Source organism: Chamaea fasciata, unplaced genomic scaffold (assembly GCF_029207755.1).
Source record: "Chamaea fasciata isolate MVZ Bird 193981 ecotype frontalis unplaced genomic scaffold, bChaFas1.0.hap1 SCAF_5, whole genome shotgun sequence".
In the NCBI taxonomy this organism is placed as follows: domain Eukaryota; kingdom Metazoa; phylum Chordata; class Aves; order Passeriformes; family Sylviidae; genus Chamaea; species Chamaea fasciata.
In genome coordinates this window covers 21,073,991-21,218,169 of record NW_027094090.1, presented here as the reverse complement: position 1 = coordinate 21,218,169, position 144,179 = coordinate 21,073,991, and the positions used below count along the sequence as shown (strand labels likewise).

General features: G+C 37.7%; 2 protein-coding genes across 7 annotated transcripts; both read right to left on the bottom strand.

Moving 5' to 3' along the window:
• Window positions 1-21,930: 21,930 nt before the first annotated feature.
• GPR37 (G protein-coupled receptor 37) lies at window positions 21,931-34,790 on the bottom strand. Its single transcript, XM_066182985.1, has 2 exons — window positions 33,794-34,790; window positions 21,931-23,232 (listed from the first exon to the last, which is right to left on the bottom strand). The coding sequence occupies exons 1-2, from the start codon at window positions 34,502-34,504 to the stop codon at window positions 22,414-22,416; spliced, it is 1,530 nt and encodes a 509-aa protein (XP_066039082.1). The 5' UTR covers window positions 34,505-34,790; the 3' UTR covers window positions 21,931-22,413.
• A 34,210-nt stretch (window positions 34,791-69,000) lies between these two features.
• POT1 (protection of telomeres 1) lies at window positions 69,001-127,508 on the bottom strand. Of its 6 annotated transcripts, none has more exons than XM_066182979.1 (20): window positions 127,351-127,508; window positions 125,936-126,069; window positions 121,755-121,827; window positions 120,295-120,386; window positions 116,419-116,529; window positions 114,552-114,599; window positions 113,276-113,390; window positions 106,279-106,409; window positions 97,239-97,529; window positions 93,157-93,312; window positions 86,846-87,006; window positions 83,688-83,776; window positions 82,487-82,531; window positions 81,880-82,036; window positions 80,389-80,594; window positions 78,976-79,111; window positions 76,252-76,346; window positions 74,612-74,703; window positions 72,375-72,480; window positions 69,001-71,343 (listed from the first exon to the last, which is right to left on the bottom strand). In XM_066182979.1, the coding sequence occupies exons 2-20, from the start codon at window positions 126,056-126,058 to the stop codon at window positions 71,231-71,233; spliced, it is 2,340 nt and encodes a 779-aa protein (XP_066039076.1). In that variant the 5' UTR covers window positions 126,059-126,069; window positions 127,351-127,508; the 3' UTR covers window positions 69,001-71,230. The 6 variants fall into 6 exon arrangements, 5 of the variants coding, with proteins under 5 accessions (XP_066039076.1, XP_066039077.1, XP_066039078.1 ...); XM_066182980.1 differs by having other exon boundaries at window positions 127,380-127,508; XM_066182981.1 differs by lacking the exon at window positions 82,487-82,531.
• Between the last annotated feature and the right edge of the window lie 16,671 nt (window positions 127,509-144,179).

Genomic DNA, 144,179 nt, shown 5'->3' with positions numbered 1-144,179 from the left:
AAAGTTTTTCTTTGAAGATACACAGTCACTTTTGTTTGAACAGATAAGTAAAACAATAGGGAATTTACCTCCTGCTATCTCATAAGGAAACAAATTTTTTAAATCTTTCTAAAACTATTTAGACTTTTTCTACCCATAATTCAAGTTATCTGTCTCCTACTACATTAACCAATGACAGATTTTGTAGTCATAATTAAAAACAATTCTGGCCTGGAATGCATAAGCTATGTTTTCACTTAATCTAGCTGGCAATATCATTGTAATGAAGCAAGGAATGGAGGAACAAGACAGAAACCTGTCTTGATAAACATTCTTTTACTATTAGTGTCAACAAATATTAAAAAAAAAATTAAACATTTAAATGCTATATATGATTTTTGCATCATTGGTAATCAGTATAACATAAAAAGAATCTAAATATAGAGCTATTCAGCACGCTGGCCTTGAATCTTAACACTACTAGCTAATCTCTTTGTAATACATCCATATATTATATATATGAATGTATAATATGTACATCCACATATATTAACATTCATCTTCTTAACATCAAGTATCATATCTTTGAGTTAAATGGTTTTGTGGTTTGTGACTTCTAGCATGTCAAATTTTAGAGGTCAGTATTAAGAATTTTCCTCCAAATACTTTACTTTTGATAGTTTTTGCCTTTGTGCAAATAGGCTTCAAACCATATAATAAAAACAGGACTCATGGGCAACTGGGGCTTTCACCTTTTCCTCTTATACTCATGTTAGTGAGTCATGCAACTCTGCTATGCTTGATTGAGTACTTCACTGAAATCCAACTGGATTTCATAAAGGCATACTAGCTCTCAGCCACAGATAGTTATACAACTTCAGACTGCAAAAAATATATTATGGGCCTGAAACATACACCAGAGTGGGAAGAAAGCATATTATATGTTATCAGGACACAAATAGTCTCAAATAGCTACAGCCCTTTACACAGGCTCTTTGGGGCTTTCCTGGCTCCCTGGCCATTCCTTTGGTAATAATGATTGTAACTTGTGGAGACAACCAGACGGCATTTGTGAGGCCATGGTCCTGTGTGATTTGGAACTAGGTCTACCACACACAGCAACGCACCTTTGTTTCGGATCGTGGATGGGCAGACGTTATCTGTATATAACATTTTTGCTAGCAATGCTCTTTTATATTGATTCTATGCCACTTAAAAAAACAGAGATGCCAAGCAATAATATGTGATCTGGCAGGTAGCCTGGCAATATGGAGTCAGTTTTTTAATATTTTAAAATAAAAATGAGTCAGCAAAGCAAGTGTCTACCACATCAGTGCCTTTCATCCTACACCTACTGTTGTAATTCTCTAGGGGAATGGTTTCTCCTTTCTGACCCTCTGGAGTTCCTTACCACATAGAGTAACCCTTCTTTCTTTGACCCCATTGGCTATGGTCCAGCTATTTTTTCCCTGAGCAGGGAGATATAGAATGCCTAGCTTTTCCTTGTTTGCTCTCTTTCCCCCCTGGAATTTCGAAGAATAAACGCCTGGGACAAAGGTCCTGGGGAAAGGGCCTCTTCTGATATCTTTATCTCGTCCTTGGTACAATTCCCTCCAAATCCTCCTAATAACTGAGTTAGTTAAAGCCCTTGGAGGCGGGCGGGGGGTATCTATAACCTGCCATGGTTTTGATTCCACAACAGGATAGGTTTGTCATTATGGTGGATAGCAAGAAGTATGTGCATACAGTTCACAGATAAGTCAGAGCTGATAAGTTCTCCATAACTGTTTTTCCCAAAACTGTCAGCAATAAATGTCTTTCTAGGAAGCAGACACCTAAGGTGTCTTTCCAGAGACTTTAATGAACACAAGCTGAAATTGCTGAACCCAGTGTAATCCTGCTTGTTGTACCAAATAAAAGTTTCCATTGTTTTCTTTTTCACTATTGTAGTGCAATGAGTGAATGTTATTTTAAAACCTCTCCTCTAAAATGCAACTTTCTTCCTTCAAGGGCAAAACTTCTTACAGAAACTACTGTTTCACTCCAAATGAGACACACATAATTCTTTATTTATTGTTTTATCCTGAAAGTTTTTGATCACACTTTCAAATTCTAATAATTCTTAATACAGAATATTAGCACAAAAGACAGATAAGAAGAAACAGACATATGCATGCTTTCCAATTATTTAACCATAATGTGACTGTTAACTTTGTGGCATGTTTACTTGGCTTTCAAAGATTTAAGTCTATTCCAAGATGCAGAACTTTGCCAAAAGTGGTTGTAACTTTCACAACAGGGAGAATCCGCAACTGTGTTCAGAGTCTTTTCACACAGAAAGTTTTTAAACTCCTTACCGTTACAATAAATGTCTGTGAACCCCAACACAATCTCTACCCCACATCTTTTAGCTAACAATGCTGATGTTTTCAATTCAGTGTCTTGTAAGGCAGTTGCTAAGCACATGACATGGTGCTTAGATAATTAATGTTTAAAATCACTTGCTAGGAGACCGCAATCTAATACAGGTAAAGTATGTCCATATATCAAACAAGCAAGCAAGGGAGTGTCCAAATTAATTGCTAGTATTTTGAACCTTTGTGAATAGCTATTTATACTGTGCTTTTAAAAGGTATGTGATCATCTTACTTTTCCACATTGAGTTAATCTTACTTTTTGCACATCTACTAGATAAGCAGGGTGAAGAGGAAAAAATACAGAAGTATATTTCTTCCAGTAATTCAGATCTCTCTGACTTGATATCACAAAATGTCAATGTGTTCTAGAACTGGTCTGCTATTCTGTGTGATTGTATATAAAAATCCATTAGACTCTCTTTGGATTCTAAAATGAGTAAGAAAGGAGTTTTTCTTCAGACTTTAGTCAGGGACTTCTTTTCATATTCTTATATTCATAGAAAATTTAAAAAATGGGGCTGAAATAGATTACAAATTATCAGATGCCCAGTGATTGGGGCAAGACAGACTCTATGACACTTTGATCAGTCCTGAACACATATTTTGCATAAGCTTTGGTAAAGACCTCCAATGACGAAGACTCTTCACCCTCCCCAGGCAATCTCTTAAGGCTGATAAAATGAATCCAAGTGAATTTCAAACTAATCCAGATGTTGTGGAATTGGCTCTGAACTGAAATCTCCATGGGGCTTTAGTGTGGAAGAATAACCAGCTGTGTAAGGGTTCTGAGGAACCTTCTCTCCTCTGCTCTTGAGATTATGTATGTATGCGCAAGGCTGAGAGACATTCACATTCCCAGTGACAAAAGAATTCTCATTCTCTCCAACTTTTACAAATACAGTCTCTCTTTTTTTCTATCATAAAACAGCATAGTGCCACCCCTCTTTTATCTAATGATCTTCCCTCTAGATAGGGAGGAGAAAAAACAATTACATCCCATAATCCCATGTTAGGCTGCCAGACATTGCTTTGTACAAGCAAGGTCAAATGAGTCATAAGAAAAGGAAAAGCCATAGAAGATCTTACAGATATTTATTCATTTTCATCCGTACTTTTGTAAAAGCTTGAAAAGCTGGAGTAAAAGATGTTCCCTATTCAGCTACAGTTCCATAGATCATGACCTGTGACTGCAAAGCTAAATATTGCGAACCAAGAGCTTTAGTTCTATTGATGTAGCTGTCTCCTGAACAGCTCAACTAGCAAGCCTTCTTCACTAAACATGGACCAAATAAGACAGCAAAGATGACCACACCCTGGCAATGATGCCAGCTGACACAGAACAGCCTCTATTCAGTGCTATTAACTATCTCAATTTTCAGAGCAGAAACCTGTGCAAGGCATCTGGGCATGATCACTGAATGGTATTCCCTAGTCATCTCAAGAAGATATTTGGAAGATAATTGTGATCAGGATTGTTCTGAAAACATAGCAGCATAACATATGGTTACTAGTGCCAAGACAGCTCTTGGAGAAGGCATACAGTATTCCCATAGGTATGAAAAGGTTTACTTTGTTTCATCTGAGCCCACTTTTCTATGCTGTACCTTATGGCTGTCCTAATCAACTGGTACAGGCACAGAAAGAAGAGATGGGCTGAGGACAAGGGGGAGCAGGAGGAGAAATATCATGAGGATCATGGGAGCGCATTTTCTTTCCAAGGACAGAAGCTGGGTTGTAACAAATGCAATTTAAAAATTCTTGCTTGAGTTAGAGCTGACTCTGCAGGCTGACATACAAATGAAAGCTGGTGTTTCTTATGCACATCAGTGCTGTGGGCTGGGGAAACCTGCAGCCCCAAGTCTTGTCATCCAGGGATGAAGTTTACCAAGATTTTTGGACAGTCAAGATTTGAAGCTGTGGCTTAGGATTCCCTATTGGCCTGAGATGTTAGAGAAGTGAGACAATTCAGTTTTAACCTTGTTCTGTTGGAAGTCCTCTGCAAGTCATCAGCACAACACATGGCCCTAGCATATGAGGGGTACATGTTGGCTTTTCCACCCCCCAATGTGTGGAGCTCTTCCAGCAGGACATCCTGCACATAAGGATGCTTGTGCATGTTGCTTATCCCCACTGCTCCCACAGGAGCTCCCTATAAAGGCAATTCCATTATAAGCTGAGTTCTGACTGAGGTGAAGTAGAGAGCAGCTAATGGCCTGAGACAGGTACAACACTCCTTTCTCCTGCCTCTCCTCTTGCAGCCATTGTATTCAGCTATAGCAGGGAAAAGCGACCCTCATGAGCTGTGCATATAGGAAATGTTAAATTGCAAGTTTAAAAGTCAAGTAGGCCCCTGTGTCCATGATGCATCAGGTCTTTGTCCCTGATTTTGATATTTGATATCTTTAATTCCACAGAATTAAAAGAGATAGAAAAAGGAGCATAGGATTTAAATTATTAGCACCTTGACTGAGGTTTTCAAAGAAATATATTCTGAGGCAGGACAAACCCAGGAGCTGTATTCACTTTAAATAATTCTAGTATTCTAATTAGGAAAGCTGTGCGCGTTTTGTTTCTTAGTTGCCTGGAGACATGGAATACTTGGTGAGGCTTTAAAAAATTCCATATAATTCCACTTAAAGGCTTTTATATTTACTCCTAAGGTGAAACCTATATAATATCATTGTTTGCAGTTATCTTTGGCAGGAAGAGATACTAGAAAAGCAACCAGAATTGTTCAGTTAGCCCAGCAGGCTACCTGGGAGAGAGAGACACGGTGTGAAACCATCAGCAGTGGCTGCCTGGGAGAAAAAAAATGCTTCAGTAAGGCTCTGAGGAGCAATTCCCCTGTGGTGTGCTGCCTCATCCTCAGAGCAGGATTAATGTCATTTAGGAAAATGAAGTTTTGTAAAGATGAGGAAAGCAACAAAATGAATCACATCAGAGATTTTTTTTTTTTTCCTAACAAGCCTATAGTTGAAAGAATTTACATTTTGCATAGATTAGGAATTCTGTAGATTGGCATGTTTATCCCTGTCTACAGAAGGATTTATATATGTATGTTTTGTGGGAGAAAGACTGTAGCTTTCGAAGAGCTTCTAGAATTTTATGAGACTTCACTTCTGATTGTAGACTGTAATTATTATAAAAATGCTATATTTATTTATCAATTATCATTCTTACTACTGCTGTTTGTTTATAATATTACTGCATATCACCACACATTTATGAATATTATGGTATCATTATAGCATAGGTTTTAACAAAATAAATAGTAATAATATGGACAAAATTAACACCAACATTAATATTAATAATATGCTCCAAGGGTGACATAAAATCATATTATCAATAACATAATGTTTTATGTACAAGAGGGGTGAATCAGAGTCACAAGATTTCTAATGCTGATGAACATCAAGCCACTTTTTAAGAAATACTATTTTAAATATACAAAGCTCAAATTGAAATAATTTTATCTGGCATATTATAGTAGATAACATAAAGATGTCACCTACAAATTACCTTTGGGAAAGAAATGAGTCTGCAGGATAAATTCTTGGATGTTATGACTTTAGACTTCTTTTCAAGGTCAGAGTGTTTTTAAAGCAAGGTATGTTCTTCCTGATTGTGTAAAATTTTGTTTCCATTTATAATGAAAGTCTCCATGAAAGGAAATTATATATTTTTAATTATTTTCCTATTCAAATGTTTTCTCAGGGAAACTGCATTTTCTGTGGTCTTTGAATAATTTTTTTAAAATCATTGATTCAAAAAACTCGTGTACTGATTTTTTGTTGCTGTTGTTCTAAATGTCTGTGCATCTAGAGGAATTTTTGTCTGAAAATATCAGGCAATTTGGTTAAGTGAATTGAAGTAGTAAAGTATTCTGTATTCAGAACTTTGGGAGTAGAGGATACGTACAAACAAACTCTGCTAAGAAAACATATGCTTATTCACAATCCATTTGTATCACAGCTGATTGCTGTCATTTGTGACTTATTGGCCTGGGTGGGCAAGTCCCTGCTCTGGAAATCCAGCAGAGCACATGGATTTATGGCAGCTCTTATGGAATGGAAGAAATCTTCCATTTGCATCTTCCTGCTTTACATAACAATTGCCAAATATCAATGGGTTTAATAACTTAGACTGCTATAATTTTGTGTGTGGTGGGCAAAACAGGTAAACTCATAAGGAGTTCTTTTTACCAGTGCTCATCCTGCTAAAAATTTTGGCCTTGATCTTGGCTCATTAAGGTAAGCAGAAGTTCTGCTGCAGCTGTGGGAGAATGGGATCCATGCAATCAACAATCAGGAGAGGAACACTCAGACCACTGAGATGTTAATGTTTTGATTTTCTATCAAAGAAATATTTTTATCTGACTTAAGAAAAGCACTTAAAAAATTTAACTCGTTTTTAATGGTAATCAAATGTGCACCTAAACAATTTGGGAATGACAATCTATAACAGAAATTATACATGCAAAAATAAGATGAACATATCAAAATAACTAAATCACCTGTGTGAGGTAAAAGGGAATAGCTCTCTTACTTGCATTTATATCCTTCTAGTATTATTAACACATTGCTTATCTAAGCGTGGTTCGCTTTTTATCACATTAAAAAACCCATTTTTCAAACAATGATTTAAGAAAGAGTGTTTTTCATTAGATTTAACTACCCTGCATGATTGAATCAACATCTGAAATGCTTAGATACTACATGTTTCTCCTCTGCACAAAAGGTCTAAAATAATAAAACATTATCATAAGTAATCTTATGCTGTTGCATGCTGATGTTTCATTTATTAAAATATGAGTTCTTTGGGATATTAAAGTTTATATATGCTTTAGTAAATAATGGTAATGGGTGTAGCTGTAGAGTGGCTGCAGCTTGGAAAGCAAGCATATGCTAGAAAGTGATATCTACTATCCAAACTACAGCTTTTAATGTATCAAAATAAGTATATCAACACAGTTATTGCTATTTACTTCAGTTTTAATGAGGAAAAACCCATAATAATACATGAGAAAAAAGGGTTGACAGGTGTATTAGCAAATGGGCTTATAAAGAAACAGATGCAATTTTGTTTTCAGCAGGGACTTAGAATAACAAAAATAACTTAAGATTAAGAAATTCATAGTTAAGATCAAACATTCATAAGTAGTATTGAAATATCTTAAAACATGCCCTTCATCTGTTGCAGATCAGTATCTGAAGTAAAAAACATTTTATGGATGGTTTTACATCACTCTGAATAACTATTTATACATGCTTTTTAAAAGGGAAACATTCTCTGTAGCACAATAGCCATCTAAACACTTTCGAAAAGCAAGTGACAGCAGTTCTTCTCTGCCACACAATATGTGCAACACCCAATTTAAGATAAACCAAAGGGCCAGCATAAAGTGGGGGCCATAGAGTGGGATGAAGCCCTTCAATAGCCCAGTGACACACTCATGACCCTCATACACTTTCAATTCATTAGACACCGTAATAGATATTTTTCCATTGTATTGATTATTGTTGAACTAACCTATTGCTTTTGCAAATTCATTCACTCTAGTATTAGTCACTACCAGCATTGTTCCTTTGATTCATGCATTAGGTCACATAGCTGATATTTTTGGAGATGTCCTAATTTGTCTTCTGCATCTTCTCTTCTCTGCCAGCCTTAAATCAGAAGCCATATGGGCAGACAACAGTGATTCTGTCTAGACGTGAGGATTGTTCAGCTACCTACTCCAGTCATCTTCTTTACATCCCCTGGCTTCAGCTTACCCACAAAGAAACTTAAAATTCCTTTCTTCATCTTCACATAATCCACTTCAAGGACAAGTCTTGACCAAATCTGGTTTATTCTTCTCTAGTCTAACTAGAATCTAACTATAACATAGACTTTTATGTATATCTATGTTTAAAAACCAGGTAGTGTAAGAATCTTCCATATCTGTGCTGAGATATATTTGATTGTGGCACTTTATGTGGTGTTAACGTTCATTAGCTTAGCATATGTGAGGCTAAATTTAAAGACTAAATTAGTGTCCAAGTATGAAAATGTCATTCCAAGGTGTCCTGGGTTGAAGTATATTCTATCACCATCTTCATGAACTGTTGAAACCAGGTGAGGCAGTGCTCCCTGCCTCCTCCACTCTGGCTTATCTTCTGTTAATGGGCCCATCAGCACCTTTGCCACACGACTCACAGATAACCCCCTCCTGGACTACCTCCTGTTAAAGGGCCCATCAGGCCTTATCACATGACTCACCGTCCCATTGTGAGATGCTCCGCCCAGAGGGAGAAACCAAGCATTCCAGCCTGGATATAAGCTGAGACTCTGAACACCAGAGGGGCGCTTACCCACTGGATTCCCAGAGGACCTGAGCTACCAGACCTTTCTACAGGATCACTGCTTCAGGAAGACCACCTCATCTGGACTGCTTCCATCACTACGCTCAGGTTGTATTCTGACTCTGTCAGTGGTCTTTTGTATTATTGCATCTATTCTAGTTTACTTTCTTTCTTTTTTTTCTATTAAATTGTATCTCTGACTTGGAGCCTCTCATTTGTTTTGCCTTCAAACTACTACACAAGGTAGCACCAAAAACCCAAAAAGTTAGAAGGTGTAAGTTGAAAGCTATGGGAAACAGAAGAATGAATTCTTAGCTCTTGTTAAGCCCAGAGCCAGAATTCTTGTAAGGGAAATGAAGAAGAAGAAATTAAACATCGAACTGAAAGTTGCATTTGTTTGGGCCACTTTTGCAGTACATGCATAATAAATACCTAATAAATATAAACATGTTATATTTTTATATAAATTGAATATAAATCTATATATTAAGTGATGCACTTGGTAGTGTTAAGTTTACTGTAGGACTCAGTGATCTCAAAGGTCTTTTCCATACTAAATTATTCTATGATTTTATAAAGATTTCTTTATAAGCACTCAAAAACATTTTCAGCCACTGGAAATCAATGACTCTTCAAGGGATGACAATTAAACATGTGGGAATGTGTGCCATCTGGTGACACACAACATGACACTTTGTAAGACACATGTTGAAACTGATGCTTAAAAATGTTTGTTGATATTTGTAAGCCCTGCAGTTCTTTTATTTTCATTGTCAAGATGAAGTCATGGTAGTAACTTGCAGAACTTCACTACTGCTTATTTAAGTAGGCAGCAACATGTAATTCAGGCACAAGAAAATTATTGTCTCTCCCTACCTTTTAGCAAAGAGAAAACAATTCAACACTGTAATGCTCCACAACATAGAAATATCATTACACTGGGAAAAAATACTTAACGACACTTTCTGTATCTCTTTTGTCTGCTTTTTAGTCATTCTATTAATTCAAAATAGGGAGTTAATTGTATTGTGAATTATTACAGAAGGCATGCAACCAAGAAAAGTTTCAACTCCATAATAAAGTATGAGGGCATGGACATATTCCTACAAGTTAGGAGGATGCTGGGGAACAGAAAGATTTTCTCTTTGTAGCAAAAATTTCTCAGCACACCTATGTGAAGCAACAACCAGCTATCTTGAATCTGCTTTCCAGTTCTTCAATAAACCACACTGTTTGTGAATCTAGATTGTGCAAAGTTCTTGCTGAATATGATTGGACCTACAGTACTAGATTGATAAACTGCTTATTTGTGCATCTATGCACATGCAAGTTCTTTTGACCTTGGCCAGAGTTATATTGCTAAATTGGCTATAACCAGAGGTTAAACCCAGCTGCACCCAGTCCCTCTAACCTCTGGGGGCTAGATGGAATGCAAGGGGGTTTATTTTCTGCTAATTCCTATACCATTAATGCAACACACTCCTACTTTTATCGTGGATGATCAATATCATCTGAAAAAGACTGAACCTCAGTTCTTCTTTTTCCACGTTATTATCTTTGTCATCAGGGTCTGAAATTATCCACTTTATGCTCATTGGGTGTGCCTTCAGGGTCTTTGCAGACTGTGACAAAATGAACCTTGGTTGTTAAGCCACCTGGTGTGTACGTGCCCACATTCCTACTGCTCAAAGCTAATAGGTCCCACAGAAGGCTGACTTCAGCCACAGTCTCTGAGGATCCAGAAGAAAACTAGACTCTATTAGGAGAGAACTAATTCACTCCAGAGAAAGGACCACAAATAGCATGATATAAACACAGGAAACTGACCAGAAAACGAGGACTTATGCAGCAGAACTGATATGGAAGTGAAATGTCAGAGTTGAGCCACGTAGTTGATTTTTACATGAATGAACACCTTCAACAAGTAAGAATGTGAGGATCTCCTCAAATTTCCCTAGTTCTTTTTTTATACCAATCACTTTATGTTTAGGGGCAAGTCTTTTCCTCAAAAGGGGAAAAGCAGCAAATACAAACCCAAATCTCAAAGACCATTCATTAGATTGATGTACATTATGGGGTAGCATTTTGTTTTTCTCTGCAACACATAGCCCAGGATTTGCACACTTAGTTCCTGAGATGATCTTAAATGGTATATCCATTGCATAGAAAGGCACCTGCCTGATGAAGTATGAGCATTCTTACACAGAAAGACAGAAGCTGTAATATTCAGTGATGCAAAGGAATTTGTGTGGACTTTGCCCAAGGCAGTATCTTTGACCTAGATTTGTTGCCTCTGGTTTTTAGACAAATTATATTTTAATATTCATAATCTCTTGCATGCTGAGCTTTTAGCTTGGGACAGCATCACCTATAAATAACTTCAAATAAATAAGCACAACTAGATAGGAATAACTGGTCAAAATGGAAATGGGATATGTTTGAACTGCAGAAATAAATAAAATGTGGAACCTACCTAGTAGCTCTGCTTAAGAAATTTAATAGCTTGCAATGACTGATGCCATGACAGAACTGAGCTGACAATTTTATGTCAGGGAGATATTAGTCTGTCTTAAATTATTCCAGACTAATAAGCACATTAATATTGTGTTGCTCTTTTATCTATGTCTACAAGTTAACAGAAAAAGGAAAGGAAAATAAATTAAAAGGTGAAGGCAAAATACTCACAGGAGTAGTTCCATTTGGCCATAAGAACACTGTTTCCCGTCTCTTTTTACTTTAGAAAATAATTCCTATTATCAGTAATTTAAAAGGCAGCCTCTTCTTTATTCCACTGGCACCATACCTTCGTAGCTTTGAGGTCCAAGAAGCGAACAGCTGTGGCAAATGAATCCAAGCAACTGGTCTGGTATCTCCTCATGGGGAAGAAATGGATTGTGGCAAGGCATCTGTAGAATTTCCCTAAGGCCATCGCTATATAGTAGCTTAAAAATGACATCCAGTCTTGCAGTGTTCAAGTGATCACTTAGATTAGGTTAACAGAAATGTTGTTCTTTGTAACAAGAACAATGAATGGCAACCAAAGAATATTGGTGCTTCAGCACACACGTACTTACACTGCATTTGCTTACCCCTATGGAGAGGAGAGAAAACCTTTTAGCACTCTTAAGAGACAAACAGTACTGTCTAGAGCCAAGTGTTGCAGAGATGGTGGCAAGGTGTGAACCATCCCTTCCTCAGCAGCGCAGCCAGCGCTCCGAGCCCCATCACCGTGGGGCTGAGCAGGCTGCCAGCCCTGCTGCTCCTTTGGGAAGATGGTGGGTTTATGATGAAAATAAAGGTCGACAGAAAATCACTGCACCAATCTCCTCCTGATCACCTGCATTGCTTTTTCTCCTCTGAGACCTGGGGTCTCTTTGATGGAAAATGTATTCAGGTTTTCTGTGGCTGTTCTTTGTGAAGGTGCAAGGCACCTGCTTTTCTGTAGACACCTCCTGTCTGAATCAGTATAGCTCAAGATTACAGGAGTCAGAGCAAAAGATGATTAAGTGCATATTTCTACCAAGACCCCAGCACTGCTGAAGTGTAACAACTGCAGAATTACTCAGCTTGTTCAGTCAGGAGTGTTCTCTTTTCTTTCCCCAAAATAAATCTCCATGTGTTTGGGGGTTGAAATCGGCTCTAAGCAGAAAACCCTAATAATCATGCAAATTGAAGGGCACAATTGAGCTTTTTGCCCTTGCTGTGGTTTATCATATTCACCCCATAGAAACACAGTATTTTCTGGTTTTGACAGAAGTGCTTTGCTGTATCTGCAGGAAGCATTGCCATCAGTAGGAGCCACAACCCTGTGTTGCCTGGCAAGGCTATGCAATGCAACACCCAGTACTGGCAGTGCATGCAGCAGAGGTTTTACCAGTCTGCAAAGGGCTTTTGGTGCTGATCCCTTAGTAAATGAAGCTTCTTTTACATCAGAAGAATCTTGGAATAATAACTCTACAGCGTACTTTTCATCAGAACATTCTTGGAGAAATACCCCTACAGAGGACACTCATATAACTGAAATCAGCCTCTGGCACTAATCTCTGGTATTAGCATAAATGACAGCTGAAATGTAGTAAATTTTATCTTTAAGAAAACAGACAATAGACAGTATAATGTTCTAAAAAAACCCCCAAATGCCCCTGATGAATTCATATTAACTTGCTCATTGACAACTAGAGCTTTTTTTTGCTAATTAACAGTGTGTCTTTTCAGCAAACAATTTCCTGTAACAAACTTAAGAAAAGTTACTCTTGAACTTCATCTAAAAAGTAAACATTGGAAATAATAATAATAAAAAAAAACTATACAGAGAAAATGGGCAAGGAAAAAAAATCAGGGCCATCTTTAGTTGATAGTTTGAAAGTCATATTGAATGCTTTGCCTAAATAACAATAATGTGCTGTCCTGAGAGCACATAAAAAGCACCTGTTAAATGGAGCAATGTGCATATCTTTCATGCATTTTTAAGAGGATTGACTATGCAGGAGGAGAAGGAAACACTAAAAGAACTTCAGCTGAGAAAGGAACTACTGGTAATTATCTCGTATTGTCACCAAAACCCATATGTAAATATCCAGTAATGAGCTTACAGATCCTGAGGTTAGAAAACTGTTCAGCTTCAGAAATTGAGTGTAAAAGAGATCTAATCTTGTGTTCAGCCATTCCAGAGCCAATTCCACTTAAATAACTAGATCTGTTTGAACATGTACTATCAAAATTATGAAATATTTTTTGAAGTCATAGCATTTCTGTCTTCTTAATGAGCATAATTAGCACTAGAAGCAAATAGAATTGCATCATGACTGAACAATTAGGTCTGCTTCTGGTATCCAAAACTGAACCAGGATTTTTGCACATTTTTGAAGTAACTGGATGAAATTATGAGGGCTTGTTAAGCAATTAAGCGTAGTTTATTTCTTTTTGTCCTTATGTTTTTATATCAGTTTATTAATATTTAGCTCTAATATAAAGCAAGAGGTATTTGTTTCCCATTTAACATACAATAAATCAGTTAGCATATTATAGACATAAACTCAAATCTTGATTTAAATTCATCTTTCTTAATTTGATTACAGAAGGTTTCTCTAGAGAAAAACATAAATCTTAATTCACAATGTCCTTCCTGAGCTAGTGATTGTTAGAAATGTGTCAAGAAAGAATTACTTTTGCCCATAAGAATTCACATTTGTCCATAAGGAATCTCATCTTTTAATACTTTTAGGTTGACACTAATATTTGAGTTAGATGCCAGAATCAACAAAATAGATTTTCTCCTTCAGCAGGGCCAAAAGCTTGACAGCCTGCCAGTGGCTTGGAAGTAAAGCAGGTCAGGTATGCTCTGATGGAATAGACCTTGGTGTTTGAAATGCTACTCTGCTGAACACAGCGTATTTCATCTAAAATACATCATATTTTAATTTTCACTCTATTCAAGATTAGCTCCAAGGGACGCCCATCTCAGATTTGGCAGGTCCATCCCAAGGCAGGACTTCTGCAGCTGGCTGCTGAGTGGTACCAGAGAAGCCCACAGAAATGACCAGCCTCCAGATTCTGTCAGCTATTGGTTAACTGGCAGGTTCGTTTGTTTTTTGGCTTTTATATTGAGTTAAGGCCCAAACCACATAGGTACATGGCCACATAGTGAGCTAGAAGTGCTTAGTCTCTTTAAGTCACTTTTTACTCACTGAACTCAAGCTCTGATTAAAAAGAGGTCACTTTGAGACGTATAGAGAACAGCACAAACAATCAAAATTTTCCAGCTGAAAAGAACAACAGAGATGGAGAATAGAATAAAAGATGTCAAAGGAAAATAAACAGAAAGGAAGAATAAGATATTTTAAGAATTCTTAAGCAGTAATATCATGACTGACAGTAAAATAAATATTATTCTATAATTGGGGAGTGATGCATTGAAAGTGGAAAAAAGTAGATTTTTGGTGTGTTTTCACTTGATGGACTACCTTCTGTCAAATTCAATGTAAACCCACCATTCTGCAGGGTTTTATAATATGATTTGTAGAGTTCAAGTCTCTACAGTTTCTTCTGAGCATAGTTGCTAGGCATGGATATATTTGAAAATTCTGATTTATACTGCAGTAGGTCTCCAGGAGGAAACAAAGCAAAGTCTTCAAACAGTTAACAATTACTTTATTTTTTTCCTTTATTAACCAAAGAAAGGTTAAAAAAAAAGTCAAGCCCTACAGGCAGAAGGACCTTCAGGATCACAACATACAGTGCTGCCTTGTGCAGGATGAGGACAGCCAGAAAGAGGCACTGAGAAGGCACAAACTGCCCCTATTCATCTGAAACCAGGCTCTGCTAAACTAAATGCTAGCACTATTAACCCTTTCATCACAAAGGGGAGATATCAGCAAAAGCAGGCTGACCTACATGCTCTCTTATCCAAATGAACTTATCACTCAAACGCCTGTGCGTCTGAAGAAAAAAAGTCAGGTGTTCTCCCAGGGGTCTTCATTTTACCTGGATGACTGGCTCCATCCTCAGCAGCAGTGGGGAGGTTTATATTAAGAGTGAAGTGTTCAGTGTCCAATCTGTTTTAACCTGGGGAAGCCAAGAAGCCACTATAATTACAGAATTCTATCCCCAAAGACACAAGTCAAGCTTTTCCATATCTGAGCAGAATTCTGTCCTTTTCTTACACCTTTTTCTTCCTCTTCTATTGTCAAAAGCCAAAGGCAAGTCTTCCTCCATATGAAACAAGAATGTCTTAAGGGGAAGCTGATAGTTTAAGAGACTGACTACTCCATAAAGCCTTTGCAAAAGCAATGCTATGGAAGCCTCTCAAACTAGTCCCAGCCTTTGACAGACTTGTCACTGAATCATCATGGACCACCAGGAGGCTGGATGCACTGCCTTGCCTATGGGGATCCCTGTCCTTTCACCTTCCAGATGCAGCTTCCAGCAGTGCTGTCTGCACACAGGCAAGTCTTGTATCATAGGTCAACAACTGATGGAACCTCCAGATTAATCATACAAGCCTTAACTTAAAGGCTCATGAATGATACCTGTTAAAGGAAGCCCTAAATGAGAAATACTTTACTCAGAGGTCACACAGGCATCTAACAATCTAGATGGATTATTATAGATAAAAGGCTCCATAGAGAATCACTATATGAAATAAAGATACCTGAGCCAGTTTCTTGCAGAAACCTCCAATGTTTTGGCAAGGAGAGACCATTTTTGTCTGTTGTATCGTGATATGCAGTTAGGTAAGGCAGTTTTAAGTCAGAAATACATACTGTAGTGTGGATACTCTGGCCACAGGTCTTGTACAGATTGATGAGATATTTTTATTTCTGCTAGGTTAGAGAAAGATAGACTGCAGCTTCCTTATTTGTGAATACTTTCCACAGGGAGAAGGACTGTTCACCTTTTAAGTCTTCCAGTGGATAGATTGTGCAAAATGAATAAGACTTACTTACATGCTCAATTTAAAAGAATTGATCTTCAGAAAAACAAAAGGATTTTCCTTTGCTCAGGGGAGAGTTAGCAAATGGAATAAGACACTGAAAAGACTGATAAGAACAGTCAGTAGAAATTGCTTCAAAATAGATAGAGGAAAGAATTTAAGAAAAAATGTGAAGTATAACTGCTGGCTACAATTACAGATAGGATACCTTCTTTCTTAAGCTTTTGTGGTCCCTATACAACAATATAACACTAAATAGATTCATCTAGCACACACATGTATATTACATCAAATGGGAATCACATTTTAGGGAAGAATTAATTCTCTGGTATAATAGCTACGAGGCTAAAATCTATTTGTTAACTTAAATATTTGTATTGTCTTCAGTAGGGACTATCACATGCATATCCAGCTACTATTAGATCATTTTATTACAGATTGTATGTATTCTGGAGTCCCTAATGACAACTATGAAATTCAACCACAATGCTATAGTTGAACTGCATGTATCTCTCATGTCTCAAAAGTTCAGGCTGGTAAGACAATAATTTTTTTTTAAAAAATATGTTAGTAATGTCAGTAATCAAGTTAGTAATGACCATGTTTCTAATTGAGTATTTTGGTTTCCTTTCTCAAAGAACAATGAGCTAAATTCACTGTGGATACAAACAAAGATATAAGTCTGATGTAAGCTAATGATGGAATTTCTCTAACTAGAAAAAAGAATGAGTGCTTGTGGAATTTTTGCATTCTGTTTAGGGGAAAAACCCCCACTTTTGTGATCACAGAAAAATAAAGGATAAAATATAAAGGATGAAATACATATATATTAAAAAAGAAAAAGAAAAACTTTCCCTTTAGCTAAAAATTACCTACTACCTTGAGTAATAATGCTGCCACTAGCACTTATATTAAACATGCTAAACTGAGAATCCTGTAACTGTGTCAGGCCTGATTTCTACTTGAAGAAAAATCCCACAAACATGTTAGTGAGGATATCTTCTGCTTTTCAGTAATAAGAAGCTGTGATGCACAACACGGGTACAAGGACAGAAATCTTTGACCTCTTCCTTGAAAGAGGCTGGGACACCCAGGCATATGGATTCTGGCACTCCAGGTAACACTACATAGAGAATGTGTCACCAGTAGAAACTGAGCACTGGCTTTCTGTGTTGTCACTTTGAAAATGTCAGGGAGTCTTTGTCACAGCTTTTACTGCCTGAAACCCAAAAACTGAACCAGATGAATTATACTATAGGGAAAGCAAGTAGCCTGGATTTTAGGGGTTAAATGCAGTGCACAATTAAACACAGCTCTCCTGACTGGTGAACCTTTAGCTCTCAAGATGAGTCAGTGTTTCTGTAGCAGAGATGCCTGGGTGCCCTAGAGTATCTCAGTCTGTGTCTTTTTCATTGTTTCTTATTCATTACAAAACATATCCTTTTGAAAATTTCACATCTGCCAAGGATAGGTGTTAAATGACTCAATCAAATACAAAACAGAAGTGAAAAAACACACTTCCTAAGACTGAGACAGTACATGTAGGATATCATTAAGTTTTAATGATTTATATCATCTGCTCACATTGACCTTGGCTGAGCTTTTCATAGAAAAAGGAAGAAGGAAGTTATAACTCCTAATCACATTTCTCTGTGATACAAGGAAAGAAGGATTGCTTCAGCAGGCAGACATAAGAAGTCAGGACATAGCAGATCCACTTCAAGGTCTCTGTTTGCCTTTGCAATTTGGGCAAATCATGATGTCTAGGTTCTTAAGGAACTAAGGTGAGTCAGCTTTCTGCAGACAGTTCACTTCTTATAGTTTACTTCTTCTTTACTTCTCCCTTCTGGAATAAAACCAGTGTGTCTATTACTACAGCAGTGATGCTTTCTGATGGCATGTTGAACCACCGAATTTCAAGTCTCACCTATGAATTAAGCAGAGCAGGGTTTTGAATCTTGCTCTTCCATCCTACAAATAGCAGAACCTAAATTTCTGATTCATCAGAACATGCTTAAACACATACATGCTGATGCTACCATGCTAAGCCTGTATCCACTGACAGCCTGTAACCTTAGACGTGCTCTCCATGCACAGAAAAGACAGAGCCCAGCTAAGGAGACAGACTAATTTTGAGCAGGTTTTGCCTGCAGTCTTAGTTCCAGCACAGTAACAAGAGGATGATTTAAGCGGTTTTGGAGTTCTGTTAATGTCACCTGGCAAAAAAAGCCCAGAAGCAGCTCAGTGACGTATCTGAGCACATCAACAGCAGTTAGGCACCCACAGGGCAAGCTGCATGTATTTACACTGTCTCAGACAATGGCTCACAGACACTAGAGAGGTTTTGAATACTCTTGTTGTTTAATGAATTTGGGTAAGCTACTCAGAATTTCAATAGCAATTCACATTTCATAGAATCTAGTTTGCTTCTGAGTGCCATGAGCACAATAGAACAATCTCACCATGGAGCCTAACATGGCACAATTTCTTATGAAGAGATGCAGGACAACATGCTTGGAAACCTCTGCAGTGTCTTTAGGAGCCATTCCCAGAGCTGCTGGAGCAGCAGCTGTGGAAGCTTACATCACAGTCTCAATGACTGAACAGGAGCTGAACAAGTCACTGACATAATTTAAACACAGAATTTATTTAAGGTTGAATGTAGGAATTTATCTTGGAAGTCGTAAAATAAGAGATCTCTTCTGAGAGAAATTACTCAATAATTTACCATTTATACTTTGGCCTATGCAATTTTATTTTGATAAAGGTCATGAAACATTTTCATTGGAGATACTGAAATACATACTAGAGTTTCATGGGTTTTAATTTCTCAATGGAACCAGGGGTAGGAAAATGAGTGCTAATACATTAAAGGCTTACATACCTGAAAGGTATAAGGTTTTCCAACCTTACAATCTGATTTTCTGTTTCATTACTCTTCTGTGTTGATCACCATGCTCTGCAAGTTTCTCTAGCTTAGGTAAAAAAAATTAAATCTTTGCCATAAGCAAATCTTCAGTCATCAAATGCTCTCTTGTTAATAGTCAAATGTCTAACAGAACTGGATTCAAACCAGACATAAGCAGCTTGTTAATTATTAGAATAATAAAGAATTATTATTTAATATTGAAGAATATAAAAGAAAATAAGAAAAGCAAACACAAGAAAATTTCAAGAGTTCAGAGCATCAACCCCAAAAGTTGGAAGAAATGCAATGCAGTACAGCATCTTTAACATAAGCAATCATCTATCATGACACTTGAATGGCTGCGACAATACAAATTGCTGATGTGGTACTAGTTTAACCAATTTAGAGAACAAATTAGAATAAAAGGGTGTCTTACACATCAAATTGCTACAGTTATCCATGGCAAGGCAGAGAAATAGCTGGGAAAAATGCTCTTTCAGCACCAGAAAAGGCAAGGTTACATAGGGTACAAAGAAGACCCATTGAATACAACGCTGGAGAGTGCTCTGCCACACAAGTAGGAAGACGAATTTACAAACACAGCATTACTGATCTTCAGATCCTATCTTCTCCAGTGACTTATTACATCTCTTTGTGTGGGGGTCAGTTTTTTTTTGCTAGGGATGGGTTTGTCATTGCTGCTGGGGTTTTTGTTGGTTTGGTCTGCTTTTGCTGTTTTTTTGTTTGGTTTGGTTGATTGGTTGGTTGGTTATTTTTCCAGGATTACCATACACGTATTGTGGAAATGTTTAAATGCAGAAGCAAACTGCACCTCTCTGGGACACAGAACATGTAACCTGTGAGCGAGAGCTGACACATGCCCAGTGCTGAGTGGAAAGCTGGAAGCAGCTTATATGCAAAGCAATGGGGACATTCTGTGTCCTGGCGCAATCTTGCACCTAAAATAGCAAAATGTGATAATTTAATATTTCCAAGTTCTCTATTTTTTTTTTTTTCATTTGTTTCTTTTAAAGTGGTTCCTCTCATTCTACTGTTTTCTTTTCCAAGATCCTGGAGCCCCTGTTGTAACAGAAAAGGCAGCCGAGGGAAACTATTCTCTCAGCAAGGAGCAAAAAGGGAGCCTTATTCCCATTCTTTATAAATATTGGCACATAAAAAAGAATAGTAAAAATCAAAATGCAGAGATGGGAATATGTATTTGAGGAAACACAGGCACCAAAGTGAGGAAGATTTTGTTTTCATCGTTTCTCTTTAATCCCTTCCATACTTTATTGAAAGCAATCAAGCAAAGCCAGGTCAATGAAAGGTTTTATAAGGAAGGGACAGTTCCCATCTTCAAAAGTGACTGAGCATGTTAAAGAGGATTTTAAAAACTTAGGTAATTTTTCAAGTTTTAAGAAGAAACAAATGCCTGTGGTTAAAGCAGACAGCCTTGCTAGGGCTCAGTATCTGATTCAAAAGTCAGAAGAAGAACTCACGTGCATATATGTTTGGATTCATATTCCTATTAATTTCAACTGGGTTTTTTTCAGTTGAAATTATTATAGGTTAAAATGGTAAAGAAAAAGAAGAAATACTGCTTGCCCAAGCAGATACCAAGATTAGACACATTAGGTCTGGATTTTACAAACAAAAATAGAGTCCTTTCCAGTTCTTTAACATATACAGAGGCAGATATCATGAGGGAGGTAACACTACATCAATTACATTCACTGTTAATTTCAAAGCATGAATGCATGAGCTTTTCCTTCTGCTCAATACAGCTGCATTATTTATTTAATTAGTATTAAAATACAGGCTATCTATAAAAAATTCAGTTCCTCAGCATGTGTGTATACTTCAGCCTGCTGGCCAGTGTAAATATGAGCTGGCTTGCCTGCCAAGAACAGAACGTCTGCTTCAGCCAAGAGTGGGGAAATAAGCTCTGCTGGTAAGGATAGGCACTTTCCAGTCTCCAACCTGGCTTGCTTATAACGACTTTGGATTTTACTATATCATACTGTTGACATACCCTCATTTTAACAATTCTGCAGACAGCAAGAAGCCATCAGCAAAACACACAGTGGCTCTCAAAACCAGCTTCAGAGCTGTGAGCTGCTGTGAATAGCGGTCTCTGTGAGAGCAGCACGATTCTGAACCAGCATACAGAGCCCCTATGATTAATATTCATGCTACATATCCCAGAAAAAATAGAAGATGCCAGCCTGATTCAAAGCTCTCTGAAATTGATGGAAACCTCTCCATTGACTACCACAGGCCCTGGGTCAAGCCCCAAGTGTTCAAGTGTGTTTATACCTTTTAAAAAAGAAGGAATTCACTCTCCACATGTTTCAGTCCCTCACATTTATTGTCAGCAAACCTCTGGCAAAAAAAATGCCTTTCTCTGCAATGAGACTCTCACTGAAGCCAATAGGAGCTATATATACAGAGATGGAGGACATAAACTGAATGTAAAACCAACAGTATACTGGAAAGAATCTCGATTTTGAAACCACACGAGACAAAATTCAGTGATAAAGTGAGTGTATCTTTGTAAGAAGTATAAAACAACTCAAGATTTTGTATACCTACAGGTTAAGAAGAAAATTTTCAATGAGGCACATAGAACCTTCATAAAATAACATTAAAAAAGCTCACTCCTATAAATCTAGTACCATTATAACCATCTTCCTTAAACACTGTAATTATATCCTCCAAGTGTAAGTACTCAAATGTTAATTAAATATGGCAACCTAAATTATGATATGCAAAGAATTTTTTTTTACTTATTAAAGGAATTTAATACTACTCATAGGTGTCTTTGTTCAATGCAGATTGACGACCAAGTTAAAGAATAAAACCTCATTTATTTTTATGCTACTTTATAAATTTTCTGAAGCCCAAGTCCTCTCAAAATAGTGTACAGTAATTGGATTAAAACTACCTTCAAATACTTTGCACCACGTCTTTTACATGAAAACACCTTGCAAAGCCCACAATGTCTATATAATCATTTTACAGTGATTATTAAAAAAACCCTACATAATTAAAAAAAATTGATTGATATGGATCTTCCTCCTCAACCAATGAAATCCTAGCACCATACAAAATCTTATGATTTAAAACTGAGTGCTGGCTCTCCTTCTCTCTCTTTCCTTTCAATAACCAAAGAAATTATTTTCCAAAGCATGGCTGTTAATACAGATTGGTTTCAAGAGTAGTTTTTAACAGTGATTTTTTTTTTCCTGAATTTTTCTTCAAGAAGAAAAATATGAAGTAGAAAAAAAAGAACAGGGAAAAAAGATACAGGACCTAAAGTCCTAAGGTCAACTAACAGTGAGTCCCCACAGAAGCAAAAGTCGACATTTCGCGACGGATGGTACTGAACGGGGAGAGCTCCAGTTCTGTGGTGTACTCATTGTCATTGTCATCACTCGTCACTGTGGAAGACTTCTGGATGCATTCATCACAGCAGCAACAGCAACACTCCATAAAGGCCCGGCTGAAAGGTTTACAGAGACAGAACAGGAGAACTGGGGTCACACAGGACTTAAAGAATAAAAGGAACTGACTAATGAGATGGAGGAGGTCCATAGTCTGTCGAGAGACCCCTGTGGACATGTAGGCTGTCACAATGTTGCAAATGTTTTCAGGAATGATGCAAAATCCATATAAAATGGTCAAAGCCACCACTGTGCAGTTCATCTGACTTTCCAGCTGAATTTGCCGCTTGTTCCCCCTCGTGCAGGCTTTTTCTGCCCTCCTGATTTTCCTGGCTGTCACCAGGGAGCAGGTGATAGTGAACAGGGTAGGCAAACAGAAATAGCAGCCGAAGTACCACCAGAGGCGTGCCCCGTCGTAGGTGAGAGCCAGCACGTAGATGGTGTCGGGCAGCGCCGTGGAGATCTTCACCACGCAGCGCTCGCCCGGGGGGCTGCCGCTGTACTCGGGGTCGTCTCTGGCCAGCTGGCGCAGCACAACCTCAGGCAGGGCCAGCAGCAGGGCGCCCACCCAGATCACCGCCAGCTTGGCCGTGGTTGAGGCGCAGTTCTCGATCATCTCGTAGTACATCTGCACGTTGGTGGCCGCACGGAACCGGTCAATGCAGAGAGCGCACAGCGTGAATGTGGTCACCCCTAGAGAGGCCACCTGGGAAGGAGGAAAGGCAACGCAGGTTAATTCAGGTGCTGGCTGGGGGAGGGGAAAAAAAAATGTGGGGGAGAAAAGGGAGAAGAAAATGCAGACTAAAAGGTGGGGACGGGGGAGGAAGAGAAGCAGCCAAGCACCATGGTGCTGAACACCATCAAAAGAAGCATCACAGACGGCACTTAGCTTCCCGTGTTTGCTGAGCTACCATCCAGCATGCATTCCAAAAGGAGTACATGCTTCTATTTTTTCGCCTACAAATTCTTATTCCAGCTTGGTGTCAACCTCTCCTGGAGATCCAAGCAAGCATCTGTGCAACAGTGAGTGGAAAAAAATATATAGAGGAATTGAATCAAATTTAAAACCAAACTGCTTCCTCCCCCACTTTCTTCCAAGGGGTGTTTTTCAGAAAGATTCGTTCCACCACAAGGGTTGGAATTTCAAGTCAAAATGGGAGAGATGTAGGAGAGCCTTCGTTCCGCAGAAGTTATGACCACATAACAAATTCATCATGCATGCAGGGGATCAAAATATTAAACGTTCCATATCTACAAAACTTAGAAACCCTGGGGAGAGGCATCTACTGAACTGAGAAGGATCCAACAACTATTTTTGTGGACTTAGGCTTTTAAGTGAAATTTTGATGGGATGTAGGCACATAAAGTCATCCCCTACCATGAGTTCAAAGAAACTGTATTTGAAATCCTCAGACTTCCAGAGCCTGTGCAAAACTAATCTTCACCATAGTAGTTAGGCTCTATATAACCAACAGTCAATATTGCATTTAGAAAAAAATCAAGGAAAACCCAGGCTTAATTTCATAGGAAACATTCTGTGAGAGAGTGTACTGTAGGCCACGAGAAACAGAAGAAGTTTCATTCTTCAAATGATTTAAAGATGGATTGGAGAGAGTTGCCAATTATATACTGTGAGGAACAAGTACAGAGCAATGCTTATGTTCTCCAGCTTTAATAATCATTCTTCTACGCATGAAAAGAAATCTTGCGCTGTCATGAAACATCATTTCCTATCATTTTATCCTGTTTATAATTCAATTTCCTGAAAGAAATTTGCAACAAGACTATATGCATTTTGGCCTAATTCTATTAACAATAAATTCAACTTCAGTTCAAATTTAAAGCAGAATGCCCATTAACTTCAATTGGAGAAAGACTAAGTGCCCTGTTGAATTTTAATTCACTTTTTTCTTGGGTTTGCATGTGTTATGCTGAAAAAGTATTGACGCAAAAGGAAAAAAAAGTTAAATAATATTGCTAATAAACGTAAAGAATGCTTACTTTTATAATGAATGAACCATATATGTGCAAATAACTGGGAAATCTAAAGTAATATTAGGCAGCTCACTGTAATTTTGCTTATCAAAATTTGATGTGCAATGCTATATTCAAATTTCATATAGGCCGATTTTAGGAAACACTTTCTGATTTCCACCATAACATTGAAATAATACTGTTTATGCATCTCTGAAAAAAGTTCTGCAAAGATAAATAGCACAATTATGCACAATTATATACACGTATCATTAATTTTGGCCTTCAATATTTAATGGACATATCAAATTGCTAAAATTGACTATCACTGAAAAATATTAGGCACTTGGGATTAGAACTGTAACATGCTGGCTTGGTTGGAGAATTCTTGGAAGCAGCTTCCTAAAAGACAGAATAAGATGCAATCTCTCACTAATTCACTTGCAGAAATATTTAATAATGACAAAGCACTACTGTAAACATTTTAAATAGATAACTATTGATTTGGAAGTTAAATTGTGTGACAAGATTCAATGAAAGCTTGGTAAATACAGCAAAAAATAAAAACATATAAAGAAAAATAGTTGCAGAGAAATCTTAATGAAGTGATAAACTTTGCTAATGAAATATGATTTTCCTGAATCACAGCTCAGAGGCAGATTTTTAAATTCAAAATTAGCAAATTTGTTTCCAAAACATTTAAATGTGTGTGCAGTCTTCAAGTCTCTTAGTGACAACAAAACCTTTAGCCTTAACATGCAACATGAATAACAAAAGGGTCAGGACTCAGCTCGCTACAATTATAAGAGACAGGGAAATAACTGAGATCTGGAAATGAACAGGGATTGAAATAAAAATCAGCAAAACAGAGAAAACCTGAGTCTGTGTAAATTAAGATGTTCCCTTTCAGCTCTGGCGTGAGCCTGCCCCCAACCCAATGCTGACACTTGTATTGCTTCAGCGTTTCATTGCGAACAGACTGCTACTCAGTGGCCGAGACGTTAAAACTCTGCAGCTCTTAGGGCTGGACTAATGAAAGAAGACATGTCTGCCATGAACAAACATAACCTACGGGGTTCCTGTCACATTAATTGACCAACAACTTGGAGGCTTAAAACAGGGAAATAGAGCAAGAGGAAACTACTAAGAATACTGGAAGGTGGCTTGGAAAACCCTCCTGTGGATTTACTGATGAAATGAGCTAAACAAAGCCAGTGTTTCCCGGGAAAGAGCAACAGTTTCCTATTTTCTGTAGTTTAGTGGAGTTAGTGATGCCATGGAAAAGCTCGCAAAAACCAAACAAAAATACTCAAGCAGATGATCATGGATACACTCCAGCTGACTCGCTTAAATGCAGTAGAGCATTCAAGGGCTGGATTACTTACTCCACACAGCAGACTATGAGTAAAAGCCAGAGAAATCAATGGGTGCTGCTCAAAACCTTTGGGTGAGAACTGGGACATGCATTCTGTATATTCACACAGCTTCAGTTTAAGTGTGTCTCTTCATACCAGTCATACTAATAATTAGAGTTAAGCTGAATGTGTGAAAAAATTCAAAGAAGTTTTCTTTTCTAGTGTTATATTGCTTTGAAAAAACTACAGAATTAAGATCATTTATTTGACAGGGAGAAGATAAAGCACAAATTACAAAATCGTAAAGTGGTGCAAGGCCGGATGGAGTTTAATGGCGCTCTCCTTGTCGTAACAGCTGAGTGATATGCTGCTGCAATCTTAATTCCACCAACCTGGCAGGAAATGAGGCATGGTAAGGGCAACTCAGGCTCAGTAGGTTTTGATCATCACTTAATTGTCTGATTCATTTCCATATTGTCCACTGAAGATTCTCCTGAAGTCTCTAGACATTCAGGATGACATCATTTTACAACTTTCTCTTACTACATGAAATCAGAAAAGTCCCAAAATTTCCAATTGAATAACCATTAGTCTGTTTTAAGGAAGTGGTGAGGGAACCCCAGTTTTGAGGAGATACCCACACCATTGGGGCAGAGAACTGCTGTTGAAGGGTCTGCCAGCTACAGCATACGCACACAGAGGAAGATGTTATTGTTACAAAAGAGTCTCTTTAAACACTTGCTCTTTAAAAAGCCTTGACAGTGTTAGTGGGTACTGTGATGCCCCTTCAAGACACTGCATAAACCTTTGCTCACTAGCTCACCAGCTGTTGGCCAATTGTGTCAAAACTGATTTGGGGAACAGAGGCCACAGAATACAACAGCAAACTCATGCAATGCTCAGCATAATTGCTGTTCTTCTGTCCATCCTTCCAACATACATGTTCCCCTTTCACAAACTTTAACAATTACCAAAATGTTCCCAGGCCTTTCTTGGCCTGCCCTACTTCTCCTGGCTGTGGTCCCACAGCTCTTGGCCCTGGTCTCCAGGAGCAGAGCCTCTGGCTGACCAGCAGAGCAGTGTAGATGTATTACAGTGATTTATGGCTGTGGAAATAAGATTCAATTTTGCCCCACAAATTTCTAGTCAAAAGTAATGAAAACCACAAACAAAATCAGAAAAGGTGGCTTGGGTGAAAAGACCAAATTCTTTTTGATAAGGGAATATAAAAGAGAGGTTGGGTCATTCCACCCAGTAAGACAAAGAGCAAGAAGTGATATTGCTTCTATACGAAAAAAATCTATTAAGAGATACAGAAGGTATCTTAAGCCAAAAGACAGTGAATGCAACAGAATGGAAATCAACCAGGTATGAGCAACCCCAGGCTGGAAATGAGAGTGACCATTCTGAGAAGCAAGTGGAAAATGAGAGAGTGGAGAAGTGAGTGGAAACAATGTAGACTAAGTTTATATTGAACAAGTTAAAATAAAGGTGTTATAAGAAGTGGACCTTTCTAACAGCTGAAGCCAGATTTTCTAAGACATAACATTTTATGTTGACAGCAAAGAATTTTGTGAAACCACATGGCACTCCTCTTTCCTTTGTTACAAGACAAGATAGGTATTCAAAACATTTTCCTATTGTAATGGGAAAGCTGACCTACAGAAGAGGTTGATGACTACTAGCCAAGGCACCTCTGAGCTATCAGTGATGCCCTGTAGACTCTGTATATCCATTCCTGTTATATCATATAAAAAAATTTTTATTCCTCAAGCCATTATAGTTTATCATTTTCTTATGGCTGTTCCACATCCATATTAAACTTGATAGCTTTCGAACACGTTAATGCAACATACCAGGAGGACTACTGGAGATTTGTCAGTTTTGCCTAAGATAAATAAATAAATTCAGCACAGACTGCAATACTTTTTTTTGTGCTATTCTACACTTACAGTACAGAGTCCAGTAATAAGAACAGACTACTGAGAAATAAAAGATCAACCCATGGCAAACAATTATGCAATATTTATCTAGATTTCTGTTCTTTTAATAAAAAAGTCCCACTCCACTCACAAAAAAAAACCCCAAAAAACAAAAAAACCCAAAACAAAACCCAACCAAACAAAAAAAAAAAAACAACAAAAACAAACCCAAACCAAACAACAAAAACAAAAACAACCCCCAAAAAAACCCAAACAAAACCAAGAAAAAACAATCATTACTATAAAATATGAAAAATATATCTGTATTTCTTACAAGAAGTGCTATTAAACACAAATGGCTTTATGCATTAAAATAGGGAAGAGTCACTCAGTGAAAGCACTACCGTGGTGTGGCAAGAATAATTCAGTGGCTACGAAGATCTGGGCCCAGGATACTGCTCTGACATTAGCAATTACCTTATGCATCCTGAATAAAAATCTACATTACCCATCTAAAAGACATGATGATAATTCTGAAATCTACTATCACGGAGATGATCCTACACACAGGGAATAACAGGTGCAATACCTGTTGTTTCCTTTGAAGTACTATCAACATTCACACCAAGGAGATACAAAGCACATGTGCACTTTATGTGATATTTATTCTTCAGTATTTACTTCTGTATACCATAAGATAAACTGCCTCAAATCAGAATCCACTTTGATGCGCCACTCTTGAATTCTGCTGGGAGCGAAAGCCAACAGACCATCAGGGTGCTGGAAATACTCACTAGTACACCACAGGCTTGTCCAGGGGCTTGGAAATACCCCAGAACACAAAAGGATTTCATTTTTGTTCATCTTCCTGTTTGCAATCTACTATGCTACCAAATAGGTAAATTTATTTTTTTTTCTTTTTTTTGTGTCATCCTCTACTGAGGATCAAGTCCTCATCACACTACACAAGCGACTTCTGCACTGATTCCTAATAGTAGCAATATGGAACTACTGTTAGAAATCTACCTCTTGCTCTTTTTGCAGGAAAAATTCTGTCATATGGAGTAATGACATGCTAGTATTCAGAGCAGAGTCAATTGTGCTGGGATCACAGATGCTGCCTTTTTCTCTCCACACATATGTAACTTAAATTTTACTGACCCAATTTTAAACTTCCTCTGACACAAATTCATTTCCATGCTGAAATGCCACATGCAAAGTTTAGAAGATCCTAAGGATAGGATTTGCAGAGGAAAGAAAGGCTGACAGAACAACCAACATGGCAGCTACTATCATCGTGACATTGACACCTAAAGGGCAGAGACATGTTAACACTTCCGTTTTAAGTAATTATTTATTGTGTGATAAACACTGAAGATATTTTGCTCAGTTAAAGATACATCTAGCCATTGCCCTAGAAAACTCCCAGGATGAAGCTTTGAAACTGCAGACATCTCTGAGTGCCTTTGCCTATGACCCAGACGACTCACTGGAGGTTCAGGAGCACAGCTCTGACTAGAGTCAAAGAAGAGACATAAAGAAAATGCTGCATATCAAAAGACACAGAAAAGAAAGATAATACACAGCTTTTATAAACTCACATTAAAAATGTATTTGCTTCCCTAAAGCGAAACTTGGAATACGGATCTCTTCTGACAGCTTTGGAACAGGCAGAGAATGGCCACTTTCTCTGTGCTTCCTACATACCTCTGTCAAGCCAAAGAGAGAAATGGGAAAAAGCCTCACCTCAAATTGCCCTGGGGGATCAGCTCCAGGGAAAGAGAGCAATTTGTGTTTCAGTCCAAATCAATCCTTATGCTTTCCACTAAGAATATTAATTGTGATAGCTTTCCTGAGCTGGAACTTGCCCACCAGGAACAGGACTGATGCCACAAATTCATTGCCAAAAGCACATGCAGAGATTGGGCATCAGATTTCAAAAGCTTTTACCGTCAGCCTGCTCCAGAACCATGCCAGTCTTGTATATATGATATAGTCCAGATGAAGACACTACAAACTGTCCTGTTCTTTGTGAGGTGTATGGGAAAGGCAGAGGGCCTCATGTTTACTAGCAGGGCTGTGTACCATCCACTGACCTCATCAACTTCTTGCTCTGTGCTGGACTGCACAGGATGGTAAATCAAACCTCTGCAAACCTTCATGCTAGACCATTCCTAAATTCTAAATCCTTACTTGGCTGTAAGTAGCTTGATTCAGTCTGTTGGCATAGAATGCAACCCCTTCAAACACATAAAGCTTCTAGTGTAACCTCCAAAAGCAAAATGCACACAACTCAAGCAAAGTTCCTTCTTAAGCCTGAAAGGTTTCTAGTCCTACCTGACAGAATCCATTTGTCATCTAGTGCAAGTTGCTCTGGGCCTTAAGCAACTTATTTAATCTCTTCATTGATGGCTTTCAGCATTAAAATAAAATAAAAAAACCCTGCAACTTCACATGACAAACAGTTGTAAAATATTTTAAAGCCCTGTAACAATACAGACTTTGTCTACATTTATATTTCTTTCTATTAAGGCCTAGAATAAATCTGTAAGTACGGAAATTGGAACTATATTGTTCAAAAGACTGTATGTGCTTTGAACAAAACCAAAAGGATTCCACATCAGCAGGAATTAGCCAAAGTCACTGCCTTTCTGTTGCCATTTACCTTATGTCTCCTAATTCTGAGTAATACTGACAAAAATGTATGAAACACAAAATAAACACAGTGTGCAGGTAAACATTCAGACATGCATGCCAAAACCTAGACTTCTGAACCATGCAGAAAATTGGCAAAAACTGTGCAGAGTATTAAAACGGCAGAGGAGAAGCACATCTCCACACATCCTTACAATCAGAGCAGCTGCATCAATTGTTCTAATTCCTTTCTCAATTCCTTTCTCAATTCCTTTTCAGTACACTCAAAACTAGTAGTTACAAGTGGCCATACTGTGATACAATATATGGTGAAATAACTACTTAATGTACTTGTCACAGAAGATCTTTATTAGGTAAACTGTCCTTTAAATTAAAAATGTGGAGCCATTCCACTGCTGGAATCTCAGTCTTTACCTATACAAATGTGCAGGAAGATATCATAAAACATTTTCCCCAGACTGTGTGTGCATATGTGCTATCACTAGCAACAGATGCTTTGTTGGAATTCTGCACAATATCCATTAAACAGCACAAATAAAAACCAATTGGCCACAAGAGGCTGAACTAAGAAAACTCAAGATATTTCCCTGGGATCACTTGAAACCTTCAAACAACACAAAGCATGCTTGAATTAATGCTAAAGTGCTGTGATCACTGCATCACTCGCTGTGAATAACCAGCCATCCCTTGTTCTCTAGTTCTGAAAGTAAAAGCTGAGAAGACAAAGGCCAATAAGGTTTTTGATGCTTGAGATATTTCTGGATCTACAAACTCAGGTGAGACATGTAGCTCTCTAAATAGCATATGCAAAAAAAAAAAAAAAAAAAAAAAAATGAAAAGAGATGGAACCAAGAGACACTTAAAAGAACACTTCGCAAACTTATAGAAAACATTGACAAGAGGTTAAAATGTGTCCATCTTCAGGAAGATGATTCTATTTGTATTCCATAAAGGTCTGAAAACTTCTCCTGAAGATAGTTGCCTAAGCTTTCCTCTTGAGCTAAGAAGACTTCACCCTTTCCCACTGTGTGGAGATGGGCCTGCCCAGGTGAGTTACAAAGGAAAAGCGAGTGTTGTTCAGTTGTCAGATGAATGCACTGCTGTAAACAATCCCTGACAGTGCAAGGAGCAGCAGCTGCGCATGGGATGGATTTCATGGCATGCTACACATCTGCATCGCTCCTGGTGGTGTCAGTGTCACTGTGTAATAATGCCTGTGAGATTAGAACAACACTTGGAAAGTGGTGAACCTTTGCTATAACTGCCCTCTCTGCCTCAGCAGGGTCAAATCCTGATTTATAGGATAATGTCCTTCTTTCCAGGCACCAGGTGAGCTGGGGAGAGTCATGATCCACTAGTGTTCAGTATTTGCCACTCATTGTCACAGTTTACAGAGCAGGAAACCCAACCTTTTACTTACTCCTCTCAGGCTGATGAATGTACTTTACATACATGAGTATCATATTTAATGACCACTGAACAAAAATATACAATTCTGGGAGCAACACAGAACCCTAAAGCCTCTTTATATTTGTACCTTAGAACTAAGTTAATTATACTTCCTCAAGGACAAGGAAAATGCTTTACTTTTAGGCACCAGTAATAGTTAAGCCTAACACAGTGACTAAGCTACTGGTTCATCCTGACTGGACTGGTGCTACTTCTTGAATAAGGCCAACTCTAGACATCCACAGAAATTAAAAGTGAAAAAATAAGGTAACATTAAATTATAATGGGGTATAGGAGCAGCTGATTAATTTTCAGGATTACAGTTTCGAACTTCAGCAACTACATTTCAGCTAAACTACTCCCAGTTTGACAAACTCTTTAGTGCCCAAAGTTGAAAAGCATAAGCAACTAATTTTGAGAAACAGTGTGGCCACACAAATCATTTAAACTGCTGATATTTAATCAGATTCGACATTACAAAGAATCATTTCAACTTTGCATGTGGATGCAGCAAAAAAGGGTTAGGAAGCATGAAATGTCACATGAAAGTCCTTGAAACACAAACGATGCTGTCTATTTTAATTGAAATGGTTACTTTTAAAACACTACTACTTATTTTATTGCTTAACACAGCAGCCCCAGAATCCATTTCAGGAATTTTAAAGGATTCAAGCACTATCAGTTTTTCAATAAATACATATTTACTGCATCATGTCTTCTTAAATGCAAATCAATTAAGTGTACTCGGAGTTTTTTAAACGCAGTGGTACAGTACTGGCCTAGAATTCAACTAAGTCTAGCATAGCTCCACCCTTTGTCCAACACCACCAGTAATAAACGAAACAGACGAAAGAAGCAGTGACAATTTTATGGCTACACAGGTCACACATCTTTCTAAACACTTTAAAATACTGTAGTATCGATACACAGTTAATTTTGTGTTACTGTGTACTAATGTGCTGCTGAAACTGATACTCTCTGTATTAATAATATTAATAACAGGTTGGGTATTTGAAGGTTTTTTGGGAGGGGATAGAGGGTTGCTGTTTTGTTTGGATTTTTTTCTAATAGCTCGTTCTTAGGACAAGAGAACCACCAGTTGTTTCCTCAGTTCTCAGTTACAGAATAATGTTGGACATAAGGTTTCGGGAATACAGGAGAGCCATCCAGAACTCCAGGCTACCACCCTAGCAGCAAGTCTCTGTTCAGTTCCAGTAAATAAATAAAGCGGACAACCTGAGCACTGCCGGCAGGACTGTGGCCAGCTGTCTGAGAGCTTCTTTGACAGAGCCCCTGAACAGCTGCCAGGAAGCTGCATCTTACACGGAGCTGGTGTCTTTCAAAAAAAAAAAAAAAAAAAAAAAAAAAAAAAAAAAAAAAAAGCAGCTAAATAAACGGTAGATATGATCGCTGAAATATAAGAGCTCAGACACCCCACTGACGGTCCTTTTTACAATCATCTCCTTATCTATCTCCTTATCTCCTTACAAGCGATCCCCTCAAGCTCTTCATCCGCTTTCCTGACTCATCTTCACCTAACTAAAATAAACAAAGCAAAAAAACTTGAAATCTAATTCTGTGAGGATCACTCGTTTTTCAGGGTCACAGGGAACAAGGAAAGTTTGGCAGAAGTCGCGTGAGTGGCAGGAAGCGCCGGACGCACTCAGCGGGAGCAACAGCAATGTCGGTGCCGCTGGACGCGGGGCGGCCACTGCCGACTCCGGTCCCTGCGGGGCCGGGACGGGGCCCCGCTCCGTCGCAAGAGCACCCAGGAAACCCGAACCAAGGCACACCGGGACGTCCCCGGGCCGGCAGCAATGACGGCGAGCAGCGCCGGCCCCGCACACGGCTCAGGCTCGCGGCGGGGAGAGGAGCCCGGGGGGCTCCGCGTATCCCCACCCACGGACATTACCTCGATGTACGGGACAATTTTGCACGAGAAGTCTTCTAGAAGCCACTTCTTGGTAAGCTCCTGGAAGATAACCAGCGGCAGGCAGAAGAAGACGATGAGGAAGTCCCAGAAGGCCAGGTTGGCCAGCAGGGAGTTGGAGATGCTCCGCATGTAGTAGTTGTGGCAGACGATGCACATCACTGCCATGTTGCCCATGATGCCGATGCCGAAGATCACCACGGAGAGGCACATGACGGCGTAGGCGCCGTACGACTCCTCGGTCAGCGGGTAGAAGGGGTTGCGGAGCCGGGCGCGGCGCCCCGTGGCGTTTCCGCGGCCCCCGGCGCTGCCCTCGCCGCCGGCCGAGCCGTTCAGGGGCAGCCAGCGGGGGCCGCCCGCCCCGCCCCGCCCCGCCGCCGCTCCGGCTCCGGGCTCGCTGCTCCGCGCCCGCCGTCGCCCGGTCCCCGCCGTCCCGCGGGAGGCGCAGCTGCCGCCCGGCCCCGCCGCTCCGCCGGGTGCGGCGTCGGCCCCGCGAGGGAGGGCTCCGCGCCCGGGGAGGGTCGCGGCCGCCCGCCGGCCCAGGGCGAGGGGCGTCGCGGCCCGCGGCGAGCCGGCGCGCTGCGGGGGCGCCGGCGGGCCAGACGCTGCGACGGGGTCCGGGGCTAGGGCGCAGGCAGCCCAGGCGCCCAGCACCTGGCAGAGCAGGGCGAGGGGAGCGCGGAGGGGCCGCATGGCCGGGAGGCGGCGGGGCTCAGCCGCTCTCCTTCAGACCCGGCGGCCGCCTCGCTCGGCGGGGGTGGGAGCGGGAGACATGCCCACGCGGCTCCCGGGGACAGCTGCCCGCCCGGGGCCAGGTCAGGAGCAGCCGCGACGCCGCTGCCTCCGGAGCGCGGCTCCCGTTGCCGCCGGGGTCCGCCGCGGGCAGCGGCCGGCGCTGGGGGCGCGACGAGCGGAGCGGCGAGAAGCCTCTTGTGGCCGACGCCCGGGGCAGACCCGGAAAGTTGTGTCGCCGGCTCCGACGCGCAGAGTTAATGTAGCAAGTGCAGCGCCGGGAGAAACCCCCCCCGGCGCTCCGCCCTTTCCCGGGACCGCTGCCTCCTCGCCAGCAGCCGCACCGGTCCCGTGCTGCCCATTTGCGTCCTCTCGCCGCCGCCGGCAGCCAGTGGCTCTACGGGTCAGGAAAGGTCCCTTGAGGAAGACACCTCCCCTCGCCGGGCGGTCGCGAACACTAACTCCTCATCTCCAGCACCTCGGAGAACTCAGGTTGTTGCGCGCAGCTCAAGGTGTTTCAGAGCTTTGCAAAACTCTTGCCGGGATCGATCACTGCGCCCCCAAGCACTCGCACCCGGGCAGGGGACGGCGAGCACGGCCGGGGCGGCAAAGATGCTGCCGGCGCCGGGCGGGCAAGCCCCGGGACGGACCCCTCGGGGCTGCTCTTGACTCCCGAGTCGTGCGGGCACCAGGTGAAACGGGGCGGCAGCCACGGCCCCCCGCGCCGCAGGCAGGGTTGATGTACGGCGGGCTCTGCTGCTGCCGGCTGCCCGCGGCTCCGGCCCCGCTCAGCCCGGTGCGGCTCGCTGGGTTCGCACCGGCTCCGCCGCGGCTCTCGGGGCGCGCCGGAGAGGCGGGCGAGCGGCGCGGCGGCCGCAGTGCGCAAGCGCCGCCCGGCGGCGCCGCGGGGCCGAGGCACCGCCCGCCGGGGCGGCCGGGGCGAGGGGCGGGTGCGGGGCTGGGGCCGGGCCCTGCGCTTTTCCCCGGCCCTCGAGCTCTCCTTGCGGGGATGCGGCCCTGGGCGGGGATGTGGCGCGGGCTGGCTCATCCCGGCCGCCCGCTCTCCGCAGCCCACCGGCGCGCCCCGGTCTCGGCGTCTGGCCGCCCTCCTCGGGCCGCAGGCGCCACCGGGACCGAGAGGAGCGGCAGGCGAGCAAAGCGCCCCGCGCCGGTACCGGGAGTCTCGCCCCGGCACGGACCGCGGGCCGTGGCAGCGGGGGCTGGCTGGGAGGCGGTGGGGGAAGCTGTCGGCGCAGGGACGGCAGAGGAGCCGTGAGGGCACCTTGCTGCAGGGGCAGAGGGCACGGGCGGCGAGAAAGGGGCGCCTGTTGCCCTGCGACAGCGCAACACGAAGCAGCAGGCTGAGCGAAGGAGGGGACATTGTGTTCACACATCATCCCGCAGTAGAACAGCATCAGATGCGTCTCCACAGATTTCTTTCCTGCTATGGACATTTGTGTGTGGTTTTCTTTCTTGCATTTGTACAGTCAGATAAACTTCATAATTCTTTCTTCTTGTTTCTCTGGTTTTCATTTCATTCAGGTGACAGCTTGCCGAATAATTATAAGTACCCTTAAGGATTCTCCGTCGCCCTCGCCAGTTGCCATTTTGTAGAGCTTTTGTTTAAAGTATGCCCAACTAGTTGAAAAGTTTAATACTTTTCCCACAGAGCAGTTTGAGAAGGTATTGTGCTATTTTTGCTTTGAAAAATGTCCGTGACAGTTACCCAGAAAACACAAACAGGACAAACAGAGAGTGTTTCCTTTTCTCAAACCATTCTCTCACACACTTAGATGACGTCTAACTGTGGAAACCATAAGCTTCAGTTTCTCAGCTTGTGAGAGTGTGGAGTAAATTAGGCACTACTGTGTTGCATATCCCTAAATACAAGTCAAGCCATTTTCTTCTTTTTCCTTAGCAATGTAAATATAATCTCATAGAAAAAAATGACCAAGATAATTTTAAGAATTCCTAATAAATAGTGAGTTTATTCTGATAAAGGTATCTATGAATGTTAAAGATTAACTAGGAAGTATTAAAGCCTACCAGGAAAAGAAGAGAATGGCAAATGTATTTAACCTTTTTCCCCTTATATTTTTCTCCCGTTTGTTCCTTCTGAGCTCAGCTGGTGTATTAAAGGAGTTAATGATGATAATGAGCTTACATTTACAGTGCCCTTCTTCCTGAAGAGTCCCAAAGGGCATTATAAACAGATATGATAAATTCACTGCTTGTTCTTAAAGGGTACTGGGGATTGTTGCTGCTGGTGTTTATATGAAAGGAGCAGAGTGGAGCTAGCAGAGATACTGCACTTCTGCATACTTCTGCAAGAAATATAGATTATCAAGAAGAAGGTTAAGCAGTGTTTGGTTGACATCACTGATCCTGTAATGGTGAGATAAGAACTGAGTTGTGCATAGGTTTTCCAAGGTTGGCATTTCACCTGCTTTATAATGGAAAAAAATATTTCTGAACACAAAGAAAAGTCTTAAAAACTATTACCTTTGTCACGTTTCCTTTGGTTTATTAAGCATGTTGTTGGTTGCAAAGTACAGCACATACAGAAAATTCGGATTTTGTCAATTGTATTCAGCCAAGCAAAAAAGATCTTTTGCTGGCTTTAAAAATAGTTGATTTGCCATTATGATAGTCTCCTGTGTACTTTTGCTGCTCTCTTAAATACTGGGAGCTAGTATCTGAAAATTGCGTTTTTCAAATATCTTTGGTCAACAGTATTTATTTGAAATTTTGCTGCAGGCCATATAATTTCTGAATTTTTGTTTGTTTGGGATTTTTTAGGAAAGGAATTCATTGTGGGGTTTTGTGAGGCTGATGGTGCATTCGTCCCATGTCTTTCAAATAATTCTGTTACTTATCATAAGATATTCCTTTAGGATAAAGCTCCTACTCCATTATTTTCTGATACAGCCTACGGTTCATTCAGGCTTTCACAACTCAACTGAAGAAGTTGTACATGTTTTGACAGCCTTTCTACCAATTCATGCATCAGCCTAGAAACGTTCTCGAAAATCACAAGCAGACTTTTATATTTATAACATGCTTAAAGAAAAAAAAAAAAATCCAGAAACACCCAAAACATTTTTCTCTCTTAGATGGGGGAACTAAAATTCATAGATGTTTTTGCAGCCAAAATCTATAAAAGGAACACCAATAAGCATGTTCCTACATTAAAAAAAAAAAATTGAAAAGTTTCCAAATGCATTCATTCTGTTCTGTTGGTGTTCTATGATATTTCATCTATGATAAAAAAATCAATAGGCTTTCAATGCCTGCACTGCTGTTTTTTTTTTTTTGTTTGTTTGTTTGGTTTTTTTTTTGACATCTTCAGTATTCATTACCTGAATAAGTAGTACTGAACATGTTATTGTATTTCAGCAAGAAGGGATTATTGCTGTTCTTTATGCCTCTCCTCAGGGTTCATAGAATCACAGAACTAGAATCATAGATACACCTGGTTTGTGTGGGAAGGGGCCTTCAAGATCATCTGGTTCCAGCCCTCCTTCCATGTTCCTTCCATAGACCAGGATGCTCATAGCCCCATGCAACCTGGCCCTGAACATTTCCAAGGACAGGGCATCCAAAACTTCTCTAGGAAACTTGTTCCTCACCACCCTCACAGTAAAGGATTTCTTCCTAACGCCTAATCCAAAACTACTCTCTTTTATTTTGAAGCCACTCCCCCCTGTCCTATCACTATATGTCCTTGTATCTCTCTCCAGCTCTCTTTAGGTACTGAAAGGCTGCTTTAAGGTCTCCCCAAAGCCTTTTCTTCTCCAGCCTGTCTTGGTAGGAGAGGTCCTCCAGCCCTCTAATTATCTTTGTGGCCTTCTTCTGGTCTAGCCCCAACAGGCCCATGTTCCTGTCATGTTGGTGTCCCCTGAGCTGAACACAGCACTGCAGGTGGGGTCCCACCAGAGCAGAGCAGAGCAGAGGGGCAGAATCCCCTCCCTCAACCTGCTGGCCACACTTTGGGTGCAGCCCAGAATACTGTTAGGAATGTTCCACAGTTCATCACTGAAGAAGAAAGAATGTATTTCCCAAAACAACTTCTGTCTTTTTGGTTTTGAACTATGGTGTGCTCAGCTACACTTGTTTACACTCGTTTTTTCTTTCTCATTTAGGCAGATTTAATAAGACAACTTTTTTGTCCATAAAAAAAGGTACATTTGTTTATCCTGTCTTTTTTGCATCTGACTGGATTTTGTTGTGTATTCTGTCATAGTAATCTGGGTTTGAAGAGAGCATAATTATTGTGATGTGATTTCATTGGGCTTTTTACTTCAGGCAGATAAACATACTCTAATCAACAGGAGGAATTTTGTTGTTGAATTCAGTTTCGTATATGGTTGGGCCAGGGTCTGAAACGATAAACAGATGCTGAAAAATTTGAAATTTTAATTCAAAAAGAATTTGAAGTTTAATGATAATTAGTTTCTTGTAATTAGTATGTTGCGCATTTATTGACTTCCATTAGGAAACCTTCTGATAGCTCCGATGTATAGATTGCTCCTCCTGTCTAGTTTCTCATTTTAAATTATAATGCTTTTCCCTTTAACCTTTCTCATTTGCTGAAGTTTGAATTCTGTTTTAAAGGATAAATGTCAGTGCTCATGTCACACAGTCCAAATGGATTTGTTTGTTAAGTTATCCTTGTTTTAAAAGAGAAGTTTCAGCAACTATTCAATTACAGTTAGTAATAAAATAAACCCAAGTATATATATATTACATGGAAAACTGTGATGTGGTTGATACTTGCATTGCTGCTTTTCTCTCCTTTTTTGTCCAAAAGGCAGAATGATGTACTGAATATTTACCAACAGTGATAATTGGATTGAGAAGTCATGTATTCTTTTTTTGAGGTGAATGACTTGAGGAATAAGTTATATTTATATGATGTAGAGCTGTGGGAAAGAGTATCTATTATTAGTGGGTATCCTTAATAGAACATAGTTTACGAAAATGATGGTGAAGCCAATGTGTGATGTCCATCCACAAAAATTCATTCTATTTCAGTCTCTTCTGTTAGCATCATTCCTTTTACCGTTATGATCGTCTTCACAAGTTTCTGTATTGGAAGTGCTCAAACAGTAAAGGTCTCAATACTAAAGGTGAAATGCAAAGGCTTCTTTTTTTTTCTTTGCCTGGCTATGAAACTTAGATCAATGAAAAAGAAAAATAAAACCTTTCCTTATTAAAAGCGTATCTGAATTTTTCACTCTGTAATTGGCAAGAAGTGTCGAAAGGCAATAAGAGTCATATGGACACAGTTTAAACCTTTACAGACTTTGAAAGTGTTGGGTCATGTTCAACCTGAGAGACTTTTCTTTAAGCATCCACCATGCTGAAATTCTTTTGATCATTGCATTTCAGAGAATTCTTAGATATTTGTTTGTTTGTTTGTTTGTTTGTGTGGGGTTTTGTTTGATTTTGCTAGCTGCTTTATACAAAATATTTTTTTCTCTATTTGCCAGAGTTTGACTATTTCAACTCATTTGAATTGAAGCCATAAACTCTAAAAAGCACAAACTGGTATTCAAGGTTTCAAGTTAGACTGCCATTGTGATATACATACTCAGCTGAACGTTGCTCCTGTGAGTCACTACTTTCCCTAGTTTGTTATTTAATGCAAACCTGAAATTCAAGGGAAATGGAGATCTGAACTGTGGTAATTTTTTAATTAGCTCCATGAACTGTGGAAGATCTTTGAGGTCATAACAAAGGTTTCACAGCTGTTGTGGAGAAACTGATGGAAGAATGAGAGCTCCACCATTTCCAGTTGCAAGCATAGTGAGAAATTCCAAAGAATTTCAAAAGGTTTTGACAGCACTGCTGTCCTTGGGACGGCCAAGATTGCCCAGCACAGCAGTATGTCCTCTCATCCAGCTGCAGTCCAGCCAAGAGTGGGTGATCACCTGTATCTCAGAGTGGCAGAGGTAGTTGAGTGGCATCTCAGTAGCTGGTTTTAAGCAGCCTTGTGCAGCTATAAAGAGAAATTAAGAAAATGAGAGGAAGGGGAGCTGAGAAAGACTCTGAAAGACAAAGAGGGAGTGAAATCGAGAAGGTTGGCTGAAAAAAAGAAGTTGTGAGTGAGGAAGAAGGGATTCTCTTGAGAGAATATGAGGAAAAGAAGTAGAGCTTAAGGAATAGAATGAGGGAGGAAGACACTATAGTATAGACACTGCCTTGTCCCTTGAAATCAAGGAGCAGACATCTTGAGATTATTTGTCCCTAGCCCTTTTTGTTTTCTCCTGGTGTTATGGTCCCTGTCTCTCCCATGGGTGTGCATTTCAAGATTTTTCTGTATTTCAGTATGCTAAAATGTATTTAATAGTTAACAAACTTTATGATTTTTCACAGGCAGATAATTTTCTCTTTTCCCATGCCACATTAAACTACTAAATATGTGGCTTGGACATGCACTAACTTTTGTGTCCAATGAAGTGCACTCTAAACAGTCATATGTATCATAAATAACTTTTTTTTTTAAATTTAGACTTTAGTTTTTTATTTTCTGCCGCTTTGACATTACTGTCAGTAGTTTCATCTGCCAAGGTAATTTACATATTGTTTACCTTTTCTTTGAGCTTATTAATGAAATTATTAAAATAAGAAAGGCCTACCCACTGCCTACTTTCCCACAACTTAGTGCAATTTGCTGCCATTTCTCATCAGCCAGTGTTTGTGATCCTTTAACCTGTTTCCAATTTACATGACAGTGCTTACATCCAAAGCAATTTGGGTTCATTTTGGGAGATTTAGTAAGACACTGTATTAAATCCTTTATTAAAATCATGCTGTGTATCTCTCATCCAGGATTTTTGCAGTTCTATCAAAAAACCAATCACGTTTCCTTGGCACGACATGTTCCTTATGAACCCATGCTGCTTATTGCTCATTGTACCATTATCCTTTGAATGTTTAGAGGAGTGTTTTGGAGTCATAAGTTTTGTTTCATTTTTCTGTTTATTTTCTTTTTCCCGCAGCAAATTTTCTGTTCTTTCTCATTACAGAATATGCTTGAAATTAAACTCCTTGTTTACTAAACCACACTTCTTCCTTTTATTGATGTTTGAGTCTATATTTCCTATGCTATATGACTTTTCAGAAATAGTTTTTGAGGGCTTTCTCTTCTTGGTGTGCACTCAGGGATGCCTTTAATGTGGGCTAATTGGCTGGATGTAACTTTTTCTTACTTTTGTGCTATCCATAGCAATTTTTTCTTTCTTGTCCTGATTTTGGCTAGGATAGAGTTAATTTTCTTCCTAGCAGCTGGTGCAGTGCTGTGTTTTGGATTCAGTACAAGAATAATGTTTTAACACATTGATGTTTTAATTGTTGCGTATTACTGCTTACCCTAAGTCAAGGACTTTTCAGTTGGCTTGTGCTCTGCTGGTGAGAAGCTGCATGGGAAGCTGGGAGGGAACTTGGCCAGGACAGGTGACCTAAACTGGCAAAAAGGATGTTCCATGCCATAGAACATCATCCCTGTATATAAACTGGGAGAAGTTGCCTGGGAGCTGCTTAAGGATGGGCTGGGCACTGGTTAGTGGATGGTGAGTGGTTGTCTTGTGCAACACTTGTTTCTCTTGGGTTTTATTCCTCTCTTAGTTTTATAACATTATTATTACTGTTGTTACTATTATTATATTTTACTTTATTTTAATTAATAAAATGCTCTCATCTCAACCCACAGGCTGTACCTTTTTGTGATCTTTTTGCCCCCAGGGAAAGAGAGGTGGGGAGTGAGTCAGGGGCTGTGGGGTACTAAGTTGTCAGCTGTGGTTAAACCATGATACTTGTTTTCAGTCAAACCTTCTTTCAGTGAGACCCCCCCCCAAAAAAAAAAGGGGGGGAACATGAGTTTTGCCCACCTCTCTCCCACCATAGTAGCCCTACATTTAAACCGTGTTTGTATTTATTTTATATCTTTTAACAATTCCCTTTGGTATCATTAACTTGTTCTTGGCTTTATCCTGAGATCCACTGAACACTTTAATGGAGGTCTATTGAAATTGTAAGAATATATTTCCTTTTCATTGCTCAAGTCATCCTCCAGGAACTGGATATTCCTTGATTTTTTGGGAATATTCATACATTCAGGTTAAGCACAAGATTTTATGCTTTGCTGTTGCTCATACAAGTTCTCTTCTACAGTTCATCTTTTCCCTCAAGAGTAGCCCACTGTCTGTATTGTCTTCATAAGTAAACAAAAAACCCTAGGGAGAAGAGTTATTTAAAACTATGATAAATGTTATACACATTCTCCCTTTCATGACTTATTTGTTCTCTGTGAAGGACAAATACAGAGTCTGTTAAAGTTATAGACAATTAATTTTTATCACACCCCTACTTGTCAAATGTCATATTTTGGCTTAGGGTTCTATTTTCTATTTTGGTTTGCTTTGGGTTTTTTATTTTATTTTTTCCTTTTTTTTTTTTTTTTTTTTTTTGTTCTTTTTCCTCTCTCCCACTTCTGCATACCATGATGAATTGATAGCTTCTGAAAGATGACAGGAAATAAGGAGATCAGCTAACTGCATCTCAGCAGCTGGTGGGTTACTTTTTGTGCATTTTTATGATATGAGCTTGTGAGAAACATTTCTGCAACTTCTTGCAGATATTCTGTATTAGAAAAAAATCTATATTTGTTTGAAAGGCTGAAATCCTTGCCTTCTATAGCACTGTTCCAATTTGCCAGCATCTATTAATGAGGACATAGTATAAAGTCACTGGTAATGTCAGCAGGTCATTAAGGAGAGGCAGCCAGGGATGCCAGCTCTTTTGTCACTGGCCTTATGAATCACAGATGTCCAAGACCACAGAAGGCATCTGAGGGTGTTGGTAAAAGCTGCCTGTGGTGATGTTAAATTAGGCTGTGCTTTTTCTATATAAATAGCATCAGCACTTATCTCTGTATAGGTGTAAACCTCAGTTTGCTGCATGAGTTAGTATATTCTTCTCTTAAAACCATCAGCAAATATCCTGATTTAAGCAACGATCTTTGGTACCAGAACGTGTCTGTCAGAAATAATATCATTAGGAGGCACTTGTTATTTGTGCCCAGTAATAAATTCTCGGATACTTTTTACAAGACTGAAAATATCTTGACACTGAGAGCATGGTCATTTCCCGTAGCAGAAATGTCTTCACTTGAGTGGTAAGTAAATTACTTGTACAGTGGAACACATTTTTGGCTGTGACTATTATTTGCTCACCAGGCCAGCAAAGATACAGAGAATTAAAGTAAATTTCCTTTTAGCTACTTTGACTCTAAAGCTTCTGAAAACTGCTTTGAGGTTTGGGGATGCTCATAGAAATAGTCCTCTGGACTGTCACCTGCAGCCCTCTTTCCTCCTGAGGGGTGTCACAGAGCCATGCTAGATGATGTTTGGCAATCAGCAACTTTCTTAAATCAGGGAAAACTCACTTGCCTTGTTTTGGCTGCTTTTTAATATGTGTAGTTCATAGCACAAGAAGACCAGAAGAAAAAGGTCAAGGATCCAGTCTGATCACTGTAAAGAGCTTTAGAAATGTGTTATTGACCTCCCAAAGAACTTAATTCCATGGAAGCCTGAACAGCAGAGAAAGCCATATGTTTTCTGGAAGAAAAATATATTATTGGCTGGAAGAGATTGCAGTTGTTTAAAAAATAGTAATTCAAATTTCCAAATAAAATAATCTCAAATCCCTTTTCAAATTACTATGGTTTGAAAGAAAGCTAATGGCAATTATTTTTTCTCTCTAGTTCTAGAATGAAATTTAAGGTTTATTAAATCTAATTCTGAAATAAATATTATGTCTTTTGATAATGCTTTATTTTTTTCTTAGCATCCATTGTGAAACTGTATTTCATTTGGGTGCTGGCAAAATATTAGCTTCTTGTAGAGTGAAACACATATGCATTTCATGTGGAACATGTATCACGTATGAACCTGGTTGAATTGTATGTTGCTGTGAGGTAAGGCTTCTGCCACATCCCCTCCCACATGATAAAGGCAAGGAATAGCAGTGAAATATGTGAAGGATTTTCAAAATATATTTAATTAATATTTTAAATAGGAAAGGGCTGGGCCATTATGTTTATGAAGATCCTTCTGTTTTTAGGCTGAGCCCGTCTGAAAGCACTCATCGTTCAGCTCAAGTCACTCGCTGGAACATTGCTTAAAATGAAGGGCTGCTCTTTCTAACCTCTTGCAAGGAAGGCTTTAGCCAGCGCCAGAAAACAGAACGCAACCCAAGCTGCCAGCTTGTTAGCGTGAGAATCCCGCCTCCATAGAAGTCTTTGGATTAATGACTTCAGACAGACAGATGTGAGACTCAGAGGCCATGTGTGGGGGAGGGGGTTTCTTGTCAGAGGGCCCTGGAGGGTTCTTGGTGATGAGAGTAGCTTTATTCCCTGAAAAATATAGGGTGTTGACTGAGCAACTCTGAAGGAAGGCTGGCAGAATGGAAGGAAAAATATAAATATTGCAGGTATCTTTTGTGCTGGAAAGTAATGCACAGCAGCTGCTGAGTCCATCCAAGAAAACACCCTCTTTTCTCTGTGTTCACTGTAAAAATCTTAAACTGAGTTCTCAACATCTGAGTACAGCAATGTTACCAATGCATCGTTGCTAATGGAAGTGATCTGAGTTTCCCATGAGCCATCATTGCAGGAAAACCAGTTTCTGTGGGGTAGAAGGTTTTATAAGCACCAAATCTGTCATAGCAAATCTATCAAGATTATCCCCTGTATACTAGCCTTCCTGCTACACTATCAAAAATAAATAAAATCAAATGAAATCTAAATATCTTCATCAAGCTCTTATAAATGAGGGAATACCCTGTGGGGCACAAGTTACAGTATGTGCATTGTACAATAAAGTATTTGCATGTTCTGTGACATCTGTAGAGTGCAAGAGTCTATAGTCTTCAGCAGCATTTGGAATGCAGTTGTGCACACAGAAGAGGCAAATAGAGAAGTTACACAGTATTTCATAGTGTGCTTATAAAATTATTATGGGAATATAAAAATGCAAAACACTGATATCCTGAAATAGATTTCTTTACATATTGTGCGTTGCAATTTAATAATAATTACATTTTTATAACCTGTATATTGTAAGTGCACATATGCACGTGCACTGTTTCACACAAACACGTTCTGTCATACACTTATTAAAGTTAATGTCACACTTTCTAGTTTATGTTGTATGTTAGTGTTAAAACCAAGAATGTAGAGGCATATTTTCAGTTTAAATTCCTAACACTGGGAATGGGTAATGGGAACAGATGTGATGTGGAAGGAATTTTATTCGGGAGGGCTGTCATAACAGAATTAAGCTATCCAGCTGACTTCATTTCAGTGGGAGAAACTTTTAGCAGTGGGTGGTGTATGAGAACAGAGTCACACCAGTTTAGAGCTCAGTGAGTATCTCTTAAATATAGCTAAAGTACAGCCTGATGAAAGATTTAGGAATAATAAGCAGCAGCTGATGAAAAAAAAAATTACTGGTGGACATAATATGTCACAATAGCCCATCACACTGAGAAAATGTACAGCTGCAATGATGTCAGCTGCCCTGTTGAGAGCCCTGTGATGGGGTCTTGGAATGATGCAACTGGATAAAATAACAAAGGCTCTGTCAGTGTGTGCAATGTGGCTATAGGCTGCAGCCTTCTGAGTACCCTCTTGAGGCGTGTGACCTCCACCAAGAACACAGATCTATCTTCTCAGGTCTGGGCACTAATAACTTCTGATGCATTCAGTTACCTGTCTTTCAAAATTTCCCATGGACCAGGCCCTGCAGCTACAAGGCCAGGAAAAGATCTTGCATCATCAGCATAATGGTAATACTCTGTCCTGTGTTCAGTAATGATCTCACCTAGAGATTTTTTTATTTACAGCATAGGAAAGGAAAAGAGCCTTGAAGGGTGTCACATTTCAAATTCCTTTACTCTGACACATAATTACCCACAGAGCCAGTTACCTCCCATTTTTCAGACAGCTAGAAGAGGAAGGATGCTCTTACATGTAAGATCATGGGAAATACAAGCTCAGTAGCTGGCTCTCAGAGCTTGTTTAGTGTGCCCTTGAGTAAGTTCTTCAACTGGCCACTATTTTCTCATTTACAAGAGGATCATTATTTCTGGTCTTCTAATTTTCTTGATATTTCTAGGCCCATGGCTTGTCACCAAACACCTACAAATATCAGGCACACAATGTTCCAATGCTATTTGGACCTGCATGCACTTGCAAGCACACAGTTCTTGCACTGCATGCAGTTCATTCAAATGAACAGTGAACAAGACAGCTGGAGAACAGATTTAGAAACACCAGACATTTCCTCTGTCTACTAAAAGGAAATATTATGGATTAGATATACTACTTATTCAAGAATCCCAGGAAAACAAACAATACTGAACGTCTTGAGGGACTGAACAGGTAATGGCCATTGTAATTTATGCTTCCCTCAAATTTAATTCCAGAGTTTTCCCATTTTCTAGAAACTGGCAAAATAGAGTGGGATTATTTGCTGAATTTTTATATAATTTTCTTGAAAGGTGTCTGGGTAGAGCATTAAGGAAATTACCTATTGTTTTGATCACTATGAAATGTTGACACCGGTTTCCCTTGGAAGCTCTCAAGCAGAAGTTTGATATGTATTGCAACAGCACAAAGAAAGAGGAGGTTCTCTTTTATTGTTTCCCTGAAGTCTTATTCTGCTGGAGCTGGTTTTTCTCTCCGCAAGCAACAAGCTGTGTCCTTCTCTCTTGAAGGTATAAGGGCAGGACCTCGAGGCATTGCAGGTTCGTGACAGAGCTGTATTTGGATATTTGGAGTTCTCCCCTCACACACACACACACACACATACACACGTTGTCTTGGGTATCCTGCCCCTGACATACACTGTCAGAAAATTTCTCTCTATGATACCAATTGTTAGTCACCAGAGATGGGAGAAATCAGAGGAGGTGATGCTGGCGAGCACTGCAGCACAGGTGTGTGGGCTGTTCCACGTGCCTGCTGGAACTGCAAAGGCTCCATTAGCAGTAACTCCTCTAACCCTGTACCTGCTTCTTACAGTGAGTACACACTGAAATGGCTTGTGAGCCATCAGATATAAGGTCTTTGCCCTTCTGAGCAAAATGCCTCTTGATCTCAGCCATATTGCTGCTAAAGATCTTTTTCTTGGATCTAAATGATTGGCATTCATAAAGTGAAGGAGAGAGGAGGGGCCATGGCTGTCAGCACGAAGGAGAAGCAGCAGGACCTTGGCAGCAGTGAGAGGTGTTTAAAAGTCTGAATGCTAACATCTCCTACAGCACTTCTGTGAAACAGCATTCTGGATATAATAAGGGGAGCTTTGCTTATATTTTATGGACCAGCCTGTTAAATAAGTGGCTACACTTTCAATCTAACATGTTATTGTTTCTGATTACCACTTTTTGATGTATTTCTATCCGCTTGTTCTGGAATGCCTATTATATCAGACTGACATGGACTAATATCTTGATAGATTTATCAGAGCAAGTAGACAACAATTAAGAAAATTATCTCTGCCTATTAATACAAGAATTCTATTATGTTAATTGTGTATTCACAGAAGAGCCAGAAGGCAAATATATTGTACCTTCATGTAACAAAGTGCTTCAGCTGAAGCTATTACTGATTATATTTGAATTCATATTTTTCAGAACGTTTGTGCTTTTTTACTTATGTGCTTCACAGCGAATTCCTAAAATTATATTTGGTGATAAATCCTGGTAGAAAACTGTGCAGGGTCTGCACTAATTTGTTATCTTAGAGAGTCACTGTCAGGTCGGATAACCCAGCTCAGAGAGGCAGGACTTTTAGGAATGGTAATGTCATTTCATTAGCATGTTGCCTAGTGCTTTCTTTTTTAAGGAAGCTGCTTACCCCACACAAACACACACAAAATTATGAATGCTGCATTGCCTCTTCAGAAATATGTGTATTATATTTCCGCTCTGACATATTATGTCACTCATGGGTGATGGTATATGGTTCTGTATAACTGAGACACCCAAATTCCTAGTTTTTCTTGCTGATTTCCCCTGCCACAGATAATCATAACAAGTGAAGGAGCAGCTCTTTTTTTGTCTCCTGTTACCAGATTATTGCTATATCTGACATCTTAATATCTAGCCAGTGTAAGGGAAGACTAGACACAGCACACTTGTCTTAAACTGGTATGGTGGGATATCACTGTACTAGCTTCTTCTCTAGATGCGGGGACCGGAGAAAGAACACCAAACAAACCTCATTCTCCAGCAATTTTCTGGGTTAAGTAACAACTGTCTCCAGCAGATACTTGTGAGGCATGTTTATAATATTCTCCAGCAAAGACCTCCCAGCCTCTATGGGAAGAGCCTCAGAAAACAGGATTTTTGCTTTAGATTGAGATGTTAAGGGATCCTGTTCTAGCTTGCTTAAAGGTAATGACTGAGACAGGAGTGTGTAAACACTTAAAGACCACAGTTACCTGTGTTAAACACTGTTTAGGATGCAGCAGGACTTTGCCATGTGATAAGCACAGAATGGAGTGGCAGGATGGTGCTGGCTCTGGTCTGGTGAGGTCTGTCTAGCACAGCCTGGATAACACATCCAGAAAAAAATTCCCACAGTGGCAAACCATGTAAAGAAGCAACCGCTGATACATATATCACTGGTTAAAAACAAAGATCACCCCAATTTATGGGACAGATGGCACCAAAGACCACTGAAGCCTCCCTGAGTATGCCTCCATGTATACCTGAAACAGGGACTGTAAATTAAGCCACCATGACAGGAGCTTGAGAGAAGGTAAGGTTGCCCAGGTGTTATCTCAGACCAAACTGGCTAACAAAGCTGGGGGAGAGGAATGTATCACTGATAATGGCAGAATTTATGGGACTAGGAAACCCAACTCAGCAACTGTGCTGAAATTAGCCTGGACCGGGTAAAAGGTAATTCTGGTGGGGGGAGATTGTGACCACCAACTCACAACCCACTGACTCCAGAAACACACTGACTCACCACCCACCAAGTCAAATGAAGAGAAACACTGAACATGGGACTGAACGTGGTTAGCATTAGAAGTGAGGGAATTATTTAGCCAATATAATAAGAGAACTGTGTAACCAGTGAACATTAATTCCTTTGTTTTCTTAAATACATAAATTGCAAAAGTGTTGAATGACCTCAGGATCGCCACCACCAAGAAGCCCAGAGTGAAGAAGGATCAGTGAGATACTGTTGGATCCACAAGTCCTGACTATCTTTTGCTCGATAGCTTTCTTTCCCCCCTCTCCTTTCCCACCCCTTTCTATTTCTTTCTCTCTCCCCATCACATTTTATTGTTAAATAAATTCCAAATGATTGACTTCACCATATGGTCTCATTTGCACCTTAATTTGGGTAGAGGCATTTCTCAGTAGTCAGATCATAACAGAGAACAATTGTGAGAGAACAGAATACACCTGCAGAAAAGTCTTTCTTTCCATCCTACCTGCGTTTTTTTCTTCTTGAGTCTACAAGAAGTTGAAAAGAGATAACCTCTCTCTTAACAAGCAATCAAGGATGTTTGAGGGCTCCTGGAAGATGCTCCTAGTTGCAGTGGTTATGCTGTTGATTTTTTTGCTTGAAATCATGATTTTTTCATGGTTGAAAAGAGAACTAAGGAAAAGAAGTCTGACATAAAAATACTAGTAAAATGTGAAGGGAGGAGTAATGTGTTCTCTTTCCCTGGGATCAGACCAATTAATCCACAAGGGCTTTTTGAATACTACAGCACCTTAGTCAGAATTAGGGTGAGAGGTTTTAGCCATGTCTGCTGACATGTGCTTTAACAAGAGAAATGTTTCATGTGTTTTGTCAGTTTAAAAGAAATGTACTCACTTCATTGCAAAACTGATGGAGTTTGAGCACCATTAGCAATAACCATCTCTGAAAATCTTCTAAGGATGCTACTGTTACTGCCATTGAAAACTCAGCAATCCTGATGTAGCAGCATAAAAATTAAACTGATGAGCTGCAACTTAAGTGTTTAACAGTGAGATATCATGTGAGCTATTCAAATTTGCTGCAGCATAGCAATTCATAGCTGTAACTAACAGAAGACAACAACAGGTATTTGAGAGATGAGTGAGAAGGATACAGTGTGAATGATGAGGTGGCTATAATGGATGGCTGAAGAAATGAAGCAGCAAAGAGAAATAATTAATGAAGGGACAAGAGATTTTAGTAGCTCTGAATTTGACAGGTAGCAATGCATTAAATGACTCATCCAAACCAATAGAAGTTGATGATACTGTAGTAGTAGCAGACAATTTTGCAATTGTATTTTAATGGTTAAGATTCTTGGCCAGAAGATGACCATTTCCAGACCAGTGCAGCTTTTTTCTTCCTTTGTGTAGTCAGGAATGTGAGAATTTCAGGAACACAAAGGAAGAAAGAGCGGCTCCAGAAATGAGGGCTTAGACACTCATCTTTTGAATTACAGGCTCAAAATAATTACTAGTGGCTTCCATGAGGAAATTACAACCTACCTTGAGTTCCCTGCTTAGCGTCATTCCTGACTCCCGACTACTTGGCATCCTTAGGCTAGGACTTTTCTGAGAAGCAAGTGAACATAGCCCCTATCTTTTCTCCCCAGGGCATTCCACACATTCTCAATGTGGATGGGAAAGAGAAATTATTTGGGATGGAGCATATGAGAAACGTTGTGAGCTGTGCTCTGAAATGGCAAGCTGCAATCTTGGCAGTCTTGAAACCCTGGGAATGATGGAGGTCTGCTGAGTTCCTGGTGTTCTCCTGAGGGTCCATTCAAAGATTCAGGTATTTGTTTCTAGCTTGAACTCAGGACTCAACCTGTCACTCTAAATAGGCATTTCGCAGACTCAGAAAAACCATACAAAAAAGGAATGGATTTAACTGATCAGACACTTGATCTGACACTTGTTTGTTCCACTGTCTCCAGGCTATTTTTCCTTTTTTTTTACTGGCGCAAATAACCATGAGGGAAATCAGAGACAAGATGTTCAAGTTTAGCCAAAAGGATGGGTTTTGCAATGATATTTAGTCATTATTAATCAATCTTGTGGAACCCTGAACCTGGTGTATACAATGATTGTTTATTCTATTGCTGTTATTTCTTCAGTTGAAAGAGGAGAACAAATAAAGGTTCATATGAATATCAAGCAAAAAGGATCCATGTCTTTGAAGCCCTGAAGCTCCTTTTTCTGAGCCAAGAGAAACTCCAATGCAAAAGTGAAATGCAGAAGAATTTGTTAAAGTATATTAATCATGAAACTGAGTGAATTACAACAGTAGTTGCAGAAAAATACTGTACCAGAACCGGTACCTTTTATAGAATAAAATGTAATTTTTATAATAGAAAATATAAGAGGGGTTTTTTTTCCTCAGTAATGGCCTTAAAATGTAAGGTTACATCAAAATTATTTGTATATAGGTAATGAGTATTATTAGGTGATGAAACGTATTAGAATCCAATACAGAAGCAAGGGATGGCTATTTCTGCACCCTGTGTAGTAACGAGCATAATTTTCCTGTTTCTCTTCAACAATGTTGTTCTATACAGATACAAATTGAGCTTTAAAGAGGATTCTGTAGGCAATTTCTACCGTTTGTAGCTGTTTTTGCAGGTGGAGAATTTGCATAGAAATAAAAAGCCTTTTAACATCTGTAACTACAATTGCCCAAGAGCAAAAATGACAGAGGAGGATGCCATTCAAAATTATGACTTTTACTGTAGAACTTGTTGTTTCTGTGTGTTCCATAACAACCATCAGTCAATGTGAAAGTGAATCTACTCTTTATCACAATTTTTTCCTCCAATTTGTGTCCAGTTTGTCTCGCTGAGGTAAACTGGTGAGCTTCTGACACTCATTTTCCCTTTGGAACCTAAAGAGAGAAAAAAAAAAAAAGAAAAAAAAAAAAAGCCCCCCAAAAACCCGAACCAACCAAAACCAGACAAATAAAAAACCCCCTCAACAAGAAAAAAGTCCAACCCAAGCCAAAACCACAAAACAACACAAACCAAAACAACTGTAAAATTGCTGTAACATTACAAAGGAAAAATGAGAACAAAGGAAGTTTTATTTCAGGCCTGCCAGTTTCAACAGTGTCTCCCTAACTTGAGATTGCAGTGGTTCTATGAGCTTGAGTCACATTTGAGTTTTTTCTTGTCCTTTCGTAGAAAGTAGCAAGTCTGAGGGAAAATCAGTTCCCTGTGTATATGTTATACTAATGAACACAACCTTAGGAAGGCAAGGTAAGGTTGGGGTGATGTTATAAACACCAAGAAGTTATTTTCCTTTCCCCTGCCTCCCATCCAGAGGGTGATCAGGGGTTTTCAGAAAGTGTTTAGCTGATAAAATCTATCCTATTGTGATTTTCAATTTATGGTGCAAGTGATTGACTGATGTTGCTCGTTAATGTAGTGAATATGTTTCTGTATATGTTTTATCTGTGTGGTTTAGGCTGTGTTGAAATAGCATCAATTTACAGTGTTAACTGTTATGCAGCATAAATAGAGCCTGCATGGAAATTTGAATTGGGAACTAAATGAGCAGATGCAGAGATAATTCCAGCTGTCACTATTAATATTTCAATTTTTTTTAACGCATATTTCTCCAATTTTAAATACAAGTTTGGGGCTATGTACAGGAATCCATTTTTAATCAGATATTGCTCACCCATGCACCACATAGGCTGGTGTACCCACAGAGCACAACCAGGGGTGCCACGTTCTTGCACGGAAGGCACTGGCTGCCTGCCCTGCAGGAAACCCCTGAGGTGTGCCCAAAGAGTTGTGTGCTACTGATACTGCAGATGAAGATTTTACCAATACACAAATAGATTCTCCTTCAGCCCTTTGTGACTTTCCTACTCATAGTTTAAGGGCCCCTTAATGCAGTTTCCCTTTGGGGTCATACCAGCAGAGAAGGAACAAAGCTGGGATGGAAATCTGCCAGATGCCAACAAATAGCCAAAATTTGGTAAAAGAATTGTATCGTGTTTAAACATCATAATTTTTTTATATAGACAGAAAAAATGAGTTTGGTATTAATGTCATCAAATGTGTGCAGACATCTTTACCTATAAGCAGACCTGAAATCTCAGCTAGATATTCCTTCCTCCCTAGATGAGGTGGGGATATAGGGCGAAGCAAGTGGTTGGAACAGATTGCTAAGGTGAAGGTCTGCAGGAAAGACAATTTCCTCTGTTATTGTCATCTCATTTATCTGTTTTAATCTTGGAGACAGCACAAAATGTTTCCCAGGCAGCCCTAACCTGCCTGGGAATCCAGCACAGCTGCACTGGCCGCATATTTCTCCTTTGCACACTGATTTTACAGATCTACATCCTAAAATTTGTAGGGAATAGCTCCCTCCCCTGCAAAAGATAAGGTATTGCTGCAAGTCATAGAGGACAAATCTTGTACTGATTCCTTAAGTGTTAAAGGGAAAATCAGCCCATTTAATTGTATTGCAGTGGTAAATTGCACTTGCTGATACATTTGTACAGTATTTACTATGTTTAGTCTGTAATTTTTGAATTGTACTCAGACATCTAGGTTGTAAATTCATTTACAAATATAATGAGAGTCTTTAAGAAACACAATAGAAACAGCTCATTAAAGAAATTTTTCCCTAGAAGGAACCAAACTTCTTATAGACTTTTCTTCTCTGATTGGAGGGCTTATACAGTCTTTCAATAAAAAGAAGATAAAAGAAGCATCTGTTTCATAATTATCATTTAGACAGCATAATAGTGTCAGAATGCAAATACTAGAAGAACTGCAGATGCTAGGTCAGTCCTCAAAAAGTATTTGATATCCAAGGCTTTGAGAACAGTGTAAGATTAGCATACACATAGAGCAGTCTTTTCATTACCAAAAACACCCCAAAGCCCTCAAACCACCACTTTCTTGCAGGATAAAGCTTTAGAGTTCATTTTCATGAATTGTAATATGTCAGGTGTTTGCAAAAAAAACATGTGAAGCACCATAACTAATTATGCATCCTCTGGAAGAGGTATGGCCTAAGAAGAAAATTAGTGGGCTTACCAAAGATGAAAAGTGATTTAGATAATATTTTCTGCTTGCATTTGCTCAACTGGTATTTAGGAATATCCATACTAATTGAGACCCCTGGGTGACACTGTTTTATACTACAACGACACAGACTCCAAATTCAGAAGGCTGATAATGACTCCTTTATTTTTGGGATGTGTCTTTTTCATATACTGTTTTACACAGACCAGTTTGATTGGTGACAAGAAGGCAAACCTCCTCAATCACGTTGGTCAGACCAGAGGGACATCAGGCAGAAGTCCCTTCTAGGAAAAGGAATGAAAATATAGTACAGTTTACAAAAACACTTCTCTTGTTTACAGAAAATTCCCTGGAAAAAGAATTTTAGAAAACCAAAACATCTCAGGCACGAAACCAGGGTTATGCCTGGGTACAATAGCAATAAATATAATAAATGTATTGTGAACATAGATCAAAGTATCCTTCTTCCCTTGTCCTAGGATTAAAGGTATGAAATGATAAGAAACATTAGAATAGATTTTTAAAAAATAGAAATAATTTGTGCAATAATAAACTTCTCTGTTGTTATCCAGTTAATTTGTAAAGGCTTTTTAATGGGCACGCACAGCTGTGGTGGCATGAAAGCCTTCTCATCCCAGAAATCAAAATGGTCCCCTTCTTGTGCAGTGTGGGTAGAAGAATAAGACACTTGGATTTTAAAACTGGATGAAGAAGCTTATGTTTGACCTTGGTTAGAAATCAGTATAAATTTTTCACATCCTATGTATTTTGCAGGCCCACAGTTGTAGAACAGGCTGTTAACCTTGCTCTATAGAACCTACTGAAGAGTCCAGAATTTTTACTTCCACTAATATGTTTCTTTTGGTTCTGAAAGTATGATTATTAAGAAGCATGTCTTCAGCTTTAGCAATACTCACTCTATCAATTGGTAAAACTTACACCTGTAAGTAAAGTTGTCAGAAGGAAACTGACTATTGTAGGAACAATAACAAGATGGTGCTTCACTAACAGGTTGTGCTGGGTTTTATCCTGCCTGGTCACCAGGTGCCCACTAAGCTGATCTATCATTCCCTCCTCAGCAGGACAGAGAGAAAAAATAAGATGGAAAAAAAAAAAGTGGTTTGAGAAGACAGTAATTTACTAAAGAAAAGGTGAAGATTTTACATGTGTAAGCGAATAGAAAACCAAAAGATTTTATTCTCTACTTCCCAGCAGCAGACAACGTCTGGCCCCTTCCTGGGACGAAAGGTTTCAGCACCCGTAGTAGTTACTCCAGAAGGCAAACATTGTAAATAACAAATCCTCCTTTCTCTTAGCTTTTATGTTTATCATAAGGCATGAAATATCCTTTTGGTCAGTTTGGGTCAGCAGTCCTGATTTTGCTCCCTCTCCAGACCTTGCCCACCCCCAGCCGCCTGGTGCAGTGGTGGGATGTTGGAGTGAGAGCACGGATGCTGTGCCAGCACTGCTCAGCAGTAGCCAGAAACTGGGGTGTCATCCACACCTTTCTAGGTCCCAATACAAAGCACAGCACTGTGGGGGCTCTGAGAGGGAAATTACCATCTCAGCCAGAGCCATTCACAGGTTATATGTCTGTTCTCATTTCCAGGAGAACTGGCTACCAGGCAGGGTACAGGGTACAGAGCACTTCAGGTCTCCACGTGTCACTGCTGACATCTACCATTCTCAGTCTTTCCTTTGTTTCCTGATGAATCTTTATAAAAATGGAATAGGAATTCAGATCACAGTCATTACCAAACTGAAATCAGTAGGTGTGTTTTGCTTTCAATTTCAGGAAGACTGGGATTTCACCAAAAGCTTCCCTGTGTTGAATTCCTGATGGGTTCCAACAATATGAGAAATAAAACTGGGAGAATTAGTAACACTGGATTCTGGATGCACTGTCCTGTGTTTCCTTTCCCTTTTTTCATTAATCAAAATTTTTAAAACCTGCAGTTACATTTTGGTTGTTGTTGGCACTCTTTTTCTGGGTTTCACTTCATACTCTGTAGTCTGATTTTTCAATCACAATTAAGGGCATGACCTAACTGAGACTGACTATGATGCCCCAGATTCTTTCAAATTACACACTGGCCCATAGCTGAAGACACTGTGCAAATATATAAATATACACATAGCTTGCACTACTGGTCTTTCAAAGATATCCCATTAGCAAAGACAAAATAATGAGAATATTTATTGATATAAGAAGCCAGACCCATATTTTATTACAAAGCAAGTCTTTAAAGTAAGATTGAATAGGTGGATATCCATTTGGTTTATTAACTACGGAATTAATACAATATAGTCTGAAGAAAAAAAAAAGAGTAATATCTCATTAAGATTATTATCTTCTTTTTCATGATAAGATCCAATTTTAAACTATATTGAAATATGCTGAGACTTAGAAGGAGCAGCTGTGGTCACTTAGTTGATTCACTTTGGAGAAGAAAAGGCTGACAGTGCCTAATCACAGTCTACAGCTTTCTCAGGAGGGCAGAGCTGTTGATCTCCTCTCTTTGGGGACCAGCAACAGGACGTGAGAAAAGAGAATTAACAAGTTCAGATTGAACATTAGGAAAATGTCTCTCATCTGACAAGAGCTGAGGAAGAGTATAGGAAACAGCACTGATGAATAATGTCCTTTGATGTGGTTTAGTGGTTTAGGGGTATGCTGTGCCAGAGAGTTCATATTTCTAATTAGTCAGGAATAGCCTGGAAGTAGGAAAAGCTAAGCAATTAACTGTGGGTGTAGAACCCATCAGGAATTAAACACAGGGAAGCTTTTGGTGAAATCCCAGTCTTCCTGAAATTGAAAGCAAAACACACCTACTGATTTCAGCAGTGTCGGCAATGTAGTGACTGCATCTTTTACCAGTTCACCAGCCAGTCTGTCCTTGATCTGTTTGCTTTTCTCATCCTCAATGCATCCAGTGTGACTATACCTCCTGTTTCATGCTAGGAAGGCTGTGTAACCAGCAGCTTTTTCAATCCACAAGAGCAAAATATTGAGAGTTCCAACTGACGGCCTAAAATTACAGCTCTATTGATTTAGTGCCTCCCGTAGTGAGGTGGTGTGGTTGCAGTGGGTATCATCATCCCTGTCAGCAATGCAATTTTCACTGCTTGTGGCCTCTGGGACTGGAAAGAGTTAAAGCCAGAAGGAATGAGGTGAACTTCAAAATGATGTCACCCCTTGTGCACTGCCAAATAAATAATTCCCTGGGGCACTGCATAGACTAAGAACCCAGCGTGGGGAGGTAAAAGGAATTGTGGGCTTGTGCCATGACTGCATTCAAGTAAAAGTTGGTGTCTTCTAGTTGATTTGTTGATGGCAGCATCCAGAAAATTCTTAAATGTTTAAAGGAGAGATGAAGTATGTTATGGATTTTTCACAGTCTTTACACTGGGAAGAGTTATGTGCTACATTAAGCTTAAATTGATTGTCAGTGTTTGAGCACTGGCATGGACAATGGATCTAATTAGTATCTACAGTTATTTAAATAGCAGAATTGAATGCCTGGGTTGCAACAGTTCTCTTCTTGGTTTAGAATTATGTATTGTTAAGGAAACTCTTCTTGTGGTTCTGAGAGGTGAATTTAATTTGGAACTGTAAACATCAAACAAAACTTGCCTTTGCTATTTGAGCTGTGATAGTATTGCCTGAGTACCCAGCTTAGAAACAATGAAGACAGAAACTGAGCCCCAGTAAAACCCAGCTGCCGTAAAATACATCTCATGGGAACCATAAATCTATATTTATAAAGAGCTTAAATTTGCCACAATCCTTTGTCAATACATTTGGTCTTTTGAGGTCTTTTCCACCAGCTTTGTGCAAAGCAGGCAGAAAACTGGCCTGAGTGGTACCTGCGGATCATCAGAAAATTCAAATCCATTACAGTCTAAACGAGAACTCCTTTCTTCATCCTGTGTAAAGAAGGTATTTTGTGACAGAGCAACTGCTAAAATGGGTCCTGGGAGGGCTCTAGGTCTCTACTTTTATGTTCACCCAAGAAAACAGTCCCACAGGAGCTGGTACATGTTAAATTTACCGGTTGACTCAGAGAAGAAAGATTATCTGTCTCACACTGTGTTGAAATCCTTAGCTACTTGTTACATTTCGACAAAAAAAATTGTGTTGCTATTACATGCTCATTTCCTTTCAGAGTGAGAAAAAAAGACAGATTTATAACTAAATGTGTATGACAGACTTCTCACCTAACCCTTCTGCTTCTGAATACCCTCAGTTCCCATCGAGGTCTTGTGAAATACAGGAGTAATAGCACCTTGCCAATACATGAAGGAAAGACTGTTCAGGGGTTGCAAGTTCAACAGAATCAATGACAGAGTTTTGGTACAGGGGTCACACCAGGAATATCACTCATTTTCCTTACCTTTCCTTACCTTAGATTGCATTCTGGATGAGTCATGTTTAGGGTGTGGGGGTTTTTTTCTCTTCACAAACCATTATGGAATTTTAATAGCAGCAAAGTGTAATGTTAACCCCTGTGATCTGAATGATGTTCCTCTAATTTGCAATCTCTTAATTAAGGTCTGACATGGCTCAGCTATTATTTACACTTATAGTGTTGGCCATCTGGGCTTCACTAATAAATAAGCACTTTAATGGCTGAACTACTTAATAACCCTCCAGTGAAAGAAGATGAAAATTAAGGAAATTCTTTCATTATGAAAATATGCTGTGCCATCTAATTGTTCAAAAGCAGATGTCATTCAAATTCAATTAAGCTGTTTAATGACCTGCATGCTTATTACTAACTTGATGGAAGGTTTGACACAATTAAAGTAAATACAAATGGCTGGTATGACTTTATCTTGTCATATTTCTGCTTTTTGCTACTTTCCCAAAATATCCATGTCAATCTGTGGGTTTTTCTTATGATATATAATAAATTTGCATTGTGTGGTCTGAAATAAGAGCTTATGAAAATTGTTAACAGACATATTTTTCTTATTTTCACGTCCTAATGTGTAGTATTTGTCTCACAATAAATGTCTCAAATTATTCAGATGTGAGGCAGTCATGAATGTTGTTGGTTAGATGGCCAGCAAACCTCCCCAAACAAGATCTTTGTTTAGTGCTTTAGTCTCTTTTGTTAGTGACAGACTGGGAGAGATACTAAGGCTGCTTTTTCTCTGTAAACAATGTCTTATAATATGCCAAGCTTTACAGCATGTTAATGAAATCCATATGTAAGTTCATCCTGGTTTATTAAGAAACAGACATGCAATATTCACTGATTATTAAAGTGTTATTCAGCACTTCATATTTTATAATGTGCTTCCCTCTTCCTTGTTTCCCTCATCCTTATGATTTTTTTTAATTAGCTAATTATTGTTTAGTACTTATTACTCACAAAATTATGAATGGATTATCTTCGTTCAAAACTTAAATCCATATTGCAGACTTCCTGCCACACAGCTTTCATGGCATTATGAGGTGGCTATTTCAGTCTTTCCTGACAGCAATATGAAGTTGTGTGGATGAGGTGTAGCTCATCCTGGCTCTGCAGTTGTGGGATAGACCTAAAGAAGTAAATGGTACAGCAATGAGTACAGGCCAGTTCTGCCGTGCTGCAAAACTCCTCCCCAGGGAAGTCCCTGCCCAAGTCCTTTCCTTGGCTTTGCCATGGGCAGCAAGGTCAGCTGCATCTGCCCAAAGCAAACATTGGTAAGAAAAGTTTTGTCCTGCATGGGAGTGAGAGAAGGGCTAGAATTTCCTATTAAAAATCTGTTTTTTGGACTAGATCTGGTTCAAGTATCTATTTATTATAGGCAAATTGAGTTTTTCAGATGTGTTGGTAATTCTCAAGCAATTACTTAAACCCAAGAATAAATCCTGAAGTGAATCTTAATGCAGATGCTTCCTGCTAAGGGGTGGGAAGAGAAGCCTGTCCTCCACACATGGATGTCAGATCCAGGATCTGATTTCCAGGATCCATGATGGGAAGCAGATGACCTGGGAGGCCTGGAGGCCCAGAGCGATCCACATGGTGACACAGCCCTAGAGCAATAGAGCCTGAAAAACAAGGCTCTTCAACATCTGCTGAAGGCAGCTGGCAAGCCTACGGCTGAGCATAGTCTATGTTCCAGCAGAAGGCTTTGAACAGGATGCATTTCTGCAAAGTGCTTGCATTTACACTTGTACTTTTTCATTTTATAAAACAATTTTAAGAATGATTTTGCCACATCCCAGCCTAGATTTTGCTGTGTCAACAACCTGCAGTAGAACTTATGCCCATTTCTGTCTTCTTGAAGGAATAGGGGAATACCTGCAAAGCACAGCTCCACCTTCTAATTCTTAAATGTGCCCCTGTGTTTCAGAAAATAGCCAAAAGTACTCTTTGAGTAAGAATTTTTCCACTTGTATTTTGAGGTCACTGCAACTGCTGTTCACGTTTTGGATTGGAACTCACCCCATTTGTGCTTTTCCATGTACTGAAGTCATCGATCTGTGTTAGGAAGTAGGTATGTTTGTTTACCTATCAATGTACTAATAGCAATCCTGGAATGTAAGGACTTTATAGTTCAGACATGGCTAAAACTTGTGACATGGAAAAAGTTTTAAGTTGCTCTGGAAGAAAAGACAGATTTTTAAAATTTTAATTTGGAAATATGAAAACATATCCAAGCTAAACTTACTTGACAACCAAGTACCAGAGATTTGCTAGAAACTCTTACAAATAGTTGAAAAATGCAACAAAATAAAGAGCAACAAAACCAGTGATTTCAAAAATGTGCGTCATCCTCCTCATTTCTTTGGCTATGGTCATCATCTGAAATTACAAGGTTTTTCTGGAAGGTGAATCACAAGCATGTAAAATATGCTATTCTCTTTTCTTCCAACTCCTATGCTTCCTCTGTTCTGCATAGTTTAAACTTCTAGGATGTTTAGGCAGTGAAACTCTACTGAATTATGTTAGAACACAAGTCTTCCTCAAGAAAGCTCCTTTTCTTTCCTTGGTTAAGTTCTCGTAGTAGGTACTTGTCTGGGTGAAGTCTCACTTATGCGGACTCATCTGGGCAAAATCTTACTCTGCCTCCTTCAGAGTTAAATGTAACATGGACCTTTTCCTAAGGCAAGGCTAGCCACATCTTAAAAAAATTATGATCTCTGCACCAAGTGCAGTGATTATTCAGCAGAGGACTAAGTCTTCCACTTGGGGTATTTAATAGGAAAATGTAAACTTGTGCTGCCAGTTCTCAGAGCTGACTGAAATCCGTGTTGGCGTGGTTAGTGCAGTTCCAAGCTAGGTCTGATCCTTCATATTCCCGTGGCTCAAGGTAAGGGTGGTTTATAGCTTGTGCACCTCTGTACAATACTCTCTTTTTTACAGTATGAAAATTAGGGTTGATATTATCTAAGGATTTTATATTAAAAAGGTTGTCTGAAATTTAGAGAGACAATTCTGAAACTTGAACAGATCTCCAGATGTCCTCCAATACAACAGCTTTAAAAAAATTAAGTACAATTACGTTGTGATACACTACTCAAGGCTTGCCCTGTCCACTTGGTCTTTTTAGCTGTGGCTACATGTCACTAAACACTCATCAGCAAATCCAGTTTAAAAAGTGACACCCACCATTTCTGTCACTTATTGCCACTTTTTCTTAGCTCTGATAACCCAACTTTTCATGTGACTCTTTTCACAGGTATATTTGTGGAATAGCGCAGACTAAATGATCCCTATCTAACATTCCTTTTTAAGGAAATCTTATTTTATGCCAGGACATTTAAAATTTGTTTGGAGAGCTGCCACGCTCAAATCCAGAGGAGATGATAAACTTTTGGAGAGGGGGTGAAGGAAAACACAGCTGGGTACAAATGTAAATCTGGAAATGGATTTGCTGCCAGTGCAATAGCAGCTTGTGTGGAGAGAGAGCTGCTTCCTTCTAACTCACTATCATTTAAAAATTGAAAATTCTCAGTTAAGCTCTTTTAGCATTTTTTGATGGTGAAATTCTCAAAATTCAGAAAGGATTTCCAGAACAGGATGTTTAGGAACAGCTGCCAGGCCTTTAATGACTTCTGGAAGCAAGAAATAATCCAATAGGTTTTGGTGAGGAATGAACCCAAGCCTCATTAAAGATGAAACCTTTCTCTGTATGTCCTCAGGGCAATCCTGCCTAAATAAGAGTTGGTAAAGGGGGAAAAAGTCATGTTTTTCTATTCACATGCTCTCCATTCATCTGTTTCATTTAAGAGTTGCATCTCATCATAAGCACACACAGCTTACAACAAAGACTGTCTCCATATGCCTGTCTGGGAGAGACATAACATATATGAGTCCCAAGTCTGATTGTGGTTCCTGCCTAGACTGGCTTAAAAATTATGTATTAGTCAGATATTTTCTGTCCACCAGAATAAAAAAGGAAATAATTCAGATATACTTGTAATATGATAATGTGTTTGCTCAGGCTGAGATTGGGATTTTGCCTAAGTGGACACATGGCTAGCCAAATGAATGAGCCTATGGCAAACCTTAAGTAAAAAAAAAAAAAAAAAAGTAATCATATTCTTTGACAGCAGTGCAGGACTCAGGGAAGACTTACTGTGCTTGCATCTACGCTTGTCTCTTCTCTAGAGCAAATTTTCAGTCATCATCCTCAATTTGTGTATATTTAAGTGGATTTCCCTTTAAAAGCATCCTGATGCTGCCAGAACAATAAGGGTAAACATGAAAAGCTTAAACATCCTCCAGATATATGCCAAAGAGATTCACATTACAAAACAGAGGAGGAGTAAGAGGCTCAGGCTAGAGGATCTGTCATGAAGATCTTATTTACAAGGAAAGCACTTATTTCCCAGTATCTGCAGATAATAATAATATCCAGAATAAGAGAAATCTGTGAAGAATCTCTCAATTCCTTCTTTTACACATTAATAAATAAAACAACATTTTCTTTCAATGAGCACGTACATCTTTGGGCTACAGTACTTCCAGTACAATTAAAAGAAGAGATGCGATACTCATTTGCTTGACTTTCTGAAGCCCTTTCCATTCACTTGCATGTCTCTTAGTACTAGATGAATTAATAGATAATAGTGCCACTGACTGCAGTGCAGCTGGGTCAAAGCTGCAACTCATTGTCTAATTTCTAAGGGGTTGATTTAACCTTAAATATATGGCTGTGGTTCTGCACTGTATGGAACAGATGGGTTGTTTGTACAATTAGGCCTTAACTGTTAAGTTCTCTTGATTCAAATGCCCAGGACCTCTATTACCAACTATCAGTGAAGATGGGTGTGTCTAATACAGGGAAGGACACAAGTGTTAAATAACGTGTTGGTCAGACAACGGGGGACAGAAGGGTAGGGCATTGCAATGTTTCTGCCCTTTGTTATTTCTGCTCTCAATTTGGGAAATCAAACCATTTATGGATCATAATCAAATTTATTTGTGTTTATCAAAATCTCATAAAGGGCCTGACTCTGCTCCATCAGTGAACACGCCAGAATTTTTGGTTTAACAACTTTCCAAATTATTTATTATGTTGTCAGTTTCTCTTTAACTAAGATCAGGACATCTCAGGCAGCAATGGCCTGACATCAGTGTCTTACTGCAGGCATCTGCTCCTCAGCCTGCTCCTGCGCCTTCACTCCTGCTGAGCAAAGTTAAAGGCTGTATTGGGCACAGAAGCACACCTGTCCATATGTGTTTTGAAACTGTTCAGACACAGTTATTTAATCTACTGCTTCTGTTTTGAACTTCTCAGTGCTCTCTTTTAGATCTAGAGCAACTGTTGCAATTTTTAATATCTAACCTTTGAAAATTAATTCAAGGACCAACAGGAGAGTACTGACATATTCTTTGAAAATTGATGGTATTTTATACCGAGGAGGTACCAGCTCTTTAGGGATCCCAGTAAGAAAGGCACTGACACTCAGAGCTGGATGGATGATTTATTAAGCATGGAAATTGTACAGGAGGTGGCAGCAATCTGAGTCCCTTTTGAAGCTGAGAAGTGCAGCTGTTGCAGAGTCAGAGGAGCCCTCCTTGCAGGTGGCAGCACACCACACAGCATTCTCCTGGGGCTGGGCTTTGCCAGGTCGGGATTCACTGACATTCCCAGGTACAGACTCGTCTGTCATTGACAGCTGTCAGGTTTGGAATCTGCACTCAGCTTCGAAGAGTCTCAGGGATAGTGCACTCCAATGCTCTTAGCTCAATAAAGGTATGCTTCCCAAAGAGGGACATACATATAATTATGGCTGAATACATATTGAATACATGAAAATTGGTTACCTGTGAATTTGTTGCATGTACCTTGATCAGTTATGCTATGGTATAAAGCAGTTGTATGGTATCTATAAGAAAAAAAATCCCTTTTCAACACAGTGCCTCCTCTGGGGCCTCTGCTCTATTTTGAGCATGTAGTCTTCTTGTGCTTTTCATCAGATTAAGTTTTTATTTACTATTTGGTTTAAGTTTCAGATGAAAATTCTTTACCAAAGCTGAATTACAAAAAGCAGAATATATCACTGTCCCATTTTTCCATGTGTCAGTTTCAATTATAATTGATTTCAAAATGTGATTTGCGTTGTTGCATGTGCCCTTGACAGGAGTATTTGGTACAGCTCTGTGCTTTCCTGACACATATTAGCCAATGACCTCGATATTTAAGATGAGGCTTGAGTACCTTTGCCATAGCCCCTAAGAAAAAGAGTTCAGGATTCCCTGCTCCATCACATCACATCAGCTACCTCTTTACCCAGATTGAAAAGTAGGCCAGGCATTCACATCCTTCTAGGCCTTACAACACAGCTAAATGAGCTTTGAAAATTATTGCTATTTTTAAACTGCCTTGATAAGCTTGCTGTGAAAAGGTACACTTAGAATGTGTGTACCTTGGAATACCATCTGTGGCAGAAAAAAATGTTCTGAGTAGGTCCTGGCACTTGGTGAAAGACAAATACTCTAATTTTGCCAATTCTTTCTCCATACAGTTTTACAAGATAAAACAATTTCCAGTAACTGAACCCAGATGAATTAAACTTGTTTAGAAATACATTTGTGAATCAGTCTAGTTAATCACTTGCAGTAATATTGGAATAATATTCAAAATGTTATTTATTATTGAATCATAATAACACAGCACAGCAGTCAACAGATCTGAATTAGTATTTGCAAGGTACAATATCTGATTTATAGAACTGCCATGTTAGATATTTAAGGTTCAGTCCTCATTCCTCATTGTTCTTTCATGTGTAACTTCTGACCTTTCCCAACCCTTCAAACACAGCTTTGGAAGTTTTCTTTTCTGCTTCTATTTCCTGCAAGAAGGACCCAAGCCACAGCACGCTGCTAAACAAATGCATTGACTGACCTGTAGGAAAAAGCAATTCTTCACCTTTCTCCTTACTTTTAAGGCTGTCTGGTTTACTTTCAACAAAACAGCAAATAATGGAAGCAGCTGTTTCCCTTTAAGTCAAATGCAGTTTTCTGGGCAGTGAGACCTTACACACGTCATTGGTTTAGGAATGGCAGTTCCCAATTCAGTGCCCCCACCGAGACTCTCCAAACCATGCTCCACTGTCTCTCTCACTCCCCCATTTTCCCCTCTCCATCCCCTGTAGCAGAATGGGGAAGAGAACTGGAGACACAAAAGGCAAAGGTCACAACTTGAGATAAGAACAATTTACTGGAAACAGCAATGAAACAAGAAAATGAACAGTAACAGCAAGAACACTAATGACAGAGGGCACAAGAAAAGAAATTACGCACATGAAAAAAACTCCAATAGCAGACCAGAGGGCCCACTCTGCCATGCTTACTGCATTGCAAGGAACCTCTTCTCCTCAGAAGAGAGTCCCTTTCCCCCACCCCTGGCTGTACCACCTTCACAGTGATGTGAAGTGGTACAGATTAAACTTTGCATCCCAGCCATGCCCACTCCTGGCTACTGAAAAATTACCCCTGTCCTGCTCAGAACCAGGACAGGATGACACTAGAGGTACCAGGGCATCTCTGCATGACATGGGATTTTACTCTTTCAGCATAGTAAATATGTCAGGAAAAGTGTATCCTCCAAGATGGAGTAGCAAATGAATGCATGTCAGAGTGACAGCATTTAAGACAGCTGGGTGGTGAAAGCCTCTTACCCACCCTGTTAAAACACAATTAAGAGCCCCTTTGGTTAATATACACCCTGGAGGTACTGATCATATTCGTCACTTCAAACATTGCTTCAGAGGGGCTTGGAGTTGCTTAAGGCCTCATTTGTAGACAGAAGAAATAAATAAAATCTGTAATTAAATTTGTTCCAGCAGCAGATTTCAGTTTTGCTGCTCTTTTAACCAAAATAATTCAAGCAGCATTTATAAACTGCCATTATCCAGAGAATTCCTTTCAGTGAAGTAACATCTCCATAATTCAAAGCTATCTGATAGCTGGTCTTTGAAATTACAGCTGCATATGGACTCAATTCTAAAGGTGTAGCTTATACAAAACTGTAATTTTTTTGTCAGTGTCAGTTTAGCAGTATCAGTCCACAGGCTACGCACAGAGAGTAGAAGGTACAGAACGAAGTTATGCTTAAACTTTTGTGTAATAGAACAGCTGATATTAAAAAAAAAGAAAAAACCAAAACAACAACAACAAAAAACCAAACCAAAAAACCAAAACCAAAACCCCAAACCTTTTTCTTTGCTGGAACATATTTCCCCATTCAGCACATATCTTTGTAAAAAATTGAAATTAAAACCAGTATCTACTAAATGTAGATTCATTCCTAGACTTCAGTCTGCTCTGCTTACCTAAACAAATGGTCCTGACACAGCAGTTTTATGGAGATAGGTCTGCAGGCATGCATCAGAGTAGCAGCAGCAAATACGGAAAAAGACATTGTAGCACAGTTCTGGGGTGAAGTCCACCCATACCTTTACCATAAATTCATTAATTGCAGCATAATTCTGCTCTACATTTTTTAAGCACTTTGGATGTGGTATTCCATCAGCAGATTAATGTTTTCCCAAACCACAATTCTTATTGGGAATTTCACGTATAGGAAGTGCTGTGAACACGAGCTGCAGCAAACTGTCTCATAAAGACTCTCTATCACTTCTCGTTTTCATTACTATCCTTTGGAACTGTTCTTTCCTTCTGTCTCCATTTTATGCTTATTTTTTTTTCCAATTCTTAAAATTCACTGTGCACTTTGAATTACACTTGAAGTAAATTCTTATTTGGATTTTTCTCTCCTCCATTAAGTTTGTTTTTTTTTTTTTGCAGTGGTCCCATTGCACCTGAAGAATTTGAAAATATGTATTACCTGAAGAACTTGGACATATATTTGCCTGATTTTTTCACAACTCCATTTAAATATTTGGTTTTGCCCTCTACGGTGGTATCCCAATTCCTGCCAGTTTTACATCTTAATGCAATGGCTTGGCCAAGAAGTGACCTAATGTGCATAAATTCTCATGATCTCAAACACTGTGGTTTTGGAAAGCTAAGCACTCGCACCTGTTAAGACAATAAACTCCCTTCCTTTTGTTGCAAACCTCAGCTTGTATCCTCTGGGCTCCACAGCCCTTCGCACAATCACACTTCCTGGTGCCCAGTAGCCCAAGGATTAGCATTAGGCTAAGCATTTCAAAGCCTTGCCTGTAAATCTCTGGATCCTGTAACTGCAAAAGCTGATCAGAAAGTTCAATCACTACTGAAGACCAGGTCACCTACCAGGAATGTCTCCTTGTTTCTGCAATATGTTATTTACTTACATTCTGTCTTTCCAGCTGGAGTTTCAACAGTATGACATGTCCAAGAGCTTAAACTCAACTCAATTTGGAAAGACTTCCCTTAAAAAAAGGAAAGAATTCCCTTAAAACACAGATGTCAAGGAGCCAAATTACACAGGCACCCCTAAAAACACTATTCCAAGTCTATGTTGGTTTTTTCCCCTGAAAATACCTTTTTTCCTTTTAATTACAATTTTATCACTTTTTTTGCATTTATACATGAAACTGGAGCAAGTAATAGGTTCATGTTCCTTCACTGGACGTTCATAGTTGACTACCTTCCCTCAAAGCTCCTCCCTTCATATACAGATATTCTTCCCCCTTGATGATGTTACTTCACATTCCACAGATATTTTTCCTTTCTAGCAGGAAGGTGATGTTTTGATTCAGTTTTCCTATATGCTGGGATGTATGTGGAGGAAGAAAGATGTGAAACCAGCAACTCATGCCTCGAGTTTTCACTGGATCTTAGTGTGCCAGTATTAACCCAATCTCCTGTTGGCTCAGATTTTGAGTGTCCTTAAATATGTATTTCAGTAATTTAAAAACTATGAGAGTAGACATGTGAACTTCCATTAATGTTTTAGAAGAAATCACACATCTGGTCAAGAAACTCACCAAAACAAATAAGACTTTTATTTGTAATGAAGAAAATTGTAAGTCATGGCTAAAAGTCATTGCTGCCTGAGATGCTCATCTTTCAGAAACCAGAGCCTGATGGGGCTGCATGTTCAGGACAAAGCAACCTCAGGATTTCACCCTCCAGTCAGACACTCACAGCTCTCAGCACTGACCAGGACAGGTAACCAAGGTTCAAGTCCCACCTCAGAGATTTCCACTGCTCTATACAAAGGCTACCAATGAGAGCCATTTTTAAATGTCTTTCCAGCAATTCCTTTCTATACAGTGATCTTCAGTATGAACAAATATATAATTATTATTTCCATGCATTATATTTAGAAAAAGAATTAAACATGTATATTTTAATCCAACAAACGGTACATTCATTTGGAGCACTATGTTGGATGAAGGCTACTGATGACAAAGTTTTCAGAGTTATGAAACAGAAATTAAGTCAAATACAAGGAAAATCACATTATTTGGAGAAACCTTTTTTAAACATTTTAATACAATATTCAATAGCAAAAAAAAATCACGTGATGCATATGGATAGCTTTTAGGCAGGGATCTCAGACAAGGCATATGGTGAAATTGATTCATTTTACACTGAAGTTCAAAACACCTTTTTATTTATTACTTTACAAAGACTTATTTAGAAAAAATGTACAATGTCAATATCTTTCAGAGTTGTTAACAAAAATCTAAAAATAGAAATTCACGTTTTCATACCCTATATAAAATAAATGCAAAGAAGATTGCTTTCAATTTAGCTTCTAACTTGTGAAAACATTGGAGTATGGCCAGTGTTTAAAGTTTGATCATATTCATTTGTTGTAATTATTTTTTGTTGATGCATTTATGCAAAAATTCAAGAAAACTTTCTTAAGTCAGTAGACTCATTGATAAATGGTCTGGTTCAATTCCAAAATATTTTTATTTTGTAGAAATTATTAAAGGAAATATGCACTCACCACTTTTAATATTGGTTGTTCCTATACACTGATCAATAAAGAACAATATCCTGGCTTATGACATATAAACCCAGCATAATTTTTTTACAGTACAAGAAAATTACCAGAGGGTATTTGATGAAATTCTCATAAAAACTGCATAATCTATTAAATGGTTCTCAAAATGAAAAAAGTAAAATGTCATCTGCTATCAAAATAATAATCTACTTACAAATATTCCATCTTGCTTCTGAAATTCTTTACAAACAACTGCTATAAATACTAAGTAATTTTGTTCTGATGGAAAGCATTTGATCTGACAGGGATTTCTACATTAATTATCTTTACATGTCCTGAAGTTGTCTTATGAAGACTTCTGAATGCAAAGTAAAACCATCACATAATTTTCTAGTCCAGCAGAATTTTCAACCCATGGTAGCACCAGATCACTTGTCTATCTCTCAATTTAGGCACACAATCTGATTATGTAAGATGGAAAAGGCAGATGGAACCTTTGAAAACAAAGACCGAGCTAATAAACATACTAACAACTTTGGTACCCTACAAGGCCACCCTAGAATCATTACGATCTACCAAATGTCAATATTCATTTTACAGTTTTACACTACCTTGCTTTCACTGCTTGACTTAATTTTAGTGATAATCACTACATGGTCATGTTAACAACCCCATCAGAATCTACAGTAACTGGTCCATGTAGCAGTTACTTGAGTGTTACTAACAGGAGGAGTTTGTCTAAATGTACATACCACTACAAAATCAAAGAAGAGTCTAAAAACCAACCTCCCTGTCAAACTGAGAACAGTAATACTGGCTTGCAAAAAGTAGTCTGAGTTTACTGAAGAGCTCTTTCTCTCTGCCTCTGCTGATGCAATTTAATACAAAAATGAACGCACAGCATCATCCTGACAACATTTTTCTGAGTGAAATTCACAAATTCAGAGTAACTTCATCCCTGCCTTTTTGAAGGACAGATGGAAAGTAGATTGCTTTCCATCAACCTAAGCCAAGCAGCTTCCAATGAGAAGCTCAGAACCTCCGCTTGCCCTTAGATCACAAAGTTATATGCCAGGAAAACAGCAAACACATCAAAGCGTAATTCCCATTCCCATTCACACATAAACTAAAAATTAATAAAAACAGGTTGAATTCCTAAGAAAGGAACATAGATTATTTTTTTAATACAGTCTCTGATCCCAGCCCCCTACAGAAACTGATTCTTACTGGATTACTTTCAATTAGCAACACATGACTATACCATATCTTCAGCAACTGTAGTGTCGAAAATTTGGTAATAAACTTGATTTTTCATTGCGTCTCTGACATTATAGGACTTGATGAAGCATTCCAGCCATGGCAAGTCACCTACCAACAAAATCCAAATTACTGTTCAATATTCATTTCTAATTTTTATAGGAGGCAAGTATAACTTCAGCAAGGTCTTAACTAGAATATGTAAATGCATACAATAGTTAATAAGAAGAAAAATTCACTGTTAACTTCGAAATACCAACTGGTATCTTTTAAGTTTCCCACAAGATCTGAAATGGTGTTCAGTGACAGTCTTCCAAGACTTGTCCTCCCTGCACCACCACTCTACGAAACACTTGGACCCAGTAGTCATGCCACAGTATAAAATACGTATACATAAAGACTTTCCAGTAATAAAAAATTCATCTCCATGTGTCTCAATGAGACGATTTCACTGGTCTCAAAGGGAAAATCCTTTAGAATCTTTATTACAGGACAACCTTTTTTAAGTATGGCAAAGACTCCAGGGTGATTGCAGCGGTCACTGACAGCCATGTACTTGCTGTCATACTCTGGAGGTTGGAGGTGCATCACACACCCATCTACCTCGGACACGTGTAGTTTAGGAAGAGCTACCTTCTGCCACAACACATACATTGCATAAAAATCTCTGTACATGGATTTGGATTAAGTATTTGCTCAATTTCCATGGATATTTCCCATGGCAAGGGATGCTCTAAGTCAGCATGTGCAATCAAAAGCAGGATACCACCCAAAGCATGTGCCATATGCTGAATTTCCTTTCCGTTTTCCCTAACCTGCTGTGACATTCAGTATGAGGGTGTTGAAGTTAACTTCCATATGAATACAAATGGCATGTTAGTGCCTGCACAGGCATGACTGTATTCACACACCACTGCATGCTACATGAGAATTTACTGAATCATTTCTTCTCTTTCTCAAGGGTAGAGTTAGTAAGAATGATGTTTCAGAACAAATTAATACTAACTCTGCTTTCAGGCTCCAGCATTTTTCTGTACTGAGTTTTGCCTGTGCAGATTGACTTCTAAGACTTTGCATATGCGATAGCAGATTGAAAGACCTCTTCCCTTCCCACCCCACCTTTAAAATAACAGCAAGCTGACCTAATTTTCTTCCTGGAGGACACAGGGTATTCATGGTCATCTGCATCTTCTGCTGAAGAAAATCATTAGTTAAGATTTCAGAGGCAGGAATTTGGAAAAACTTCTCCTGAAAGAGAACAGAAGAATATGAGGTGTTCAAAGAGGTGTAACAAATCATTACCCAGAACTTTGACTGCATGTTCCTTTAGGAACTTAAAATCAGATAACAGAACAGAAGAATAGTATTATTTAAAAAAAAAAAAAAAATTTACAGAAAAAACCCAAACTGTCTGAAAAAATTAGGTCTGTTTTTCAGTACCCCTGAGTATTTAGGGACTACAGGCACCCAGAAAGCACATGTTGGTCTCTATACGTAACTGGCAGATATTCCTCATGAACTTCCATAACCAGACAGTATCAGACAATGTTACGGCCAGAGAGGATGGTCAGTCCCCTTTAACAGTACCCCTCAACTTGAGATGAACAAAATCATTTGAAAACAAGGGGCAACCTTGGGGGTTTTACATCTGTGGAACTCTCGTAGTGCAAGTTTCATTTTTTGGAAGTTTTATAAACTATGGAAGAAAGGCTTATATTGTAGGGTACACTTCTGAATGGAGATAGAAAATAATAAATGGAACATAAGAATGTTAAATAAACATTTTCTGTGTATTACTAAACCACATATAGTAAGAATGACTGAAAAAACTCCAAGTTTATTCTTTCCAAGTTTGTTACCTGTTTGTTACCCGTATCTCTAAAGGCTCATCATCTTATAACTTCTCAGAGTGAGCTAAGATTTTTTGTAGTAATTTCTCATTTTTTTAAAAGCTACAACTACAGAATAATCTGCCTCTCTATATTTTTTAAATGAAATGTTTAATGGCAATCATCAGAAGTTAGCAGATAATCCAGCAGCAAAAATGACACTGATAATTTTCTCATATCTCTCTTCAGTCCTCTTTTGACTATAGAACTTTTTCATTTTTTTCCTTCCCTTTTTCTGTAAGGAGGGGAGCAAAGAACTGTGTTCCTTTGGAAGTGCAACTGGAAGCTAATGTAAAGCTGCACTTCAAAGCAGCCCAGTTTCTTCTCAGGTGGTGCTGAAGGACTGGAGTTTAGACTTGGAAACTCTTGGCTTGTCTTTGAAGTACCACCAGCAGGAATGTGAGCAGCTGGCACTTCAGAAGAAACTGTGGGTATTTTCCTGAAGCTAAACTGTAGTACTGAGCAATATCTGATAAGAAAGTGAGCCACCCTGAAGTAAAAACTTTTGGAATTCTGCATCAAGAGATGGTTTAAATATTTTCCCCCAGCTTCCTTTTGCTATTTAGTTTCTTGATACAAAAAGGAGAAAGGACAGTAGAAGGCAAAGATGACTGGCTTAAATGGGGATTGTAGTCTTTGATCTCCTTTGCTGTTAAAACACCATGTATTTTAAGAAAAAAACTAATTTTTTCTGGTACTATTTTTACTTACAGTCTTTAAAAAAGGAGGAGTATTCTCTTTAAAGTCCCATTTGAAGTAACTTAATGTAATGGTGGAAAATGTGCAGATATATATACATTAAACAACAGTGCTGTGCAGAAAAAAAATCCCACTAAATTCCTTTTCTGTCCCATTCTGTCACACCCACATTGCTGTGACAGGAAAACCACCCAGTCTTCAGTGTCTCAGGTAGCAGGAATGGTCTTAAGTTGCTTCAGCAAAAAGTGAAGATAGGTTAATTCCAAGGTTAGTAAAGTAGCTGGATAAATTGCTTCTGAAATCCAAGATAAGTATCTGTACAGATACAGCTGCCTAGGGAAAGAGGGCCTCCTTACCTTAAGATCATGTGAAATAAAAAAAATCAAGCATTACTGAATGGAGAGCTTCTATTGAGAGTTAAAAAAAGAGGTAATGAGATTTTAAATTGATGCAGAAGTTTTCTGCATAAATCCTGAAACATTCCTATCATTCACACAGCATTCATGCTGCATAATTTAACATTGCAAATAAAAGAGAAATTCAGCCATAGGAATATATAAAAGTTTATGGAAATACGAAATAATTTATCTTCAAGCTTCAGTTTTGTCTTTATGCTTTAATATTCTATATTCTGTACAGTATTAACAACCTTATAGCATTGTAATCCTTCCCACAAAACACTGCAGGTAACATAGAATGAATATTTGTGCACATATATTTGCCATTTTAAAAACAAATAAAATCCAAACTCACATCATCTGTAGAGACTACCTTTACCTAGATTCACTTACATAATCAAAAAGGTATGCATTTAGTGCTCCTGTTTCATCAACCAGTGTAAACTTCATAATAAAAACATACTGGAGCAGTTCAATACCTAAAACTGAAGCAAAGAAAAATTGATTTTTGTCTGAGAGAATATGCAAGGCAAACTATAACCACTTGAGCTGACAATATCCCCCTTTTAATAGTAACTGACTTTGAATACTGTCATTAGAAGTATAGATTAAAAGACCAAAACATAGAGACTCTGATGTCTGACAGCAAAATGCCATTTATCTCTTAAGACCACATTGCAATTTTCCTAGAAACACTTTAATAGATGAGGCTATAAAAACACATAAAGATTTTTAAGTATTTATTCCCATGCTAGTAAACAAAAAGCTAATATTTGCTTAGATCTTAGATCCCACCTTAGTGGGATCCTCCTATTCCTGTGCTCTTTTATCCATGGAAGATTAAAGGAGAGGCGCTCTTAATTCAGCGGTAATAAGAATTCCACCTGCAAACTATCTTCTGAGGGAATAGTTTATTTGATATGATATAGCAAAAGCCACCAGGCTTGATCAGAAAAAAACTCTGCTGGCAGTTCTGAAAGAATTACAGTGTAAGTAAATGTCACTCCCTTACTGGCAGCAATAGCTGTTATGCTGCAAACATAAAATAACTGAAACAGAAAAAGTTACTACAGCTCTGCATCAATCTTTTTTGGGTACACCTACTTAAACCAGTAGTCATTTTATCTTTAACTGGTTTGATATATTTGCAGGTTTATAATTTAGCCTGAAAATACAGCTGATAAAAGAATAATATCCATAAAATAGTGTAACTGTCAGGAAGTGTTAATTAATATTGTTTTAATTTTGAGAATTCAATGTCAATCACTGCTAGTTATATATTACTTTACAATTATTTAATAGAATACAATTATGAAAATTTATTTAGAAAATCACGGTATTGTTGTAGAGTTTTCTTCTTTTAAAAAGTGTTTATCAAACCTATATACTGCTAGATATTCCAACTTAGTATGTTAGAACATGAATTGTTAAACATGCAAATATTCTTTTTCCCTAATGCATTGTAGAGTTTTAAACTCGATTTATGTAATTTTAACATGCTGACTGCATACAGTAACACAAGGAACACATGAAGCACAGAATAGACATAATTGTTGTGGCATAATTCCTTTCATTTGAATATTATTTTTTGCAGATTCTCTGGAACATGAAGTTTACAGAAGATAAAAGTCTAACTTGTATGAATCATTAAATAAGACTGCCTTTAGTTCAGGACAGAAAAACAGTATCTACAGAAGGAAAAGCATGAATAACTTCTAGGACTGCAACTACGTACACAGTTGAAAAGAAACATCTACAACCAAAAAATCATGACATCTGTACTATGGTAAGTGTTACTCCTGATACCAGTGGTAAAAGAAACTAGTTAACATATAAAATCCTTTAATCAGTATTGCAATAGTTCCAAAAGTAAATATGTTATTTCAGCTGGTAAAAAGTGAATTAATTTTACAGCCATAATTACATGCTTTCTGTACAAAACTGCAACCCAGAACAGCAAATCAAACTAATTCACATCAACATTTCAGAATCAAGGCATAAAAGTTTTTCAGGACAGTATCATGTCAGCTGACCTTGTGCTATTTCAGTTGGTTCCCATGATGGTTGCTGTTCTGCTGCAAGGAAACTTAGATTCTTCATAGGCTTTGGAGTTGAACATTGCTTGCACCTAGCATTTAAAATAAGATATTGAGACTAACTAAAAACTGATGTATTTGTACCAGAAGTGTTCTGCAAAAAAAAGCCCCCAAAACTCTGATTTTTCTTACACATCGGAAGTGCAGAAGTATTTCTACTGCTGCTTGAATAAAATTATTTTACCAGACACACCAGCTTTAGAGCAGAATAAAACCCTTAATGCTTTGGTTTTGAACTATCCATGAGGAGAAAGAAATCTGGAAAAGACCGCTTCAGTGATTAGACAGGAATCAAACTGTACATTAAGGCTGAGAGAGTTGGGGTTGCTCAGCCTGGAAAACAGAGGGCTCTGGGCAGACCCTACTGTGGCCTCTCAATATATAAAAGGGGCTTATAAGAAAGAGAGAGACTTTTAACCAGGGCCTGTAGTGAAGAACAAGGAGCAACCTTTTTAAACTGAAAGATGGTAGATATAGATTGTGCAGAAAGAAGAAACACTTCACAAAGAAGGAGCTGAGGCACTGGAACAGGTTGCCCAAAACCACTGTGTATTCCCTACACCTGGAAGCGTTCAAAATGAGACTGGATGGAGCTGAGCAACCTGGTGTAGTGCAAGGTGTCTGTGCCCAAGGCAGGGGGTTGGATTAGATGATCTTGAGAGATCCCTTTAAACCCAAACCATTCTACGATTCTAAGATCACTACACTGCTAAACCTATGCTCGCTCATATGCCAGTACTTCTCACTTTTTAAGAGTGGGAATGAATCTGAACTTGTAGCATACTCTAAACCCAGAGAAATTTGGCTTTACCTATGTTGAGAATATTAACTAAGAGCTGTTAAAACAATCTATTTTATTACTGGTGTATTACACCAATTAATGTAAATTTTACATATGACATAGTAAGCTAATGCTGCAAGTGGATGGAAATACTGACGAACCGTTTTCAAAGTTGCTCCCATTTGCCTCAAGGAATGGAATTACAGAACAAAACTATTTGTTCCAAATTAAGCTTCTCTATTAGTATATTACAATTAGAACTTGAAATAAGCATTTATCTTTTAGAATTATATGCAAAGCATGTCATAAAAATCAATAAAACTACTTCTGCTTAAGTGATAGAAAGTGAAGTAATTTTCTTCTTTTAAAAAACCCACTCAAACTCCCATAAAGTAACTTAACAAATTAAAGTGCAAATTTTGCTTTTTATATGCAGTGTCTCTGTGTTTATTTTTATGTATAAATGAATATACATGCAAATGCACACACATATAATTCATTCTACCATACAGAAGAATCCTTTCTAGACTTTTCTAAGTAAATGCCAATGATAAAAACATGCATGAAACACAGCTCTGAAATGTCAGCATAACTGTGAGGTTCCTTCCTAAATATCGTATAAGTAATCATGGAATATCTTATAAACCATTTACTTTTACAACCATTGGAAGAGAGAATAACGTCTGAAGGTGAGTTGTGTGTAGCTGGGGAAATACATGGATTATGAAAGTGCAAGCAGAAGTATTTTATATTGGCGAAGATCCTGCCCCAGTAGGAGTATCCATATACTGCCTTTATTTAAAAAAAGCTGTAGACAGCAATATCTGAAAAGGTCAAAACTATACATAACAGAGAGAAACAATTACCTGTATTCATTTTATGGATGGCTCTTATGGGAGACTTTAGGGTTCACATGAAACATGGAATATTTCTGCATAGAATTTTTTTTTACTGCCTGCAGACCTAGCACAGCGCCCCACTGCGCTGTGCTCTGCCTGAACTGCTGAGAGAGAGGACTCAGTAGCTTGCATGGAGGAGACTGGTACTTCTGAGCTCAGTAGCTGTGTGCTGCTGGGCACTGCTGGGGGAACACACTGCTGACAGCTCTCACTGAGCAGGAACATGGCACTGCACGGCAGATCACAAACACCAGACCTAGATGTGGGTACTGCATTCCACAGCTTTGGAACTGTGGAATTCTGAAACCTGGTGAGGTCACCTCTACAGTGAATGACATCCGCAGACACATAAGGCACTTTGCAGGGCTGTGGATCACAGTAGGTTACAAATGGTAAGGAAAGGCTGTCCAAAATCCTTTACTGCTTCCACACCTCAAGCTATCCCAACACTAAGAGAAAGAATGAGCTGTAGATTGACAGGCTGAGATTATTTTCTAGATCTCTATTTAAATATTATCTGTTATGTTGTGTACATACATATCTATATATAACCCCTCAGCATACAGCTTTAAAAACAACATATGTTTTAACTTTGGTCTAAGTGAGATCAGAAAATGGAAGATCTGGACCAGAAGAGGTATTTAGGTACCTTGCACTGCATGTGTGTTTTCATTTACAGACATACTGCATGTGTGTCTACAGCACACTGCCCTACTCACACACCACAGACAAGACTGAAACTGGCGTACTGTGTAATTAAGGGCTAAAGATTTACAGATCAAGTCCCAAACTGCAGTCAGTCCTTTGATACCAAGTACCAAATGATATGGTGTTCATCCCTGATGTCAGTACTGTGCATCATGCTATGCATTTTACATCGAAGAATCGTTGGGTAAGTAAAAGCACTGCAGTCTGAATTACTGAAGAAAATCCTATCTATTACTGCAACTAGTGAAATATCAACAAATGCTTTTAACCTACCCATAATATTTTACATTCCCTTGTAGAAGAAAAGGAGCTGAAAGATCTAATAATTCAAGATCATCTTCTGTGGATCTCACAGGAATAACACACTTAAATCTTTTTGAAAGCTTCCAGATTTCTTTTAGTGTTCCACCTATTAAAAACCAAAAAAACACAAGGTTTCTTAAACAGTAGTCAAAAATAAATTGAACAATTCACATTTCTCTGCTGATTTCAGGGCCTTCAATAATAATTGATATCCACTACCGAAAACTCAAAAAATAGCCCAATACCTTCTCACTTTTACTCAACAACAGACTCAAGACATAAAGACAGACATTTATGAAAGCAGATGCCCTAATATCATCCTCACAGCTAACACTGTAACCAAGAGGCTGCATTTAGTTAACATCACTTTCATATAATCACTCCTATGATCTTCCTAGCCACTTTCTTAGAAAAATATCAAAGCAACCAAACTGATCTTTTATATGTACATATCTATCTATACACAGACACACTTAGTTGCTGGCACTTGAATACTTGAAAATAGATTTACTGAGTTATATTCCTCAGTTGTTCCAGGAAAATGGAGAAGAAATAGATTATTTTTTTCTTTTTTTTCAGAAAGAAAGGGTTAGATTGAAGTCCATTGGGAACACGCCAGAAATAAAACAGCTATCAGAACCAATCCATTATAAAAGATAGCAGAAAACAGAAGGCGTTTTGTCATTGACCCTCACACAAATGACCATCTTACGTACATTTGCTTATTCACACCACTATTTGAGCACAATTGAAGACTTTGTTTTGAACTCTGAATGGTGCTATATGCAATTTATTATTTTTATTATATAAAAATCCCTCAATAGTATTCTTGCTAAATTGCTTTGTTTAAGGGTCAGTGGCTATTTCTCTTTCCTGAGGAAATCTGATTAAAAACAACACCAAACCAAAAAAACTCACACTGAGAGAAGCTCTATTAATCTGAAACAACACTGACATCCAGAGGCTGACAAATTTAATTGGAGGCTTGTATTATCAGAAGCCTTTCAAAACTTTCCACATCAATACTAAAAATAGGCTTGTTTAGAAAATTTGGTAAGTTTTTAAATCAGAACTCAAAAACCAGTTAGCACAGCTAGAAAAAAAAAACATATTCAGATGTTAATTTTACCATAACCAACAATAAACAATATTGGAATAGTTTTAAAATAGACAGCAGCATCTTACAAGATCTTCACAGACTACCATCTCCTGTTTGCACAACACTAACTTATAGTTCTAGCTCAGTTTTTCTTTTCTTTTCTTTGAAGACGCCTTTATGAATATCACTACTTACACTGAATACAACTTCAAATATCTTTACTTTGTACATACCCAGAGTGGACACGGTGCCGTAATAATTGATATATTTGCAATTTACCTTACCTTCTATCATAATCAAGGTGTCTTCAGGATGTTGAAGCATTTCATCATGCTTCACAAAATGGATGGTAATTTCCCTCTGTTGCTGGTTTTGTGTAGTCCATGTTACAGATTCATACCAGGATGTATTGTGTAATTCTGGGTTTGAGGCAGTACCAGCAGAGCCACATAGAATGAAGTCAAAGTCATCTCTATCTGGAACTTCTTGCCTAAAACCATTTCCAAACTAAGTAAGTATGTTCTAACAGCTTCTCCTTAGACAGTATATCAACAAGGATGATAGTACTACAAATAAATATTAGAATATAGTCATAAGAGTTAAAGTACATACAGGAAAAATATCCTCATTGTTTTATCAGTTTAAACATTAAGAGATTATATAGTCTATTATGACTTTCCATGCTAATAATTATGCTAAGTAATATGCTCACCTACAGAGGCAGCCTAGTGGCTATATCCCACACAAATGAAAATCCATGGAAAATCAGACCTATCAGCTTTATGTGATTTCAGTTGGGCCTTAAACTGAAATACCACTTCAAAAACTGCATACCACTTCATTAGAGTGAAAAGACTATATAAACTTATATAATTTCAAGTTTTATGTTTTAGTCTGCTTGACTTATCATAAACTGAGGAAAACAAAGGAAAAAAGGACAGAACCAGAACAGCTTCACATAAGTACAGACAAGGGAAAATCTCCAACTCTGCACCACACAGTTTCTATCCTGTCCTGCTGGACTGCACCATTCGTGCATTTCCACTTGTCATACACAGAGACACAGTAATGCAGGCCATCCAAATTACACAAATTTAAAACAATCAATTAGATTGTAAAAAGTCTCTGAGAGTGTCCCAAGCAGGGCAACAAAGACGGTGAAGGGCCTTGAGGGGAAGCTATATGAGGAGCAGCTGAGGTCACTTGGTCTGCTCAGCCTGGAAGAGGCCAAGGGAAGACCTCACTGCAGATATAAGATCCTTGTGAGAGGAAGAGGAGGGGCAGGCGCTGATCTCTGCTCTATCGTGACAGTGACAGGACCCAGGGGAATGGCCTGAAGTTGTGTGATTTCCCTGATATTTCTGGATCCAGAAAAGATGCCTTGTCCAGAAGACGCACTTTAGTCAAGGGTATTTTTATTAATTCATTTGGAGACTATTATACCTCTTTGCATATCCTATTTTAAAACTGCAATAAAGAAACACTTAAGATACCTCTATAAAACCATGGTATGGAAAAAACTGTACTGCTTCATTTACAAATAAAGAAAAAATATTGTTTTGAAAGCACTCAAAGGATTCTGTAAATGGAACTCATCTGACAATTTTAAAATTTCCTACTTATTATTAATGAATTTCAAATCTTTGCACAAAATTATATACATTTACATTCAGCTCATCTTACACAAAAAAAAGAGCTGAAAACACACTGAAAATCTAAACATCCCAAAACATACAGAGCAATTCCTAGTTACTTATACTGTGTGAAACACTTACAAAGACTTGCACTTGGAACAATGAAGTTTAACAGACTGATGGAGCTTTTGGGGTTTGTAAGTTCTCAGCTTTGCTCTAATGCGATACTGTTGAGGAGCTGTGCTGTTTGTTACGGTTTTCAGTTCTGTGTTACTCAAATCCTGATGATCTGTTAATACTGCAAAACAATACACAGAGAGATGAAAAAGCACCATGCATACTATTAACCACTGTAATATTTGTAGTACGGGAAATGGCAATCGCAGGTATGCACTTTTTCTTAATTCCCAACTTTACTTCCCTTCCCAGCTGTAGCTTTGGTTTTATCAACACAGCTTGTTATTACAGTCAGTAAGACAAATCATATCAGGCTGTAGCAGCATGGTGTACGTGAGGGTACAGAGACAGAACATGCAGAAAAACCAAATGAAAGTAGAATATACAAATATACCAATGCTCTATTCCTTTAAACAACAAATAAACCCAATAAAATACACACACATTTATACTCCTGGAATTTATACTCTTAGAATAGCTCTTCCTATAATAACCTTTAAGATAATGTTTTCAAACTACTTTTGTTCTTTAGCAAAATTAAAATTCACCTTAAGGTCAAAATGCTACCTACCTGTAACAGATAACTGCTGACATCTCTGTAAGTGCAATTCAAGATCTAAAATCAATAAGAATTTCCTAATTATTTTCCTTTTTTCTTTTTTTTTTTTTTTTTTTTTTTTTTTTTAATTATGTGGACACATACAAACAGGTAGGTAGATAGACAGGTAGATACACACACAAAACCAAAAACTAAACAAATTAAAATGAAAAGCCCAATAATGTATGAAAACAATACAACAACAAAAAAAAAAAAGCAGCAAAAGTAATCAGGAGACATACATTGCACATCAAGTGTTAATATATTAAAGGGGAAGTTAGCATATATATTAAATAGCAATGCTGATCAAAGTGAACATTTTTCAGAAGTATACTATGAATGATCTGCGGACATAAATTGTATTCATCCCCTGTAATCCTTCTGGACAAGAAAATAAATTCATTACTCTAAGACCAATATGGACTGCTGGTCCCCCGCTCTGAACAAACTCCACTACACAGAGAGTGCAGTAAGTGCGAAACTTTTTTCTAAATTTTCAGTTATGGACGGGACATGAAGCATTTATTTTTTCTTGACTTTTGCATCCTTTTAGAAATGTCCAATGTTTTTATGTTAATAATGGCTGAGTAACACAGATTTTTAAAAGATAGAAGCAAAGATACAGACTATGTCCAACTAGCTTTAAATTCCCTTTTAGTTATTCTTATCCTGGGCTAAAAATATCATTCTGAACATAATAGGGGTCTGTCCATAAGATATCACTGTTCCATGGCAATGCACCTTACACCCCTGCCACAGCCACAACTTTCCATCCAATGGTTTAAGAAGGGCTCTTCAACAGGCAGCTGTTTCATAGCATTTTCAGTGCCTGTCCCTGCAGAAACGCCCTTTAGAGGGAGGCACTTACATAACTCTGCTTTATGATCTAATATAGCATGATTAAAAACACCACCTGTGTTTAAGAATTTATTCACTAACTCCTATGAAAGTATCTTTCCATGCAATATGAAATGCTTGTGCTGGAAGACAGAAAGAGTAATGTGAATTTCCAGTCTAATAAACTGAAAGAATTCTCCAAGGCTTTGAATGCGAAAGCAGCGCTACACACATAGAGAAGCAGCAACTGTGACCTTATCTTGACCATATATATATATATATATATATATATATATATATTTGAAGAAAGAGAAAATCAGCTTTCAGTTGCTCTTACCTGTAACACTGCCAAAAGTGCTGTCCACATCCATTGAACACATGCTTTCCATATTCAGACTGCCTGCCAGATCCACAGATTCTAAGAATCTAAAGATAAATGGCTAAATATTTTATAAGCTAGAGAAATCTTTTATACATCATCATACACACACACATATATGTACAGGACTACACAGACACACAAAACCTATTTATTATCAATACGCAGGTATAATATTCAGATATAAATGTTCCAGCAGAGACATAAAACTCAACTGAGCCAGAAGTTTCAGGAAATTATATTAATGATGGAGATGAGACACTTCCCAGATCACTTCTGGAACATTAAACACGAAATAGTGCCAAAAGAAATATGTACTACTGGAGACAGAATTCCTGATAATGGAATGTAGAATTTGCTTACTTAGCCTTTGCTAAGGAAGAAAAAAAGTTTATAACCTTTGGAAGAAGGTTATATCACTCAGGAGGATATTACAAAGGCAGGAAATTGGAAGTGCCAAAATCTGACTAGAACTTAATACCACTACTGCTGCATGAGACAACAAAAATTGCATCTCCAAATACATCATCAACAAAAGAAAGGCTAAGGAGAATCTCCATCCTTTATTGGATGTGGCGGGAAATAGTGACAAAGGATGAGGAAAAGGCCAATGTACTTCATGCTTTCTTTACCTCCATCTTATAACAGTAAGAACAATTATTCTCTACGTATCCAGCCTCCTGAGATGGAAGACAGGGATGGAGAGCAGAATGAAACCTCCATAATCTAAGAGGAAATGGTCACTGAGCTGCTACACTACTTACACAAACACAGGTTTAAGGAGCTAGCTGAGATCCAACGACAGATACTGAGGGAGCTGCCGGAAGTGCTCAAAAAACCACTTTCTATCATTTATCAGCAGTCCTGGTAAGTGAGGAGGTCCCAGTAGACTGAAAATTACTGCAGATGGTTATCTACAAGAAGCGTCAGAGGGGTGATTCAGGGGTCTACAGGCCTGTCAGCCTGAGCTCAGTGCTGGAGGTCATGGAGCAGATCACGCTTTGTGCCATCACACAGCACATGAAGGACACCCAGAAGATCAGACACAGCCAGCACAGATTTATATGACACATCCTGCTTCACCAACTTCATCTCCTTTTATGACAAATTTACCTGCTTAGTGGATGAGGAAACAGATGTGGATGTAGTTTACCTGGAAGGTAGCAAAGCCTTTGACCCCGTTTCCCACAGCATTCTCCCAGAGAAACTGGCTGTCATGGCTGGGATGGGTGCATATTTGCTGGGTAAAAAACTGGCTGGATGGCTAGGCCCAGAGAGTGGTGGTGAATGGAGTTACCTCCAGCTGGTGGCCACTCACAAATAGTGTTCCTCAGGGCTCAGTACTGGGCCCAGTTCTGTTTAATATCTCTACCAATGATGAAGACAAGGTGACTGAGGGCATGACACCCTCAGTAAGTTTGCAGATGATCCCAAGTTGAGCAGCAGTGCTCATCTGTAGGAGGACAGGCTTGACTGATGGCCAAGCCAAGTGTATGAGGTTCAACAAGGTGAAGTGCACTTGGGACACAACAACCCCATGCAGCACTACAGGCTGGGGCAGAGTGGCTGGAAAGAGTCCCAGCAGAAAAGGACCTGGTGAAGCAGCTGGAGCTGAAGTCTTGTGAGGAGCAGCTGAGGGAGCTGGGATGGTTTAGCTTGGAGGAGAGGAAGCTCAGAGGAAACCTTATTACCTATGTCTACAACAATGTGACAGGAGGTTCTGTTTAGGTGGGGTCAGCCTCTTCTCCCAGGCAACAAGAGACAAAAGGAGACGAAACGGCTTCAAATTGTGCCTTGGAAGGTTTACATTAGATACTAAGACAAATTTCTTCATGGAAAGGGTTGACAAGCATTGGAAAAAGCAGCTCAGGCAAGTGGTGGAGTCATCATCCCTGAAGATGTTTTAAAGTCATGCAGACGTGGCACTTAAGAGACATGGTTTAGTGGGGCACTTGGACAAGGCTTACATTTGGACTTGATATTAAAGGTCTTTTCCAACCTAAATGGTTCTGATTCCTTATAAGACAGTTTAGTCTTGGGTTGCAATGCAAGATGTAACCAGAAGTAAGTATTCTATGCCATCTGCTGAAACCAGTTGGGGAGGTGTTTTCTATATCTCTTCAATCACCCATTCCTCATAACTCCAGGGGGAGGGGATGGGTGTCTTCTGCTGATGGGCCAGCTGTTAAAACCAGGTGGGACAGTGTTCTTTATTTCTTCCACAACCATTCTCCCTCCAGGGGAATATCTGCTGTTAATGGGCCATTGAGTCCCACTGCATGACCGATAAAATTACATAATCCATTATGAGATGCTCCACCCAGTGGGAGGAGCCAAGCATTCCTACCTGGATAAAACCTGAGATTCAGAACACCAGGATAGCCTGTTTCCACTGGATTCCCAGAGGAAGACCAGACCCATCTCACTACCATTGGACCCTCAGAGGAAAACTATACCCTTCTACAGGATCATTGCTTCAACAGAACCACATCTGTCACTCCAAGAGGACTTAACTGGACTGCTGCCAACACCCTGATCAACAGGGTGTCAGGCTGTATCTCTGACTCTGCCAGTGTTTTCTTTTTGGTTTGCTTTTTTTGTACTACTACATTTTTCTTTTTAATATTCCTAGAAAAAGAACTGTTATTCCTGTTCCCATATCTTTGCCTGAAAGCCCCTTAATTTCAAAATTACAATAATTCAGAGGGAGGGGGTTTACATTCTCCATTCCAAGGGAGACTCTGGCTCCCCCTGGCAGACATCTGTCTTTCCAAACCAAGACAGCAAAGAATGTAAAATATCTGCTTCATTTTGAACATCTTTAAATCTCACCACTTTCAAATAGCACATATATACACGTTTAAAATATGTATAATTAGAATTAGGCTAATCAAAATAAAAATCTTGATCCCTACTGTATATTCAGTTTGAAAAAAACTGCCTTTATTTTCCTATCCCCCAAATACTCTTCATCTTAGTGGTGCTAAAGACATATTCTGTTCTCGAGTTTCTGATTTTTAGATACATTCACAATTCTAAGTTGTACAGCTGTTACATTAGCCTAGAATTTTCAAGAATGATCTAGAGAAAACCAAACATCTACACATAGTACTTACGCTTTTAGCTCCTTAACATCTGGGTTACTTTCTGGCAAGACTCCTATTCCTCGACCATAGCAGGTGCCACCATGAAGATGAAATTCTATATGTGAGACATCTTCATTGTCAGCACTTGCTTGTTTTGTATGAATACTGTAAATTCTCAGAAAACTTCCAATCTGAAAGGAGAAAAAAAACCAAAAAACAACACTTTGATAACACAAAGTTAGTTATTTACATGGAAAATTCTAGTGCTCATGAAGCTTCTTCCCTGTTCTAACTGAATCACAGAACAACTGAAGCTGGCAGTGACTTCTGTTGATTACCTCATTCAGCTCTTGTGCCCAAAGAGTCAACTAGAGCAGACTTCTTACGGTTGTTTCCGGCTGGGTTTTAAGTATTTTCAAGGTATGGAAACTGCAAAACCTTTGCATGTGATCTGTTTGTTTTGCTTTATCAGAAAGCATTATTGGCAGCAAAGGGTGATTCAGAACCAGAATAAGCCTTCTTAGTAAATCTAATTCTCTAACATACTTCAGAAGACAGATCAAATGAGTCAATACATTCCTTTCCTGAGGGCACAATTTGCCTTCTACATTCCCAACACAGCCCCACAGAGACTGACAACCTCTGATTTGTCCTGGGAACGATCACATTTAGCAATTGACCTCCTGCTCATCATCCTGCATGGCTTAGTATGTTTACATGTACATACAAGTGTATCTGCTGACACAGATTTCTCCATCGTATCTTATTCTTACATTACAGATAACATTTTTTTAGCACCAGGACAAAAGACAATATGCATTAGAAACTGAATGATCTTGGCACTTTTCCTATCTCTGTTAGATCTCCTCAGGTACATGGAGAATATGCTTCCTGTTTTGCTTAGAATGATTTTGTGTTTTTTGGAACAGTTCTGTAAAGTTACACAAACAGACTTAGGCTAATTTACACAAGCACCTACTAAAAAGGAAGTTATGGAGTGGTGAACATAGAATACATCTTTATAACTTTGCTTTTATTTCAAAATACCACTCCCATTATCCCCCCAAAAAAGCCCACACATCCAACCAACCAACACCAAGCCCCCAATGTTCTAAAGGGAGATAAAATGGAGACTCAATTACGCAGTTATCCGATTTTTTAAAAAATATATATAATCTGAGATCCAGATAATAGGTGGCAAGCTACACATACTCAACAACCTGGTTTTAAATTAATTCTAAAAATCTTTTAAATAGCCTGATAGAAAGGACAAATTATTTTAAATTTACTTCTATTAAAATTACTATTGCAGCAGTCAGTTTATTGAGTGATATTTCAGCTTCAGATCCAACTTTAACCAGTGGAAACTGAGAAAGTGTTCCTATTAGATTGGATTGGTCACGTCATAGTACAACACTTTTAGACACGTATATATGCATAAAAGCAGATGGAGCAGCAACCTGTGTCTAGAATCCTCCTCTGTATCAAGGAACAAACTATGACTACACAATGCTGGTATCATACTGCTCTTTTAAACAATAATCACACATGAAAAAGAAAGCATATTTTCTAATTGAGGCAGCAGTGACATAAAAAGTGCACTTCAGTCCGCACCTATTTTGCTTCTGGCATGGAGCTCTTACCAGACTTTTAATTGATCTGCACCGTTAGTAGGCTGCTCGTTTTGTTCATTCAAAGCACCACCAGGACAGCTTGTGCATTCAGATGGCAGTTAAGAGGCTTATCCAAAGACTTTTTTTTTCCTTTCCAGATGCTGATTTCACTTAATTATGAATATCCAAAAAGCAAATGACACTCATATCACAAGACTAATCTAATGACTATGACAAATGCTTTTGGAGAAAGTTTTTTTAAAAGTTCTTACCTAAGTTCCACTAATGGAGTAACCTTATGTAAATACAACACTGTCAAACTACTTCCCTACTGCAAAAAGTAATTTGCATATAAGCAGGAAAAAGTTGAGTTTAACTGACAAATTTCTTTGTTTTAAAAAACAGTATATACAAAATTAGATTTTTCTCTATGTATAAACACAAAGAAATAAATATGGGAGAGGAAAGGTCACAAGCAAAGAATATAAAATGCTGTGTCTGCCTTATAAACTTGTGTGCTGAAATTCACACAAAAATCAACTGAATGACAAGTTTTAGTGCAACATTCACTTAGCAAGATTTATCATCACTATAAAATAATCTTCTAAACATTTATGAGATCCTTTTCTGAAAATGTTTTAATTTTTTATATATTTTAGTATCACTTTGAACTACAAAAAAGAGCTGCATAATAATCAGTATTGCCAAATAGTGAAAAGGTTTGGAAGGTTCTGATTGTCAGCCCAGAGATGCCTGGGTGGACAGAATGCTGTTTCCGTGGATTCCTTTGGGAGGCAGCCTTGCTTACTGTAACAGCAGAGAGCAAAAGTGGATGCTATGGATAAAAATGTTACTATATTTCTACTGTTTACAGAATGTCTGCAGACTGAGCTCTTTATATACCTGACTCAGAAGAAATTGTGAACTACATTGAAGTAAACACCGTGATTTACAGAGCCATCACTAAAATCTAGTACAAATCCAGCTCCTCACTTGACTTTACAGTTCTCTTTATGACGTACCTTGTTTGGAGGAAATTCATTTAAAAGTGAAATTAAAGTGAATAAAAAAAATCTTGCATTGAATAAAAAGATTTATGAATAAATTTCATTTATTCATAAAATAAAAACATTTATATTAGTAATATAAAATATACTAATACCCTATTTTCAGTCTAATTCAAATATGACTATTTAAAGAATACATATTAAGGCTAGAGAGAATTGAAATGTGGAAGTCATATACGCAGTTCCCTGTTAGTACTTAACTAGAACAACTTTTGAGCATAGGAAATTCTCATTATTATTTCAAAATACATAGGGCTGTGTTCACAGTCACACTGGAATTCAGTGAATTCACAACAGCATGTCCCACTGAGGGTAAATATTCATGTTTGTCAAAAAAGGCACACAAGAAGCTGTCTTTATCTATGGGAATCACCTAACAAATTCACCTGTACTCATTTTTTTTGCCTATATTTATTGTTGATTATATTCAGTGACATTTCTTTGTCATCCTTTTCATTGCATCAACAGTCTAATTTTACTGAGTAAATAGTGCACAACTTTCTGCAAATGAGACAAAGCATATATATGGCATTTGGGCACCATCTTGGGCAGTAAGAAATAACAACTGAAATCCATTTAAGAGTTTGAAGGACTCAAGAGTGGTGTCTTTTGGGTTTTTTCCCTTTTCAATGAGTGAAAAGACAGAAGTGGGGAGTATACAACTCACATGTCGAAGGAAAGTTACCTAGGTCTAAAAAATATGAAGCTAGATATTGCAGCCATGTAGTATCTTACTTAAGCTGTATGTTGAAAATGTGACTCTGGCACTAGGAAGCAAACTTCTTAGTACAAACTACTATCATGAAAGACATGACATGATGTGGTGGGAGAAACAGCTGAAAATGTACAAACTCTACATCTGAAGATACATAACGTGAAGCAAATACCATGAAATTGCGGACTAAGACTCGTATGTATGCTCAAGGTTAATTGTTTTAATTGCATTATCCATAAAATGCATGGCAACACAGAATTGATGGTATCAATCCAGAAGACGAATGCACTGGATCACACATTCAGTGAAAGACAGAAGTAAGGAAATCTCTAACCAGCTGTGGGCAGCTGGATCCCTGCTGTGCTGACCACTGACCTTGATGCTTACCACCTAGGTAAAATGCCCCAGATGGAGAAACTCATTTCACAGACATACTCCCAAACTGCATGGCAAAGTCAGTGCACCCTGAGAAAGTAAAGAATGTGGAGCAACTGTATTCCAGACAGTTCTAGGCTGGGGTTCCTCTCAGTTCCTGAGAAAGCCTCATCTACTCCAGGTACATTGCCAGATGAAGAGGGAAATTCAAGCAAAAGCAGTGAACACCATTTTCTTTCCTTAGTTGTAGGTCTTGCCATATCCGTATGCCCCAGGTAAAAATCTGCTTCAGAGGTGAGATTTCTGAAAATTCTATTTTTGTTCTGTTAAGGCACCAAAATGCTGAAAAGCCACAATCTTGCCCAGCAGGAAAGAGAGGCCAGCAAATATAGGGGGAAAAAGTCTACTTACAGTATCAATTGCAACACACCTTCAACATACCTTTCTTTAACTGAAGCTCTCTGAAGTGGAAATTTTAATTATTGTTAGTCTTAGAAAATGAGATAAAGTGCTCATATCTTCCGTGTTCTCTGGACAGACGATGTAAACAAGAAGTTTTTAACAAACTCTTGCAGCAATATCCCTGACACTGTGCCCCAGGATTTGCCAGAAGTTCCCTGTAATATATTACCCACTTTCTCTAGCATGTAGTACCTACTCAGAGTGACTTTGTCTGAACATGTGCCTACAGATAAAATTTTAAAATAAGAACATGTATTTCACGGGTTTTTTTAAATCTGCCCTTCTTGTTATCAAGGTTGTGTAAAACAGATTGCTCCTACATAAAACATCATTTCCAAACTGCAACTGTCATTGCAAATGGTACACAACAGCAGGAGAGTGTAACCTAACAAGTCTGTAACAATTTACATTAAAAAAGGCAACTCTAAGCTAGTTTTATTTGTAGAAGAGAAGATGGAAAAATAGTGCACTTTTTATGGTTTCCAAAATCCCAAACTGGCAAAATATCTAATCACACTTGAGAAGGTGCAGGTGGATACACTAAACATTTGCCAGTTCTATACTGCTACATAAATGATTTTTTAAAAAAAACTTTGCATAACAAGGCCCTGAACTCAACAAAATATCATACGTATTTCAATTATACTTTTTTATATGACATGATTTCCACTAGTATTTAAAAGCCTTTAACAAAAATCCTCCATTTTAGGGAGAGTTATCCCCAAATTTTATAATATATATACATATATATATATTCTCACATATATATATAAAAATTATTCAGTGAAATACAATTAATTCTACGTTGCAATTTGAAATTAATACATATTTCTGAAATTTAACTGTCAGCATATCCGCCCTTTTTCTTTGATAACTCCACTAAGACAAACAACTAAAAAGTGGTGTACAAAAATTATCTAATTTGAAACTTCTACAGCTTGCCTGACTAAAACTACTGCAACTTTGGACATAGCCAGAAGGAGAGAAACACCCACAAGAGGTCAAGGGGGGTTTCTTAACAATTTCCTTTGAAATTATTAAAGCTTCTACTACACAGTGCAGTATCCAGCAAAGGTAAAAACGCTTGAGAAATGCGAAAAAGCAAGTGGATAGGAAGTAAAAAATTGATCGAAAGGACAATGGCATCCCACATATCACACACTCAATTTGTGATTCAATTCCTGAATATAAATGGGGGAGAATAATAAAGGGAGTATTATCAGCTAATAAAGACAATAACTTTTATTAATATTAAAATACTTCTTTCTTTCATATTCAAAACATACCACTTCACTAGAACATCAGTTTTTTACACCAGTTAGCAGGAGAGAAAATCTGGAAAAGAACTTGTAACTAATGAAATATTTCTGCCAGTTTTGTTATGAATTCTTAGATAAATTCTTACACTTGTTTTGCTATCTGGAATTTACTTATGGGTGTTAATTTATCAAAATGATTTCATGTCTGCTGATAGACCAAGCATAAAAAAACGTTATCACTCATCTTTATTTTCTGGTAAATTTTTTCTCAAAAATAATCTTGAGTATAGAGGACAAGGCATGAAATTAAAGATACATTCGTTGCCAAGTTCCTGTATTCAGAAGCAAGATGGCAGTATTGCTGAAGATCTAATGTTTAATTATGTTGTTGTTTTCTCTATCTAAGCATAATCAACATTACTGACCTACTAAATGAAGATTGCACTGCAAACTGCAGAAGCTGATAGAACAGAAAATCTTCTATTGACTTTAGAATTAAGAGTCTTTAACAGGACTACAGGTTTAACACTGCATTGTATCATTTAAAAATAATTCTAAAGCATAGAATACATTTTCTGAGTGCATTATTTTCATTGTATTATCTATTATATTAAAGTGTCTGGAAAGTGCTTAATTGGAACAATATTTTTATGGCAATTTTTGGGTAATAAGCCTGTTTAACACATGTTGAGGAAGTCTGCATTCAAATAAAAAGTATGGGAAATACAGAGAAAGATAAAGAGGCACATGAAACTAATTAGAGCAGGACTGAATGGATGCATTCTCTGAAGTGATTTCTAAGCAGAAAACAGGCTACAAGCAGAGAGTGAAATACCAAACTGTGCATTACCTTAAGTGATTCTGCCAGCTGTACATGATTATCATAGACTAGAATGTCCACCGCTAGATCTCTCAGCTGATGAAGAAGAACTTTGTCTCCTTCCAGGTCTTTTGCTTCCACAGGCACCTTCCATGTGGGGTAGGGACATCTAGTGCCATCCCAAACCTGCAATGCAAATGAACTACTTCAGTGTGCTCAGAATATTTCAGATTCAGATTTAAATAACTTTTTAAAATATTCTGTTTGATTAAAAATTATTAACAATAAGAGAGCTTAGTTGTAGTCTCAGTCTAAAAGTCCTTAAAATACTTGAATTAGACTTTATGGGATTTTTAAAGTTATTACTCCTTACAGAGCACAGAATAACCCCTAGAGAGAACATAATCAAGTGCTAAGACCTGGAATTTGTTAATATTTAAATAAAAAAGAAAAAAGAACAGCTCAGCGCAAAACCTCAGCTGTATATCCAGCACAAAATGACACAATATTCTGAGCTGGAAGGGACCCACAAAGATTATCAAGTCTTACTCTTAAGTGAATGGCTCACATGGGGATTGAACCCTGAACCTTGGTGCTCTCAGCACCATGCTCTGACCAGCTGATACAACCTTAGGGTCAGCAGTTACAACTGTCAGAATTCATCATATGCAGAACTGTCTGTACTTAATATTTTAATCCTGCTATAGGGGTTTTTTAACTACTCCAGCTACAGCATGTGAAGACTGAGTACACAGCATATATTGACTTAATTACTGATGATCTCCTGTATCAGCATACACTGCTAGTTATCCAGAGCATATTAGAAAAACATCAGTACTTAAATTATATTTATTAATGAGGATTCTAAAACTAGTTGGCCTAAAGCTAAATTCTTGATACACTCCAAGTACTGAAATATCAGTAGTTATTTTTCAGCTATCGAAGTGTTGTGAAAAGGTAAGTTTCCTGACAAGCTTAACACCTTGAAACCAAAATCTTACTTCTTAACCTAAACATTATTCTGTAAACTACAGCTTCCTGAGTTGCTGAAGATATACTCTTCTCAAAGACTCAAAAATAATGGTTTGATATATTGGCATAGTAAAAAATCTAGGAGCATCTGGACTATATTTCTGAAATGGTGTTTTTCATACATATAGGTCCAACTGAAGAACCTATTTCCCAATTTTCAGATAGTTTGTGATACCAAGGTGCTTTGTCCCATGAGTTAGGCACTGCAGAGGGCAAGAAAAAGATACTAAAGCCTAATTTTTAAAGGATTTCTACCCCTTACACTTAACTGCTTTGGACGAACAGACCCACAAGAAAAGATCTAAGAATCAGCAAAGCCACGTATAAATACACTAAAAATAACTCACGAAATACACATCCAAAATCAAGAGATAAAAGGGAAAACCGTTCACAGTGAAAATGACCCATGACATTAAATTATGGTGCCAAATAAGAGTATATTCTGAAGGACCCAGATAATGAGGTGGTATGTGCTGCCACAGATTAGAAAAAGCCTGTTATCTTCTGATCCTGCACCATGAAATACTTAAAACCACCTTTGAAAGGGAGGTTGTCTGTTGCTTGAATTATCACATCTTTTCCAGAACTCAGCTTGAAAACAGATTTAGTGCATATATATCACAAATTTTGTCACTCTGACAAAGTAAAGCATCTTAGGTTTGTCAGGTTTTCCATTATTTTTCAAGTGGCTTTACTTGGGACACTTTGGTAATTCTACACTGCAGAGATGATCTGACAAATGGATTAAAATAACCTGCATGCTCCCTGTTCAGATAAAAGGATGGTGACTTAGTTCTAAAACGTCCTTAGCCAGAGGAACTAACAGGGCTGGCATCAGGACACCTTTTAGAGGAATTTGTAAGCTAGTGAAGTTTCTTTAAAACAAAAATCCTTTCAAAAGTATTTGGGTTTGGGTTTTTTCTTGCACAAATACGAAACCAAATAAAGCTCTCTACCTCAGGAGCTTGTTAGCTCTACTTTACGCAAAACATGAAAACATTCTGGGTTCAGACTGTCCTAGTTTCAAAAATGAATACTAGAATTAAACCCGAAACTGGTTAAATTAATTCTGAATATGAAACTAAAAATTGTTTTACTACTAGTCATGAACAGACTGGAGCTAAAGAAAAGTTAGTGGTAACATTTGATCACCATGGTTGGAAAACACTGAAATGGCAGAGACAAAATACCTGTTTCTATCTTCAGCAGAATGTGCTCACTGTACTTTAATGTACACAATTTAACTGACAGAAAGGAAGAAAAGAATATTAATAAAACAAACTCTTCTGGAAGGCATAAAATGACAGAATAATTCCTAGTGTGCATTCTTTAGTATCCACCAATCTGAGTAACAAAATTCTCAGAAAATGGTAAACACTAACAGGTCAGTGATGACATCTTTATACCATGTCCAACTCTGCTGCGGAGCAAATAGGTATTAATTTATCAAGTGTAATTTAGAAGTTATACTACAGGTGATGCACAAAATTGCTGAAATTCATTTCAGTTGTCTTTGAAGCACTCTCCACTAGGTTCAATCTCCATGTGAGATCAATGCTTAAAACAATCATGATTTTAAAGAGTATAATCAACAATTAATTTAACTGATATACTTGGAATAAAATAAATGTAATTCCTTATTATAAAATGCATAACCAAAATATTACAATAAAATAATATGCAATGATCACTCAATTTGAGCTGGTATTGAATTGGTTGTTTTGATTCTTTTTTTATTTAGCAAATCAAGAAAAGAATCAGAGATCTGTCTACAAAGTTTTTAGAAAGGTTTCTTTTCTATCACAACCAGTACTTGATACCAGAGATGGATTTTGCCATTGTGAAAAATGGAGGAAATTAGCAACAGAATATGAATGTAGCATTTTTAAGCTCGTCCAGTGTATTTTAATACACAATTAAGTATTTAATATTTTATGCTAAAAATTGATCTACCATTATTTGACCTCAAAATTCTACCTTCCTAAGTCTATCCTAAGATTTCCCCAAGTCGTCAACTTTACTATGCAAAAGTGACAAAATCGACTTCAGGTGTTACAACACAGAAAAGTGTGCAAAGAAATAATAATTTAAGAAAGGACCTGTCTCTGTCCTTGCAAAAGGTCCTTCAATACTGAAGATCCACTTATTAATGAACAACTTGATTACAGCCGACAAAGTCATGAAATTTTACTGGGTCACATTCGACATCTATTTCACAAGGCATAATTAAATGGAAATATTTGTAGCAGTTGCAGAAAATGATATAGCATGCACTTAAGGTTTGTTTCTATATCCTAATGCATCATTCTGTAGGAGAAAAATCATGGCTGCTTCAATAAAGGAATAATGCCAAGTGCTATTTCTAAAAATATTGTAACAATACAGGTTAACACAGTAGAACCAATATATAATTTTATGAAGTCATAAAGTGGAAAATATCAGCTTGATCATTACTCATGTTTTAACAATCAAGTAAAAAATACATATAGAGGAGTTTTGGAATAACATCAGACTGATACAACTGAATTAAAACTAGAAATATTATTTAGCTAATGATAAAGATAGCCTTTAGAATATAGTCCCCTGTTCCATGGCACTTTACATTTTGTATTTTCAGTGATGCCCAAAGTGCTTATGCATCACTAAAAGAAGCTACCTGAAATCCATCATGATAACATAATCCATTCCTTCCTTTTTAGGCAGTGTTATTTACTGCACTAATCATATCCAGCAAATCTAGAAAAACAAGCAGTGAATGCTGCTAACTAGAAAACAAGTTTAAAACTAACAATATTTTTCAAGGTTAAGAAATCTTGTGATATTTATCTACAAATCTTTGTCAAATTATGATCTATATAATGCCATCTTAATAAACCTCTCTAAAAACCAAATAAGGTAATCAACCTCAAAGAGAACTGGGCTTCCTGTTTTGTTTTCATGGAAACAAAGCCAAGGATCAGAGATTTTCTTACACTAAAAATACTTATCAACATAATATTATTTAAATTGTCTGTTTTATTGAAAAATTCATCACAATGTCTTAATAAACCAAACAAAATATTTTTAAAAAGGAAGTCTACCTTTAGAAGAAAAGAAGATCCATCCACTTTTGCTTTTCCTACCAGCTGGCAAGTGAGATCAAAGAACAGCATTGGCTGAACTCCCGACAATTTTGCTGCTGGTCCAGAGATGGAAATATTACTGGCTGCCCAAATACGTAATTCTTCTATTGTTTTCTGTTCTTCATCCATGAAAGTGTACTCTTTGCTAGAAGTTCGAGGAACTACTGGAGCTCCTACAGTTCCATCAAATGTTAAGGATGCAAATCCTCCACTGGTAATTCCCTGCATCTGTCCATTGTACTCCCTGATCTGTAATAAAATATGAATGAAAAAAAAAAAAAGTTTGCACTGCAAGGAAAAACAAATATATTTCTGCTTTATCATGTGCCTGGAAAATGGACCACTGATCATTTCTGTTCCTGGTTCTACTGGGAGAACAGAGTCAAAATAAAAACAAAACAGAAAGGTAAAATCAGTATTAATAAGAAAACAAAATGTATAAGCAGAAATATAATCTTACACAAGAATTTTTTAAGAGGCAGACTAATAACTACCTGTAACATTTATACCTACAGCATCTTTGCAGAGTATTTTATTTGCACACATCAAAATATTTGTGCCGGTAACATATCGGGATTGCCTTTATAAATGGGGAAACAAGAAATATTCATTTTTAGGGGTTACACAGCGGAGTCATGGCAAAGTTATTAGGATTCCCGTTTTTGGTCCCTCACAACAGCCCTGTTTCCCAATATAACAGAACTGAAACAAAATGTATCAGTTCAAGGAGGTATTTTTTTACCATAAAGCAAACGGTGATAATCTTTCATTCCTCAAATTATGAATACAGCTATCACAATTATTCAATGTCTATTGCCCTGCTCATGGCAGGTCCCCCGAATCCTGCTGATTTAGCTGGGTATCTGCTGCCATACAAAACATAGTATTTAAAGTCTGAAGCATTCCTTCAGGGGTCTAGTCTAGTCTTACTGCTCCCTGCAATTATAGATTTATCTATATCAAAGCACTGAATGACTCATTATCCAGAAATCTGAAACAGTCTATTTTGATCCATCCCTTTTTAATTAATGTCGGGTTACCATTAAGTGATAACACGCATGGACATAGCATTTCAGAGACAGTCTAGTATGGGATTCCCAGGGCCCAACTTTCAAACAGTTGAAAATCCCACTGATTTGAAAGTGCAGAGCATGCAATATGTGTCAGAAGTTCTAAACAGCAAAACATTGCCAAAGATTTAGGCCTATATTTTATAAACATGGTGAAATTTAAAAAGCACACAAAACAGGCATTCATTGACCTTGGAAATTCATAAACAAAGCAATTCAATCTTGGTGACAGGAACTCCTTTAATCCCTACTATTCTGACATAATGCATAAATGCATTAAGGGTCACCTCTAAGATAAACTTTGGTTTCCTTAAGCATTCTTCAGACCTGACCAATGGAGCAGATCAATTCAGGATGTAGTTTCTCTTCAGTGAAACACTGAAAAGCTTCAGTCTTTCAACCTTTATGTTTAAATATTGCAAATACAAGAAAAGCCAAAGGACAAATAGGGAAGATACATGGTTTCATAATCAATTTTCTCCCTATTATCTATGATCTGGAAATATGTTTCCCTGTAAGATGTTACCTAATATAAACACACAGATTTACTTTAGATGCTATCACTGGCGTTATATTCCATAGCTTCTCTACATATGTAACATCCAGAGGGGATGAAAACTCTCGTCATTTTTACTTATTCATCCTGTATCAAAATGTACTTCAAGAGTATTTTTCGTACCTTGTCTGACATGTCAAATGTTTCTTGAAGTCTTTTAATTTCTAATTTACCTGTTCATTTATTTCTTCACTAGTTCTTTTAAATCATTAGAAAAATATCTTGCTTTTTTCCTTAGTAAAAGCTCTGTCCTAGTCTTCTATGAAGGTACTAAGCCTTTCACAAAACCAGGAAGAGAGTACTTTGTCTCCCTGGGCTTCCACTAACATTTTACCGTAAGTTATTTTCCTCCTTTCCCAAATCCTTTATGTCATACTTTGAGCATTCAGGAGGCTGACATACTGTACTTCTGACATCTCCCAGTACCCTCACTTGGTGAATTTGAAATCAGCCTTAATGTTGGAAGAGGCAATTATAAAATGGAAAAAAAAAAAAAAAAAAAAGGAAATACAATATGTAAGAAGGTGGACCTCAACTGTCATGATGAGAAAATTACCAATGATTTTTAGCAAAACCAGATGTCCTCAGAGGCAGGTGGAGAAGCCACTGAGTCCTCTCAAATGTAAACAGAATTCAAGAATATTATTCAGTGAACAACAGAAGAAACAGAACAAGAAAATGTCAAATGGGTTACAGCTGTAAGATTACTTATGTTGGACCCACAGAAGAGATGATGGTCAACAGAAATTCTCTGGGCTTGTCCTTTATAAACAAATTATTGCTAAGGTGATAAGGGATCACTGGAGCATAATATGAACAAAATCTAGGGACAAACGTTTCATTATGGCACTTTTAAGTAGATCTCAGATCAAGTTAAGCACTGATACTGTAAACATGTTGTATTTTCCAAAGGATTTTGAAACTGAATTAAACTTATAAAAGAGTTCATCTGAGACTTTTGCATATGACAACAATTACCCTTCAGTGGATTTTGTGTAATTTCTACAGGACATGGACATATTTTTTTAAAAATTAGTGGGGGAGGGTGAAGCAGGGGTGGTTAACAGAGAAGCAGGGCAGATGGCTATCTCTTTAAAAATTCCCTCAGAATTTTAAATAATTTTAATAAAAAATGGTTGCTAAATAAAAATATCCTCTGGGACAAAACCTGAGCAGATAAAATGCATTTAGCTTGTTCTGAGCAAGTAAGTAAATTTCAATACATATTGCAGGAGTCTTTGGCATAGTTTTTGCAAACTAAAGAACAATAGGTGAAATGTCACCTTAGCAAACTGCATGGACAATAAATTCCAGTGATTTCTATGGGGTACAACACTATCCTGACTATGGTTATTGAAAACAAGCGAATCTTGAAATATTTATAAACAGATTTGCAGCCAAGTAAAATACAGACTTCTTTTTTTTTTTTCTTTTACTGGAGATGGTGTTATTCATCTCACTAAATGGAAAAGTGTGATAGTAAGTAGTGTATAAAGATGGAATAATAGCATCTCCATGGTAGTTTTCCATCAAAACTGATTGTTAAATTATAGAAGCAAAGGACTATTATGAAACCACTGCAGTCACAGATCATCTCAGAATATCAAAGAATGCCTAGGGAAACAACATATACCAAGCTAATGTACAGGGTTTTACACCAAGAAGGAAGATTTTATTTTTTTTATGATTGTCACTGATGGTATTTCTATGAAGGAAAGTATCCTGTCAGAAAAAAACCCCACCAGAATGCATCTGGTATATTCCATTATATTTTGTAAATGTTTTCTCATCTTAAGTAAATCAGTATAAACAAATTTGGATAATACGGATGCTGATTACATTTTCTTATATTTTAATAATGTAATCCTGGTTTACTTGTTCCTCCAGCTGTATGAACAGAGATACTAATGAAATAGAGAAATGATTTGAAGTATAAATTAAACCATTTTGAATTTGTTTAAATATCACAAGAAGAAAACGGAACTACCAAAACTATCTGCAGGTACCTTCTAAAAGAAATTTAACAAAGATAGTCACATGGAAGTAAAATGATTTTTTTTGAAGACGTAATAAACACACCTAGATATTAGGACCATAAATGATAGCTTATTCTCCAGCATTCCTGAATTGCTGCCTGCAAAATAAGATTGTCAGAAACATCTGTAGCAATGGAGACAGAAATTAAAGAAGAAAATGAGCAATACATTGTATTTTATTTACCAATTCAATTCACCAGAAGATATAAGTATTTTGTGGAAGAAATTGTGTGCAAAAAGTTTATATACTTAAGCCAGTTGAAATAATTTCTGGTTTAATAATTTAAAAAGTCAGCAGGAACTGTGATACTGCTTTAGAAATATTCCTCAGAGAAAGTGGCATAGTTTATTTAAGAAAATTCTAATAGAGTAAAAAATTCCTATTTTGGAATATTTTCTACATATTTAAAATCTGATCCAGTAACTTGACCAAAAAATACTGATATGAAAATCGTATGTGCAAATTGCTAAGACTTCAGATTACAGAGACACTCTATCACTGCCTACAGTCAGAATTTCCTGACATTATTTACTATAGGAAAAATACTTGTTTTTAATTTAAATTCCATTCGAAGTGAGTTCCATGCCTTACAGAATTTTTGAAGGGGAGCCAAAAGCAATAGTAATACGGATATTTCTGAGAAAAAAAGTAGTCTTTTTCTGCATTAAAAAGAATCTCTTAACTGCTTGCTAAAAAAAAAAAAAAATTCATTCGTTCCAGTATTCAGAAAAAGAATTTGAAAATTGGGTAGCAGTGCAACAGACAACATGCTCTTCAACATCTTTTTTAGCAGAAAGTCTCAAACCTAATTTCGGCCAAGTTTATATATTTGGACCACATTTGCTTAGAAGACACTAACAGTCCAGGAGCTATATTCAGCCAAAGTTTATTGTTCATTCAGTGTGTTATATATCAAGGCCCCAGACTTTTCTCCCTCATCCTTATCAGTCTGACAACTACAGCTAGAGCTGCCCAGGAATAAGAAGTGCGCAGATACTTCTGCTGTGTCTTTCTCTCAGTATCTCCCATATTGTATCAAGTGGAAAGAAGGAAAGAAATCAACTTTGATTGGAAAAACTGGATTAAACTAAAGGAGAGAATATAAAGGCAAGCAAACTGCGAGCTAAATGCAAATCTAAGATTGCTCCTGGAAATAACAGCAGACTGTTTAAAGATCAAAGTAACACAGTGGAACGAATGCTATGTTAAGTATTACTAGATTTAGGAGAGTGATGCACAAGAGACAGAACAGAACTAGTAAGGATAAGAGAAAAGGGAGTGTGATACTTCCATGCTGTTATGAAGCCATGCTCCATATATTTGACATTCAGATTCCCCCTCTTCTGCTGATAAACATCTTAAAACTCACTAGCAAAACATACATCTTACACTTGTCAATCTACTGACGTATGAAAGGAATAGCCATCTAAATTGTGGCTATTAAATCCTTTTGTTCAAAGAGACTATGCTTTTACATTGTAAAACTACAGAGTTTGAATCAGATGAATATGCAATTAATAGCATGCAAGGAAATTGATTTTCCTGGTGTTTTTCTCCATTTTTTTTATTCTAGAGATCTAGGATGCTGCATTGGGCACTGTGGTATTCGGTCAAAGGCTGGATTTGATGATCTTGGAGGAAACTTCCAATCTTAATGATTCTCCCATTCTGTGATTTAACCACAAAGCTAAAACAATAGGATTATACTCCATAATTATCCCAAGTTAGTAGATGGCAGTTACTGATGTCAGTACAAACTCAGTTCAGCTCATGGTGCATTTATGTTATGATACCATATCCCATAACTCCCATGACCCTATTTTTCTACAGAACATTTTCCTACACAGTGGACGACTGGAGAAGTGCTATGGTGATGCAATCGTACTGTCTAAGAAAGAGGGTGACAACTTTACAATTCCTGCCTCATTTGTTACAGCAACTCGTGCCTATGTACAGAAGTAGTTAAGGCTAATGAAAGTAGGAGAGAAGAACAGCATCAGGATCACTGTGACAATAAAGCTAGAGAATTAAGGCTTTATAATTGCTACAGAGTTTTCATTATGCCAAGGAAGCCATACAAGAAAAGTTTATAATCTCGGTCTTCATTCTCCAAGTCATGCACATGAATGCCACAGCTCTGCAATGCTGTGTATTGGGGAAAAAGACCCACCAGAACACATCCTGGACATCCTGACTGCATTAAACAACTAGAGTACACTGAACAAGATGAACACCAAAATAAGAATGTTTCACTTTTTCCAATTCTCAAATTTTAAAATGGAAATCAAATACCAATCCTCTTTACTGGAAGTGAGGAAATAAGTTCTTGCTTGTGAATCACTCAGAGGTAATAAGGAACACTAGAGAAATGCCAATGAGGAAATCAACAATTCTATCATCATGGCAGGGTTTGTGACATTTTAAGAAAGGCAGACTAGCCAAAACTCATAAGTCAAGGAAGGATAAAACATTGCAGGCTCAGCCAGTACCAGCAGATTGCCTCTTTCTGCCCTTTAACAGTGTACCATTAGGCATTATTTCTAATATTAAGAGCATTCACAGTGAACAATAAACAAGAAGGTCCAAGAAAAATCCACCTAAGAAAACTCCTTTGCCATGAAGATAGAAGGAGATGAGACAAATAGATCACAGGCCTGGGTTTGATATTGGCAGATGGGGGGCTCGCCTTCCACAATCTCTGCGGAGCACTGACTGTGGCTGGAAGCCCAGGTACAGTACTGTAAATCACTAAATTCTATAATTCATGAGAAATCATCATAAGATGACATGCATAAAGATGTACTTCAAGAAATATTAACAGAAATGTAATTAAAACTAGACTATTTTCCAGTTCTATTACTAAGACACTTAAAATTTTCCTTCTCTGCAACAAATACCAAGCAAATTAAATTACTCTCTATCCAAAGTAATTCCAACAGAATCCTCTTCATTAAATTCCTATTAGCTGTGACCATCAGACCTTGCCAACACCTCTGTTACTATGAGAAGTTACCCATTAAGAAGAGTAAGCCAATAGTGTGACTGGAAGCAGTAATTTTTAAAGTGTGTTTGCTATCAATGCCAACTTCCTGGAAGTCCCTGGAAAGCGTATCTGGGGCAGACAGAACGTGAGCACATGCTCTTAGGGCCGTGTATATCTATCCTCATTGGTAAGCACAGCTTTGATACACTATGGCTTCTGCTACCCTGGCTTGCTTTCCATTCAGCAAGCTAAGAGAAGGTGATTAAGGCCTGAAGACAAAAGAGCAAAGGAGGGACTGCAGAAAGTGTCATTAGGAGTCATACCTACTATGCTGCTTGTGGCTGAAAGATAACGAGGTCCTCCCCCTCCCTGTTCATTCTCAGAAGTTGGCACCAGGCTTTTGTGTCAGATTTCCACCTGATCAGATCAGATACAGAAACTTCTGAAGTACCTGTTTCTTAGTCTGGGGTAATCAGAACATTCCCATCCAGAAAAAGACATCTTAGTGACTCGAGATCATTTTCACTTAGAAAGTAATTACACAACCTCTCAGCTTATGCATCTGAAGAGACATAGATTGTGAGCAGCTGGAGGTCTGTTAGGACTGGAAACCACTTAGAACAGCTCAAACATGATGAAAAAAGAAGTGTATATGAGAAGCGAATTGATAGACCCTCTCTTTAAATACTGGAACATCTTGGAGAATGATAAAGTACCAAGGACAAGTGACGAGGATTCCAGAATGATCTCCTCAAAAAAGTGATGCCAAATCAGAACAGTGAGGTCCCTTACCTGTGCTGCATCAATAGGTTTCCTTAGCAAGTTCGTGATAATAAATAGTAGAAGTTAGACAATACTATGTTTGCATAAAAGAGGGTTCATACATAAATTTCCTGGCAGTGATTTTGTTTATTTTCTTAATGTGTACTTAGAGAGCCACCTTACACAGCCATATAACTTTTCAATTCTTTTATTTTGACCAGTTCCTTTCTACTTTCTCCCTATTCACATATATAAAATATGTACTCTGTTTTCAGAAGCAATAAACAAATTTCTACCTCCACTGAATTTCTGAAATGAATGCATATGTATAACATTCACCCTGATGGATTCAGAGAAAATATTAAAATTTAGTGTAAGACTTTCCAGTCTGAAGTCAAATCCGTGAACTTCCAAGACTGCTAACACATCTCAAGTACTGATCAGCAACACAAGCTTCAAAATATAAATACAATTTAATCCCACTCTTATTATATATACAGATGAACTTAGAGAAATCTTATACTAACCCAAAATAAGTTAGCTAATTTCTCTCTCAATTGTAAACACTTATAATATAGAGGAATAACTTAAGACTGTTTCTGAATCTTAACAAGTTCTTTCTTAATCTCAGCAGTATGAAACTCAAATACTGGATACATCTTACCACTTTTTACATTTATTGTCATGGGGTTTTCCTCTTTGTTCTCCTGCTACAGCATTTCAAAATGCACATGCTTAGTACTATGGATATTTATCCCTTTTATCATCCTTTAGTACAATCCTAAATTTCCAAGATCTCTCAAGTTTCCAAGAACAGTCTCAAGAGTGTTTAGATATGCAAACTGGGGTGTTTTTTGGGTTGTTCCCCTCCCCCCCAATGGCCTCTTTCATTACATTTATTAATTTCTGCTACAATTATTTTACACAAAAAGTGGATACAAAATTATGGATGGCTATTTTGCAAATTAATGGTAAAATCACATCTTTGCTCCTATTATACACCTCTTTAAGTATGGTCCAGCATTACAAGATTCCATTCAGTCCCTACAGGCTGGTTCCTCTTCCCTATACAGCTGCAGCAGGCATGAGAAAAACATCCAGGAGAAGCAGTATCAAAGCTATAAACAGTTTCCTGCATGCCCTTTGATACAGATAAAGGGAGTAATACAGGATAACACTGAAGCAGCAGCAGGAGCACACTGCACACGAACAAAACCAGACAGATTCCCTTTACTGGAGTGATTCTCCAGCTGACCTGAAATGCTCCACAACAGAAAACCTAAAGAAACTCCTCAATTCTATCAGTCTGAAGAGGAAAAAATCGTGCCCATTTTTATCAGGTAAACGCCATCCATCTAGTAGTACCACATGATTTTCTGTCAAGTAGTTTAATAAATATTGTTGTTGATGAAAAAACATCAGTTTACTTTCAGTTTTGGTCCATACCATAACCATAGCTGTTTTACCAATCAGCTGATCTATCCAGTGTCTCCAAGAATAAATTTCTGCACATGTAGAATTAAATTATTCCTGTGGCCCTCTCACTGCAGAAAAGCAAGCACATAAACCCCCCCACATCCTAGTACATACCTTTATTCTATGAAATCGAACAATATCTCCAACTTTGTAAATTTTTGGTAGAGAATCTAGGTTTCCATTAAAAAGGTTGCATGTTAACTTCACATTTGATGGGTCCACAAGTGTTACAACTGAGCAATAATCTGTAAAATATAAAAGTGTAACAGGCTGAGTAACAGGCATTATGGAACTATTAATACACAGACAATAAATATGGGAGGAACCCTCCGATGGCCAATTTTTTTCTGATATGATCTGTGCAACTTCTTCAAAGTCAATTTTTTTACAGTATTATAATAACTGAACTGTGGTGCATCTTGCCAATAATTAGCCCAAATAACTGAAAATTAAATGTGTGATTAAGCACAGCTCTGTGTGCAAGAACACACAAAGCTTTTCCTTCTGTCTGCAACAGGCTGTTATTCTTTCATGTTTCAATTACTCGTTCTACGAAATGAGGAATGTATCTACAATTTCTGACAAGGCAATGAGTTCTAGAAGTTCTACAAGCAAATTAACGCATAAATTATATATCCTTCAACAAAATATGCAAGATAGATGTATATATATCACAAGAATAGAGTCACACAGTGATAGTAAGAAAGTAGAGTAAAAATATGAAATACGCCTTTCTGAAATTAAACTTCATAGAATTTCACTTCTTATAATGATCTAAAAAGTATAATCAAAACAAGATACAAAGATGACAATGCAGACCAACCCAGAACAGAACATAGCAGGATTTGTGGATGACATAAATGAAATCTGTATTTTCCATTTCAGCTTATAGAACATGTGTGCTCTGATACCTTACAAAGGTAAAATGGAACAAAAGTACATTTTCTCTTTTGCAACATGGCAGCTGGTAAACTATACGAGAAACCAAAGAGTAGCAGAAATAAAGGCTACATCCTGACCCTGATCTCCTGTCCCTCCAAGACACCCCTGTAACCATATCCAGAGGAAAAGAGACTAGGAAGGAGGAAGGAGGGGTGCCTGGAGTGAAGCTGAACCTGAGAAAGGTGAAGTGTCCAAATATTTCTTTGTTTCTCAATATCTGAGTAAGTCATTAGATGCTAATGTTAACTGGCAATGAATCAAATTCCCCAAACCAAATCTTTTGGCCTGACAGACATCTTCTCATCTCTTAAAAAAAAAAACCAAAAAAACCCCCAAAAAACCCAAACCCAAACAGAAGAGAAAAAAAATCTAAATGATCAAAAACCCCAATTTCCCTTAGCTGTAATTCTATGAGGCAAGCAGTGATAATGACACTACTATATAGCTAGGAACTAAACAAAGGTGTCATAGTTCTAAAATGACGTTGATAAAATCCCCATTATGTACCTTATAAAGATGCAGACACATAAGTTGTTGCTAGACAGCTTTGAAAGAGAATGCCATCAGTCTAGTAAAAGTGACAGATTTGCCTTATATAAAAAAAGCTACAGGAAGGCAGTGATAAAAAGACAATTCTTAAATGTAAACTCTGAATAGATTCCCTAAACATGGAGACAGGTATGTAAGACTGGATTAAAACATATGCTTCAAAAGAAATACTCTTCCATTTCAAGCACATATACCCTTAAATTTTGCTATCATTTAAACTTAAAAGTTTAAACTCCCTAATGATTTGATTTAAATAAGTGATGAAAGAAATTCACTGAAGGCTTCCTGAGAAATAAAACTCTTCCTACAGATACAAAAACCTTCTGTATTTCTGTAAAACTCGTACTCTTCTTCCTTCCCAAGATATTCACACAGACTCAATAATGATAAATTATCATCTTTTGCATTCAGAAGTTGCTGAGATCACTCTTTTCCACACTCCCACCAAAGGCATGAGATCCACATAGAGTCTATTTTGACATTATGTGCTAGGAATGTCAAGAATAAACTCCAGTCACTAGCTGACAAAACTGCAAGTATTTACTACTGTAATCCAAAGAGTGATGTATTTTTTTGTGTGTATGAATTCTAGATGTTAACTTAAAAGATCCATTACAAATATGAGCAAGATGAGCAATTAAGAAGAAAAACCCATATGGTTCATAGATTTAAAATCCTTTGGGGATGCAGAATAACATGCTACAGTGCACTGATATAACGCAACATCAGAATCAAGAGGAAATAGCAAAAACATTCCACATTAAAATTGTGGTTATTCTTTGATGCAGTGATTATACAACCTAGTCAGCTTCATACGTGTGCAGCTGCCGATTTAACGGTAGAAGTTAACACACTGCCTCAATCTTCTGTGTAATTAGCATAATCATGTAAGACTGCTAATCATCCTAGTCAAAGCAGTATAAAATAGTACACTTGCTTTACATAGCCAGAGAACACTTTCTGCATGATAGAGGTTCTCTGTCTCTGTGACTTTAGTCTTCCATTCCTCACTATCACCTCAAAACATTACTTTTATAAATCTAATTACAATAGAGGTCTTTGAGAACACAGCATAAAGACTGATTTTTTCAATGAAATCGTCATTCAGCAAGGTCCTTTTGGAAGGTTAAAAATAAAAAGCCACCTGTCTTTTCCACCTGAAATGTGAAAATTGTCTCCTGTTTTCCACAGTAGCACTAGAGATCAGTGAATTAGTTCACTCTTCTGAAAAAATAGTGAGTCAAACTCTAAACAGAATTGCTGAATCTAAATAATGTCCCAGAGTTAAAGAAAACAATATAATATGATTGGTCACACTTTTGATTTTTCTCAATATACTTTCCAACAAAGCAAAATCCTTTCATTACCAAGCTAACAAAAAAATAAACAACAGAAGTTTACATATTGGAGTCAATTTTTCCTTACTAGAGATATTAAATTCACTGATTAAAAAAATCCACTGATTCTCTTTAAAAGAGAATTTTTACCACTGGTAGATTTTACTTGCAATAACCTGTCTTAAAAATATGACACAATCGATGCATAGTTCAGCAAATTCATATGCTACAGAAGAAAGTTTTTTATTTTCATACTAGATTGTCTCAGTAAATGCACTGAATTTTGGCTGACACTACAAAAAAATTCAGATTACACCTGCTTTTTTTTTAAATACATTTAATTATTATGATGAGGTATTCTCACTTAGGCTTAAGACATTATGCAAGGAACCACCTGCCATTGATGTAAGGATGCTTGTAACATCCCAGAATGGCTGTTACGAAAACAAGGAGACATAACTCATGTTTAATTTAAATGAAAGTACAGAGTGACGGTCTGCATGTGCCTTACAGGCTTTTTATATTCTTTCAGATTAGTCCTTATTGTTCTTTAAAAAAACAATTTCTGTAACTTGTTAATGAGTTCTTTATTACATTAAAAAATCTACAACGATTTGGTAATCAGTAGAAGGTTGCATTGTCTGCATGGAAAACGCTGATTGTAAAATTTCTAGGTCCTTTTCCTGGAAATAGGAATCTCCTGCAGCCCTGTAACAGTTACTGAAAATGTAAAGTTGCCTCCACTATGACGACAGTCTAGGTTCATTCTTCAGGTTACAACTTTCCTTCCATAATGCCATAGCATTTGCACTGTTTTATAGAAATCTCTGTTATGCCGGTTATTAGCATGAGCAGAAAGTCAGCATTTCTCCAGTGTGTACAGATAGATAAAAAACAAACACAAAACCCCAAAACCCCACAGCTTCAAGTACAAACACATTTTTCAGCCATCCCAAGAAAACCAGAATTGCTAAAAAAGCTTTCCAGATTACTAGTTATTGATACTGTAGGACCAACAAGTTGTTTAGTATTTACCGGTTAAACATTTATTGTTGTTTTACTGAGGACTTCAGCAGTTCCTGACAAATATGCTTGTATAATTGTTAAAGTGGAAAGCATTGATCTAATTACACACCCCCTTTTGGGCAATTACATATTTATTCCTGAATAACATTTAGTGGAAAACCCACTATCCTGAACCAGTAAGTTCTCCCTTTCAAGAGATAAAAAGGTTTTGGGCAATGTTGTTAGCAGTCAGGGACTCTAATTAAAGATTGCCTTCCATTTCTTTTATTTCAATACACACAAAAAAGACAGAGATTATTGTAGCAAATTATTCTCTCTTCAAAACTAAATGAAACATTTAATACTGTTTTCAAGAATTACTGAGGCCATTCAATACACAAGTGTCTGCATTAACAACAAGAAGCTGACCCAGCTAACTTACCATTTATATTTCAACAAGACAGGAAAAAATAATACAAATGTACACACACTCCTATGTGTGTGTATATATATGTACATACAAACATATATGGCAGCCCAAAACAAAACCTCTGAAGAATCAAACTGGTTTACTAGAGCTTGTTATTTCTAACATGGTGATACACTTTAGAGATACAATTTGGTAACTACCAGAAGCATCTGGCTATACAGATGTTTCAGTACCATCATTTTTAAACTGTAGATCAAAAGAACTGTCTCAAGATTTCTATTAACTATTTATTCAACTATTTATTATTTTTATTAATTCCTTTAAGTATTTTTTAATCTTTTATTTGTCTTCTATACTTTAAGATAAGGAAGAGTGATAATTTTAAAAAGAAATGCATATAATGCACCACTGTGAACAGAAGGGAAAACATTATTCTAATCTCTAGGGGTCCAGAAATGAAATTGCTATCTCTACCTCTGCAACAGCTTTTATTCTGTTCTGCAAAACCTAAATATATCCTCAACATTGTGATTTAGAAAAAAACCCCAAAATGCAACACAGTACTTTGAAGAAAAAACTACTGCAGCCTTAACTGAGCCTGCTTCCTCACAAATGGATACCACAACATTCTGTGATGGGTTTGCTTTGTACTGCAAAGTTGGTTTGCTATTACTTGCTAAAAATTGGCTATCGTAATTCAAGGTGACCAAATGGTATAGTTTAAATTAGAGTTTGTTCTTTCAGCTACATAACTTAAAACAAATTCTGGGCTGTTTGATCAACTTGGCTCAAGATCAAATAAAAACTGAAAAGAAAAATAAAACTTAGGGCTTCAAAAATTCTTTAAGAATCTGATTTGGTTCTTAACTGCATTTTGGGCATGTAGAACTGCTGACCTGGATGCGGTCAAGCTTTTTAGAAGTGTCTTTCCCAAAAATGCTATCCTTTATTAATTTTGATTCTAAGAAATATTTCATAAAAAAAAATAGTTAAAATCTACATGCATGTCTGGGTATGATAAAATGAGATTTTAAGTGAACACATGACATACGAATATACTGCCATGTATTATGACAAAATGCTAGATGGAGATCTCCCCAGGAAAACAGGACATTAATTCTATGACACTGTCAACCAGCAGCAAGGATTCTTCTTCATTTTTTCCTGCTTTATGGAAAACATTGACCAATATCTACATGAAAAACAAGGGCTGGGGAAGCAGTAGGTGTCATGTTGTAATGTCCTAAAACTTTAATGGTCAAGCACATCATCTCTGTAATTGGACACTACAAAGACAGAGGCTCTTTTTTCTTCTATTTACTTCTCTTTTAAATCTCGAGGTCAAGTACTTGAGATATCCTTAAGATTAAGGGAGGGGAGATAGGAGAATATCATCTTTGTTAAGAATTTAAAATATCTTAAGACTTTTAAACTATTGGGGAAGGAAAGTTAAGAATATAGTTTTAAACACTTCCAACAGATCTTCTAGCAGACAAAATCCTATCTGTCTCTTGTACCAACAAGACCCAAAGCACTTTCCTGGACAGTTTTCAGAACTCATAAAGTTCTCATATACTGACATTTCAAACTATATGCCCTGAGCAAAAGCGTGCTTAGCTAAAACAACTTTCTCTGTAATAAATGATTTATGAACACACTGAAAACTCATTTCATTCATCAGTGTTTTAACACTCACCTAATGCAATAATGGCAATGGAAATTATGAACTTTTAATTATAGATGATATAATTAGAGACTAAATTAGGTACCAGTCCAGTGGTGCCCACCTTCAGTGGGAACACAGTGCAAGGCCTCAGCCTTAAGCCCTAGTATGTGCAAGGAGGAGCATCTCCTACCTCAGGGCATATCTAGAGAAAAGAAAGACCCATGTGGATAAAGTAGGGTGGCCCCACTTTCCATGCTTCCAGTGGGCATCAACTTAAAGCTACGTGATTCTATTATGACAGTGTCAGACAGAGAATGTATTGGTGCAGGACTGGGCCAGATCTAAAGCAACCACAGAATTTTCTGACAAGAGCCACTTTATGCCCTGACAATGCAGAACAATCATGCATCATTTTGTACCCTCTCAAGCAAACATCACTCTGGATTGTGCAAAAAAAATCGAAACCCAACACTAAAATATTTGACTTACTAGTGAATATTTTTACACAAAACCCCAGACTAATTAAAACTGTTTTAGAAATTTTCATTATAAAATAGCAAGTGAATTACAACTATCTTCATAAATAAGAGATATCAGATTGTGTCCCTGTTCCCCACTGATCCTGCTGTGTTATTTTAATAATGTCAACTTGAAATATACAGGAAAGACATATTAGGAAGTTATTAATGACATTTAGGCAAGGACTAGTTGCTAAATAAACAATCATTTTCCCCATTAAATTTCTATTACTAAAGAAATTGAAGTGATTAACTTGACAAATAACTCAGCAGAAAAAAAATCTCTCCTAGCTGCCTCAGAGACATGCTACTTTGAAAGTCGGTGCATTTAATTTCACTGTTTTCACATATCTTTTAAGAATGGCTGCCCTAATGATCTCTAGTAATCACTGTTTGTCTAATTAAGATGTTCCAATTCCTCAGCTCCCCAAAGTCTTGTTAAAGTAGCTGGACAAATGACAAATCTCCTTTAAGAACTTTATTCATTTGCTATCTCCACCACTCTGCCTGAACTGACTGATATCTCTTATCTTTTTGTTCCGTTGTCTCGGTATTAGCCGGTCAAAGGATCACGTGAAATTGTTGTTCTGGTTGATTTTTAACAAACATAGTAAGAACAGTTCTTGCTGAAGGAGATTTTGAATCTCTTGAATACAGTACATACCAGTTCCTTTGCTAATATATGGAGGCTTGAAGAATTTCACAACACCATACAAGTTCACTATAGTTCCATCTTTAAGATGATTCAGGGGAGTATACACATATTTTGGAGCAACAGACTGGAAAGGCATGATACAATGAGTGAATAGAAGAAAAAATTATTCAAACATTCACACAGAATTCTGTCTTTTAACATCATTCATCCTCAGACATTTATTTCATCTTAAAAAAAGAAATAAAGATTATCTATTTCTTTGTATCTTATTCACTTGAGACTCAGAAAGCACAAAAGACTTTTCTTTCTGTGATTGTATCTTTCTTACGATAAGCCAACCAGTTAATTGAAGTAAGTTTCAATACATGAACCAGGTGAGTAAAAGTCATTACAATAAAGAACAACGAAAGACAATTTTTTACTGATCTATTTTAACATGTCCATCGGGTGGACTTTTTAATAAATAGCTTTGTATTTCTGCTTGGCAGTGTCACTGCCCAGAATCCTTGTCTTGGGCTGGTGGGGGAGTTACCTCTCACAGCCACTGTGCACATCTCATTAAAATACCACAACTGCTGGAGAATGAAAGAAATTACAGGTTACTTTCTACAGTTTAAGGACTAGTTCTCCTCTCCTCTTAAGGTTGTAATTAGTCTAATGCTGATTAGACTCTTAAAGAATACGGGTTCTCTCAAACTGATTGATAACTTGGGTTTTCAAGTATTATACTGAAAAAATGAAACTCTATAAACAAAAATTGAAAACGTGCTCTGTCACCCTTGGTACTGAATCTTTAACATCATGATAAAAAACATTAGAATTTCATAAACCAGTTCCTCAGCCTTTAAAATACTATTTCTTGTAGAATTTTAATTTAGACGCATAAGGGCCTGTTCCAAACAGAAATCATAAGTAATGTTAAAAACACTATCGGAAGTCTGATTTTAAATCCAAGGAATTTCGTATTTCCTTTTTTCTTTTTACAACACAAGCATACAATCTTATTAAGATCAATAGTTGCCTTTTTAGTTCAAATTTCCTAAACCTAAATGATGTTCATTTGGAGATCAAGATGGGAACTATACTACAAGTATAGAGAACATAATACTTTTTGTCATATTTTACTTTTTGTTCCAGGTATATTATTTGCAGAAATAAAAGCTAAATGACTGCTGGGATAAGAGTATGGAAGCAAATTAAATAGCAACAAAAATGAGTTCCACACCTTCTTATTTGCATGCAGCTAATCTCCTGTGATTTAAAAATATCCCAAATACAAACTCACCACAGATGCAGTTTCTGAAGCAGCAGTTGTTCCTGACTTAGTGCAAATCTGTGGGGAAAAACCCCCAAAATTTCTGATTACAAAATTAAAGGTACTGCAAATATAACAACAGTTGTTAACTTTAAAGCAAATACAACACTATACAGAAATACAAAGCAGCCCTAAAGACATTTCTGCCATAAGAATCATATCTGAATCAACTAAAATTTTAGCTACAGAAGAAAAGAAAGTAGTATTTACTGCAATTAAACTTAGCCAAAAGCTTCTCCAAAAAAATGCACCCATTTTCTAAAGTCACCTAAATGAATAAGGTCACGTTACTAGAGTAGCATTTGAAAGCTGGACACCACAAATTTAAAACTACACTTGCTTAACATAGACCTTAAGTGGGTTTAAGGTTTTGTACATAAAGATGTATATAAATGTAAATGCTTAGAGAAAATCTATTCTCAGTGACTTGTTTCTTTCCTTTGGGGGAAAAAATTCACCAGAATGGGATATATTTTATTTAAAGATAGTTCCTAAGCTTTTTGAGCCGTACTTATAAGCCAGACTTATCTTCAGTGTAAGGTCTTCTAAAGAACTAATCGTGGTGATTTGAAGAAAAGCCAACAAACCCCCGCTCTCTGTGAGGAACACAGGGCTCAGCCCCATCCCGATGGCACAGCCCAGCCTGGCTGCCGGACACAGACCCCTGTGTCACAGCTGTGCCCTGCCTCACACTGCCCACCTGCTGGAGACCTGCTTCTGCTCTCCACCTCAGCTGCATTCCTGAAGCTGATTTTACTTTTAAACAGAGGAGTGTAAAGTTATGATTGAGGAAGTGAAGCACACACAAAGTCTGCTCTTCAGTATTAATGTTAAGCATCCAATATGCACGTCACCAAACCAAATGCCACAAGCTCCATTCTGTGGTCAATGAAGAGATAAACACCTCAGCACAATCCAGGATTCAGGGAGCTGCACAGTGTCTTTGGGATTAGACTGTATGTCATGAGGTCCAATACTCAGTTGAAGGCCTCATGCAGTTTCCAAAATTTAGACACTTAGTTTGTACACACCTGTTCAAACTCAGGGTGGTTTTGGTATCTTTCATCTTCAATGAAAAATACTCTTTATACCTATGTATCATCATCATCAACAACAGAAATTTAATGTCATGAAACAGTCTTCACTATCATTTTAAGTAACTTTGTTTCTCACTGAGCAGCATGCCAAGTTTTAGTTACCTGCAGAGGTCAATTCCAAAACAAAAGTGCCTTTCTGAAGTTTAAAAAACCTTTTTTTCTTAAATTTAGGATTTACTTAAACAACTATATATATATAAAACTAAACAGAATTGATGTGAGATTAGTACAAAAGAACAAATATGTTACTCAGGACAAAAGGGTACAATTCTCTGGATAAATTTAGACTATAGCAATCCATGTATTTGAAAGGCAACAACTAATCATTTGAGCTAAAACATTACAAACTCATAGACCAGAGAAAACTAAAAATTATAAACCTGAAATCACTCTTGCATCCTCTACCTTGTCTGCATTACTGAAATGTGTTATGCACAAGAGTAGTTTAAACAGCTTTAGGAATATATTTGAAGTCAACCAAAGCCAAATTCTTGCACTCGACAAGTAGAAATTTACCTGGAACATAACGTGCTTAGGGTTATTATAAAATTACATGTGCACACATACTCACAAAGGTGTCATGTTTCCTGATTAACATGGCTAAATAATCTGTACCATTTCACTTTCTAATATATTTTACTGGTTTTTTCTATTATAATGCAAAATGTCAACGTAAGCATTTTGAAAAAAAAAAAAAAAAAAAAAAAAAAAAAAAAAAAAAAAGTTGGGCAACCACTTACATAAATGGTTGATCCAGCTTCTTCAGACACTTCCAGGTGACAACCATGTCTACCATCCTCTCTTGCTGTAGGCAATTTTATCACCTTAAATCCTGCAACTATGAAGGTTTCCTATGGGGACAGAGAAATAAACAGAAAATTACAAAGACTCTGACACATGCTCTATTTTAAGACTACATGATGTGAAATTTCACCTTAAAGTCTAAAGACACTAAATAAACAAAAATCCTGAACAAGTTGTACAAACTATCTTTAAGTTTCCCAATTTAGTTCTTCTACCCATGGAATTTATATTTACAGCAAATGCCAGAAAGCTTCTCCTTTGATTCTGCTAAAATTTTCACACTTGTGATGCTACTGTAGCCAAGTGCTATTTTTGACAAAGCCTAGGGATGAAGATTCACACTGAATAAAGCAAAAGAATCATTCGTCTTTGAATACACTAAAGACTGACTCCTTTCTGGTTGGCTTAACTAAGGTAGGAAAGAAATCACAGGTCAGACCAGCCGCAATAAAACATTTTTCTTAGAGCTTCTTTCTCACCGAATTACAGCTGTACTTTTAAGAAACTCTTCAATAAAACTCTGTTTTGGCTGGACCAACTTCCTTAAGGGTTAAATAGGTAGGTCAATCAACAGGTAGGTTTCTAGTACCAAAAAAGACCTTACAAAACTTCTCTGGCATCACTCCTCCTCTAAAACAAAATTGTAACTCTATTTTCACTCCATAAAACAGTTCCTCAGACACCACCAGATAAACAAGGAAAAGAGGATTAAAAGGGTGCATGATTCAAGTCCAAGCAGCAGCTCATGTTTTTAGCAGCAACCTCACCAAATCAAAAACAAAACAAGAAAAAAACAACAACAAAAAAAGGAGAAGAATATATAAAATGTGTTAAATATCTTTAGGTAATCAGAGGTAATTAAAAAAGCTATCTGATACAATGTAAAACTCCTTTATATAGTCAGTTGCCTTGCAATCAGAACTGTTTAGCAGGGCTGTAGCAGGGTGCTCCATTCCAATAAACATGTCAGACTTGGAACCCAATTTCTATTCAAGCTTCTACCTAAAGCACTTCCACAAACTTAACTGAATAACTTTACTTCATGTGTTTATTTGATTACAACAAATAAAAGAGTTTTCTGACTAAAGTTGACAGTTTTAGCCAAATACTGCACCATGACAGCCCTTGTTTTTGCTAATTCAGCAATCTGACAATGCTACGCTAAATGATTAAAGATCCAAAACCTTAATGTTTTGTGCAAGAAAAAGCAAGGCTTTGACAGTGATATATGTAGTTATTAAAACATTGGGGAAAAAATTTCTGTAGAAAACATAAATTTAATCAGACAGTATAATTCACAATGAAACTACTTAGGACGTGGTGATTTTCAGGTAGTGTCACAATGTATACTTTGACAACAAAGCAATATATAAACCTGGATGTAAGCCATACTCAAAGCTAAGTCAAAACATGTCAAAACAATTAGAACACTCAGTATTCTTTGCATCTCTAACACACTGTCCTACTAACATACATGTAAGTTGTTTCATTCTTTCCAAATACAGAAACACACAAATATAAACCTCAGGAAACTCCATGAATTTTGCCAAAATCAGATGTTAGTATGTCTTTCACTGTTAGCTGATGCTACCCAGAATGTTCCTCCAACAGTAAAATCAACCTTTATCTAAAAAGCTATGCCTTGTTTATACATTATTCCCATTTCAGCATTTTATTAGAATGTAGACTGCACAGGATTCTGGGATGTTGCTGCTGAGTCAGGATTGGAGCTCTGTACAGGTAACTTGTCTTGTTCTGTGTCAGAAGGAACTTCAGAATTACATAGACTCAGCCTTTTTAACAGGCTGATAATAAATGAAAAATTAGGTCACTAGTGGTTACTGGCACATAATACATATGCCATATGTAGCACCACATTAAAAAAAATAAACAAACCTTCTCTCAAACTGAAAAGACTGTGCAAGTTGCATGAGTAAAAGACAGCACTGACCTCAAAATCTAGTTCTACAGGTAGAAAGAAGACACATTCTCAGATTTTTTACAAATTCAGCCAACTTTGACAGGTTGTGATTTGCAGTTTCTAAATGTGCAAAAAAAATTCATAATATTTGCATGGTGTTTTGAAATTTAATGTTATATTAGTCTTCAAAATAGATTAGTTTCCATTTCAATTTTAGCTAAGAAGATCTTGTAATTGGCTTGGGAATCAAAGCTATTTACATAAATTGGTTGATTTTCATGTTAACAGAAGTGTATTGCATGAACTATGAGATTCAAACAACATTTTTAAATGCAAAAAGAAGTTCTATTTCTCTCATTCAAAAAGTGTGAAATACAGGAAAGACAGCATTTTTCCTGATGATTATTCTGTTACAGATCAACTCAGGAGACAACATGGTTACTCACATTTTTTGGAAACTGCCAGCTCCTCCGCCTGGCTACTTAGCTAAAGTTCTTACAGAATACCGAGAATGGTATGGAAATTAAAAAGTACTAAAATCCGAAATGGTATGCAGCAAATAAACAGTACTGGACCTTCCTGAAGTAATTCTTTAATGGCTAAAAAATGGGGGTTGTTTTCAAACTCTGCCAGCTTCAGAAATCATTGTTTCCTCATATTCATATTCTTCCAAAATTAAAATCTCATTAGCAATATGAGGGAAGCACCATGAAGGTTCAGTTCACTGGGGAAGAACTGGGGTTTTAGTGCACCTTAGTTGTCTAAGGGTTGCTGCCTCTGGGTTGTATTTTCCTACCCAGCTCTTTAGTAATTATCTTTTTATCTTCTAATTGCTGCTCAGTGCCTCATTCCAGATTTGTATTTTTATCAGATGAAAATTGAATTGTTCATTGAATTTAAAAAGATTCTGCAGTGTGCATATTTAGCAAATTATATTTGCATATTTAGCAAATCAGGAACTTTCTACCCTGGCTTACCCATCAAAATTCAAAATTCAAAATTCCAAGGAATTCAGAAATCTGTAATTTGCCCAGAGAAGCTGTGAATGCCCCATCATTGGAAGTGTTCAAAGTACAGTTGGATAGGGCTTTGGAGCAATCTAATGAGGTGAAATATGTCTCTGCCCATACACGTCCCTGTGGCAGGAGGGTTGTAACTGGCTGATCTTTAAAGGTGCCTTCCAGCCCAAACCACTCTGTGATTTAGTGTGAATTTGCATCACACATGAAAAAGCAGTAACATGAGCTCATAATGCATCATATACTAATTTTACTTTCGTATTTGGCTAATAGTGAAATGTCAGTACACTGATAGGCAATCTTATAAAAAGACTGAGGTGACTGTTTTTATCTTGTTTTCCTCCTTTAGTGGTGACACACTGTCTCACAAACTCACAGGCTGAGCTGTATTTTACCTGGAGCTAATCAAACCAAACTTCTATCTCTGACAAAGCAAGACACCAGAACCAAGTCAGTAAAAAAAACCGCTGTATGCACAGTTTTGAATTTTTAATTTTTGTTTTTAAATCTTTTGGTGTAATATTTAAGTGAATTTAATTCTAAAATATATCTTACCAAATGGCAAAACATTCAAAATACGAATATAAATGGATGACTTCTCTATTATGCATATTCATGATCCTCTACTTGCTAGGTAAACAACACTGATAAAATGAATTGCTTTATTTCAATATTAGTGTGAGAAAGAATTTACATAAGCAAATACTTTTTTTTTGTTCTAGTTCATATTTATAGATTTGAAGGGACTGAACAGACTATTTCTAATTTTAGGGATAGGCAGACTAAGACAAGAAAAAATTCAACATACATCTGTGAAAAACAATTCCTAAAACAAGAATAAATATGTATATTTGCTTTGGTGTTTTTTTTACCCCGTGGCATATAATTTTTGCACAATCTTCTGCCATTTGTCCATATATTAAAACATTGATGCTGTTGATCTTGGAAGACAAGTTATCTGAATCTAGAGGAAAAAAAGTAAAAGTGATTCAAATCACTGTACCTTCTCTAAAACAAAACAGCAGTAGAAAGAGATTTACGAAACAAAGCTGATCTACAGAGTTTGAAACTTTTCAGTTAATACAGAAATAGGAAATATGCTAACTACAGGAGTATTGCTCAGAATAGTTTTCATAAGAGTATTAAAATCTGCCTGTTGCACACCAGTGTACAATTAAACAGAAATGAAAAAGATTTCCAGTTGGATAATTCAATGTACAGTGTTAGAGAGGAAATAGTATCCAATCATAATAACACAGACCCTACTGTAGTATCTATTACAAACTGAAGATATTCTAGGACATAGAAATATTAATTAATTAATTAATTAATAGCCTTCCAGGATGACTGATGCAGAATTCATGTTGTTATTTTTAAGAGTTTGCTACTTTTTACTGTTTCAATGATTTAGAAGTGCAAACTTATGTTTCTATGGAGAATGTGCATATACTCTCCTCTCCTGAACAGCCACTGAAATCAGCAAGACTCAGGGAGGTTGAGAACCCCTCTGAGAACGCTGGAGCCAGCAGGGAGAGTGACTAAGGCCCCAACAATTTCATTCACTTCTGCTAACACCAGCCCAAGCTGTCACCAAGCAGGACCCTTAGAGCCCAGGCCTGCTGCTCACAAGGCTCAGAGGGAGCATGCCATGATTCTCCAGCCACTGTAAGGAATAAGCTGAGAATGAAATGGAAGGAAATGGAAAGTTCCTTGAATCCAACAGAGCCCTGACAAATTACCTCCTCCACCTTCCTGACTGGGAGGGATGATAAGCTTAGGACCTAAAAAGGAATATATTATTTTTTCATATCATTTATTACATGATGAACAACTCAGGTCTTTCAAAGTGCTAATCTAGCTACTGGTATTCAAATACTTGAGTAGTCAGGTGAAATTTAATTTTCTTAAATGCTTAAATTAAAACAGAATGAAACACAAATATTTTGCTGCTCATCAAAATACTGACCTACATTAAATGTGCCTTTATGTAGTATATGCTATATATACTATGTGGTAACTATACTGTGTGCAATTTTCTTGGTCCTTCTTATGATAAGCAGTTTGAAAGTACACTATTAAAGCGGTACATATAGCTAATACATTTCCAGGACAGTCTTTTAAGAAGTAAAGCAATAAGAAGTCTACTGAAATATAAAGACTCTATGGTTTCCATGAACTCACCTGGCAGAAGTTTAAAATAAACTTTTCTTTTTGTAGAAAATGAACAGTTTTAGAGAGTATTTAAAATCTAACATTCTACTAAACACTATACAAAAGCAGGAACTACTGATGTAGTAACCATAAATTTAAAATGCATACTTAAATGCAGTACCTTGAAGAACAATCTTGAAAAAGTCTGTTCCATCTCCAAGTTTTGTTAATGGGTAGGAAAGAGTAACTATTCCCTAAAAAGCAAAAAATAAAATAAAATGTTGTGAACTAAGAGTGTATGCCTCTTACTTACTGAAATACTGGTAACAGCTAAAAAACATCTGTAAGATTAAAAAAAAACACAAATTGCCATCTACACTCTTAACAGAAAACCAAAAACCAACTGCTATAGACAGCATTAAAAAGCAACATCCTTGAGATATAACAAAGTAAGTGTTACATGTCAATACAATTTAGATGCTACTGACTAGATGACAAACAATGAGACAGTAGTTATGGAACTATACCTGTAACTTTCATTAGTTACAAAAATAACAAAAAAGACTAGATTTTTAGCAAAAAACCTGAAAGGCTTCTGAAGGGGTAGTGATCAAAATCTTAAAAAGATACAGCAATTTCTCCAAAAATATTGGCAAAGGATTACAACATAAATATCAGAACAAAATCACAGTAAAGATATAATAGACACATATGAAGATAAATAATCTTCCATGAAAGAAAAAATACAGCTGTGAGAAGAGTATTACACAGTTTCGAAACTGTCATGTCCTAATTATTTGGCAATAATACAAATGCTCTAAAAGATGCTATGATTTAACAATTAATTCAAAATACTCTTTTTATTGTGATGCTGAAGCTACAATGAAGCAAAAATCAGCAGCTTCAGTGACATTAACATCTCCTTGGAACCAACACATCTAGTTAGAAAGATGTTATCATCAACAGTACCAAAAATGTCAGTCAAGTGTATTCTTTCACAGTATGGCAGATAACACACTGTAACCTTCTCAATGATAAAACCACAAAAATTGGTTCAATAAAGAAAAATAAAAATATTGAAAATAAACTCCATAAAATGCTTAAAAAAACACTGCACAAACAGCATAAAAATAGGTTAAAATGTTCCTTGTAAAAAGAGAGCAGGGCAATATATCTATAAATGCAACATTAGGAGGACAATCAGGTAAATCACAGTGATTTTACAGTACACACATTCAGTGGGAAGACTGATTTAAATGCTAGCAAATGCTTCTTAAACTAAATCAGGATAAAATATGCAGCAATGAATTGTTACTCTAGAAGCCTTTCAGAGTAAAATTTGTCCACTTGCTAACTGAGGAGTAATCCAAATCAAATTCAATGATATTTTACTATCTGTTTTATAGAGAAATAATATCACTCCACAAAACCTCAATATTATGAACAGATGCCGATTTCCAAAATAATTTGATAATTAAGTCCCCTTACAAAACTCCTTAGTCTTCTCTATGAAAACAGGAACTTACCTGGTAAAATCAGAAAGGTTTCTCACTTGTTTTCAAAATTACAGCTTTGTTTAGAATTTTACTATATATATATATATATGTATGTACATGTATGTATATGAATTATTCTTGCTGAGATTGTCTTGTCTTGTTGTCACAGGTAAATAAAAGGCTACAGAATTCTTCTTGTAAGAAAGCCTTTGCAATGAAACAGTCACCTCAGGAACACTCAACATTTACGTACATATTTTTTTCTTAGTAAGAAATTTCAATCTGCACCAACACACTACTTAAAAGTGGAATTCATTGGTGTGATACTGATTACTTTTTGACCATCTTTACTTTTTATTTTTCCTTTTACATCCTAGTATCTTCCAAAGAGTTTTGAAATTCTGGGACCACATTCTTTGCTATAATGGTGTGGCCCCTCCACCTCCCTTTGTATCCCAAACACCCACACTACAGGTCTCTTCCCCAGCCACTACCATTTCCTCATACTGCCCCACCGCCTCCTCCACATGCCTGAAACTCTTGAGCTTCAAACTTCAAAAGAAAATACCTTGGCAAAACTTGCTCAAATTGACTCTTCCTTCACAAATCTTGCACTGCTTACTGAGTTCAGAAGCAAACTTTTTCCAAAACCCTCCTCATTCCATATGCCATTAGATGCACTCTCTAACTGCCCATGTACAATTCTTCTACTGCATGTGTCCACTTCCTTATATGGCCTCGCTCCCTCACTTCGGTTCTATAGGTGATCTGGCAGCTGATTTTCAGGTTTGGTTCAGATCTGCCACAGCAAAACCCAGAGGATGAGGAACTAATAGGAGAAGGCATCGTGTTTAGTTAAGAGACATGACTGAGGAGGTACAAACATTGCTGGTGCTGTTTTTCCACAAATTTGAAACTTGCAGTTTTCAAAGAGGTGCCAGGAAGACAAAAAAATGCAGAAGAATGAAAGGACTGAGGCACACAAGTCAGGCAGAAGCATCCCAAATGTTCTTTGTTGCTTTTGCCAAAACACATCTCATAAAATCCTCCTCTGCCTTTCCCTCCTTGTCAAAGCAGGACCTGATCCCTATTTTGGCAGGTCTAAAATGACAGTGTGCCACCAATAAGATAACCTAACATCAGTGCATTCTAAGGTTCACTTCAAGCTCAGCTGGTAGAACTGGATTTCCCATCATTTTAATGGTGCATTAGCACCAGCTTTATCAGCTCTCAGTTGTGCTGTTTATGCCAAGCTGGTATAGTCACCAAGAAATCCATGTCAGCAGCAGCATGAAGTTCTCTCAACATAAGGTAGAGGTCTCAGAAAGATATTTTACACACTTTCCCCTTCAGAATCAGCTATAGCACTGCATGTATGCTTTAAATCATAGTCTGGTAGTAATTGGTCTCCTTTCCAAAACATTTATTCTGGCAGAAATATTTTCTAATCTATAATGCATTTTTGTCTTCTTCACCACTTTCTTCTGAACAAGAATCTCTGTTCCTCCATGTCAAAGCAGCTTGCAGACATAGCTCTTCAAAGCAGGAAATTCTATATATCCGGCAGGTAAACAGGCACAGGAAACTACACCCTGAGGAATAAACCCCGTTTGCTAGCAGCAGTCGTTATTGATGATTCCACTTCTTCCTTTACAAGAGCTGAGGGAGGCTTATTCTCAATCAAATCACCTTCTACACCACTCGACTGCCACCTGCTTCCAAACAGGGAAGTTCTGCTCCTTCTCTATGCTGAAGTGCACCACTCCTGGCATCAATTAGACAGCACAAGGAACCAGTGCAGAGTGAGAGCAGCAGAAAATTATCCTCTCTCCAGCAATACGGATGGTCTTCTGCCAGTTTCCTTCTCATGAATGGACTCAATCACAGGGTCACATAAGCACTAGAGCTGGAACTAAGAGTATACAGCTGTGGTAGCAAAAACGTTTCTGTCAGATACAGAAAAACATTGGATAAGTTCAGCTCACCTTTTTAAAATATTTCTGCCATTTTTTGAAGGATTCAAGACAACTTAGGTTTTCTTAAGAAAACAAGATTGCCTTAATTTTTCCCCTTTTTAAAAAAAAATACCAGATTGAAAGAAAGCCTAGGTTATGCTGACTTCCTGGCACATAGGCATCAGGGATGCCTAAAATAATTCTCAGTGCCACAGAAAAAAAAAGTTAAACAGGATAAAAAAAGAAAAGACTAAAGAACTGACACTGCATTTTACACAGAATACTTGTTTAAGGCATGAGAAAGGTTATTTCTGCATTTCACTAGTGTAGCAGGATTGTACTTTGAATCCAAAATACATTTGTGATTACTGTGAAATATAAATGCACACTCGGTAATGATAAAAAACCCTACCAATGCCAGTAGTTGCTACAAACAACTCTCTTCATAAACCTGGATATTGCATAATTTTGTACAAAAGGTGAACTACTTTAGAAGTTTTTTAGCTATTCTGAAATCTGATCTTTAACAGGATTGAGCTGCTTATTACTATTTTTTAAAATCAAAGTACCACTTAACCCCCCCCAATCCCTCCATTTTCAGCAAAGCATTCTGCATATTAATGTGTTTTTAAATTGGTCCACAGCTTATAAACTTTGAAAAGAGGAACTCCTACAAAATTTTATTCTGATAACATAAGAGAGAGGGACAGGACTGTGAATCAATGAAGGCAATAGCAACATGCAGTGAGGTTCAAAAAGGTCATAATTTTCCACTGCTTAAAGATATGCAACAGATGAACACAAAGACACACAGCTGAAGTCACCAAATGAGCTGGAAAACAGAAGTGCCTTGCTAATGTAATAGGACATATTTCAAAGCAAGACAAGATTTTTTTAACTGGTCAGTTTACCTGAATGTATTTGTTGGTGTGATCACAGCCTTCTTGCAGATGTTGCAAATTCTCCTTCTGCAAATGGCTTGGCAGTGGAGTCTTAGACTGTCCTTTAATGATCTTCAGCAACCGAACAGGCATAGCTGCTTTATCTAAACAAAAATCATAAAGAGTCCTAAGGCTCCTCATTTTGTTCAAATTAAGAGTTACTAGAAGTTGCATCTTAATCAGAAGGGGAATATTTATCTATTTCATAACAAGACAGTTTAATTATGTAAAACTAAGAATTTTCAGAGGGACTGGCCTCATCTCTTAGTAAAATAAGTAGCAAGAAGAAAGTAACATTTCCTTGGCAATAGACAACCATCCAAATTACTTGATTTTTCAAACATTTCAAAACACCATAAATGGCAATAAAATAATACTTCACATATAAATAAATACACACAAATGCAAAGGGTAATGTAAACCGTGTTAATATTTTATGTACAGAAATGCAGATAAAAAACCATGCAAAGACTTTGAATGACTCCTTTCCCAGCACTAAGTCATGGACAGTCTCCATTTTCATTTTTTTTCCCTAGAAGAAAATTTGACTGCAAGAAATTAAATCATATGTCATTTTAACTTAAAATGAACAAAAGATACTTATGTACAGATTGAAAAATTTTCTCAATGACTCAAGTAATGAAAAAAATAATAAAGAAAATAAGATGGGGATCTACAGATGCTAAACATGGAAGGCACTTGGAACAAGCTAAGAAATGTATGACTGTGTCATCTATGCTCTGCCCTCACTGTGCTAAAAGTCTATGAAATAATAGTGACAGTGTTATAATGCTGAGAATAGGGGAGAGGAACAGTAGTCTATTGCAGTGAAGTTACACATAAGAGAAATAGAAAAAAGTGATCTAGCAGTAAGTAGCTATTGCTGTATTTTCTCATTACATTGTCATCTCGTTTCTTCTGGGGGTATCCTAATCTTTGCAGTTTAATTTTTATTTCAAGTGGATATCTACAGAAAAACCACAACATTTTCAATCTTCTGTTTCCAGTAAGTTTTAATGAACTAAGCAAAAAATGCTTTGTTTTCTGAAAATACAGATGGCAGTATTACTGCCACAGCCCTAATTTCAAACAGTTTTACCAATTCTTATTTGATAGCAAAGAACAGGAAAAAAAGTATTTCCTGTAGTTTTGAATGGACACAAAAACTTTGTATTCTACTCTGTAAAAGCTTAAACTACATTTCAGATACAGTTCAAAAGAACTTCCGCAGTGCTAAGAAGACTGAATTCCTACAAAATACTCAGTTATAATGAAATGGAATTGGGAAACCATTGCAAAATGCAAAGACAGTGAATAAGCTACAAAGATAAGTCAACACATACAGGAGCAGAGAGCAAAATTATACACATGCTTTTAAAAAGTACCTTATCCTTCAGAAAAATCAAAAATCCACCTTATTGTTACTCCAGTATCCAAAGACATCAGACTTCACTAATATCCCATGATTCTTTCACTTGTTGTGAGTGACACTTCTTTATCCTTCTCCATTTTCCAGGAAACTCCCCAGTGCTGTTACTCTTGTCTGACAGATATAAGCAAAAAGTCACAGTCACTCATGAGGTATCAATAAAATACTTTGGCTGGAGGATGTTTCAGCTGCACACATAGGATGACTAGCTTTTGTTTTTTCCTAGCTTCCAACTTACATGAGGAGGAAGGAGGCAGAAATGAAGCATTATGAACTGACCACAATCTTCATTCTCTGTCTCCTGCACTGCACAGGGGGAGAAACTGGTAGAGAAATTAGAGTGGAGCTAACCCCAGAAAATGGGAGAGGTGGGAGAAAGGTCTTTAGATTTGTTCTTATTTGTCATTATCCTACCCTGATTTGATGACCAGTAAGTTAAATTACTTTGTTGAGTCTCTTTTGTCCATGTAAATGGTGAGTGATCTCTCTGTGTCAGCCTGCAAGGTTTTAGTTGTATTTTCTCTTCGCTGTCCTCCTGAGGGGAATGATAAGAGTGGCTTTGGCAGACACCTGGCTTCCAGCCAGGGTCAAGATATGGCAGCACAGAGCTGGGAGGTACAGCACCAGAGAGGTTTCAATTTCTGCTTGAGTTGAAGGAAAAGTAAAAAGGCTGCTACAAAGGAGCAGATGCTGTTCCTGCTTTGACTAGTGAGGTATTAGAATTTCTGTAAGATGTTATTAACTGAGGCAAAAAACGATGCCTTGATCTGTATGTTTTCAAACACACACCACAACAGCATTGTCATTAGCTTACCAGGATTTCAAGTCTCTAGTGAAAAGAGCAACTAGAAGATTTACACAGCTTTTCCGTTCAAAGTATCTACTTCACACTTTATTCTAGCAGACTGAGCAGCTGATCTATTCCACCTAGGAAGAGTCAACTTCAAAGTTAATCAGCAATATTGATCTTCACCCAGCAACAGTATAATGAGCCAGAGATATGTGCAATGTTACAGATTAACCACTTTTTTATCCTCTCTCTCTCTGTTACACTACTTGAGCAACTAAAAATAGATTTTTCTGTGTGGGTTTTTATTTTCCCATGAAGGTGTCTTAACAATACAGAGCATTTTGTTACAAATTAAATTTATGTAAATAAAACTCCAGCAGAAAAAATTGGGGTGTTTTTACAGATCTTAAACTCCTATATATATATAGAACTAAGGTCATGTGTTCTAACTGCCACTCTCTGAAGCTTTCAGATCTTGTTCTCAGCAATTAAAAACCAAAGATAAAAGTATTCAGCTCTAAGGGTTATAAATTTTCCAAAACAACCCGATAAGGCACTGGCTTTCAAAATCTACAGGAAGATATTGTTAGTGCTGTCCTTGTGTTTCCAACTCTACTGGAGAGCAACTAAGTGAAAACAACTAACTCTGTCAAATACCTATGTTGCTCTCAAAAGCCTGACTAACACTGACAGGAACCACTCCGACTTGAGCAGAAGAAGCCTGTAAATGGTGTAAACAGAGCTATACATAAAAAAAAAGGAAAAAAAAAAAAAAAAGAAAAAAAAAGGAAAAAAAAAGAACCCCAAACAAAACCAACAAAGACTGCAAGAAAGGCAGACAGCAGTATGGGATGCTCCTTGAAGAGGAGTGAGACACAACACATACACACAGCAGAAGGAAGAAGACTGTGAACTACGAATACCTTTTGCCTTCCAGTAACTAAATTGACAAAAACATGGAGAGTGAGCAACCAGAGCTCAGCAATTTTAACAAAGAATTATATGAAAGGATGGAGACTGCTTAAAGTAGACTAGACACTGTATATAGGATGCAACCCACAATTTAACACCACCAAAGAGAATGCGATATGCATCACTCAAGTGAAATATAAAACTAAGAATGGCTATGCCCTTAACTCTTATGTGCTGCTCTGTCCCCTAACTAGAAAATTAAGTCCTTTCTCTACTACCAAGAAATACTTCCGTCATACACAAAAATTACATGGAGAATAATGTCATTCTGGGAAACAGAAGAGAATAAAACACATGACTGTGTGGACTTCTGAATGAAACCTCACCAAAATCTCATGAAGAATGAAGGAACAGCCAAGAGCATCACCATCTTATTGATGTGGTCAGTCACAGTGACCTGTAGCCCCTGTAAACACAAATACTAGTCAGTGCAATATTCAAGCTATTTGTGCAAAAGTTAAGATTATTGTGAAGTGAGTCATGCTTCATTATAAAAGACACACAACTGCAGACACAGCCATACATTCCTACTATATATTATGCAACTTTGTCATAAAAATTTACACTTGAGACTTGAACAGAACAGGCAGTACAGAACTACCACAAACCCAACCTGCCCTCACAAGACAAAGCTTCTCTCTTAATGAAATCAAGAAGACCAACGGTGAACAAAGTGTGTAGTCTGTCTAGAATTTTTTCAAAAGTCTAATTTTGTAATTTATTAGTTCCTTGAGAATTCTCATGAGGTGAGAACATCATGTCAGATTAAGTAAAATAGAAGGAGAAATCAAGTCGGAAATATGACACATCTTATTCCCTTAGCTGCAAGGCTTCAGCTTGCCCTTGCTGCAGATCTTAGGGCACTTATCTTTTTAGGGAAGGATGTCCGCGGCTATTCCTTAATTGTCTCTTAATTACACAGACAACTAGGTTTCTTAACCAAACAAAACTTCCTTTATTTCAGATCTCACATTGTGCAAAAGAGACTACAATCAAACATTACCTGAGGAAAAGAGATTCTTACACGGCCACTATTATCTCAACAGTACTACAGCTCTAGAAAGCAACAACCCACTGCAAAGCAGCGGCCTCAAGAGGACAGGGCTACCCTGCAGAGCCCACGCTTCACAGGATATGCACTAATCGCTTCAGAATGTCAATTCACCAGTTACAAGACGCCGAGAGCTTTAAAACCAAGGCCATCAGCACAGGCGTATTACCAACAAAACTGCGCTTTCGGTTTACTCAGTGTCCGGAAAGAAACTTCCAAAACCGTGGAGCACTGTGCGGAGACTCAGTTCCCGGAGCAGAGCCCGTGTGCAGGGAAGCTACGGGACGGAGGAAAGCAAAGCCGGGCCCGCAGACCCGCCGCTCCCCGTGGCCGCCGATCCCAGTTTGTTCCCCGTCCCTGCCCCCGTCCCGCCTCACCGCTGCCTGCGCCACTTCCGCCCGCCCCGTGCGCGGCCCGCGCACTGCGCACGCCCGGGCGGCGCACGCAGGCGCTGTGCCGGCATAGGGCACGCCCGCCCTGCACGGACGGGGACGGGGACGGGGGACGGGGGACGGGGGACGGGGGACGGGGGACGGGGGACGGGGGACGGGGGACGGGGACGGGCTTGAGCTCGTTGAGGGTCTTCTGGTTCTGTTTTTTTCTGTTTATTTGGTTCTTTTTCTGTAAAAGATCTGTTTGTTAGTTAAAACTACGATGAAGTGAAACCATGGAAAGCTTACACGTTATAGGTGAATTAAAATAATTTGGAAACATAAAGTTGCACTCCAGGTTAATTTAAGTGGCTACTCGATCTTCTTCTCTCCTTTTTGCTGTTTCTTTCTCCAGTTACTTTTTATTTACTACTAAATTCCTTCTATAAAGTAATCTTAAACCTAGAAGAAATGGAAGTTTTTATGCCCTGTCCTGTATATAATCAAAAGAGAAAACAAAACAACAAAAATCCCAGAATTCTGATAACAGAATACCTCAGTTTTATGTGTCAACAAAACAATAATTTGCTCTGCCAAAAATCTAGCCTGAAGTCCGTTTTTCTTTTAATTTTTAATGCTCTCTTTGAATGGTAGTCATACTCTCTTCAGGAGGATGGCACGCTGTGGGCACACGGACAGGGGCGGGTGAGGGAAAAGCGGTGACGGCAAAGCGCGCGCTCTCCGTGGCTGGCGCGTTCCCGGTGTTCCCGGTGTCCCCGGTGTCCCCGGGGCGGTGCGGTCCCTCCTGCAGGAGCCGGGGCGGCCCCTCCCGGCCCCGCTCCAGCGGCCGGCGCTCTTGGAAAGTGGCGCTCTCAGCCGCCCTGGAACGGGGTGTTCAATGCCGGCAGGGGCCGGACTGATGCGGAGTAGCCGGTAAAAGCTGGATGCCACGGCCGTGTTCAGGCGAACTTAAAACCTGTCACCTGCATTAAGTTTAAAAAGACGGGGGGAGAGAACACCCTGCTGGCGTCTGTTGTTTCAGTGGCTTTGGAAACCCGTATTCATCGTTGACAGCGACACGGGGTCCCTGAGGCTTGCTGGTGTTTGGATGCTGCAAGTTGACACATGCCAAGATCCCACTGACACGTGCCTAGATCCCATTTGCAGTGCTTGCCAATTCAAAATTATAGCATTCGTGGCTCAGCATTGCAACAGTGACGCTTCTTCCTCCAGAGACTTCTGGTTTTTGTCTTCAGTACCTCAGAGATATGTCTGCTGCCAGTCTATGCTATCTTTCCCATCTCTGCAGTCTTGAATATCTGGGACAGCTTTCTTTTTCTTGTTTCTCCTCACTTAGTGATTTTTAAGAAGTCCCACTGGAAACAATTTTCTCTTTTCTCTACCTTCAAATCATTTCCTTCACAACCCTCCTCCTATTTTGGAACTCTTTTAGTTATGTCTCTGGAGTGTTTTATAGTTACACTTAGAATTCAAATCCAGTTCAAAAAATGAAGCTTGGATCCATCCGTGTTCAGGAAGCCCCTGGAGAAACATCTATGCTTTGTACTCATTTTCACCATTGACAACCTTTTCTGGAACAGGCTTCTTTTCTTTGATCATCACAGTTCTCAATAAATTTTAATCCTGTACCTTCCATTGGGTATTGATGTACCATGCTTGATTATGAACAAAAATATTATTAGGACCTTGTTATACAGGCGCGATAAAAGTAGCCCACAGTCAGAGCTAAGGCAGAGCTGGGAATTTAAGCACAGCTGCTTACATGGAGGACTAATGATCTGCTGTTTGAAAAGCCAGCTATAGCAAATAGGCTGAGAACGTTAGTGTGACTTGCCCACATCCTTTGTTTCCAGCAAAAGATTTTGAAAAATCAAACTTATCTTTAGGGCATTAAGTTCTGTCAAACAAGCATTCCATTTCTGGTGGAATATTGTGTGTCTTCTTTTATGACCTCTATTTTAAAATCTACATTTTGAAAACAATAGTTTTCAATATAGAAAAAATAGGAAAAATTCATCAGCAAAAAAAATTGATCAAGTGGTAAAGGATACATTCAGGAATTAAACATTTTTAGACCCTCGTGTCATTCAGTTAAAAAAAAAAAAAACAGAAAAAGGATAATTTGAAACAATACAGCAAGGAAATTGTGCTTTAACCCACTGATGCATTTCTCTTTTCCTTATTTCGTGTCTGTAAAAGGTCTGTTTAGCAGTTAAAATTATGGTGAAGTTAAATCATGGAAAGCTTATACATTATTGGTGAATTGAATTAAAATCATTTGGAAACATCAAGTTGCACTCCAGATTAATTTAAGTGGTTACTTGATCATCTCCTTTTACTTCTCTCTTCTTTTGCTGCTTCTGTTTCCAATTACTTTTTCTAAATTTGCTATTAAATTATTTCTATAAAGTAATCTTAAACCTAGAAGAATTGGAGTATTTTATGTCATGTCCTGTATATAATCAAAAGAGAAAAACTGAGAAAAAGCTTTATATAAGCAAAATTTTGATTTTGATAAAAAATACCCTAATTTTATGTGTCAACAAAGCAATTGGTTCTGCCAGAAATTTAGACTGAAGTCTGTTTTTCTTTAATTTTAACCTTGTTTTTTTGTGGTATTTACCTACCTCTTCAGTTACTAATTTTAATTCAAGAAATTTTATGAGAAGTTAGATGACTTACATCAGAAGGTGATTTTTAATGGTCCAGTAAGTGTGTGTATTCTCATACTCCCTGCAGTAATCTTGAAATGGGCTGCAATTTACATGTCATAATAGAAAACAGTACCTCTGCAGAGAAAAAAAATTCACCAAAGCCATAATTCTGATCTTAATGTTGGTTTGGTTTGCTTTGTGGCTTTTAATAAACTGTTTATGCCACAAAACAAAAGTCCATTAATAAGTAAGATGGTAGCCTTATTTCTTGAACCCATGTTTTGGCATGGGGTCCACATGTACGTTACACATGCTCTTAACCAGTTTAGGAATCCTTGGAAATCCCCAAAGGCAGCTGAAATTCTGATCTCACTGAAAATAATAAAAGCTTTCCACGCGCTTGAGCAAGACCAAAAGGTCCCCCGTGCATCAAAATTGTATGTAATGTGAGACGTTGAATCAAAGCTTTCAGGAATATCCTTATATATTAAATGAAGTCTAGTCACAGGAGCTTCTGAAGACTGTTCTCTTAATGAAGCAAGAACTAGATAAGGGTCTCAGAAACTAGCCTCAAGTTCATGGATAGCAAAAGAATTGTCCTATAGGAATACAGGCTGTTTTCATTAGCAGCTGCCTTGGTAATGTTTCCCAAGTTCAGCATGAGATATTTCACAGCCTAAATGCAGCCCTTTCTACCCTTTGCTTTGATGATAGCACTTGATTTTTACTTGAACTTTTATGGATACTGGCCAAATTCAGGCAGAGATCCTTTGCAGTACATCTGAAATTATGTGTTGCTTGCTAGAATTATTAGGATAAGAGAAGTCAAAAAACCAGATTTATTAAAACTACAGAAGTTATTACAGTATAAATGTTTAAGAATTTCTAGATGATTTCCAGGAATGAATTTTGATTAATTGCATCTTTATAGAAATAGTAAATGTATAGTCACTCAGTAAGAAATCATAGGACTATTGCATGCTTTTCTTTACGAAGTACTGTGCTTAAAGGATTTTCCTTCTGTAGAGAACAGTCGCATCCTTACTAGTTGTAACTGCTCGGAAATCTGAAATGCAGAGACCAGAATTAGAGTATTTTGAAATTAAGTATATATGAAGTACTAAAATAAGTAATTCTTTATTGTTTGTCTTATATTAATGTTCTGTGTGATTGAAGCTCACTTACATGGGTAAAACTTATGTGGGTGTAAAAATAAATAGAGCATATATTTATAAGTAATGAGTATGTTATGATAATTTAAGAAGGAAAATTTGCAGAGGAGGATAAATCTTTTATTAGACTAAATTGTATAGGTTATGATTTGTATAAGTTATACGATAGCATGGAACACTTTCACAGACTATTACTGATATTTCAGTAGCTCAATCACTGAGCAGATGCGTGACTGGCTCCCTGATCAGAAGTGGCAGCTTTAAATAACTCACTAATGGAGTATTGGGTGAAAAAAGACTCATTTTGAGCAAGAGACAATTTTATTCTTTATCTAGGAGATAAGGAAGAAGAAATGGAAGAGGATCCAGGGAAGATCAAGAGATTGAATGTAGGCAAGGGAATGAAGAAATTAAGAATGTCTCCAGTAATGTGATCCTATAGACACATCTGCTTGTGGCAATTCTGTAGTTCAGCAGCTCTAAAGTGTATCTGAATATCTCCAAGTTTGCTTGTAAAAGAAGGTGATACGTGATACATGGAGTCTCTTGCAAAGGATTCTTGTGCCAACTGGTGACTTCAAAACTTATTGGGGTTTTGAGCATTATTAAGATAAATGCTAAGAGAATATATCAAGTTATTACAGTTAGTGTAAATTTTGGAAGCTGACACAAAGTTATTTGAATTCAATGTTAGTCTTTTCATTGGTTCCAAAGGTTTCCTATTTATTGAATCATCACAGATACTGCAGATTAGATTTCTGTTTGCAGGTTTTAAGTATGCTTCTTTGTTTAAAATGAGACATTTTTCTTTTCTGAATTTAAGAGTCATTGAGTATGTTTGTTTGGTGGTGGTGTTCTTAGCTAATGTTCTTAGCAATAAGATTTTTTTTTCTAATAAGGCATCTATCCAAAAGCCTTCTGTAGAAATCAACGATGGAAATTTTTTATCTCTTTGCATAGTAGTTTTTCTGTATTTCAGTTGAAATACTAGCTCTAAGAATGTGGAAATGTGGAATGTGGAATGGTCTTAATTCTAAAACCTCAGCTGTCTGACTAGCTATAGAAGTTTGTGCTTCTTTCATTGATGCTTATAAGCTTACACTGGCTAAGAAGGCTTCTGCAAAAAATAAATCTGATTTATATAATTTCCCAAAGAGTTGATGTGTTAGTGTGACACAAATCCTGGGAGTAAGATAACAAAGAGAAACCCCTACACTTCAGAAGAATTGGATTTTTTCTTTTGTTGGAAACACAGAAATAAAACCAGGGATGTATTAAGATATTTTGTGAGAAAAGCAGAACATTTATAACTACAAGGTAATTAAAAACAAAATGGCATCACTGGAGTATTTAACCTTTTAATGTCGGAGCATTCATTTGTATATCCATTCATTGCATGTGAATTTTGGTTATGTGGGCATCAGTTGTAGACAACAGTGTACAGAAATCCAGTAATATATTTTCAAAAAACTTTTTAAAAGAGCTTATTAAAAGGTGCAATTGTATGAGTGCAGATAAACAGAACTATTTCTATAAAAGATATTTATATATTACTTGTAAAATAGTAAAGTGTTTCTTCCTCTGGTATTTTCAATAACTGAAGCAATTTCTTTTCTATGATATGTACTAAAACAGGAGGTTTTTTTTTCTTTAGAAAATATTCTTTAAATAGATTTCTTTATGAACCAGTTTACCTGGAAAATTCGAGTTCTTCCATTTCAAGAATGAAAGTCTAACTATGGTTATTATCACAGGCATCACTTTCCTCACTGTGAAAATCTAGAGGTGCCATCATGAACTGAAATCATTGTATTTAACAATGTAGTGGTGAACAAAAGAGCCTGTTTTCACCCCACCAGGTTTGTAGTCAAAATACACCGAGAATATAAAAATTTGATTTAATTAAATATGTAGCAGGCTACTCACGTTGAAACCAAAAAAACATGTGAAGAAGCTGAAGGAGACTTGGGAAGAGATATTACTGGGAAGCCTGTTCCTATTAAGTTATTTAGCTTTCATTTGTGTGATGACAATGCCAGTTTTCCAGACACCTGGAGAAAACTTATGTACATAAAATTAATTATAATTTATTAAAATCTGGAACTTTGGGGATATATAAAATACCCCAAAAGCACAAAAGCCATTTATTCTCTTTCTTGAAAATCTTTTAGCTCTTAGGGCTCAATTCTGATAGTTCTGTCTTCATTGACTACCGTGGGATTTTTCCAGTTTTTTCTTCCTGTTTTTTTTTCCATGTTCACATTTAATTCTCAATTCAGCTTTGCATCAATGTATTTTTTAATGATACATGTCTTTTGGTTGTCAGTAAAATAAAAGGAACATGAAATTAAAATTAATATAAAGAAGGAAAAACTTGTGGCTTAAACAGAATGACTTTATGTAGTCACATTAGTCACGTTCACCTCCTTTCCTGAGATATTCTGAATGTTTTCTAAGAGATCCTTAATTCAGGTTTTAGCTCAAAGAGTCTTAAGTCTTTTTCAGTACCCTGAAACTAAAGTGTTGGGTGTCCAATGCTCTTAACCTGTTTAGCTTCAGTGTTCTATGAAAAACTGAACAGAAGTTGCTCAACCAGGAATAACAGATCACCTTATTTAAACACATTTATAACTTGGAAGATGTTTGTCTTCAGTCTTCCAAACATTTTTTTCTTTTTTCTTGGGTTAGATGATTATTTTTTAAAGCTTCTTTGTTACAGAAAAACAGAAACAGCATTTTTCAAAACATGATAAACATAAACCTTATTTTATATTTGGAGACAGCCAAAATATTCAAAGTGAGGCAAAATTTGCCATTTGTTTTTTGACCATGACAGAAATGAAAGTCTCCCTCAACAACTGAATAAGAGGGAAGCACAAGAAAAACTGACCTCGGTGTTAGTGTCTAAAAGTTTAGTGATGAGTTTGCATTCATCTTTACTTCTAGAATTTGTTTATGCCATGGCTTAGGAACTCCCCAATTCAGTGCCCCCACCAAGACTCTCCAAACCATGCTTCACTCTCTCTCACTCCGCCATTTTCCCCTTTCCCTCCTCTGCAAGTGGGATGGGGAGGAGAATTGGAGATACAAAAGTCAAAGGTCACAAGTTGCAATAAGAACAGTTTACTGGAAATGGCAGTGAAACAAGAAAACAGTAACAATACTAATGACAGGAACTATTCATATGGAGAAAAAAAACCCCAATAACAATCAATACCAACAGGCTCCCTCTGCCACATTTTTTTTTTACTAGCAGAAACTTCTACTCCTTGGAAGAGAGTCCCTTTCCCTTGCTCCCAGCAATGAAATAAGGTGGTATAGAATATACACCACCATATGTCCCAGCCATGCCTCCTTCCAGCTACTGCAAAAAATTAACCCTGTCCTGGCCAGAACCAGAACAGCAAGAGTGCTACTGCTCACAGTTTTTGGAGTGCAGCTGGTGTTGTAGTTGATGTTTTATGGCCACGTGGGGTCTTGTGGAAACCAGATTTTTTCAGCTGTGTCAAGACCTTATGGAACAGACTGCTGAGCTCTTGAGAGGTACTACATGAACTCCCTTTCCACAGAAATATCAGAGCAGATGTTCAGGCCCTGCAGAATTATGAGAATATCCTGGTATGTTCTTATAACCTTGGCAAATAGTCTTGTTGCCCTACTCTGTAAACTATAGCATGTAGTAAAGCATCTCCTATACCCCCAGCAGGTGCTTCCAATTAGGGAAAGAGTTTCAGTACCTTCAAAACCTTCAATTTTACCTTTAGACATGTTAGGACATTCAGCTGGAAAGTTCTGTGGCTTTCTCATTGTAAGCCCAGAAGTGTGGATTGGACTCCAAGAATGTAACTCAAAGACTGTTGTTACTCTTATTGGGCCAAGGACCAAAAAGCCCACCTATGCTGGTAAGTACTATAGAGAGAGAACAAAGAAACTCCACACTTTTTGAGGTGGTGTAGCAAGCAAGAAGTTTGTCTCTGTGCTGTGGTTGTCTTTGTTTTTGTTTTTTGAATTATTTTCTTTCTTTATTAAAATCTTTTTGATTTTTCAAGGCATGCTAGATCATGCTGTCTCGCTAATTATTATTAGCCACATTTCTGTCAGGCTGGCCCTCAGAAGTGTGGGTAAAACCCATAATAGCATACCTAGGAAGTATGATAAATTGAAGACTCTTCAATAATGGCAGATACTGATAATATTGATTCTTCATTGTCCTATAAAAGTATTTTGTTGAATTTAAGAAAATGGTTCATAAAGAAGATGCAGTCAAAAGGGACAAGCCAAAGATACTACACTTAAGTAAAAATAGTCACTGTGTTAATACACAAGAAGAAACAATGGGTCCTTCCTGCTCAGGTGTTCTGATAAGCTGAAGTAATGTGTCATGTTTCTGTCATAAAGCTTGAAAAAAACCCCATTGATTTGTTGAAGGCATTCAGAAGGATGGCAGTGTGAATGAGGAAAGGTTTAGGAAATGTGACGTTCTAAGATGGATGGAAAGAGTTGGGGTTATTTAGCCTAAAATTTTTCTCATGTGGACTCATGTGTATATAAAAAATATTTTTTTTAAGAAAAGGATATCTCTGTGTGTGGGTGGGTCCACGGTACAGAGAAGAAGAAGTAATGACCTTAAAATCTGTAATGAATAATTTTTATTTGACAATAGGACAGAATGTCTGACCAAAAAAAATTAATGCTGGGGCATGAAATAATTTTTCTGAGATCTGAATTACTAAATGGATTTTTTTTTTGGCCGGGTTAATAAAATATTTGGTTTAGCTAGATTATTTGTCTCAGAGAAGATGGATAGATAAGTAAGATACCTTCTGAAGGTTGTTTTAACTCTCTTCTTTAATGATTCTTTAAGATTTGGCTTGAAACCTTTGCTTACATTAAATTTATTCATTTCTTAAGGCTGTATTATTCTCAGCATTATTCTCAGCTATTTATGTTAACTCAAAGTGATCACTAGACAAGGATGGAAATTTCTTCATAAGCAGACTGTGAAATATTTACAATTTGTTGCTTTTTTGTGACTTAGTGTATATTCATTGTATTTGATTGAATGTGATTAATATGAGCTTAAGAGCTGACATTTAGTTTTATTTTAAACAATCTTGCTTGATTGTTCATTGCCCCATTATCATGCTACGTTAGTTCTTTGTTCTTTTTTGTATATTGACAATGTCATTAAGTTTTGTGGTTTTGTGGTTTTTAGATAGCATAAAAATCTACAAAGTGCTAAGAAGTTTCAAAAATAGATTTTAAAATTTTGATAATTTGATTAGTAGGAAAAAGAAATAAGCATTGTAAACAGCGTTTTCTGATATATCATAATTGCAATTGCATTCATCTGAATTGACTAAGACTAGGTGCTCAACCAAGCATATAATTATTTTGAAAAATTGCAGTTGGATGCTGCATTGTGACATTGAGTATAGATAAAGCTTGCTGAAACTGACTTCTGCATCTTTAAGAAAGCAGTCAAGCATGAAGGAGCACAATAGCACACTGAATTTGGAGCTTACAGCTTCTGCTAATAGAAATAGTATTTTCTTAAATGAGATGGTCAAATTATTTGCGTATACTTATTATTGTTATTATTTACAGCAGTAGAGAGGATGTCCAAGATAGTGGTTTCTAAGAAGAAAGAAAGAAAGAAAGAAAGAAAGAAAGAAAGAGAGAGAGAGAGAAAGAAAACAGGACACTTTTCCAGGAAGATGTTAGGAACAGTCATGTAGATCACATTTATCTCAACCTTGGTGAATATTGCTTTGCTATTTGCATGCAAATCTTTTGTGTCATTCAGTTTGCAGAACATTGCAATTGATCAAATCCTGCACATCTGAATATATAATCTCAAATTTGAAGTTGTCTCTGAAGCATCTACAGAAGCGAGGATGGCAGTTTTAGCTTCTCTGTGACAGGTGGATTACTGTAAACAAGGTTCATTTCTGTTTAAGAAGTAGGACTTCTGAGGAGGTCAACAACATTATGAAAAACATAATTACCAAAAAGTTCTGTAGTGGACTGATCCTGGCTGGTAGCCAAGCACTCACACAGCTCCTTCTCACTGTTCTCGCCCTCAGCATGGCTGAAGAGCAAACAGAACAGAAGAAGATAGCTCGTGTTTCAAGATAAAGACAAGGAGGTCACAATTGCTGTGGCAGGCAGAGTAGATTCAAACTGGGGAAATTATTTATTGCAAATTAATATAAATACTTAATTACTCTTTCAGGTATTGAGAAACAAAAGCAAAACAAGTAAAAAAAAATCAATGAAACATTTAAGGAAAATACACCACTCCTTTTCCCAAACTTCACATCGGGCATCTCTCACCTCCCAGCTTGTTATGGCCGCAGGTTGCATTCTTGCAATGAGGCAAGGGATCCAGCGATGGAGGGGTGGCAGTGTTTGCAATCAGGATGTAATGTTTCCTTTTGATGCTCCTTCTTTGCTCTTTTCCTCTGCTTTGGCATGGGCTTCCACAGGGTCTGTGCCTTTGGGAATATTTGCTGTGCCATGGAACAGCTCCAGCCTCTCTGATCTCAGTATTTTGTTTCTGTTTCCCTCAGGTTCCCTCCACTTGTCTCTGTTCCTTCATTGTCTCCATGGTCCCTCCTCCTCTTTCAAGGGTTTCCATTCTTTCATAAAAACATTTTTGCAGAGGCAACACCAACTTGAGTGATGGGATCTTCTTTGGCCTATGATGGGTGGAGAGCTATGTGGAAATGACTGTGTCCAGTGCAGGACAATCTCTGACCCTCCACAGAGGCCACCCTTGCAACTACTCACCCCCAAAACCTTGCCACACCAGCACAGGTTTTATCCACATTGCATTTTCAAACAGAAAATCCATATCTTCTTGTCACTCTTTGAGAACTGAATAGATTAATCAGAAATCTGAAGTTCTGCATGCTCTCATCAGCTTTAATAATTCATTTCTTCTCAGCCTGCCTCACAGCTTTTAATTTAAACAAATAATATATAAACTGTGTATTTTTAGCTGTTAGTCTGACTTGTGAGGTATTGAATAGATATTGCTATGCATTGACAATAGTAATTGGTATTGACATCCAATTCCTTTCACGGTGAACAAATTTTATTCTATTTATTAGTTTTATTACTCTCGCAAGTAGGAGATTTATCAGGAACTAACACTGCATTGTCCTGAGGAGAACGCCAGCCACTGAGAGTAAGTGCTTTCAACTAGCACGGGAGAAGACCAATAATGTAATAAGGTCAGCTTGATGAGAGGTAGTTTTAACACAGCAGCAAATTAAGCTTTGCCATAGTCAGCAGTCCAATTTCTTAGTGAGTCATCTGTCCATTTTCTTGTTGGTCTGACAGAAGCCAATGTCCACTTGTGATAAAAAGTCAAGAGGGAGAAAAAAGTCAAAAGGCATGAATTGTGGTAAACAAGGTATGAAAAAAAGATCATAAAAAGAGTGTACAATATTACCTTCATTGGAAAAAATAGACAATTGCAATTTCAGAGGGTTCAAATATCTCACAGCTAGGATATTTTTTTAAGTGATGGTAGAAATCACAAACACAAATAAAAAAAGGCAAAAAAGAATTGCAGTAGTGATTAAGGATAATTACTTAGTACATCTCTTAAACTCTTGAAAATACCATCACTACCTACTCTACCTTTTTTTCTCTCCATCATTCTTCATAGCATTTACATTAAATTCTTGGGATCAGAAAATCTATAGCCAGGGTCTCTGGCCTCTATGGAAAGGACTTTCTTTCTGCAGAGTTGTCTTAGGGCAGTGCAGTTTGGCACATCTCACAGGCAAAAAGATTCAGAGATGGCAATCATGAAGTTCGTAGGCCAGATAACAGCAAGACATTGATTGATAGGTAGTCTATTTGCTACTATAATCTTATTCTAAACTTAATAACCACTGAAATGCAGTGATTTCCCACATGATGGGCTTGCAAAAGAAAGTAATACACTACTCAGAATATTAAAAATATTCCTTTCTTATATTCATTTCAGGAATCAGATTGTTCTGAAAATGTTTGTTGGGTGGTACTGATAAAATAGATTTTACCAGTATCACCTCAAATGCTAATGTATGACAGAGCACAGCTTCCTCTGGTATTAACAGGTGTTGCATGTAGTGATCTGAGAATTGATTTGGACTCTCTATATAGAGTGACATTTCAGAGATTAATAGATATTTATGGAAAGTCATGAACAATCCTTACATGAATTATTTAACTGTCATAGACATTTCTACACAGAAAATAAGACAAAGTTGTTAGGAAGAACTGAAATGGAAAACAAGGTAACAAAGCAACAGGACAAGAAAAAACCAAAAAAAGATACAATTAACATTTTACTATCTGACCAGACACCTATGACTTACTGTAAACTATACAACATCCCTTAGGGAACAAACTAAGATGATTAAGAGCTCTGAAACAAGGTAGAGACTGACAATTAGCCCTTTAAGTTTATTGATGACTAAAGGGGAATATTCCTACAGGAGATTTTAAAATTTTATTACTCTCTTAGGAAAGCCGAAGGATATCAGTAGGTGTTGTGAAACATCCGAGCTTATCAGGTGGGGCCATGACTCTCACATAATGCTTTTCCTTTAAATCAGTGAAGTATTAATTAAACTTTTTAAAAATTCTACTGAATATTGGTCACAACTTTTCTCAAAGAAGAGAAACATCTTCCGAAAGTAAGAATCAGTAACTGCTATTGTCTTTTCTAACTGTAAGAACAGGAAAATAGTCTGGAAAAACAAAAATTGGTCTGAGCAAAAAGAAAACACATTCGTCTCTTGGCTGTCCCAACTGTGGTCATCAGGGCAAAGTCCTGCAGGAGGACACTTGTTAGTGGAATGAACCAGTAGTTGATATATTTTTGCCCAAAACATTTTTGTTAGTGGCCTGGACAAGGGGATAGAGTGCACCCTCAGCAAGTTTGAAGATGATGCAAAACTGGGAGGGACAGCTGATTGCTGTTCACCTGATAGCTGATTGCTGCCTACTCTTCAGGAAGGCCTCCACTGGCTAGAGAAGTGAGCTGAGAAGAACCCAGAAGATGAGCCATTTTATAGTGAACTCATGGAAGGAACCTCACCTATGATCTCTGAAAGAATCTCTGGAAGAGCCTGTCTCTTCCGTGAGAGTAGGGCAACCTGCCTAGTTTAGGCTTTTGTTCCTGAAGTTGCACTTAGGGAATAATTTTTAATATTAACACCTTTTAAATCCACCAGTTTGTAGAGCCCTAGGACATAAAATCCATCTGACAGAAAGGATATTTTGTATCATATGACAACCGGTTCTCAAGAAGTGGAATACAGAGATGAAATGACATGTTTCCTCACTGTGGTCACTGTTCCAGTCCTGAGTAACACTACCTGGTGCTTTTCCAACCACTGTCCTGACAGCTTGTCAAGAGGCTCCTTGGAAATAGTTTTCACATGATTTACTGCATCAAACAAGCTGTCTTTATGTTCCAGTTCAGGCTTGACAAATTTGTCAGTTTCTCCAATCCATTCACTGTTCATAAAGTCAACATTTCTGTGAAGCAACCTGAAAGACCTGCAAAGAAACCCCTGGAGATTGCTTCAAGTGTGACTAATTTAGAAATAGTGCAATATATTTTTAAATCTCAACAAAAGAATGAGACTTGGAAGGTAGCAGGAGGTTTTCATTAAAAACTATCTAACTACATCTGAGAGTTTCCTGTGCAGCAAAGATTTATGTTTGAAAATTCTCTCTGGTCTGTGGA

What these genes read in the sequence shown, in the direction of transcription:
- POT1 (XM_066182979.1), bottom strand. Translation starts at nt 126,058, where the DNA reads ATGCCTGTTCGGTTGCTGAAGATCATTAAAGGACAGTCTAAGACTCCA. An exon ending in CACCTTGATTATGATAGAAG is followed by an intron (nt 79,112 to 80,388) that starts GTAAGGTAAATT and finishes GGTTTTTAATAG; the next exon opens with GTGGAACACTAAAAGAAATC. An exon ending in ATGCATACCTTTTTGATTAT is followed by an intron (nt 72,481 to 74,611) that starts GTAAGTGAATCT and finishes GTTCTCTTTCAG; the next exon opens with GAGAAGTTTTTCCAAATTCC.
- GPR37 (XM_066182985.1), bottom strand. Translation starts at nt 34,504, where the DNA reads ATGCGGCCCCTCCGCGCTCCCCTCGCCCTGCTCTGCCAGGTGCTGGGC. An exon ending in AAATTGTCCCGTACATCGAG is followed by an intron (nt 23,233 to 33,793) that starts GTAATGTCCGTG and finishes CCTCCTTCCCAG; the next exon opens with GTGGCCTCTCTAGGGGTGAC.